Source organism: Marmota flaviventris, chromosome 11, assembly GCF_047511675.1.
Source record: "Marmota flaviventris isolate mMarFla1 chromosome 11, mMarFla1.hap1, whole genome shotgun sequence".
Taxonomy (NCBI): Eukaryota; Metazoa; Chordata; class Mammalia; order Rodentia; family Sciuridae; genus Marmota; species Marmota flaviventris.
The window spans coordinates 56341624-56485802 of record NC_092508.1 but is presented as its reverse complement, the minus strand read 5'-3'; the positions used below and the strand labels follow the sequence as shown (position 1 = coordinate 56485802).

At 35.2% G+C, this 144179-nt stretch overlaps 1 protein-coding gene and 1 non-coding gene across 3 annotated transcripts; both read left to right on the top strand.

Annotated features, from left to right (window-relative positions):
• The first annotated feature begins 24936 nt into the window (after positions 1-24936).
• LOC114101242 (U6 spliceosomal RNA) lies at positions 24937-25044 on the top strand. Its single transcript, XR_003584251.1, has one exon. It is a non-coding gene; the product is annotated as a U6 spliceosomal RNA (small nuclear RNA).
• A 23973-nt stretch (positions 25045-49017) lies between these two features.
• On the top strand, positions 49018-113516 carry Mtx2 (metaxin 2). 2 transcript variants are annotated; one of them, XR_011709104.1, is made up of 11 exons: positions 49018-49253; positions 80827-80874; positions 81857-81903; positions 95582-95654; positions 101381-101457; positions 102656-102748; positions 103261-103299; positions 103687-103812; positions 104792-104868; positions 108393-108618; positions 111014-111100. XR_011709104.1 is itself a non-coding variant. In XM_071619041.1 (10 exons), the coding sequence occupies exons 1-10, from the start codon at positions 49214-49216 to the stop codon at positions 111183-111185; spliced, it is 792 nt and encodes a 263-aa protein (XP_071475142.1). In that variant the 5' UTR covers positions 49018-49213; the 3' UTR covers positions 111186-113516. The 2 variants fall into 2 exon arrangements, 1 of the variants encoding a protein (XP_071475142.1); XM_071619041.1 differs by lacking the exon at positions 108393-108618 and having other exon boundaries at positions 111014-113516.
• Positions 113517-144179: the final 30663 nt, after the last annotated feature.

Sequence of the window (144179 nt, the reverse complement as noted above, 5' to 3'; positions counted from 1 at the left end):
AAGCAATGTAGCATTATATTTACATAACCATTTTAAATCAGCCCTTAATATGTGAATTTTAAATAAGCTTTATTATTTCCATTTTTTTAATGATGAAAAAAGATAATTTGACAGTGAAGAAATTTCTGACAAAAGAATAACACATCCATACATGTAAATATATTTGAATTTTGCTTAAAAAAGTTTAATATCTTTTATGTGCCAAAAATATTCTAGTCATTTTATTACATGTCATTAATCCTTACAGCATACTGAGCAAAGGAGGTATTATTAGCTACCTTTTGTTGATGAAAAAAATAGTCCTAGAGAAGTTTAAATAATTTTCCCAAGATCAAACATCCAGGAAATGATAGGTTCAGAAAGTTTACCTGATTCTGCTATGATAGCAGATGAATCTAGATTAAATTTAGCCTCTTCTTCATTCATAGTAAAATATTCATTGTTGAGAACATGATTATTAAATACTGTGACGATTATACTCCTGAAAAAGTAGTGGACAAGAGAAAGATGTTGGGGGAGAGATAGACTAGAATTATTTAAATGGATTTCTTCCTAAGGATAAGGCAGAAACATTGGTGAAGTTGATGACAAAGCCTATACTGGTAGACAGAGACCTTCTGGGAGCTCTGGTTTGCCATTTTTAGATGACAGATTGTGATTCAGAGATGACAATGATAAAATTGTTCAAACAATTGAATAATTTGAGTAAGATGCAAATCATCATCAAAATCAGATGGAAGGGCTGGGGATACAGCTCAGTTGGTAGAGTGCTTCCCTTGCATGCACAAGTCCCTGGGTTCAATCCCCAGCGTCACCAAAAAAAAAAAAAAAAAAAAAAAAAAATCAAACATCCAGGAAATGATAGGTTCAGAAAGTAATTATGTGGATTTTAAAAAACTTATAATGTTAACTAAAAAAGTAGAAACAAAAGATTGGAGGCTACCATTTTTGTGTAGACCCCACACTTCTTTTATTTTTTGGTACCAGAGATTGAACCTTGCTGAGAGCCACAGCCGAGTCTGTATGGCCCCTGGCATTTTGCCAACAGTATTGATTGACAGGTGAGGCATTACTATCCGCTTCTGCCGCAACTTTTGAGTTCTCGCACTATTTTGGAGTTCTCGTGGGGATTTCCGGGGATTCCCTGAGAGTTCCCATTGGTTGGGGAAGTGCAGGAGGAGGGATTTCCAGGAGAGATAATTCCGGCTGGGGGTTCCTGGACAAGCCTCGTGGCGTTCGGGAGGATTCCCGGGGAGCTGTGTGAAGTGTTTTCCTGCAGTTTAAAAATAAAGTTTGTTCCTGCTTCAGTGGCTCGTGATTTGTGCCCAGCCAGACTGCGGCAGAACCTAGGTGTGCTTAGCCACTGAACCACATACCCAACCCTTTTTGTTGTTATTTTGAGACAGGGTGTTGCTAAGTTTCCTAGGATCTCACTAAGTTGCTGAGGCTGGCTTTGAACTTGCAATCCTCCTGCCTCAGCTTCCAGAGCCTCTGGGATTACAGGTGAGTGCCATTTTGCCCAGCTCCTAGATCCCACTATTCAATTTGGTACTTCATGACACTTTGGGTTTAAGTTACCTTTTATCTCTAAAGAAAATTGGTTCTCCAGACTCAGATCTATTTCTGGAATGGCAGAAGATCCTACAGCTATATCCAATGTATGGCCCCCAAAAAGTTATGAGGTAAACTGGATGCACATTTATAATCCCAGCTAATTGGAAGGCTAAGACAGTAGGATTGTTTGTGGCCAGCCTCAGCAACTTAGGGAGACCCTGTTTCAAAATAAAATAAGAAATGGGGGGCTGGGGTTGTTGTTCAGAGGTAGAGTGCTTGCCTAGCATGTGTGAGGCAGTGTCCAATCCTTAGCACCACATAAATAAAATAAAATAAAGGTATTGTGTCAATCTACAACTAAAATATAAATGTTTAAAAAATAAGAAATGGGGATGTAGCCCAGTGGTAGAGCATTTGCCTAGCATGCACAAAGCCCTGGGTTCAATCCCCCAAATCAGGGGGGAAAAAATAAGTTATATGATGTTTTGGAAATCTTTAGCTACATGTAACACTTTAATAGCAGAGCAATTTGCAAACATAATGTTAGAAATAGGCTAATTTTACTGAATTCGTAGAACTGTATTCATAGAATCTGAGAAAGATTCGTTTAGACATCCATGCATTTCCCTCTGGGATTTAGAAGTGTGGATTCCTGATTGAAGAGAACAGGTAAGATGTTGTTGAGCTTTTCTCATGCAATTCAAGCTGTAAGGAATGGCATAGGCATCATAAATGAAGTACCAGTGACAATTTGAATCTCAAAGTAATTTAGTAGGTCAACCTTTGTTTCCACCCAAACTGTACTGTGTTTTTCAGAGCCCACTGACAAATAATTCCATTAATCAAAAAGAGGGACTGTAGTTCTAGCTCAGTAGTAGTGTGTGCTTATCTCATTCTTGGCCCTGGGTCCAATCCCCAGCTCCAACAAAACAAAACAAAACATAATTACTCTTGCCTAAGAGAAGTAAAAAAAATTTTTTTTTTTTTGCATTGCTGTGGATAGAAAATGTTTGGTGGTCAATCTAGTTTCTCACCAAATTCTAGTAGATAAATTACTAGCATAGTCCATGGGGATCGAATGAGTTGGAGCAATAGTTCTTGGAGAGCCCTTAGATGTTAGAGTGATCAAAATGGGCAAAAAAGGAGTGGATATCTATTGCATGGGAGAAGTGTCAAGGCACTGAAGCTCCTGTACAGCCAATTTGTCAAGGTAAAGAGGAATGGAGTTGCCTCTTTCCCTTCTGCACACAATTTAGGTTTCATGCTGTATTGTTTTGACTTCATTTTGCTCTCATCTGCCTATACTGTGTGTTTATATTGAAATCCACTGTGCAAAAATTCTGGGCTGGAGAGGTAGTGAAGAAAAAATACTTTACCAGAGATGGTCCTAGATTCTGTATCACCTCCTAGGAGGCAAGATCACTAGTTTTCCGAAATCCTCTCCTTGGTAGAGTGAGACGTCTAAGCTTTAGAGTGCCTCATGTTGTCCACCAGTGCATCTCAGCACCATTGCCAGCATCTGTTAAGTAATTCATCTGTGTGGTATTTGTTAATGTGATACTAAAATCCAAAACAATTTGAAAAATTAAAGTTCTTACTGTGAGCTACTTCAGGACATACTGAAATTAGCAAAGGTGCATTGAATAAAAATATACACCTTACTCTTCTGTCTGAAAATCTTAGCTCTGAGGTAGAGGGGAGGGGCCCATTCTTGTTATGAATACTTTTAAGCCTACCTAAAATCTCTTTTTCTTATGAAATTTTAAAACAAATGTGAATTCTAAACTTATCCTAAAAATTCTACTTGAAGAGATGATTCAACTAGAGAACTAGTGATTTAACTTGACTGTTTTCTTAGCCTATGTTTCTTCAAAAATATAATAATTTGATATTGTACTTTCCTTTTGGTATTGGGACTTGAACCCAGGGGCACGTTACCATAGAGCCACAACCCAGTCCTTTTCATTTTTTTATTTTGAGACAGGGTCTCACTAAGTTGTTGAGGGTCTTACTAAGTTGCAGAGACTGGCCTCAAACTTTCGATCCTTTTGCCTTGGCCTCCTGAGTTGCTGGGATTACAGGTATATACTGCCAGGCTGAGCTCAATATTTTACTTTTGATGTACTACAGATGATCACAGTATAGGTGATATGCCTATATATGCTATTTAGGGATTTTGTCATGGAGAAATTTGGGTTAGTCCCGTTATGTTGGTTGTAACATTGAAAGGTGTTGTTATTTTTTATAAAAGGAAGACTTTTGGCCATCATTTTATTTTTCCCTCATTGAGATTATAGCAGCACGAGATGACTTTCTTAAGACTGTGAAGGAAAAAACCCTATTATTCCATCAGTGACCTTTGGCAAACAACTGTTCCCTTGAACTGCTTTTGTCTCTGGAGCGTTTAACTACGGTTTCTTCTGGTCAAACCATTGACAATCCAAATGTCAAACAACAGTGTGGTAATTTTTCATTCTCAAGATAAGTGTTTCTCTAATAAGATGATCAATTAGTCTTATTCACATTACAACATAATTTCCTATGTGCTTTTATGCCATACAAAGATCTCTATAGTCCTATTACCTTCTTATTAAAAAACCTCTTCATTTAGATTTCATGCTATTAGAACACATAATCAATCCAAACACACCTTATGTATGACCTAAGTGTATCGACATTTTCATTATACCAATACATCCGCCAAAGGTGGTATTCTGAAAAAAAAAAAATCTCTACTCTGAAGAATATAGACTGAAATGTTTTGCAAAGTTGTTCTACACTTTGATAACAAGAAAATTCTGGGCACTATATGTGTATTGAAGGAAAATTTATATTTTTTACAATTTTTAAGCATTTTCTCCACTTGGAAGCAAGGTACTTTATAGAATGTTATGGAAGAAAACTTCTAAAATTTGTTTGATATTTGCATGAAAGTCACTTAAGATGCTTTGTTTTCTTCTAAAGAAAACCTAATGTGAGAAATATGAGATGTAAATGTTGACAATTCTCAGAGCATTGCTATGGATTACTTTTGGAAGGTTTTACCATTCTTTGGGGTTGTACAGGCAGAGGTAAAACAACTGCTTCAAATACATCCACATTTTAAATATTAGTGACTTTTTTTAAGGAAACTTCTTGCTAATGGTAACACCATTCACATCTACCTAAGTTTTTGAAATGATTTTCTATTATAGTTGAACAATTAGAAATTCTATCCCAGAGGTTCCTACATTTTAGAGAGACCTATGAATACTATTGTTTTTAGAGATCTCTTTATTTTAAATTAACGAAGTTAAAAGAAATCCTCTCTGAGAATGTTACATAGGAGATCAGAGTGCTGAAGCCTCTGAATATCCACTATTTCAAATCTGTTTTGGAATTGCAATAAAAGACAGTACTAAATGTATGTGCATGTCTGTGTATAGTGAAAAGGAAAAAGTTCCATGTTGTTATGGTTTGGATGTGAGCTGTGCCCCAAAAGCTCATGTGTGAGACAATGCAAGAAATGTCAGAGATGAAATGATTGGGTTATGGAAGCCTTAACCCAATAAGTAAATTAATCACCTGATGGTAACTGAAGGCAGATGGGGTGTGGCTGGAGGAAGTGGCTCATCTCGGGCATGGCTGTGGGGTATATATATATTTTTTTTTTAATTTTTTATTGTTGGCTGTTCAAAACATTACATAGTTCTTGATATATCATATTTCACAATTTGATTCAAGTGGGTTATGAGCTCCCATTTTTACCCCATATACAGATTGCAGAATCACATCAGTTACACATCCATTGATTTACATATTGCCATACTAGTGTCTGTTGTATTCCGCTGTCCTTCCTATCCTCTACTATCCCCCCTCCCCTCCCCTCCCCTCCCCTCCCCTCTTCTCTCTCTGCCCCCTTTACTGACATTCGTTTGTCCCCCTTGTATTATTTTTCCCCTTCCCCTCACTTCCTCTTGTATGTACTTTTGTATAACTCTGAGGGTCTCCTTCCATTTCCATGCATTTTCCCTTCTCTCTCCCTTTCCCTCCCACCTCTCATCCCTGTTTAATGTTAATCTTCTTCTCATGCTCTTCGACCGTACTCTGTTCTTAGTTACTCTCCTTATATCAAAGAAGACATTTGACATTTGTTTTTTAGGGATTGGCTAGCTTCACTTATTATAATCTGCTCTAATGCCATCCATTTCCCTGTAAATTCTATGATTTTGTCATTTTTTAATGCAGAGTAATACTCCATTGTGTATAAATGCCACCTTTTTTTTATCCATTCATCCATTGAAGGGCATCTAGGTTGGTTCCACAGTCTAGCTATTGTGAATTGTGCTGCTATGAAGAGCATGCTACAGGGACACTGCTACATCGATGTTCATAGCAGCACAATTCACAATAGCTAGACTGTGGGGTATATATTTTGTATCTGGAGAATGGAGTCTCTCTCTCTCTTCCTGAACATCATGTGAGCTGCTTCTCTCTGCCACACTCTTCCACCATGATGTCCTGCCTCACCTTGAGCCCTGAGGAATGGAGCTGGCTGTCCATGGACTAAGACCTCTGAAACCATGAGTACTCTAATAAACTTTTCCTCCCCTAAAATTGTTCTGGTCAGATCTTTTAGCTGCAGCAGCAAAAAAAAGCTGACTAAAATACATGTCTATGTATTTTGTAACACAAGGAAGAAATTTGAATTATTTAACATATTCAAATGATCTGACTTACCTTAATAACAAAATACTTTCTTACATTTGAAAGTGAAACAGCATTTCTAATAAGCATTATAAATAGAACAATCATCATTGATTCATTGGTTTATGAACACATTCTTTCTTTCTTATGATGAGCCAGTGACAAGCACCTATTCTGGGCCAGGTATTGTACCAGACACTGGAGATACAAAGATAAATGACAATCTGTGCCTTCCTGAAGACTTTTTTTCTCCTGGAGCTTTCATGTTTAATTTAATCAGTGCTTTTCTTAGGAAGGAAAGTCGAAAGAGAAGGGGAGGAAAATGATGATCTAAAAAAGGGATGGAAGCTTGAGTCAGAAGCTATTCGGTTGCCCTTGAAAGGTTGTGAACCCGTTCTATTATTATAATAGTCTCACTTCTTTACTTTTCCAACTGAAATGAAACATGCACACCCCTTTCTCTCTCACACCAAGATAGAATTAGCAGCAAAGAGATAAGTGCTTGGGGTCTGGAGTCAGGTCGACACAGGTTGGAACACTGATCTTGCTATCCACTCAGTTGTTCCTTTCTGTAATTTCCTTAATTAGCCTCTCTGTGTATTTTTTTAAATTGTAGAATGAGAATAAAAATATAAACTGGTCCTTTCCAGTTCCTTCCTTTCCCTTCAAGACTGAATACCATTGATCTGAAAAGGGAATTTCAAAAATAAATTTTTTTTCAAATAAATGAAACGTGGGAATTGTGTTTTTCAAGCGCTGTGGTATAATTGTTAACCTTGATGTTTTATAAGATGCTGGAGTAAAAATATCAGGGCCCCTTAATCCCTTGGTCTGGCTATGCATTTTTGGCATTGATCCCAGACTAAATATAGCAAGACTTGCTTCTTGGGTCAATATAATTTCTAATCCCTAAGTTGAATGAGCAAATCTTCCCAGACAAGATTTAATTCACAAATGCATTTAGGTAAACACTGGATATATCTCACAGTGCATCCTCAAGTGAAAACAGGTCATCAACATTAGCTCAGCTAACTGAAAAGAAATGTGCATTAGGAAGCCAGCAATCTCACCAGCAAATCCTGCTGGGGATTGACTAAACATAATTGTTAATTGAAAAAAATTAAAAATAGAGTACTAGGGACATATTCTCCCATTGATAGTTGCACATAATTCCCCTAAGTGTTACTGGAAGCTCAGCAAGTGCATCTTCAGAAGAATATGCCTCTTAACATCCATGTTCATCTGCCAGTCTTCCATTTGGCAGACTCTTGAAGGGGGCTGGGAAAGGATAGATACTCCCATGGAATTATCAAGGCTTTTAAAGAAAAAGAGTCCATCTCTCTACACTTACCAGTTCAACACACCACAGCCTTAGCTTTAAAATGGCTAAACCACAACCACAGGTTCTTATCCTTGGAGGATGAATTATTTCTTTATCTTTCTAGAATAGACTAATAGGATTTCAACTAATTTACTTTTTAAAATATTTTTTTAGTTGTACTTGGACACAATACTTTTATTTATTTATTTATTTTTATGTGGTGCTGAGGATAGAACTCAGGGCCTCGCATGTGCTAGGTGAGCACTCTACTGCTGAGCCACAACTGCAGCCCTTCAGCTAATTTATTTTATGAAGGACAAGTTTTTAAAAATTAGACCTCTTTCATTTACATGGATGTTAAAGAACTTCTTCCTTTTTTTCCCCACAATAGCCAAAATGTCTCTGAATTCTTAAAGAAAGCTGAGAACAGGCTTTTTGCTTTCAGAGTATTAGTAGAAGTTAAATGTCTTTATATTTCCATTCATTTTGATTGAATAAATAGTCCTCCATTTTCCAATTTCTTCACTAACTGAAATCAATTTCTGTAGTAGATGAAAGTTACTCTCACAACTCAGTGTGAAAAGTCGATGAGAAATTTACGACTGCAGTTTCTACGACTACTTCTAATGATCGAGGGGGTAGGCTCAGCCTGCTTTGACAGTATTCCTACACCAGGCTGAGACCATCCTGATGTTTCTCTGAAACCTCTCCCAGGAAAACAACCATTCAACCTGAGACTGAATTAGATATACTCTAGCAATTTGTTTGGCTTGTATTTATTATCTGGGACTATCTTATCAAATTACCATAAATTTAGTAGTTTAAAACAACTCAGTTTATTTTCCTATAGTTCTGGAGGTCAGAGTCTGACTTGAGTCTCACAGGGCTAAAATCAAGGTGTCTGCAGGGCTTCATTCCTTCCTAGAGGCATTGAAGAGAACCTGTTCCTCTCTTTCGTAACTTCTAGAGGTGCTGCATTTCTTGGCTCCTAGACCTTTTTATCTTCAAAGTTTAGCAATAGCCAGGTAATTGACACATCACACCATTTGGTTCCACTTTTAAGACCCTTGAAATTATTGGATAAATCAGCATAATCTCCTTATTTCAGGTCAGATGATTAGAAAACATAATTTCATCTGCTTCTTGAATTCTCTGTCACCCTGTAACACAACATAGTCATAAATACTAGGGATCAGGATGTAGACATCTTTGCCTACCACAAGGCTGAAAAAAATCTTCCCATATACTCATTACAGAAAACAAGCAAACCAAACAACAACGACAGTAACAAAAGGAAATATATTTCTTTTTTTCAAGAAAGCAAAATACAAAACCTTTCTTAGTTGGAGATTTGTCATCTGGTTTGAGGATTGGGAGCAACTGTTTTTGAATCACAAACTCCAAGTGAGACTTATCCAGTTCGGGAAGAGTTCCCAGATTTGTTACAGTGAGATGGAACAGGGTTCCAAGTCCTCTGAGGGCTCACCTTGTGTTTCAGACAGTAAGCCAGGACAAACAATTTCTTTGTTGCAGGTGTCTGTAGGCAATGGTTTTAAAAAGTGTCATTCTAACCTGACCTGGGCTGAAGAGAGCTCAGCATGTTTCCCTTTTCTCTTAAATTCACATTGCAATGACCTGCTTGAGATGCAAAGACAGTAACCTCAGGACTGGGAAACTCAGGGTGGGCAACTTTGTAGAGTGTGGCTTTGATTGATAGGTGGGATATAATTAGATACCACCACCCCATAATTGATGAATCTTTTTCTTGCTCTTTCTGATCCTCTGGGGAGAGGAGGTCATCTTTATTTTCCATTCTTCTTCTTTTCTCATCCCTACTTATGTCTTTGGTCTACCATGGATACCAGATAATTCTGTATGAAAAGTTATATATTATCATCCTGTAAGCCTTGTGCAGCTGTTATAGTAGAATTCTATGTAGCTGTGACAAACTATTAGATGGGGCTTGGTTAGTGTTGTTTTTCTTGATTGTCTTTTCATTCTCCTTCCAACCCTTTAAAGAAATATAAGGTGGTCTTTCCCAAGTCAAAAGCATCAAAGACATGTCAAAAAAAAAAAATGAAATCCTCACTCTCAGGGGGCAAGTGGAGAGGAGGAGCTCATTCTGTTTTTGGGTGCCAGTAGCAGCCTGATTTTACACTCCTCTCCCTACCTGCCTTCACCTCCACTGCAGCCCTTTCAGAAAGAGTCTTGAGGGGTCTCTTAATATGACTAGAAGCATAAACTTCACAGTACACTTAGATACTTCTAATTGGCTCCCACTTATAATTGTGTTAAAAAAGAGTTGCTAAGTCCTAGCCCCAAAGAAAAATGGCTCATGAGGCTGATTTTAGACACTGTTGGATGATGAAAAGAAGAGTTCTTATTCATAAGTATTTTATTTTAGTGAGAACTGTGGCAGGCAGCCTTTAAGATGGTCCTAATGATTCCCAATTTCTTGAGTGCAGACTGGTCCCAGAAACACACATCTACCCTGCAGAATAAGGCAAAGGCATGAGATTCTGGTTCTGACATTAGGCTGCAGAAAGACACTGGCTCTCATCATGTTTGCCCTTGCTTGCTCTCTCATGTTTGCTCTGATGAGAACCAGCTGCCACGTTTTCAGCTGCCCCACGGAGAGACCATGTGACAAGGATGGGGGTAGGCTTTGGATGACAGCCAGGGAGGAACCCAGGCTCTCCATATGACAACGGAAGGAACTGAATCCTGTCAACAGCTATCAGAGTGGGCCTGGAAGTGAATCTTCCCTTGGTGGAGGCTGGAGCTCACTGCAATCTTGAGACTGAAGAATCTGGCAAAGCTATGAAAAAGCAAATGCTTATTGTCTAAGCCTCTAGGTTTTGGGGTGATTTGTTTTATCATAATAGAAAACTAATACAACAATGAAATGGTATTATAGAAAGCTGAGAAAATAAAGGGAAGAAAAAAACATCCATAAGTCTCTCACTCAATCACAACCACTGCTTTAGTTTTTTGCATGTTTTATTTCAGTCTGCATCCACATTCACACATATATTTATATTGCAGATAAGTATAATGTCAATAAAATTTTGCATCTTATTTTTTATTTAACATTAAGCATAAGTATTTCCATGTTGCTATAAAAACTTCATTATTATAATTTTTAATGGCTACATAATATTCTCTCAAATGACAGTACTATATAGCTAATTTCCTCAATCTTTCTGGGTATTACAATTACTTCTTATTTTATTTTCAATGAAAAATAATGTAGCAACCCGCATCTTTGTTTATGTGGTGCTGCCTTTCTTTCTTTTTTTTTTTTCCTTACCACTTTTAATTTTTCCATGCTGATCTCTTCTTCTCAATTGCTGTAATAACTCCTCAGATAATTCTCAGTGGTTGATGGATGGCAAAGTCTGTTTTACTTCATGTCCAAAGCTATCTTTACTTTGCTCTTCATTAAGTATTAGTTTAGCCATTTAAACTGTGTGTGTGTGTTGCGGGGATGGGGGTGGGGTGCTGGGATTTGAACCAGGGCCTTGCACATGCTAGGCAAGGCTATTCAATTTTTACAAAAATATTTTTAGTTGTAGATGGACACAATATCTTTATTTTCTTTCTTTATTTTTATGTGGTGCTAAGGATTGAACCCAGTGCCTCACATGTGCTAGGCAAGCGCTCTACCACTGAGCCACAACCCCAGCCCAAAGGCTATTCATTTTTGATTGAAAATTGCCATGGCCAAATATATGACAAAATCAAATTTAAGAAAAATTCCATCTCCTTAGAAGATGGCTTAAAAGTTTTTAGGCAACTTGGATATACAATTGTATATGTGGAAACAAAATCGATAATGTGCATTTATAATATTTAATTTTGTCATTAATTTTGTGATGTAAGTATTTAAAGCAACACATGAAAATCCCCTTTTGAGGCAGGCACAGTGGCACAGGCCTGTATTCCCAACAGTTCAGAGAACTGAGGCAGGAGGATTGGGAGTTCAAAGCCAGTCTCAGCAACTTAGTGAGACCCTGTCTCAAAATAAAATATAAAATAGTCGATGTGGGTCAGTGGTTAAGCACTCCTGGGTTTCATCCCTGGTACCAAAAAAAGAAAGAAAGAAAGAAAGGAAGGAAGGAAGGAAGGAAGGAAGGAAGGAAGAAAGGCCCCTTTTTAGTTTGAAACACTGCTTTATTTTTTGTTCTTGTTGAATTCTAAAATTGTTTTTATTGTGATAAATTTTATCACATAAAATTAGCTATTCTGACCATTTTTAAGAGTACAATTCAGTGGCATTAAGGACATTTACATTGTTGTATAACCATCATATCCATCTAATTTCAGAATAGTACTGTCTCTCTTTTGGATTAGTAGTTTTATAAGTGTGTTTATTGGGTCAGAGGAATTGGATAATATACCTTTTGACCCTTGAATTTTAATAATATTTTGATGTTTAAGAACATGAACTATAGGGATTTGAGCCCTGAATATTTGAGCCCTGCATTTAATATTTGGGGAAGTTAGCTAACTTCTCTAAGCCTCACACTCCTCTTTTACTAAAAACAAACAAACAAACAAAAAACACTTTTTTGGGGGGCTACTACTGCTTCTTACAAATTATAGAGCCCCCAAAAAAGTGTTGTTTTTTTTTAGTTGTAGATGGACACATTGCTTTTATTTTATTTGTTTATTTTTACAGGGTGCCAAGGAACAAACAGGCTGTCAGGCAAGCTCTCCACCACTGGGCTACAGCCCCAGCCACTCCTCTTTTCCAAAGCAGGGAAAATAATGGCACCTAACAATACTTAATAATAATGGTTTGAAGTTACAAGTGTAAAATACTTAGTAGGGTGTCTAGCACATGATACACTCATTATTTAATAATAAACATGTATATGTAAGTACCTTTTTTAAATCATCATGTTAGTCACATTTCTGTCACTGTGACAAGATAAACAAACAACTTGAAGGAAAGATTTATTTTGACTCAGTTTCAGAGGATTCAGCCTACGGTCACTTGGCCCTGTTGCTTTGTGCCTGCTTTGAGGTGGAAGATGATGGCAGAGAGCACTTCGCCTTGTAGTTCCCTGTTGGTATTGGTGAAGGAGACTGGAGGGAGGAGAATATTCTTCTGATTTCCTCTCAGAGGAGTTTCATCAGCTTGCTGTGCCCTGACTCCCAGCTGGCAGCCCCCTGCACACAGTCTCTCTGTCTTCAGGTTACTGTAACTTCACTGTACCCTTGCGTATACTGAAGGGTGGAACAATCCAAGGGATAGCACTACAGTAATGTCCTTTTCTTACTTCCTGTCCTGCTCACACCTTTGCAAGTAGTTTTCTTGCTAAACTCTTCTTCAACTATCCCATCGTGAGTATACCATCTGTTATCTGCCGGGATTCTGTATGGGCTTTATGGTCCCTAACCAGAACTTTTGGGAAAGAAAGAGGAGGCACCTTGCCAAAGAGGGATCTGGCTTTTCACCACTCCAGACTGGGTTTGGCATATGCTGATCGTAAAGGAAGACGAGTGGCGTTATTACAACAGCTGTGAGTCTTTGAGAAAACTGGATCCATCCTTTTCCTGTCAAAGGTGAGACATTTCTATCAACCTCACCAGGTAATGAAATGCACTCACTGGTCTGTGAGCTGTTGTCCAGCTGTCCTGGATGTAGCCTGGGCTCCTGTCAAGAGTGACCAGGCAATCTAGAGCTGATTTTCCCAGATGTCTACTACTTCTTACAAATCATAGAGCCCCAAACACCTAAATTGCAATATTACAAACAAAATTTGTATCAAAGGACTAGGGACCACAATGAATCAAAACACATTTTGATGTCATATATACCTAATTAAAATAAATAAATTATTAAAAAGAGGACTAGGGACCAAAGGAAGTCCCATTGCACAGTGTCATTGTATGAAGGTACCCAGACTCCAGAAAAGAAGTTGTCCTGGGAACCCCTGCCAAGATCCCATGGTTGTTTTATGGGCAAGACAGCCTTGACATTGGAGTTGGGGCATTGGCTGCTTTGTGTTCTCCCTTGATAATGCTTTATATATTTGATAGGGAAGTCTGACCCCAAAGTCAGGGCCCTGCCAACTGAGAGTCTTTTATTCTGCAGGCAATGGGAAGGTCCAACTCTAACCAAACCTCCAAAACACCAACTGTCCACTTTGTGGACAGTTGCTTCCCTGACTGCTTCCAGCTTTCATTTTCTACCCCTCTCTTTGGTACATTCCTTTTATCATTACTTCAGTGATTTATATTCACTCATTTACTTAAGCATTTATTGAGTGGGCAGAGCCTGGACTATAGTGGGCATCTGTGAATATGATGAGTACAGACTCCACTGTCCTTGAGCTTACAGTCTAATAGGAGATTCAGATACATACAAAAAAAAATCATTACACATGTTTGTTCCTTGTTTTGCCAACTTCATTGTAGGCAGAACTCATATCTATTGTTTGGTACCCATTGAGTACAAAGCACATAAGAAACACTAAAATACTTTAGTGTTTCCTGCTAACAGAGCAGACTTTGTTACTTGGCTTGCTTTGGTGTCAAAGGCTTTGGGTCTGGCTGTGGGACAAAAGAAGAAACCATACTGGAAATGGATGCTTGCTTGGCTCTCCCTGTACATGGTATGACAGCCTTCAAATCAGACTGCAGAGCTCCTGATGTCCAATATATTGGGCCAGCTCCCATATTCTAGTGCTTCCTCCTGGAGCCTTGGGTGTTCCCTTTACTGAGGAGCCTCCCTATCTCACTATGAAAAACCCTTTTCAATACAGAAAAGACCAAAGAACAAAGAACATGGAGCTCTGAGGCTAAACTGGTATCAGCTCTCAAAGGCAAGAAACTATTTTCCAAATCACCCTGATTAAGGGAACGGAAAGGAAAGCCTAGGTGAGACTCTCTGGAATTCATTTGCAAGCTATTATTTTAGTTTTCTTACTGAATTCTGGATATTTGTTGCCATTGGCTGATATATTTTGCTCTCGCTTTTGAGGGAACAAAATTGCCCAGTTATTCCAACCAATATATTTTGAGTTTGGGAATAGTTTGCTTCAATTATTAATTTAATGTCCAACATTCTTGATCATTATTACTTGAGTTAAAATGAATTTAATTTATTAGATGCATCAGGATTTTCATGATGGGATTGGTTCTCTGCAAGGGGAACGGAGTAGTTTCTAGTGGACAATAGCCTTTATATTGGTTATCATATTCCTTGGTAATAATAGGGCTGTATTCATACAGAACCCCAAAAATTTTAATTAAAGGAAGGTATCAACTATAGGGTTATAATAACATTTATAACTTTTCTCAAACTTTTGTTTTTATGTAGTTATTTATTTATTTTTTGCTTTTTTTTTTTTTTTTGGTACCAGGGATTGAACACAGGGGTACTTTACCACTGAGCCACATCTCAGCCCTTTTATTTTTCATTTTGAGATAGAGTCTCACTAAGTTGCTTAGGGCCTACTTAAGTTGCTCAGGCTGGTTTTGAACTTGCGATTCTCCTACCTCAGCCTCCTGAATCACTGGGATTACAAGTGTGTGCCAATGTGCCCGACCTGTACCTTGATTTGTCATTCCTGTCAGCATGTCCATCTCATATTTGTAGCAGTAGCTCATGATCTTGGTTCTTTTTCATTTTTAGACCACTGGAACTTCTCTCACTCGTGTCTGAAAGGCCAGAGGTAAAGAGACCCTCTGGTACTTACTGTGCTGCAGGATTGGATCTTAACTCTTTCTTCTAGACCTAATTGTGTTTCCCCCACCTCACTGAGAATTTCTCCACTAGTGACTCTGTAACTTATTTATTCATCTTGTTCTCACCTTGTCCTTTGGATTGGAAGTGCATCAGTTTTCTTCTGATTTATGACTTTGGCATCTCCAGACTCCCCCATACCACTGATTTCTTGAACGACTAACTCAAGAAATACTCTCCCAAGTTCAATTAGGAAGGAAATGATGCTCCCACCAGACTGTTCCAAGCATGAGCTGGATCTCAGGTACCCTGTTTTCTAAAAATAAATTAATTTTGCTAATTAAATGTTGAATTGTGGGAGCTGGTGGGATGGATAGAATCGGAAACCAATCTAGATGTGGGCTTAGTGTGGAATGCTTTAGATAAATCAAAGTCTTTGTAGAATCACAATATGCATTGATAGAAAACCAGTAACTGATATTTGTAGCTAGTACATTAATATTTGCAGTTGTTAGGCTCATTAAATCATTTTTATAACTAAGATAAATTGACTGTAACTGTGAACAACATAACTTTCCTTAAGGATTCTCTAGCAGAAGGAGCAAGAATCTTTAAGGTAGAGAAAAAAGTATGAGTATTAAGACTGGGTTCACCTAAGCAGAGTGAGTCAGGAATCTTCCATAATCTGTTATCAGTCAGAATTACATCTGGCTGCAAGTATCAGAGACACAAAATAACAGTTGCTTTACCAAGATGAACCTTTCTTTTTCTTTCATGTAAAAGTCTAGAAGTAGGCAGTCTTTAAAGTCATCAGGGAGTCAGGCTCCTATTGTCTTTCTGTTTTACAATATTTAGTGTCCCATCTCAAGGTTGGAAGTGGTCACTGAAGTTTCAGTTGTCACATTTGCCTTCCAGACAAGAAAAAGGATATTATATATGTACTTTTGCTTACATCACATTAGATAATACTTAATCATATGGCCATACCCAACTGATAGAGAAGCTGGAAATGTCTTCATATCAGGTTGCTATGTGCCCAGCTAAAAATCAGTAGTAGAAGAAGGAAGGAGTAGATGTTAAGGAATACACAAATATGGTGTAACTGGGGACACAAATTACTCAGTAATTTGCCTGCATGCAAACAAGTCCTTCAAAATATCTGTCTTCCAACATTATATAAATAATTTGAAGTATGCATTATATCATTTTTAGAACATTTTTGTAATAAAACCAAAAGCACAACTCTCTAGAATCAAATTGCAAGTTATTACTCTTTTTATTTTAATTTTTTTTTCCCTGTGGTACTGAGGACTGAATCAGGGGTGCTTTGCCATCAAACTACACCCACAGTCCTTTTATTTTTTTATATTGAGAGAGGGTTTTCCTAAATTGCCCAGGCTAGCCTCAATTATGTGATCCTTCTGCCTCAGCCTCCCCAGTAGCTGGGATTGCAGATGTGTGCCGCTGTGTATGGCTACCAGTTATTATTTCTAATGTGGGTGTTGAGAATGAAGAAGAGTGAGAGAATGCTGGAAATAAAGGACTTCAGAGAAGTAGGCATGAATGGACCTTGGAAGTGTAACAGCATCCTGTCACAGTTTGAGAAATGATTTTGATCATTGTCAGTGAAGTTACTCTGAATTGCAGATTTGGGACTTGGGGACTTCTATTTTGTTCTGATTCTCCTAAACAACATTTCTGTACTTGGGTTCACAAATCAGGGGAACTGAAATTTCAACTCAAAAGCATAACATTTTTTTTTCCAAAGGAGTATTTTTCTCCTCCCAAATAAGGCAGTTTCAATCCCTTCTTGCCATTTCCTGCAGCAATAATATATTTACCCAGTGGTGCTCTAAGTTAACCTAATACGCTTAACTGGCTATTAAGGAGTGATTTATGTACCTCCAAAAATAGTCTGCTAGTTGGTGTGAAAAAAAATCCAAAAGAACTTTGCCCGTGAACCACCAGATGATTCTTCATCACATGCTGGCCTCACTATTCCCTCTGAAGGACCATGACACCTGAACCCCTTGAAGGTGGAACTCTATTTCATGGTATCCCAAGTGCCCGGCCCGTTGTTTCTCATAAAATTGGCTCTCAAAACTATTTGTTGAAATCTCAAGATGGTGCATCAGAGATAAAAACAACAACAACAAAACACATAACAAAAATTAATAGCATAACTTAGGGTTAGTTCTAGATCATTTCTAGTAGCTCTAAGAGAAAAGAAAGTTCAGAGTAAGGTAGTGCTGAGAAGTCTTTTAAGTTTTTATACAAGAAGTGATGAGGGGTAAATATTTACTGTATTTGACAATTGTTATTCGGTGTGAAAAATCCACAGGTGTAAACCACAATGAAGCAAAGAAAACCTCATCTATCGGAGCCTAAGCATTTTACCAGGCTGGACTTTAGGACACATGATTATTCCTTTTGCTGCTTCTGTTTGCCAGTTTTGCCCATTTGCCAAAATAAAGACGTTCTTTCTCAGGTCAAACCTCAGCTGTGAGAGTAAACTAATGACTTCAGAATGGGAGACAGATGCTTCCTGCAGGAGGATTCCTGGGCAGACAAAGGATATGTAACCAGAACTAGTTACAGAAAATGTGAGACCCAGTGCAAAAGGAAAACATGGGGCCCCTTGTTTAAAAATCAGGGGAAAGTGTTATTAAAGTTTCTAAAACATAAAGCTTTTTTTCTTTCTTCCACAGTCATTTTGTTGTTTTTGTTGTTGTTGTATAATGCTGATCTAAGTAAAGAACAATTAAAAATTTAATTATTGGAGTGCTTTTTTTAAACTATTCATTTTTATATCATGGGATGCCAATATTAAATGTAAATATATTTTTCAATGTAAATACAATATTTAATTTGTATTGCAGAATCACTGAAATTTCACAATTTGCATTTTGTCTATACATATGTATTTCATTTTTATTGCAATATTGGAATAGCTACAAAAAACTAACAACTGTGTTTGTTTGTTTGTTTCCCCGCAAGAGCTGATGATCAAACCCAGAGTCTCACACATGCCAGGCAAGCCCTGCACCATTGAGCCGCATCCCCAAGCCCTAACAACTGGCTTTTATTTCACTTCTTGATACATGCACCTTCTACCAACACTCTGTGGAAGCCCACAGCTCCCATAAAATGCTTATTTTGGATCTGCCTTGAGTCCTGTTGGCCCCCGAGGCTGGGTCTACTGGGATACTGCGATCACGTAACATCCATCATACTATATACAAATAGAGTATTTAGAAGGAATGATGGGCACACATATTGTGTGTTTCTGTTTATGCATGCACACCATTGTTCCTTCAGACTTTCACCTATAAAACACAAGTTCAAGATTAATTTATTAGGAGTTTCAAGATGATGTCTGCAGACCAGTAAACCATGCATGCGGCTCTTTGAAACACGGGGTGCTATGTAATGTGCAATTCATATGCTCACGAAGCCAGTCTTGCATAGAACTACAGTGCTACCTTTCTTACTCTTTTCTTTTTCAGTAATTTGAAAAACCAGTAATTATTGGAAGTACATAAACAAAATAGGCATATTTCAATAGAAAGAGTATTTAAAAAATTATATGATAATAGGTAACTCAAGCCTCAGATGAATCTTAAAATGCCGTAAAATAAATAATAGGAAAAAAGGAAACCTGTAGGCAATGTTTAATTGAGAGCCATCTTAAAGAAGTGCAGCACTTATGTTTTATGGAAAATTAGTGGATTGAATTTTTAGAGAATGAGACACTTTTGTTTATTGCTACAAAACCTTAGAACTTTAAAAAAAATAAAGGTGAATAATTGCAGACAGGTATTATTAAAAACTCATTCTGGTAATTTTAATATACTTTGAAAATTTTGTTGCATTTATCTATAACATAACTATTTCTACTTCTAAATCAGGCAGATGATACAAGAGTAAGCAAAGACATCAGTCTTGTTTTTTCTTTTCATACCCTCAAATTTTGCATTATTTTGTTGATGTGAGACAGCATCATAATCAACCCCAGAGGAAAATCTATCTAAACAATTTCAATTTGAAAGGTTTAAAGAAACAATGATAAATAAGCCATTAATTTGTTTTCATTTTAATGTATCTTTTTATTTATGGTGAAAATTTCAGCTATATTTTCAAATAATCAATTGAAAATATAAATATATTAGAATGGAAAATTATATGACAAAAGGGCTATGATTAAGCTGCGGGCCTTCTTGTGAATATAAGTGTTGCTGCAAAATATATATTCATGAATAATTGTTTATAATACAATTGACCAAAAGCCAGAACACCCTTGTGCTTAGTGAAATATTCTTTAAAAATAACTTTTGCATGCACACACATACAAGCACACAGAGGTTACAATTATGCATTAAACATTTCTGAACATATACTCAGGAATATGTAAATTAAGTGGTTTCACATCTCTGGGAGTGAGACTTGAGTCTTCAGAGGGAGGACTTTTGGTTTTCTCCTTTCTCCCACGCTCTGTGCCATTTGGATTGTTTTTGCCATAAATGTGATTTTATTTTAATAATTTGAAAAATCTGGCTAATTAAAAACAGAAGTCATTCAGGGAGTGTACAATAACACATTGCAGTCTATAGGACACACTGAATATGTCTCTACCATGCTTTCCTTTCATTCTCTGAAAAATGTTATTGCAAATTGACCACTTCTAGTTGTAAATATTTATGTAAATATGATGTGATTTATGAATAAAATGTAGGATAATTAAAGAAAGCTAATTATGTTGATCACCTCAAATAATTTTTTTTTGGTGAGAAAAATTGAAATTTGTTCTTTAAGCAATTTTGAAATGTGCAATACATTATTAGTTGCTATATTTACCATGCTGTGCAATAAATATAAAAAATATCCCACCTTTCCCTCTTGTCTAATCGAGTCTTTGTACCTTTTAATTATTATCTCCCTATTCCCCTGTCCCAGCCTCTCTGCTTCCATGAGTTCAATCACTTTAAATTTTTTACTCACTAAAATTTTTCCTTATTAACATATGAAAAAATGTTCAACATTATAGCAATAAGGGAAATGCAAATCAAAACTACACTGAGGACCAACTTGAGTCAGAATGGCAGCCATCAAGAATAAACAATAATAAATGCTGGAGAGGATGTGGAGAAAAAGCAACACTTTTACCCTATTGGTGGTGTAAATTAGTACAACCACTGTGGAAATTAATATGGAGGTTGCTCAAAGGACTAGGCATGGAACCACCAATGACCCAGCTGTACTACCCCTCAGTATTTATCCTGAAGAAACGAAGTCATCATGCTATATTGATACATGCAAACCCGTGTGTATAGCAGCACAATTCATAATAGCCCAATTATGGAACCAGCTTGGATATCCAGTAACAGGATAAAGAAAACATAGTATATGTACACAATACTATAAAGAAAAATGAAATTTTGTCATTTGCAGGAAAATGGAGGGAATTTGAGACCATTATGTTAAGCAAAATAAGCCAGACTCAAAAGGTCAAGGGTTGTGTGTTTTCTCTCATATGTGGAAGTTATTAAAAAGGAAAAGAAAGGTGGAGGTGGATCTTATGAAAATAAAAAAGGAATTAAGTAGAGGAAAGGGAGGAGTGTTGAGGAATGATATTGGCTAAAATATGTTGTTATATTGTGTATATGTATAAATATATAACAAAATGCCATCATTATGTACAACTATAATACATCAATAAAATGTGGAGGTAGAAAATTTTTTTATTACTGACATCTAATAGTTGCACATATTTATGGGGTACAGTGCAATAATTGGACACATGTATATAACACATAATAATCAAACCAGGATAATTAGCATTTCCATCTCATTAAAGATTTATCATTTCTTTGTGTTGGGATTTTTTTTTTTTTTTTTTTTTTTTTTGGTACAGGGGATTGAACTTAGGGGCACTCAACCACTGAGCCACATCCCTATCCCTTTTTTTGTATTTTATTTAGAGATAGGGTCTCACTGAGTTGCTTAGGGCCTCGATAAGTTGCTAGGACTGGCTTTTGAACTAGTGATCCTCCTGCCTCAGCCTCCAGAACCACTGGGATTACAGGCATGTGCCACTGCACCAAGCCTTGTTTGGGGAACTTTTGACAGATTGTTTTAAATTCCCCATGGAAGTGAGAACATGAAATATTTGTTTTTCTGTGCCTGGCTGTTTCACTTAGCAATTGTCCTCCAGTTTCATCCATGTTATTTATAGGACTTCTATCCTTTTAAAGGTTAAATACTATTCCACTGTGTTTATACACACCAAATTTTCTTTATCTAATCATCAGCTGATAGACACTTAAGTTGATTCCACATCTTGGTTATAGTGAATGATAATGGGAATGCAAATATCTCTTCAACATACTGATTTCAAATCTTTTGTGTAAATACCTAGAAGTGAGATTGCTGAATCTTATTTTATTCTTAAATAGGTTCAGGCCACTCTCTAGTCCAAGAGTCTTCTTCAGAGGAACAAAGACCTGCAAAAGAGGAAGACTTTTGGCAATGACAGGATTTAATTGTCAACCGTGAAAAAGAGCAGTGTCCATGCACCTTTGCTGTGATGCATTATGTATAAATGATATTCTCTAATACTCTTAAAACATTTTTTAAAACAGAAAAATTCAAACATACTCAAAGGTAGTGAGAATAATATAATGAACCCTCACACACTATAAATGATATTCTCTAATACTCTTAAAACATTTTTTAAAACAGAAAGATTCAAACATACTCAAAGGTAGTGAGAATAATATAATGAACCTTCACACACTCATCAATCAGCTTCAAATTATTATCATTTCATGTCCAATCTTGTTTTGTTTATACTCCCACCCACATCTCCCTCCCAAGTAAATTATTTTGGAACATATCCAAGTATATCTTTTCATCCATAAATATTTTACTATGCATTTCTGTAAGGACTGAAAAAGGCAATAGCAATATAATTATTACATATTTAAAAACCCAGTAATTCCTTAATATTATCAAATATAAAGTTACAATCTGAATTTCCCTGATTGTCTCACAAATGTGTTTTTTAAAGCTAAGTTTTCTAGACTTTTTTTTTTTTTTGTAGTACTGGAAATTGAACCCAAGGGTGCTCTATACTGAGCTACATCCTTAGTCTTAGTTTTGCTTTCTTTTAATTTGAATTTTGAGACAGGGTCTCTTTAAATTGTCCAGGCTGGCCTTGAACTTGCAATCTTCCTTATTTCTGCCTCTGGAGTAGCTCAAATAATAGGCGTGCACCACTGCACTTGACTATAGATTGCCTTTTAATCTTTAGATTACCCCCTTCCTATTTGGGTCCCCCATTTATTTATTTATTTACTTTTCAACATTTGATTCCAAATAGATCCAAGCAAGGTGTTAACATAGTTGATTCAATGGTACGTATTATAAATGTACCATTTTCATTTCTTTTCATTTGGGGAAATACAATTTTCATTATTTTAATAGAGCATTCCTTTATTGTGTTTAAAGTTCAGATACATATAACTCTTTGATTTCTCTGGAATACGTTAGTGTATATGAAAATACCCTCTGTGTTTCCCAGGACACTACTTTTCAGAAGAACTTTGTAGCCTCCCAACTCCAAAATAAAGACCTCGGAGAAAGTCTTCTGTTTTTTTACATATTAACATTTGTTTAAAAAGAGTCAGAATTCCTTATGCCATATTTGTACATGCACATAACTTAGTCTCACTATTATGTATAATTACAATGCATCAATGAAGGATAATTATTTTAAAAATAGATAAAATTAAAAAAGCATCGTTTGCTAACCTCCGCATTAGAATAAGGGAATGCATATATTGGTCATGCCATTCATAGTCATCTCTTTTATATTAAATCTTCTATGTTTCATTACTTTTTAAACAGTTTTTTAAAGAGAGAGAGAGAGAGAGAGAGAGAGAGAGAGAGAGAGAGAGAGAGAGAATTTTTTAATATTTATTTTTCAGCTTTCGGCGGACAAAACATCTCTGTATGTGGTGCTGAGGATCGAATCTGGGCCGCACGCATGCCAGGTGAGTGCGCTACCGCTTGAGCCACATCCCCAGCCCCCTTTTTTAAACAATTTAATATGAAAAAAATATTTATTTTTTCCTTTTTATTGACACATTATAATTATACATAACAGTGGGATTTGTATATTCATATGTGCACACAATAAAACAGTATGATTTGATCAATTTGATTCCCCAATACCTCCCCTTTCTCTCCCTTCCCTTCCCTGATCCCCTTTTCTATTCTACTGGTCTCCCTTCTATTTTTTTCTTATTTGTTCTACTTAGTTATACATGACAGTAGAACACACTTGGACACATTGTATACAAATGAAACACAACTTCTCATTCCTCTGCCTACACGGGGTGCAGAGTCACTTCAGTGGTATAATCATACATGTATATATAGGGTAATAATGTCTGTCTCATTCTACCATCCTTCCCATCCCACAGCCCTCCCCCTCCACTCACTGTCCTTCGTCCTTTATTTGTTTAAGAACCAGGCAATTTGTGCTGTAGGGTTTTCCTTTTTTGTTTATTTATTTATTTTTCAGTGCTAGGGATTGAACCCAGGGCCTCATGCGTTCGTGCTTTACTACTGATCTGGGCCCTAGCCTTGTAGGGTTTTCCAGTCTGCATTTTGATGATTGCCGCCTCCTGTTATTGTTTAACATGTTTTCTGTCCCTGTGTTTCTTATAAATTGGTAGTTAATCAAAGCAGGTTCTATGTGGGGGAAAGAAGATTCCCTTGGTGGTGTGTCCTCCCTATACAGCACATTAGAAGGCACATCATGCTTGTGGTCTCACCTTTTGTGATGTTAGTCTTGATCAGTAGCTAGGGGATATCAGCACAGTATACTCCAGTAGCCTCCTCAGTGGTCTCCCCACTTTGCTCTTGATCGTAGGTCCATACAAGATATCCTTCAAGGAGGGACTGAGCTGTGCATTAATTGGGCAGTTTTGCTGATCTTGGCTGATCTTGGCTATCTGGTTTCTTTGGTCTCAGCTAGGACTCACACACTAGTTGAGTGTGTGGTTATTTGATGTTGGATGACCTTCAATGGGACAGCTCATCTGCTGCTTGTGTTTCATGCTATAGAAGACTAACCCAAGTATCATCTTGTGGCAATCACCGTGGGTGAAGAGTCCCCCATATTTTAAAATATCTGACTCTTCATGAGATTGTTCTTCTTTAGTAAAACAAACTCTTCATTAGACTTCCAATTAGTTTCAATATGAACATTCAATACAGACACAATATGTGATAGATCTGACCTTTCTCAAGTCTTGGCAGTTCACTTTGTCTCTTATGTAATAGGACAGTTTATTATTAACATTTTCTAGTCCTTGTACTTACATGGTTTTATACTTTCTGATGTGATTAAAGGTCTTTATCATTTTGTTCTTGTGCTTGTCAGTTCAATCCACACCAGAATTCTTTATTTCCTCTAATTTGTCTCATTGACTTTTCTACTTCCTGCATAATTCTTCTTTTCTTCTTTTTTCTTTTGACAGCCCAAGTGGATTTACAGACAGTCTTGCTTTAGTATATATTTGGGGGCGGGGGTTCAGGAGAAACATGGGGAGTTAGTGTTTATATGCTTTTGTGGTATTTTCTCAACAAATGTGGCCTTTAAAAGACCAAAGTCGTGCTTGCTTTACCAGCACATATTATTAAAATTGGAAAGATGCAGGGAAGTTTAACACGGTTCTTGTGCAAGGGTGACAAGCAAATTCATGAAGTGTTCCACATTTAAGAGGAGGAGGAAATGGAGGGCACCAAGGTAGTCACTGACTAAGTTGGGAAATAAGAAAAAAGAGGGATGCTAAACTCAAGCACAGGTACATGGAAGTGTCACTCTGTATTTGCTATGAGACACAGAGTATTTTCCCCAGTGTTAGAAAAGACCTGACAAATTACTCATTTTGATCATTTAGAATATCCTTGGTCACAAATTATACAAACTATACATTTGTGTGAGTGTATATGTTTTCCTTGACTTGAACAAATATTTAAATGTATCATATTCTGTAAATTATTTAAAATATTGATTTACTTAATACTAATGAAAACTTGTGGGATGCTTTAGGAGGTATTTAATTTATAGATTAAAAAAAATCTGAAGTCAAGAGCCTGTTTTTCCTCCAACTAGTGGTAGAGCAGAGGACGAGGCCAGGGTACACAAGCCTTATTCTATCCTCATAGGCAACCTGTATGCTTACTCTGTCCTCAAAGGCAGGATGGCTCATATCCTGAACCTAAATGATGTTGCATAATAAAATGTTTTGCTTGGAAATTAAAAAATGAAAACACTAATACAGGCATGGTGAAGCATGTCTGTGATCTCAGTTATTTAGGAGACTGAGACAGGAGGATCACAGGTCCAAGGCCAGCCTGGGGCAACTTAGCAAGATCCTGTCTCAAAGTAAATGTAGCTTAGTGGTAAAGCATCCCTGGGTTCAACCCCTAGTACCAAAGAAAAGATAATGCACATTTGAACATATACTCAAAATTTTATATTGAATTTTGGGGGTTTATGGTCTTTTCAGATGCCCTTTCATGAATTCTCTAGTGGTAAGTTGCCTCTAGTGGAATAGGAAAAAACTAAGTATGGAGTCAAATATTACCCTGATTGGACATCTGCTTGTGATGAAGTCACTTAGCTTCTTTAGGACTCAGTTTTCTCATCTGTGAAACAGGAAATATGGACTAGATAATTTTCCAGATATAATTATTTCTGTCCTTCTGGAGCTAACAAACTGGCTGGGAATGGAAAATGAATGATCACAAAAAAATTCAAAGCAACAAATCTTCCAATATTTATTATGAAATAATTTTCAACAGTTTAGTATAAAAAGTTTTACAGTGACCACTTATATATCTACCACTTAAATTCTGTCATTGTTTTATTACATATTTATCTAACAATTTCTCTATCCATCCATCAATTCATCATTTAAAAAATGCTCCCCCACCTCTGCCTTTTTCAATACTGGAGATTGAACCCAAAGGCACTTTTCCAGTGAGCCACATCCCCAAACTTTTTTATTTTAATTTTTAAAACTTTGGAATAATTTGTTTTATTTGTTTTTCAGTATAATTTAACCATACCGTTTCTCTGTAAAGATACAAATTAATAAATCAAAAGGTGTTGATTTGTAGATACTATACAAAATTCCTTCATTGTTCCCAATCATTATGTTTTAGTTTGCATATTTTTGAAAATTCTCAAACATTTCAAACATGCAAATATAGAGAGTGACAGAATAATTAAAACTGCACTTGCTAACACAATTTACAAATGTTTACATATTTATTTATATTTATATATATTTATATGTTGACTTCACATATATCCACACACACACATGTATGTTTTTAAAACAATAAAAAATTTAGAGATTCAACTAAAACACAAGCAATCTTTTGCTCCATCTTTCTCTCCAGGGTCAACTATTATTTTATTTTTTTATTTGATCTCATAAGTTATAAATGACAATAGTCAACTATTATTTTAAAGTTAGTAAACTTCTTTCAACTTTTGTCATTTAATATTACCCACTGTGTTCTTTCTCTTACTGTAATCCATGTTTCTCTGTTTCTATAAATGACATATAGTATCAGCACACGTTTTGGTGATACATACTTTGATCTTCTTGCTTTTCTTTTCTTTTAATTTTTTTATTTGTTCTTTTTAGTTATACATGACAGTAGAATGTATTTTGGCATATCAAACATATATGGAGCATAACTTCCCATTTTTGTGGTTGTACATGATATGGAGTTACACTGGTTGTACATTCATACATGAACATAGGAAAGTTATGTCTGATTCAGTCTACTATCTTTCCTGCTCCCATCCCCCAGCCCTTCTTTTCATTTCCCTTTGCTTAATCCAGTGAACTTTTATTCTCCCCACCACCACTTATTGTGAATTAACATCTGCATATCAGAGAGAACATCCTGCCTTTGGTTTTTTGGGATTGGCTGATTTCACTTAGCATGATAGTCTCCAGTCCATCCATTTACTGGAAAATTTCATTCTTCTTTATAGCTGAATAATATTCCATTGTGTATATGTACCACATTTTCTTTATCCATTCATCTGTTGAAGGGCACCTAGGTTGGTTCCATAGCTTAGCTATTGTGAATTGAGCTGCTGTAAACATTGATGTGGCTGCATCATCATAGTATGCTGATTTAAGTCCTTTGGGTGTAAACTGAGGAGTGGGATAACAGGGTCAAATGGTGGTTCCATTCCAAATTTTCTGAGGAATCTCACTACTGCTTTCCATAGTGGTTGCACCAATTTGCAGTTCTACCAGCAATGTATGAGTGTACATTTTTCTACACATCCTCGCCACTGTTTATTGTTATCTGTAGTCTTGATAAATCTCATTCTGACTGAGATGAAATCTTGGTGTAGTTTTAATTTGCATTTCTCTAATTGCTAGAGATGAAGAACATTTTTTTCATACATTTATTGACCAATCATATTTCTTCTTCTGTGAAGTGTCTGTTCAGTTCTTTTGTCCACTTATTGATTGGGTTGTTTTTTGTTTTTGTTGTTGTTGTTGTTTGGGGTGTGTGTGTTAAGTTTTTTGAGTTATTTATATATCCTGGAGATTAATGCTCTATAGGAGGTGCAGGTGGCAAAGATTTCTCCCATTCTGTATGTTCTCTATTCATGTTCTTGATTGTTCCCTTTGTTGTGAAAAAGTTAGTTTGATACCATCCCATTTATTAATCCTTGATTTTGTTTCTTGCACTTTTAGGAGTCCTGTTGGAGATTTGGGCCTACTTTTTCTTCTTGTAGGCTTAGGGTCTCTGGTCTAATACCCAGGTCTTGATACACTTTGAGTTGAGTTTTGTGCAGGGTGAGAAATAGAAGTTTAATTTTAATACAAAACATGAAATTAGAGAAAAACACACAAGTCCAAGTTTTTATTACTATATTTAACAGTCCTAAAATTACTTTGTCAGGGGGCTAGAAAGGTTTCTTAATTTCTGAACTCATCGTTACATAAGAAGATAATAATGAACTTGGACTGGTCTGCGGGCTATTCTTTGAGTAACACCACTGTAAATGCCTAGAATATTTTGTACCTTTTCTCTCCTTAAAACTTCACCTCTTTACCCTTCCTCAGTCTCAGCTGAAGGCTTTGGAAACACTGAAAGAAAAGAAGAGAGATTTCACAAGATCTTTCTAAAATTTCTACTTGTTTGCCAGAATCTGTGCTCATACACACTACTTTTTCTCATGCCACTTAATGGACAAATTGCTCTGCCTCTAGCAAGGGCAATCCCTGTGCCTGTACCCTAGTGTGAAGCCTTTTAACCCAGGATGCTGCTCTGGTATTTCTCCTCCTCTATTTTGCATGATTTCCATCTTCTCTGCAGTATCATTGCCAGCATACAATCATGCTGTTATTCTACCTTAGATAAACTCTCTTGACCTGCTCGTTCTCTTATGCCAGCTATCACCTTATCTCTCTGTCCCCTTCCCACAAAACTTTGTTTAGACTAGCCACCTTCGTTTTCTCTCCCTAATTATCTCTTGGACCTGCTTTAGGCAGATTTTTTCCATTCCCAACACTGCACTGAAACTGCCCTCTTTAAGGTCACCAGTGGTTTCCAGATTTCCAGATCCAGTGGTCATTTCACGGTTCTAATTTTTCTTGGCCCATCAGCAACATTTGACAGGTGATGCCCCTCTTCCTTGAAACACTTTCTCTTCTGTGGGCCAGGACACCATTCCAGTTTTCTTTCCTCCTACTTCTCTGGCCTTTCCTTTTCAGTTTTCCTTGGTTGAGCTGAAAATATTGGAGTGTTCTGTTTCTACAGGGTCTCATTCAATCTCATCACTTTAAATACCATGTATAGGTTGATGAATTTCAAATTCTTTGACTTCTCTCCTGGTGCCCAGACTGCCTACTGCCATCTCACATTGAAAGTCTCATGAGCTTCTGAACACCTCAACTCTTTTTTTTTCTTTTTCAGAAAATTTTTATTAGTGAATTATAGTTATACATAATATTGGGGTTCATTTTGATGTAATTATACAATCATGGAATATAATTTGTTCCAGTTCAGTCCTCAATACTTCTCCTTTCTCTTCTCCTCCTCTCTGCCTGGGTTCCTGTTCCCTTTCCTCTATTCTACTGATCTTTTTTCTATTTATTTATAGTTTTTAAAAATTAGTGCATTATAGATACACCTAAAGGTAAAATTCACTGTAGTATATTCATATACATACGTAGGATAATTTGGTCTGTTTCATTCAATTGTTCCTCCCTTTTCCCATTCCTCTCACCTTCCTTTCAATCCCTTCCCCTCTACTCCACTGATCTCCATTTTTATGGGATTCCTCCCACCCTCTTTTTCTTTATTTGGGTCTAATTTTCACAAATGAGAGAAAATGTTCAACACTTGACTTTCTGGGACTGGCTTGTTTCACTTAGCATGATCTTCTCCAGTTGCCTCCATTTATGAGCAAATTCCATAATTTCATTCTTCTTTATGACTGAGTAAAACTCTTTTGTTTATATATACCACATTTTCTTTATGCATTCATTTGTTGATGGACATCTATTCTGGTTCCATAACTTGGCTGAGCACCTCAAATCTTAACAGGTCCAAGCATATTCCCAGGTTATTTCCTTCTATTCCCAACCACCTTTACAGCTCTTTTGTTTTAGTTAAAAGCAACTGCACCCTTCCAAATCCTAAAACATGGACATCATTGATATCTCTTTTTCACATCTCACATTCAATCCCTTAGCAAATCTTATTCACCAATCTCAATTTAAGGAGATCTCAAGGATGAGTTTTTTTTCTTTTTTTTGCATAAAGGTTCAAAATAGAAATATTAGAATGCTAATACTATCATTACACTTATTAAATATGAAAGGTGGAAAGTGAGCAACCTCTACTCTGAATGGTTGCAGGAGATTGCTAGAATGTGAATTCTCAAGTGCTACATAGACAAGAGGTGAGGCGACTTTGTGAAGAGGTAAAGGGGGAGAGGACTTTACTAACAATGGAATTATTGTTTCAGAGGATACATGGGAGAAGGCTGGGGAGAAACAAGAATGATGATGATGATGATGATCATCATCATCATCACATTGCTTAATATCTCAACAGAAAATAGGAAGACACAGGTGCATTCGTGAATGCACTAATACATATGGCAATATCAACAATAATTTAATGCCAAACCAAGGTAATCAATAATTAAGTCCTGAATTGTAGCTAGTTTATATAAATTGAAGAAAATGAACAAATATTTTACCATTCCATATGTGCAGTACTTGGTAATCACATTCATTGACACAGAAAGTAGAGTGGTGGTTACCGGGCTGGGATGAGGGGAAAATGGAAAGTTCATGCTTTATGGGTGGGTCTAGTGTTTCAGTTTAGGAAGATGAGAAAGTTCTGGAGATGAACAGTTGTGATGGCAGCACAACAATGTGAATGTATTTAATGAACTACAGTACTTAAAAATGGTTAAAATGTAAACGTGATGGCATGCATATTTTACATAAAAAAGAATTGACATAGCATACATTTTAATAGTGGCTAATACAAATGAGTTCAGAGAATGGTAAGTGTATGCCCTAACAGAGTCCAGCACTAGGGAAAGTGCTCATTAAACCTCCTTATTTAATTCTCACGCAACCTAATCAGGAAGGTATTACTGTCTCCTTCTCTCTCTCTTTTTTCTTGTGGTGCAGGGGATGGAATCCAGGACCTTGTGCAACTATACTGTCTCCATTTTAAGGGAAGGAAAGCTGAAAGTTAGAGACTTACTCAAAATGATATGGCTGATAAGTAATGGAGCTGGCAATTATAGCCAAGTGTTTCTCCAAAGTCTATGTGCTAACTATATCACATGGAAAAGGGGAGACGTAAACTCTTTAAAGATGTTTGAAGCTTGCCAGGCATGGTGGCGCACGCCTGTAATCCCAGGGGCTCAGAAGACCGAGACAGGAGAAACTTGAGTTCAAAGCCAGCCTCAGCAAAAGCGAGGCACTAAGCAACTCAGTGAGACCCTATCTCTAAATAAAATACAAAATAGGGGTGGGGATGTGGCTCAGTGGTTGAATGCCCCTAGGTCCAATCCCCAGTACCAAAAAAAAAAAAAAAAAAAAAAAGAAAACCAAAAAAACCCCCCAAACAAACATACACACAAAAAAATCTCCCCCAAACAACAACAACAACAAAAAACCCACCAAAACAACAATAACAAAAAAGCCAGTGAAGGAACCAGTGGTGGAAATAGATGGCTGAGGCTTGGATTGAAAGAACGAACCATGCGCAGTGTGTGCACTGTGAAAGACTCTGCCTTACTCTCCCACCTCACCCACCATTCCTGCACACAGAGGCAATAGCTACTGACATGGAGTATCATCCTCTGGGTAATGCACATCAGAATATCATTCTAGAAATAAAATTAAAAATGTATATTTATACTTTAGAAATACGAGTGCTTTATAAATACAAAGCATTAAAATGATTTAAGTTTTACAAAGCAGATTGGAAAGAGGAACAGTTTTATCAGACTGGTCTTATAAAGCTTACAGACTGCCAAAACAACAGTGCCAAAAGGGAATTAGGTACAGACAACTCAAGGAAGCTTTGTATACCGCCAAATTGAACTTCTCTTCTTTTCTCACTGAAGCATGTTTTGGAAAATCTATGTATGTATCCTATTGTATAGAGAACTTCAAAAGACTAAAGTGGACCACTGGAGAAACCTCAGAATACTGTCTTGAGAATACTTCAAATATTTTCAAAACACATCAGCATAAAACATCTGCACTGTAAATTAAAGATGCCAATCGGGTTGCCAGTAAAGGCAAAGTTTAATATTCCCAGATGTTATTATATAGTATCTATGATATGTTGGCTGAGTAGGGAATGCACATTTGTACATCACAGTATTTTTTCAAAATGTAAATTTAACCCCTGGAGATATAACAATAGCAAGGCTGAATAAATTGTCTGAAAAATAAAATTCATATTTCTTTTTTTATTGTTAATTTTAAAAGTGGGGGAAAGGAGAGTAAGAAAGCTAATTCCTCTATCAAATGGCTTTTTAAAAATTGAGAGTACCTCTGAAATGTTAAAAAGCATAAATGGATCTGAAATGAACAGCTTTTCATTTTATCACTGATTATTTCTGTTCCCAGACATTTATGGACACACAAAAGAGTCTAGCTATGCTCAATTACTTAATAACTATTTTTGAGGGACAGTGATAGCATACACCATTTTAAATGCATCCTATATTTTAAGATAATTCAATGAATTCCATGTATAATATTCGTAGCAAAATGAAGCATGATAATTTCACAATTCCAAAGAAGCCACATCTACATTAAAGAAATATTGTGGAGAATTTAGTGATTCATAGCACCCTTTCCCTGGTGGAAGTTGGTAGCAAGGATATAGTAATGGAAACAGTTTTATTCTGGAAGCTTTATCCTATTTCATTTCATTTGAAATAGAGCTTCACTGGTGATTAACAAAGAGCATTTTTAAGTGCAAAGTTATTTAGGTTAATCCAAAGAACAATTTTTATCTAGTCACTGTCAAGTTCAATTATAAAAAGATTTTGAACTCAAAACATTATTATTGAAAGTAGAAAGTTGGTAAGTTTAAAATTTTTTTAAAGTTGTAGATAAACACAATACATTTCTTTAAATTTATTTGTATGTGGTGCTGAGGATCAAACCTATTGCCTCACACATGCTAGGCAAGTGCTCTACCGCTACAACCCCAGCCCCAAAGTTGTCAAGTTTGTGTGTCTTTTACATAGGTAATATAACCAAGAAACCTCTAAATACTCTGGCATTTTGCAAAATTTTCAAGGTAGGGGTCAGAAAACTAGATTCCTAGACCCTGTGCAACCTTGGGAAATACTTTCAGCTCTATGGAGTTATTGTTCTTAACTTTAAAAAAGAGCAGGTTGGGGACTGGGGTTGTAGCTCAGTCGTTGAGCACCTGCCCCACATGTGTGAGACACAGGGTCGATCCTCAGCACCACATAAAAATAAATAAGTACAATAAAGTCATTTTTTCAAAAAATGAGCAGGTTGGGTTGGATTAGTTTTTCTGACTTGTTTCATCTCTGGAGAATTTTCTTTCAACATTTTTTTTCTGGGAACTCCTAATTGGGGAACTACTGCTTAACCTCTGGGGTCAATCTAAGGACAAATGTACACTGTCTATTAAGGTTAGGCTAAGATCATGGAATTCCCAAAGTTTCCTTTCACCTCTAACAGTCCATGACAATATGACTTGTTGGTGCCATCCTTCTATCATCAACAGTGACTTATGGGGGGTGTCAATTATTTTACCATATTGAGTTAAGGCAAGGGAAATACTAAAATATTTTGACGATTCTTGTCCAATTTGGCTGAGCAGGTGGGTCAGGCAGATAAAATTAAGTAAACAGGGTAATACATCCTGGGTGGGAATGATGAGTAGAAACAGGGTGTTTGGGAAGGTCTTTACTTGAGAGAGGTGAACAAGGTAGAAGAGGGGATAAGTTCTTAATAGATGGGATAAATGTAGTCACTGGACACATGGGGGCTGAAATATGCAATGCTTGTCTTGGAATAACGAGTAGGGCAGTTTGGCTGGGAAAGAATTGTTTTATTATTTAATGAGCCTGTAATCCCAAATTGTGCACAGCAGCTTAGCTGTTATTTTAGTGAATATGGTAGCTATTATTGCTATATTTAGCCAGTCTGTGGTACATCAGACTATCCAACTGTTTACAATTACTTTTATTAACCCTAGGGAAATTATTGATGTGTCTCAGAATGTAACATTGACACAGTAGAACAATTGACAAATATTTATTGAATCTATATAGTGTGCAACTCTTTATGGCACATAAAGCTGCATTGGAAAGGTTCTTGCCCTATGGGAATGAAGTAGTTGCTGTTACAACATGGCCTCAAGGACAAAAACCAGAATAAAATATAGTATCATTAGCACTTTAAAAAGTAAATCTGCCAGCAGCCCATACTTTAAAAGGTGATCTTATCCATACCCATGATGAGAAAGATTACTTGTTACACTTACAACCCCTAAAGCTCAAACCCTGGTCCAGGCCACTTCTCACAAGTTCTGGGACAATAATCCTTTCTTTTCTTCACACAGTCAATGAAACAAACACACCAAACACGTCAAACTTTAAGTTCCAAGTAGAATACATGATCTTCCTCCTCTCTACCATCCACCAGCAAATTCAAGGAAAGCAGAAACCACTTCTATTGCCATTTCCATCTCACACACACATGCACACACACCACCATCACCACCACAAACCAACCCCCAAATCCAAAACCCCAAATGAAAAGCCTCTAACAAGCCAAACCAAAATGAAGTAAGCCAAACCATCCTTTCTTGGTTGATGGTTACTACTTCCAACAGCCCAGTTACCACTAGCTTAGACAATTTGAGCCCTGAGAGAGGAGCATGATGAGATGAGGGAGGGCTGTGAACAGGAATTGGGTAGAGATAAAGGTCTGGCAAGAAACTTGTCTGTCTTGTTCACTGTGTTTCTACGGGACCTACCACACTACCCAGCACTTAGTGATTGTTCAGTAAATATTTGTTAAATTAAGTAGAAATTTACCCTAGTATGGAAATTATTGTTTTGTCAAAAGGAGAGGGGGTATATTAATATTCATACTCTTGTTCTTTCTTGGATAGCATAAACTTTGATTTGCAGATCCCACTTCCACAACCCTGTTCACACTGGGAATGGAACCCAAGGCCACACACATACTGTAAAACGCTCTTCCACTGAGCTACATCCCTAACCCCCTTCTGCATTCTTGAACTAGCTCTATATTTATTTATTTATTGGTACGGATATGGGAAGGAGTTGGAAAGGCAGAGAGAAAGAGAAAGGGGGTCCAAAATGAGTGAAAAATTAAGAAGAAAAGCAAGAACTAACAAGGAATACAGAGGGATAGTGCTATAGTTTGGGTCTGAAATGTTAAGGCCCATGTGTTGAAGACTTGGTCAGTAGGCTGTGGCACTATTGGGAAGTTGTGAAACATTTAGGAGGTGGGACCTAGTGGAAGAAAGATAGGTAATTGGGTGGTTTTCTTTTGGGGGATGTAGGGATTCTAGCCCCTCTCTTTTTGCTTCCTGACCAGCAGGATGTAAATAACTTTGTTCTTCCTCAAGCTCTCTGCCATGATGTTTTAACCCACCACAAGCCCCCAAATGATGGAACCAAGAGACTGTAGACTGGAACCTCTGAAATGGTGAATCAAACTAAGACTTCCCTCCTTTTAAGTTGATTTTCCTGGGTATATTATCATAGCAACAGAAAGGGAACACAGTAAGGAAGGTTTGAGATGCGTAGAGAACTATCAGATATGCAGAGAGCATGAGAGCAGAAGGAGCATTTTGGCAAGATGAGCCTGGTGGTCCTCTGTGGAATGATACAAATTTGGGAGACATTGGCAACAGGAAGATTAAGTTGATTTCACAGGGCATGATGGCATATGCTTGTAATACTTGGGAGACAGATGCAGGAGGATCACAAGTTTGAGGCCAGCCTGGGCAATTAAGCAAGATCCTGTCTCAAAATAAAATTTAAAAAGAGCTCAGGTAACTCAGTGGTAGAGTACTTGCCTAATATGTGTGAGGTCCTAGGCCCAATCCCTTGTACTGGGAGAATAAAAAAGAATGTAGCTTCAAATCCTAACACAAAGTAATGGCCTGAGTCAGAATGGTAGTGAATATATAAAGAAAATGAAAATATAGAAAATGAATGATATTTTATTATTTCACAGCAGAAATTGTATCTAGGCATTTTCATTTACAACAAATATGTATACTACAATGGGATGTTTTCTGAAATATTCATGAGTGATATCTTGTATTGTTTTTCTTGAGGGCACTTTTTATTTATTAAAAGCATATTAAATGATATGTAATTATACTGATAGAATTAGTTGAACTTTTTGTTATTAAAAAGGCAAACTGACACTTTTATTTCCTGCAAAGTTGTGGTTTAGATAACCCAAAAAACTGTTTTATTAAAAAACACTTGGAAATTTAGGATAAAATAAAAACATTCCCACGTATCAAAAATGAAGAAGGAATTGGAAACCAAAATTGTGTGGTGGAAGAGGATATTATGTCTGCCCTGGAGAGTTTGTTGGTCTTCTTAACTTAGAACCTTGGTTTCATTATTCCATGTAGGAGCACAAGAGGCCTTCATCCAGGGACATGTTAGGTTCCCCCTCATAATGCTGAAACTCTGGAAAGTTTGTACTCTTTTCTTGGGAAAGAGCAAGCTAGCAAAATGTGCCTAACAACATAGGGAGGTAATAGGGAGTTTGATTTTTACTTGTGATCTGAGTGAAATGAAACAGTATACTTTAAAGTTCTTAACCATGAACCCTCATATGAATTTGTCATTTGAACCTATACCAACTGTAGGGACCCAGGAATTCTCCACACTGAAAAATCAATCTAAAGAAAAGTAGTGAAAACTAGACTAATGATGACCTCCACAGGGTGATTTTCTCTGCATATAAATTCCACACAGCAAGTTGTGCAGATTAAAATTTATGAAATACACAAGGGAATAATCTACAATGAGCAAAATTTAGCAATTGGCATGATTAGATCTCAAGAAGTCCAATTAATGAAGCATTAGATATTATAAAATATCTGATTTATACAAATATAGACTTCAAGGAAGAAATTTAAAATATAAGAGAACAACAAGTCATTAAAATTTTTAAAAAGGTATTTTGGGACGTCATTTTGGGCAAGTTGTTAAGAAAGCAGAATGAGTTGGGCAGAAGTAGGGCTAAGACTAATAGTTGAGAGTTATCAGCTCTCAAAGCATAGTGTCTAAGGGCTTATTTTAGTCCACTTCCATCTTGTTCAGTTAGTGCTTACATTAAAAATGTCAGATTTTCTGGGGTGAGGCACGGTAGTGGGGATCCCCATAAAGTGGTGATAATGTAAGCCAAATGACCCAAGAACAGTACTTGTGAGATTCTGTGCAGTTGGAAGCAAGGCCTCAGCCACCAGGTAGAGTGCAGGGATGGTGTTGATGGGGAATGGGGTGGAGGATAGTATCTGACAAAAACTGTGATGATTGTCAAGATCTAGTCAAGAGGGCTTGAGTATAGGGCAGATGGATATCTTCAGAGAGAAATAGGTGACAAATAAATTAGGAAACAAGTCCTGTAATTCAGATTGGGTATGCATGAGGAAGAGGCAGCAGGAAAGACAAAGTTCAAGGTTGGGACTATGGGGCCCCATACAGCAGACATAAAATAATAAGACTAACTCTGCACCCCAGATACTGATAGGAATTAGGTTTTCACCATGCCATCAGGGTTGGTTAGGATTCGTTCAGAATTTGAGCAAACATGGGGACTAAATTTGGGTGGAGTTCCCTAAGGCAGGCACAGATACTACTGACTGTATTTGTATATTCACTTATCTCTAGACTGTGCATTGCCTTGAAGACTTAAAAAATGAGAAACTTTAATCAGTTTTGAATAATAAAACAACGGTCATCCTCCCTAATTTACTACAAAATATTTAAAATATTTATTTTTGCACATACTATGACTTCCTGTTAAATGAATACTGTATCTTGGTGAACACATTCATGCTAAATCCATCTAACTCTTGGCTATCTGGCTTCCACTGTCACTATAATTTTTTTAAAGGTGTATATGAAGAAAAGCACATTTTCCTATGCTGATAAAGAAAAGTGATTTTTCATTTTAGGCAAATGAAAAACAACAGGATTTCTCAGAACGAGCTATAGGTCGTTTCTAGAGTTTTCCCCCTGGTTTAGATGTTTTCTGTTTGAGAGATGGAATCCCAGTTAGCCCTGTCCCTACCCTAACTGCCTGCCATGTTGTTGCACATTTTCAGGCTCAGTCTCAATAAGCTGCTCCCTTCTGGAAAGAGGCTGCAGCTGCACCATACCAAGGGTTGAGAGATTGTTTCTGAGAGACGCAGGGTCTTTTCCACCCACCAATGTCAGACCTTTTGGGAACTGATGCTGACAGATTGCATTGAGATTCCAAAAGCTCCTGCATATTTTGACTCAAATGGCTGCTTGTTTTTCTCCCTTGCCTGCAGCAGGGACCCTACTCTTCCTTATGGTTCCCTCTATCTGTCCCTGCTGGAGCTGTGCTGTGGAAACACTGGGAATACTCTGATGAGATTATCCAGAGTTGGAAAATGCTGTTTCCTGTTAAAAAACAAAACAAAACACAAAAACAAACAAGCAACAACAACAACAACAAAAAAACCCTCAGCTGCTATGTTTGACTTTTAAGGCAAAGAAGAGGCTAAGGAAAATTAAGTTTTAGAGTGTTCTAAAATTTCCAAAGTGCTGGGTGCAGTGGCACACATCTGTAATCCCAGCGGCTCCAGAGGCTGAGGACCCTGAGTTCAAAGCCAGCCTCAGCAAAAGCAAGACGATAAGCAACTCAGTGAGACCCTGTCTCTGAATAAAATACAAAATAGAGCTGGGGATGTGGCTCAGTGGCTAAGTGATGGTCCCTGAGTTCAACCTCCGGTACTTCCCTGTCCCTGCCCACCCCCCCCCACAAAAAAAATTCCAAAGTGTGTTCCCAACTACAGCTAGTTCTGAGAAATCTTGTTGGTAAAAAGGATTGGTTAAAATGTTTTCCTTGTAGTTTCTAAGTTCTTTTTCATAGAAAAAGTTCTCTAGAACTTTCTTTCTTCATTCTTGGCTTTTGTGACTTCCCTTTTTTGAATGCTTCTCCTACCTCCTTCATGTCCTAAAACTGTGTGTTTTCCAAGGTTCAGGCCTCAGCTTGTGGTTCTTTCTTATATTCTCTTTCTTGGAAATCACATCTAGCTGTTGGTTTCAACCATCTCTCACTTCCTAATCTCTCTCCTGGCTCAGGTTCTGCATGGCAAAATGCCTCCAGAATGTTTCACTTGTATTGTGCTGTCATCTCAAATTCAACATGTCTATATTTCTCTTTCCACAGAATGCACTCCTTTCTCGCTTCCCTAAGGACTGATTATTTAAGTTACGATTTTGATTTTTGATGGAAAAAATATACTTTTATAAATATTATGGGCTTCACCCTAATAAAACTGTGTCTTTGGGCTTTATTTTCATTTTCATAGACATTGGGGGAAAGAGTCCCTGAAAACCTAGGAGTCAAATCTGCATAGTGCACTATATATCTAGATTAGGAGAAACTATGGTGGTAGACAGAATACCACTCTAAATGTCCCTTTTTAATCACAGTCACCACGATTTAGTCATCAAGGTTATTATTTAACATTTAAAATGTTAAGTGACTTGCCAAAAGCAAATAACCTTTATATACTCACACAATAACCAGTCACAGTCTGTAAATTTAGGGAAGACTCCATTTTAATAGCAATAAAGAAGATTAAATACTCAGGAATAAACAGAGTAAAAAATGTGCATAACCTAGAAGTGAAAAAATTAAAACACTCCTCAAAGGCAGAAAAGAAGACTCAAGTAAACAGAAAGACATCTTCTATTCTTGCACAGAGTGAGTCAACATTATAAAGATGCCAGTTTTCTTTAAGTCAATTTATAGATTTAATGTAATTCCAATAAAAATACCAAGAAGCTTTTTTAAAATGGAGCTATATAAGTTGATACAAAGTTCATTTGGAAAAATAAACATGTAAGAATAGTCAGGTTAACACTGAAAAACAAAAATGGCAAGAAGACATTGAAGAAGATAAAATACTTCATGTAGAAAATAAGGGGATTTTGAAAAAATAAACATTTATCTACTCATTTGTGCCAAAAAAATACAGGAAGGATAAAAGAGAAATAAAGAGATTGGTTTCTACAAGGAGTGAATGGGAATGGTATAGAGAGAATGTATAGCAAGAAAGTGACACTTCTCTCTGCAGATCTTTTGTATACCTCTGATTTTTGAACATGGTGATGACACGCACACCTGCTCCCCAATAAGTATAATCAACAACAACCAGGATGTGGGGAAAACCCAAATGGAATATGAAGAGTGAAGAATGAACCTAAGTGTATTAAATGAACAACATAATAACACTGAGGTGTGTGTGAAAGGAAAGAACTAACCTGAGTAACTTGGAAAATATTATTGGGACTATAAACTCTAAGAAAAAAAAAACGCTGCACATAAATATTGTACTTTAGTTGGTAATTTGTTTCTCATGGGGAGATGGTTTGCAATTATGGAACTATTTTGTGTATGTACTATGATTGAACAAATAAGAAAATACATTGTGGGTAATGAGAGCCAGGTGTCTCACTGTCAGGGAAAGAAGTTACAAGTGAGTAAAGGGTTAGAATGAACTTTATGGTATTGGATTAAAATTGAGGGTATCAGCATGAACTCCTGTCTTGCTTTGTTTTGTTGTTTGCTGCATTGGGGACCTAACCCAGTACTTTGCATATCCTAGGCAAGTGCTTTATCACTTACAGCTCCAGCCCAAACACATGGTTTTATATACAGACATATAGACACATAGTTTAAAAAATAAATGTAGATGTGTGTGTTTGTGTGTTTGTGCACAAATATTTATTTCCTGTCTTTGTCTGCGAAGAAGGCCCAGAAGCAATGAGAACCCAATAGAATTGGGCATATCTAGCAACCAGATATTGATTTCTAAATATCATTCTTCACTTAAAGAAAAAAAGGCCGGGGGGGGGGGTGGGAGAAGAAGCCAGGCACAGTGGTGCTTGCTTGTAATCCCAGTGGTTCAGGAGGCTGAGGCAGGAGGATTGGCAAATTCAAAACTAGCCTCAGAAACTTAGGGAGGCCTTGTATCAAAATAAAAAATTGAAAAGGGCTGCCATGTGACTTAGTGGTGGTTGAACACTCATGGGTTCAATCCCTAATACAAAAAAAAAAAAAAAAAAAAGGAAGCTAGCAAAATATTTCATATTGACCAACATCTTAAAATGACTATTTTGGATAATTTTGAAGAGTTAAATGGTTTGTGTTCTCATTTTATCTAGAAAGGGCAAAGTAAGAGTTGCTATGACCAGAAGCATGTTGTATGTTGTACTTCTGAGGGATTCTGATTTTCAAGCATGTGCCAAAACAAGGTTTTTCAGAAACCCTGTGAAGGCTAAGAAATCTGAAGAGTTTTGGGGTCACTGAAAGTGGTACTTCCTGCCAGCTCAAGCAATTATTTTTCAGATATGCAATTTTCAGAAACGCATTTGGTATCCTGGTAAAGGCATTTTGCTTAACCCAAAGAACTGTGATAGCTGTCACAACACAGCAACTTAAACCATTTCTTCAGTAACATTGCCTATGACATTGAATGGACTTGGGAACAATTTCATTAGCACTTATTACACTGTATTGAAATGGCCCATTTGCTTGTCCATCTTATTGATTGGATTATAAGCTCCTGGAGAACATACATTGAATTTTGTTTACTATAGTATATCCAGGGTCTACTTGAGGGCCCAGAATTCCAAAGTGGGATCCAGTAGTTACCTAATGAATGGATGAACCAATGAGTGAATGAATTCCGTGTTCTTACATAGATTCTGATTTGAAAAGGAGGTAAAGAAAAATGATGATGGTCACATTGTTCAGCATTACCTTCAAAGTGCTGGCTTCACCTCAGAGGTGATCATTTCTTCATCATATGATCTTCATCCTCAAAGTGTCTCAAAGTGCTCAGGAATATTTTCCAATTTCTGGTGTTTTAGGCCTCTTTACCAGTTGTTTGTGACACACATGTGTAAACTAATTTAAGATTCCTTAATCATTGCAAGCTATTCTTCAGCTTTTTTTTAAGGGTGATACAGTAAAATATGACACTCAGATAAGATTTAAAATCAACTGGCTCACACGTTTGTTAGTTTCTCTCTCTTGGACACATTACTCAGTATTCAACAATAGAAGTTATACATCAAGATGAGTCTTGCCCATCTGTAGACATTCTTAACTAAGGGGTAACCAAAAGGTAATGTATTTTGTAGGTTGTTTTGTCAGCACATGTTCTTCTCTCATTATTATTGTAGTAGTAAAGCTCTTCCATGGAATGAGAAGCTGGTTTAAGATAGCTCTCAGCAATATAATTAATGAGACCTATATGATACAAGACCTGGATGAAGAGCTGTCTCCATATTATTCACCTTTTAAAAAGTTCTACTTAAGATGTACATTTTTTTCCCAAAATGGTAAAAGTGGAATAAAAAATATTACAGAAAGCTCAGAAGATAGAAAAAAGAAAATTGAAATCTCACTTCCCCTGGATAACAACAATTTCATCACACTTGAGAAATCTCACCCAACTTTTTTTCTTATACATATTTTAACAGTTGCATTCTCAATAAAATACATTTGTATTCTGCAGTTTTAATATACCATTTCATCATTCACATTTCCATGCTGATATATAGACTTCAAAACATGTTAATTATAGCTTTAGAATAAATATGTTCTTGTTAGCCAGGTCTAGAAGGATAAGACAATTGTGTGACGTGTTTTTGTTTTGTGTGAAAACCTGTAAATTCACTGCTGTAGTGATTTAGAATTGAGTTAGCTCAATGCAATTGTATAGTAGTTTTATATAGTAATTTTAATGGAGGGGTCCTCAGCTCTGTTTTAAGTTAGCACAATACCTGAATTCCTCTCCCTCTCCCCAGCCCAAGAAGCTGTAATTAAGGCATCATTACATCTTACTACTCCCTTTATGGAAATGAAAAATATTAAATAGCTTAAGAGACTTGTCTAAGTTTTAAAAGAAGTGATAAGTGTGGTATAGCACTCTTTATTCTTACTGTGCACAATGATACCGTGATTTTGACTGCTTGGAGAATTTTCTCCTAGTTTCCTTCTTGTAACAGGGTCCATCCTTTCACCATTGCCCCCTGGTCCTGGTCACTCTGATCCATTTGCTAGGACTGAGTATTGAATTTAGGGATGAGAACATCCAACATCCAAACATGACAATTATAATTCTTCCCCGGGATTAATATGTGGAAATCTGAAGAGAAATCCTCTTTACTCTTGGGCTTGCCAAGCTGGGCAGATGTCAAGTTGGTGTTGCTGGCAGCCTTTTTCCTGCCACTTGGGAGAACGTGTGTCTTCAGTTAAAAAGAACAAAGCTGAATAGAGATGAGAGGTAGAGAGACAGAGAGCTGGTGCGCCAAGCTGGTTCCCGGAGCTCTTCATTTATTTATTTTTAAAATTTTTTTATTGTTGGTTGTTCAAAACATTACATAGTTCTTGATATATCATATTTCACGCTTTGATTCAAGTGGGTCATGAACTCCCATTTTTACGCCATATACAGATTGCAGAATCATATCAGTTACACATCCATTGATTTACATATTGCCATACTAGTGTCTGTTGTATTCTGCTGCCTTTCCTATCCTCTACTATCCCCCCTCCCCTCCCCTCCCCTCCCCTCTTCTCTCTCTACCCCCTCTACTGTCATTAATTTCTCCCCCTTGTATTATTTTCCCCTTTCCCCTCACTTCCTCTTGTATGAAATTTTGTATAACCCTGAGGGTCTCCTTCCATTTCCATGCAATTTCCCTTCTCTCTCCCTTTCCCTCCCACCTCTCATCCCTGTTTAATGTTAATCTTCTCATGCTCTTCGTCCCTACTCTGTTCTTAGTTACTCTCCTTATATCAAAGAAGACATTTGGCATTTGTTTTTTAGGGATTGGCTAGCTTCACTTAGCATAATCTGCTCTAATGCCATCCATTTCCCTGCAAATTCTATGATTTTGTCATTTTTTAATGCAGAGTAATACTCCATTGTGTATAAATGCCACATTTTTTTTATCCATTCGTCTATTGAAGGGCATCTAGGTTGGTTCCACAGTCTTGCTATTGTGAATTGTGCTGCTATGAACATTGATGTGGAGCTCTTCATTTAGATCTGAGAATTACCCCAATATCTTTTCTACCACAGTGATACAATAAACTTATACTCGCTTCAGCTAGGTGTTTTTATAACTTGCATCCACGAAAGTACACTAATACAGTTGTTGTGACTGTAGATAAGACATTATCTCTCCCAGGGAAGAGCACAGTCAGTAGATATGATAAACAAACTCAGCCCCTAATAATAAGTTTTGAAAGTGAGCAACAGATAGGCCCATTTGGAAAAATATTTTGTAAATTAGCATTTTAATATCTTTTGAAAAATCAGAATATTTGAAAATTTTTAGTTCACTATAATCATTAATGTGGATATTTCTCAAAGTGCAGTTAAATATGCTGTAGTTTATGTGATAGTGTATTAACCTAAAATACAAGGGGATATGATCAGAAAGTGAAAAACAGGGCAAGAATGTAATAGTCCTTGATTGTGATTTCTTAGAAATTTGAAAAGGGAGGAAAGGAGTTGAGAGATATAAGGACAAATAACTGCCAAATTTCTGTATCCTCTAAAAAATATTTTTGACTGAATATGGTGGCACATGCCTGTAACCCCAGGGATTGAGAAGGCTGAGGCAGGAGGATGGCAAGTTGGAGGACAGCCTCAGAAAACTTGAGAGATGCTGTCTCACAACAAAAAATAAAAAGGACTGAAGATGTAGCTCAGTGGTAAAGCAGACCTGGGTTCAATCCCCAGTGCCAACAATAACAACTACAACAAAAATATTTTTTTTTCTGTAAATCCAAATACTAGGTTGTTTGTAGTTGTCTACCATTCCACTATTTTTAAATAGGTAAAGATTGATAACAAATGGACAGAAAGTTCTGGGGCATAATGTGGTTACCTTAGTGTGTTTAACTATATTCTATTTGGGTTAAGTGAATTAACTACAGTTAATTCTGTTGATGGTGCAAAAAAGGGCTACCTTGATATGAAAGCCTAACCTTACTATATCATTGTCAAATGAAAAATATAATTTTGAAGGAGTCCTAGGCAAAAGTTTTCTCTTGCAGAGCAGAGATCTTTTAAAAATTACAGAATCTACATTAAAATATTAACATGGTGTCAGACAAAAATTGAAATGTAGATAAAATGCCATGCTATTTTAATTTAATAAAGTATATATTCATAAGGACTTTTTTTTACTATTTAATACAGTAACATTAAAATCTAGACTAGGGACATGAAAATATCTTATGACAGTTTTGTAAGAAAAGTGGTTTTATTAGGGCAAACAATAAGATTGTTAATGTCATGAATTAATATTTTATTTTAATTAATTGTGTGATTATTCTTTTAGTATTATGTGGATTCCGTAGCACTTTTGTTTTACAACCTCATTCTTAAAAATTCCAGCGGCTGGTTTTCTTGCATTTCCCTTAATGGTAGTGATCTTAAACAGATCTTCAGTTTGAAATCTGCCAGTTGTTCTAATATAGATGTATAAATATATTTTCTCCAGTTGGCTCTTTATTACAAAGACAGCTTGTTTGTGGGCACCGTCAGGACATCTGCATTTTATTGGACTTAATTTTTAGTAATAAAGACCTCCCACATTACAGATTTTTTCCAGTCTGAATTTGCCTGTGTGGGAAGCAAAAGAACCTGTCAGTCAGGGAAAAAAAGTAAATCCATATGGTGCTGATGATCTGCTTTCCTGGCTGCAATGAAGAAAGAGTTGAGTATAGACAATGCCCCCAGCAGATCTGTTTGTTTTTTTGCTAAAAAGCTTACTGCTGTGGTCAAATATTGTTGTTTCTCTCCAAATCCATATGTTGAAGTGTAATCAACAATATGCCAGTATTAAGAGGTGGGGCATTTGGGAAGTGATTAGGTCATGAAGGCTCCACCCTTGTGTATAGGATGGTGCCATTTAAAGTGGCAAGAGGGAGCTTCTTAGTCCTTTTTGCCCTTGTGCTGTACAAGGATATGTAGCAGGAACCATATATGAGGAATGCACCCTTCACCAGACACTAAATTGGTTGGTACCTTGATCTGGACTTTCCAGCTTTCAGAAGCAATAAATTTGTTGTTTATAAACGACTCAGTCTAAGGTATTCTGCTTTAGCCCCCTAACAAAGTCACTTGCTATAATAGCAAAGGTTGGTATTAGCCCCAACCCACTACTGTTGAGCCAGCCTGGTTCATTCATGTACCATGCATCAAGCCATGAATGCTACACCTGAATCATGAGGACACATTCTATTTTGCCTCAATCTTGTTTTGCTTCTTTTGCATGTTTGCCCAGTTCCTGGATCTTGCCACTGTCTTCCACTTTGGGGGTCACTTCTACTCCTTGGACTTGTTTGGTCTTGGTTTTCATAGTCCAATCTTCAGTGCTCTTTATTTGGCTTAAGTTTTCACTCAGCCTTTATGACATGGAGCATGTCAAAAAGTGGTCAAAACATTGTATCTTCAGCTTTATAAAGGTGACAAATAATTGCTAGTAGAACTTGAAGTGATGACAGATCTATATTTTCACAGTTATACATAATTCTTCACAGTGCACAGAATAGACAGGAACTAAAATTTTTTCTTTTGATTGACATCAAAACACTGGGAGCTCATTTCTCCTGGTCAACATCACCAACAGGATGAGGCAGAAATTGGGTATCACATACTCTTTACTATCAGGGTTACCTCCTTCAACACAACAACCCACTACCTTGTATTTCTATCCATCTATAGCTCTTTGTTAATTCTGAATTTCAGCCAGAGAGAAGATTCTTCTTTTTCTGCCCTCTGAAGTGTTGGGGGTTGAGCCCAGTGTCTCACATATGCTAGCCAAGTGCTCTTGCATTGAGTTACACCCCTAGCTCAAGATACTGCTTTTTAAGACACTTTTGTGTTTATTGGGTAAATGCAAATTTAGTTTAATAAGTATTTATTGCTGAGGGGATACAAATATTGATAAGACTTATTCTTAAAAATTTTATTATCCAACATAGTGGGTAGAATTGTCCTCCTTTAAGATATGTTTATATCCTAACCCCTGGTGTCTGTGTGTTGTGGTTTGGATATTAGGTGTCTCCGAAAAGCTCTTATGTGAGACAATGCAAGAAGTTTTGGAGGAGAAATGATTGGTTTGCAACCTTAACCTAATTAGTGAATTAGTCCCAGATGGGATTAACTGAGTGGTAACCGAAGGCAGGTTGGGTGTGGCTGGAAGAAGTAGTTCATTGGGGGCTTGGCTGTGGGGTATACATATTGTATCTGGAGAGTGGAGTTTATTCCTCTCTGCTTCCTGGTGGCCATGTGAGCTGCTTCCCTCTGCTACACCATTCTGCCATGTTGTTCTGTCTCACTTTGAGCTGGCCATCTATGAACTAAGACCTCTGAAACCATGAACCCTTAAATACATCTTTCCTCCTTTGAAATTGTTCTGGTTGGGTCTTTTAGTGTCAGGAGTGAAAAAGCTTGTGAATGCAGCCTTTCCTGAAAATAGGTTCTTTGTTTTAATCAATGTTAAGATGAAGTTACACTCTATTAGAGTCTCCCTTAATATAACCTCTGGTGCCTTTATAAGAAGGGGAAATTTGGGCACATAGACACATAGGGAGAATGCTATGTGATGATGGAGTCCAGAGACAGAGAAATGAGTTTATAAGTTAAGAAGTGCTGGCAATCCCCAGAAACAATTAAGAATCAGAGAAGGATTCCTCCTTAGAACCTTGAGAGAAAGGATGGTCCTGCTAATAGCTTGATTGTAGACTTCAGGCTTCTAGAACTGGGGGAATAAATACCTGTGGTTTTAAGCCATCCAGTTTGTGGTAATCTGTATGGCAATTTTGGAAAACTAATATACTAGTTAATAAAACAGAAATATGAAGAATAAACTGTAATAGAGGTTCAGAGATATGTGGATACAAAGGAAGGAGATAGCTTTCTCAATGTCATGGGCAGTAATTCTAATTCTTGGAACACCAGGTTTCCTTTGTACAAATTTAGTAACCTGACTCTTTGATTTATTGTGTGTTTTAAAATGAGTCACCTCACCTCTCTGAACCTGTTTTTCATCAGTGAAAGGGGGCTTTGGCTCAACAGATGATTTCTGAAGTCTGCTCCACTTGTAATCTTATGTTTCTAAATCTGTAGCATGTATGATTTTTTGCCAATAGTGTATGTATAATTTAAGAAGTGGTTAGGCTACGGGGAAGGATTCACTTATGGGATTTAGTGTTCCCTCCTTTTCCTGCCCACCTCACTCTTTAAGAGGTGAGAAGCCTGTGAAAGCACCTTACTCTCCAAGCTGAGACTCATCTTGGGTGTGCACCACACTTTCAGATTAGGAGCTGCTTAAACATCCTTCTTTCTGGCAAGCATATTTGAATAAAGAAATAATTAACACTAATTTCTGTCCATGGACCAATCAACTCAGCAGTTTAGTGGAACAGAGGGAATTCATTTGGTTTCTGGGCAGTCCCTGAACAGGCAGTTTAAACTCTCTAAGCTTGTTTCCTTATCCTTAACATGGCGATAACAATATCATCTTGATGGGTTGTTGAGAGGACGAAATAAATATAAATATACACTTTTTGAAGAGCCTGCTGTCTAGTGGGTGCTTATAAATGTTATTACTTGCTTAACAAAATCGTTGCTTAAAGAAAGGACACTGATGAGCCTCCGGGGTTCTCTGTCTGACACCCTAGCTAGCAGGCGAGTCTGACGCTGGGCGCGCTTTGCACCCACCGGGCAGAGGCTTGCAATGTGGGGCAGCCCAGCCCGCGCGCGCAGGCGAGAAGGGCACGGGGGCGGGGCGGACGGAAGTGCTCGCGCGCCGCTGTCAGCTGCACCGGAAGTTCCTGGCCCGGCCTGGCGGTAACCTTGGGGGGCCTGGCTGCCGCGGCTGCAGTTGCTGGGTGGGCTTAACGAGTCTGCGCCTCACCCAGGTTAGGCTCGTGAGCTGCCGGAGCCGCCGGGGTTGCACCGGAGTTCGCTGACGTACGCGGGGAGCAGGCACCCGCTCGCGGAGCTGCCCAGCCGACATGTCTCTAGTGGCGGAAGCTTTGGTCTCCCAGATCGCAGGTAGCACGCGTGGCCCGGGACCGAGGCGGGGGCGGCGCGGGGCAGGTGCGGGGAGTTACGTGGGATATCGGACTGGAAAAGCTCCAGCCTTGTGGAGTTGGATGCTGAACCTCGGTCCGGGAATGGAGGCATCCACCGAATACTAGTCTAACTTTACCGATGAGAAAACTGAGGAGGGCACTGGGGCCAAGGTCACTCCGCAGGGGCAGGAGTCCCGTCTGCTTTCCCAGGGCGGTGCTTTGTCCCGCTCCCCAGTCCTTTGGCAGCGGCTGGGGTGTGCGGAGGAGGCCGGGGGTTGCTGTTGAGTTGGGGGCGTGGCCACAGGCCTGGTTGCCCCAGGGCTTCAGTTTAAGAGTGGGGGCGGTCTCTTAGGTCGTGGGACCACAAATTTTAAGTGACTGTCAGTGAGTTGTCCTTGTTACCTCTTGTCATTGAGGTGCCCCCAGGTTCTTGCTTCCTCTTCCACCGACACAATACTACCGTTTATTAAGTCTTGAGGTTCATTGAAATATCTTTAAATCTACATGGACTCTAAAGCAATACCTTTGATTTGTTGGACCGAACTTGACTGCTGGCAATAAGTTTATAGTATTTGTTTTCTTACGGAGGATTTTTATTTATTGTGTTGAAAGAAATTAAATATTAAGAGAGAGACTAATAAGGAGACTAGACATATGTGTATCTAGGTGTAGGTTGATGGAGTAAACTTCAGTGTTTTCCATTTAAGAATAATAAATGAGACAGTCACCAGGATAAATAATACATTTGGAAGAAAAAAGTAATATTTTGGAAATGGAAAGTAAGAATGCGTTATACTTTGCCAAAATGTTTTTCACTGCATTTGTGTGAATATCTATTTCTTTTTTCCTTTTCCAGTTAAAATGAATACATTTTTTTTTTTCCCTAGAAGAAGAGAGAAGTAGCCATGGTGAATTTCATGAAAGCAGGGATCAGACTTACTTTGATCTCCATTGTATCCCAAACCCCTGTTAAAACATCTATGGCATGAATCAATGATCAATCTTGAGATTTCAAGCCATAATTATTTTATTTTTGCCACTTAGGTTTAAAAATAAAAAATCTGGCTCATATAGTTAGATCAGTGACTTGGATTGCTATTACATTAAATCATTTCATAGTGTATGCTGATATTGATATACTGTGTGTATGTACCCAATATGTGACCACCCCCTGCTATTAAGGATCAAATCCAGGGGCACTCCACCACTGAGCTACATTCCCTTTTACTTGGAGACCTGGTTTCCCTCAGTTGCTCAGGCTGACCTTGAACTTGTAATCCTCCTGACTCAGCCTCCCAAGTAGCTGAGATTACAGGCATGTGACATCATTCCATCTGTGTGATTTTATTTTAAAGAGAAAATAATTAATGTTTTTGAATAAATTTTTAGTAAGTTTGAAATTCTGCCTCAATTAGTGAAGTTTAAGAATTGCTAGGAATTTTGCATGCTGTTTTAAGCTGTTTGTAGGGATTTATTACTCTAGGAGGAAGCATTTAAAGATGGAGTTCAATAAATGATGTTGGAACAGCTCCTAAGTGATAGCACCACATGAATAAATTTCAGATGGATTAGAGATTTAAATGTAAAATAGCAACACAAATCAAATTGTAATAAAATAATTGGAAGAAAATAGTAGGAGAAAATACAGGAGATTATTTAGAAAATATAGGACAATGGAAGAGACCTAAGCAGGATACAGAATCCAGATTCCATAAGAGAAAAACTTGGCAGAGTTGGTTGTGGAAAAGTTTTAAGAGCTTTGCATAATGAAAGACATCATAAGTTTAAGACATAATCATACAAATTAAGAAAAAAGCAATTAATTGGAGGGGAAAAAAAAAACAGAATTAAGGCAAGGGACCTGAACAGGCATTTCATAAAAGGGGAATTGCAAGTAGATAATGAATAGATTAACCATCATTAATAGATAATATTCTCACCTAGTTGGATGAACAGAAATGAGTATGATAATTTCTAATATTGACAAGAGCATGGAAAAAACAGTTACCCTGAAATTATTGGTGAGTCTAAATTATTACTGTTTAGGAACTTAATATAGCAGTATTTATTAAAATGTCATCCTCTTACCCAGAAATCCCCCTTATAGGGATTTATATAATGGAAAAATGAGGACCAGTACATAAAGAAATATATACTAGTACTAATTGTAGCACTCTTGGTAATAGCAAAAACTAGAAATGTCCTAAATATATATGAAATTATGGTACTGATCTAGCATTCACACTTCTGAGTTGTCTATCCATAGGAATTGAAATTGGTATGATGAAGAGATATATTTACTCTCATGATCATTGCAAAGCCATTGCAATAGGCAAGATATGGAAGCAACCTGAGTGTCCATCATCAGATGACTGGATAAAGAAAATGTGAGTTGTTGAGACTGGGAATGTAGCTCAGTGGTACTGTGCTTGCCTATTAATGTGTGAGGCCCTGGGTTCAATCCCCAGTATCAAAATACATGATTTATATATACAATGGAATACTATACAGCCTTAATAAAGGAAGTGCTTCCATCATTTGTGATAACATGGATGGAACTGTAGGATGTTATGTTAAGTGAAATCAGATAAGCACAGAAAGATAATTACTGTATGATCTCACTTATATCTGAAATGTAAAAACATTGTTCTTGTAGAAACAGTAGAAAAGAAGTGGGGAAGGGGTGGGGTATGGGATAGAGAAAGAAGAGATGTTGATCAAAGACTATATTTAGACTGGAAGGATAAGTTTTAGAGCTCTATTGTATTGCATGATGACCACAGTTAATGTGTATTTCAAAATTGCTAAAAGAATAGATTTTTTTAATGTTCTCATTGCACACAAAAAGTTCATGAGGTGATGGCTATATTAATTCATTTGATGTAATCTTTCTGCAATGTATACGTAGATCAAAACATCGTATTTGTCAGATACTAAAAATGAAGAGGTAGACCCTGTTAAATATATTGACTTCAAAGTATGAATCATATTAAGTAAAAGTTATACAGTGGTATATATCATTGTAAGTCTAATAAAGCTTACGTAGACATGTTTATTTTTATTTTATTTTTTGGGGTACCAGGGATTGAACTCCGGGCGCTTGGCCACTGAGCCACATCCCCAACTCTATTTTGTATTTTATTTAGAGACAGGGTCTCACTGAGTTGCTTAGCGCCTTGCTTTTTCTGAGGCTGGCTTTGAACTCAAGTTTCTTCTATCTCAGCCTCCTGAGCTGCTGGGATTACAGGCATATGCCACCATGCTGGGTGACATGTTTATGTTTATATAAACAGAAAAACTTGCAGGAGAGTATTCAACTAATTTTCACTAGGAATTTCAAGGTAATAAAGATAGGGTGTTGATGGAGAGTGTAGAAACTTTGTTTCTGAATTATTTAAATTTCTTTAATAGCATATTTTACTTTTGTAAGTTAAATGATTCTAATTTTTTAAATCAAAAAGATTTTTTAATAAGTGAAAAAGGAAAGGCAAACTAAAATAATCATTCATCAAAAATCTTGGGTTTTACTTCTTAGTGACTTATAAATATGACTTAGATGCAACAACTATTTACAGTATTCTGTTTCTGGTAGTCATATGGTTTTCTTCAAGGAGTCAATCTCAAGAAGGGATATATATATATATTTTATGTGTGTGTGTATATATATATATATATATATATATAAGACTATGTGTATATATAGTCTTATTGTAACTAAATGAGTCATTAGGAATTGATTTTGTTTTGAGAGCACTAATATTTAGCGTATCTAACATTCACTTTATTATTCTTTGGATGGACATGAGATAACATGCTTTTGATATTTCTTTTGGAAACATTTAAAGGCATCCGCCATCTGTCTGTGATATTTTCTTAGTGTCTTCCTTGAGAGCCTTATTCTTAACAACATCATTTTGGAAGCTGTCATAACCTGTATCTGATATGTTCCCCCAAAGGTCCACGTATTAAAGGCTTGGTTGATCCTCAGAGTGTGTGTATTGAGAAGGGGTGGAAACTTTTAAGAGGTAGGACCAAGTGGGAGGTCTTCTGGTCATGCCCTCAAATGGAACTGTGAGATCTACTACTCTGTCTACTACTCATTAGTCTGACTTCCTTGCTCTATCTTTAACTTATTGCTATTACTTTATTTCAAGCTTTTGTTATTTCTCACTTGGATTTCTGTATTAGTATCTGCATTGATTTCATTGCTTTAGGCCTGGCCTTCTTCTTAAAGAGTCTCTGTATTGCAAGCCTCGTGGGTATTTTTGTTTGCTTATTTTTTTTATTTCCATTTTCCTAAAATATTGGGTTGACTTCTCTTGTTTTAATACTTTCATTGATTTACCAGTGTCAGTAGAGTTAAGTGGCATATAAGATGCTCCATGACTAAGTCCAGGTCTCTCTCTCTAGCTTCATCTCTTGTCATTCCTTTCTCTGAATTCCAACCTTCTAAACTATTTGTAGTGTTAAACCTTAGCACATGTTGTTCTTTGTCCAAAATGTTCACTTTATTTAGACATTTCTTTTCTTAAGATTCTGGACACCATTTGAATAAGTGACATTTTTTCCCCCTGTATATAAGAAAGATTTGTAGTCCCCCCCCCCCCCATATCAGTAATATAAGGAATAAAGTAAAAATTACCTGGAGTCATGTTGCCCAGATCGACTTTTTTTTTTCTCTTTTTTTTCCAGTTCTGGGGATTGAATTCAGGGCCTAGCATACACTAGGCAAATGGCAAATACCCTACCACTGAGCTATAGCCCTAACCTGTAGATTAAGACTTTAAAATCCCATTGTCTTTAAAACTTGGGTGAACAAAGCTGTATCATTCCTCAATTTAAAATATACTGATATAGATTATGTATAATGTGAATACTTTTTTTATAACCTATTTACCTATTTGTCATATTACATATTGGGATCTCTTTTTCATGGCTATGAATGGAATTATACCTCATCATATTTAATGGTTATATAGTATTTAATTGTAGTGATGGAACCATAATTTACTTAATGAGGTGATATTAAGGTGGGTTTTTAGGGTGTTGTATTAATTAATTAAACCTGAGAAGCAGAAGCAGTAGGCTCTCCACCTCTACTTTCCCCCACCCCCTCACACATACACACATAAAAGAAATTGGGTCATGCTGGCCAAGTAAGTTCAAAGTACACAACGCAGGCAGTCAAGATAGCCCTATTTTAAAGGCTTTCATTTGATAATCAGGCCACCTAGCATAATCTACCTTTTGATTAAAGTCAATTAATTAAGGTCCTTAATTATATCCACAAAATCCCTTTATAGCAGCACCTACATTTGTGTTAAAATAAGTGGAAGAAAGTGTTTATGTTGTGCAAAATGGCTGTCTCCTCTTGTTTGTCCTCCTGACACCTGCTGTAAAATATCCCTTGTGGGTACCTTAACTAGGGACTTAATAGAAAAGGAATTTTGGCAAATGGCCAACTTGATGTGTGCCAAAGCCATTACCTGTGAATATGATTTTTCTCTGTTGTAAACAGTGCTTGCATATACATATTTTTGCAACTGTATGATAGCAGTGTGTGTGTGTTTCCACATGGGATCCAAGTTCTTGGCATCCTGAACAACAAATTGAGCAAGACACACAGAAGCAACAGGCAGAGTAGATTTATTGAAAATCAAAGTATCCTCCATAAAGTAGAAGGGAACCAGCTAAGGGAGAGTGACTCAAGGAACCCATGTCTCAGTGAGCCTTAGTTGCTGAGCTGTGCCTCATTCCCTTCCCACAAACCTGAATGAAGACCATGTCCTATTTGTTTCCATTGGTTTTGCCTAATTAGAATATAGAATTACTATGGTGATGAGCCATTTATGGTAGGAGTTAACCATGGTAATGGAACTATATCATAAACAGGGACATGATGACTTATCTCCTTGTCCTATACTCTGGAGGCATTTTTCTTCTACATTGCTTCTACTGTCTTGACATCCCTAAATTCCTACCTAATATCCAGTAGTTTTTTGGGATAAATTTCTTAAAGGGGAAGAAGAATTTGAATTGTTCTCTTAGCTAGCTATGCAATGCGGAAAGGAATGGTAAATTTTGATTTTGATTGAATAGTTTGGCTCTCCTGATGATGGTAGGCTGAATTTAGAATTTTAAAAGGAGGATAAAAATGGATATTGAATTGTCTTAAAAATTTTTTATGAATAACCTGTATAATTTAGACTTTCACCTGCTTTGTTTTTCTAAATGGCAAGCTTTTCCAGTAAATGAGTTTCTGTCTTTAATTTTTTTTAACAGTCAGTTGGGTATGAATATGTCCTAGGGGAGGACTGAGTAACCCCATTTGGATTTCATGATCATTTCTGGAGTAGTCACTGGCCAAAAGGGTGGAGTATTGTGATTGACAAGCCTGACTTGTCCATCCCTTTGCCAGGAGTGGCTCTAGGTATTAGGATTTCACAGGACCAGCAGATATGCACAAGAGAAGAGAGAGAGATACTGAAAAATCTACTGTAATATCAATCACTTCCTTTACCTTTTTTTTTGGTCCCAGGGATTGAACCCAGGGGTGCTTAACCACTGAGCCACATCTCCAGCCTTTTTAAATTTTTATTTTGAGACAGAATCTCACTAGATTGCTTAGGGCATCACTAAGTTGCTGAGGCTGGCCTTGAACTTGGTGATCCTCCTGCCTCAGCCTCCAGAGCTGCTGGGATTACAGGTGTGTGCCACCTTGCCCAGTACTTCCTTTACCTTTTGTATCCTTCGTGGATCATACAGTGAGAGTCATGCCTGTTTTTTTTTTTTTTTGTTGATGGAGCTTTATTTTTAAATTTAAATTTTTTTTTTTTTTTAAATTTTGGGGGGCATACCGGGGATTGAACTCAGGGACACTCAATCACTGAGCAACATCCCCAGCACTATTTTTTGTATTTTATTTAGAGACAGGGTCTCACTGAGTTGCCTAGTGCCTCGCTTTTGCTGAGGCTGACTTTGAACTCGAGATCCTCCTGCCTTCACCTCCTGAGCCTCTGCTATTACACCATCAAAGACCTGGGTTCTTATGCAGCTCCTTGCTCTATGACCTTGGGCAAAGTACTTGCCTTTTTAAGCCTAGTTTTCTCTTGTAAAATGGTAAATAGTATATGTTTTTTTTTGAAGATAAGGTGAAGAAATATCTAAAATACTAGGCACTGTGTCTGGCACATAGGAAATACCTAATAAATGTTCATGAATATTTTTAGCTGCTTTCCTATCATTGTTTTTCTTCTTGGTTTTGCCTCTAACTTCCTGTGTATAGACGAAATTTCTGTAAAGCTTTTAGAAGTTATTTGTAAATAGGAAACAATTCATTTCAATAACATGAAACATCTACAGTTATTGCAGTTACTAAAGTTGATCTTAGTAATTTATCCTCTGATAATAAATTACTATAGGATATTTATTTCATGATTTTGTATTTGATGTGCTTCAGCCATATTTATCTTTATTATAAAATTGAATCTTGGTATAGGTTGTAATAGAGGCAACTAATTAGACATAGCTGGTTACCAATAATAAGAGTAACCTTTCTTTTTTTTTTTCTTAAGGTACAGTGCCAAATGATTTATTTTCATGATTGCTAATATTAGCAATTTAATATTATTAGAAAGGTGTTATTATAGTTAAGAAAATTGAAGTTCAGTTAGATACTAGAGTGTAAAGGTTAGGTAACAAAGTTTTGGGAGGAAACAGTTCTAAGCTCAGCTTTACTTCTTGTTCAATGATGTTGGGTAGGCCTTTCTAGTCCTCAGTTTCCTCATTTGTATGAGGCATATTTTGCATATTAATCACCTTGTATAAGGTGATACATAATAAATACTTAATACATAAAACTTTCCATTATTGTCCAAAAGCTTTTTTACATTGTAGTAAAGGGGTCTTTTGAAGATGTTACTTTCCAGTGTCTGAGATTCCATTACTATTTTGCATAGCAGGAAATACGCAGAGTATTCTTATTTTTTTTTATTCCTATATCATCTTTTCTGAATTAGTACTTAACCTGCACCTTGCAAGTGTTATGTATCTAGATGCTTATTATTATTATTATTATTATTTTATAGTACTGGGGATTGAATCCAGGTATGTTCCACCAGTGAGTTATATCCCAAGTCCTCTTTTTGTTTTTATTTTGAAATAGGTTCTCACTAAGTTGCCAGGCTGGTCTTGAACTTGGCATTCTCTTGCCTCAGCTTCTTGGTCACTATAATTAGAGGCGTGTGCCATTGTCCCTGGCTAGCTTTGCTGTATTGTAAACATATCAGTTAATTCATCACACTGTAATTTACTAATCTTTTGAAATTTGGGCAAATATTTGTTACTTTCTTTTGTGTTTTTAGTTCCCCCCGCTTCTGGTGCTGGGGCTCAAACCCAGGGTCTCATGCGTACTAGGCAAGTGTTTACCACTGAGCTATATCCCAAGTTCATGAGTTTTAGATTTAAACTTAAAAGATTTTGGTGACAATCCCCTGGAAAATTTGTCAGTTTTACTTCTGTGTAGACTTTTGAGTTATTAATGTTATTTCAAGTCTCGCATATTTGAAAGAAAATGTCAAAGTACTTAACATTTTCAAACATTTAAAAAATATCTTGATCAGCAGTTAGTTATTAGATAGACTAAAGATTGCAAATAGAGATGATGAGATCTTGAAAATTTAGGCAGTCATTTTTGTTTAAAGACAGAAGTTACAATATTCAGCAATTTAGCTATAGACATTTATATGTAGAAGAGAAGCATTTGCCTTACCAGTAAGAGAAATGTGCACTTTATTTTTTATTGCTTTGCAAATGATCCTCTACTCTGTTCTTGAACACTTTTCTTATTTTTGTATGCTCTAAATGAATCATGGGTTTGAACTTTTTTACATCAGTAATAAAAATGAAATTTGATTGGTTAGTAATAAAGAAGGTTCTTTTCATAAAAACAATCATTTTATCATGACAATTCCCATTAACTCTGACCGTGCTAGCAAAATAGAAACCATAAAATGCATTTCATTGTACTTGTTCACTTAGCAGTGTTTTTGTGCTGATTATATATTTTTATCCTAAGAAATTGTATAAGCCAAAGAAATTTTGGATTTAAAAATAAGACTTTTGGTGGTTATGTTTATCCGAGTGGATACAGTATTCTTAGATACAATGGAATTTCCCCTCACGTATTATATTTCTTTACTTGGTCAACCTAGAGCACTGATTAGAACTTTATAATAAGTTGTATCATTTGTTTAACATGAAGAGGACATCATTATCTAAGTATTTGTTTCTGTAAAGTAATATTGGCAGCTGACTAATGATCAGAACTTTTGTTAACCTCCTTTGTTTTTGATCATTAGTCTTTATCAGAAAATGTTTTGGCCTTGTGAATTATGAATAATGTTTCTAACTTGTTTATTTTATGAATTTAGAAAAATAATTTTATGTCAGTAAGAAACAACAAAAATAAAAGTTGCTGTGCTTGCAATTATATATTGTTATCATTGTTATTATTACTATTCATCAGTTAAGATTCTAATTTGGCTAGTGATGAGAACTAGTTACATTAGATTAACTGGTAATTGGTCTTTCTTCTTGAGGTTTTGAATTATTCTTTAACTATTTTCTTTTTTTATTTTTATTTTATTTTATTTTTAATTTTTTATTGTGGATTGTTCAAAACATTACAAATTTCTTGACATATCATATTCCACACTTTGATACAAGTGGGTTATGAACTCCCACCTTCACCCCATACACAGATTGCAGAATCACATCAGTTACACATCCATTGATTTACATATTGCCACACTAGTGTCTGTTGTGCTCCGCTGCCTTTCCCATCCTCCCCCCTCCCCCCTCCCCACCTCTCCCCTCCCCTCCCCTCCTCTCTCTCTACCCCCTCCACTGTAACCCTGAGGGTCTCCTTCCATTACCATGCAATTTCCCTTCTCTCTCCCTTTCCCTCCCACCTCTCATCCCTGTTAAATGTTAATCTTCTTCTCCTGCTCTTCGTCCCTACTCTGATCTTAGTTACTCTCCTTATATCAAAGAAGACATTTGGCATTTGTTTTTTAGGGATTGGCTAGCTTCACTTAGCATAATCTGCTCTAATGCCATCCATTTCCCTGTAAATTCTATGATTTTGTCATTTTTTAATGCAGAGTAATACTCCATTGTGTATAAATGCCACATTTTTTTTTATCCATTCGTCTATTGAAGGGCATCTAGGTTGGTTCCACAGTCTTGCTATTGTGAATTGTGCTGCTATGAACATCGATGTAGCAGTGTCCCTGTAGCATGCTCTTTTTAGGTCTTTAGGGAATAGACCAAGAAGGGGAATAGCTGGGTCAAATGGTGGCTCCATTCCCAGCTTTCCAAGAAATCTCCATACTGCTTTCCAAATTGGCTGCACCAATCTGCAGTCCCACCAGCAATGTACAAGTGTACCCTTTTCCCCACATCCTCGCCAGCACTTGTTGTTGTTTGACTTCATAATGGCTGCCAATCTTACTGGAGTGAGATGGTATCTTAGGGTGGTTTTGATTTGCATTTCTCTGACAGCTAGAGATGGTGAGCATTTTTTCATGTACTTGTTGATTGACTGTATGTCCTCCTCTGAGAAGTGTCTGTTCAGGTCCTTGGCCCATTTGTTGATTGGGTTGTTTGTTCTCTTATTGTCTAATTTTTTGAGTTCTTTGTATACTCTGGATATTAGGGCTCTATCTGAAGTGTGAGGAGTAAAGATTTGTTCCCAGGGTGTAGGCTCCCTATTTACCTCTCTTATTGTTTCTTTTGCTGAGAAAAAACTTTTTAGTTTGAGTAGGTCCCATTTGTTGATTCTAGTTATTAACTTTTGTGCTATGGGTGTCCTATTGAGGAATTTGGAGCCCGACCCCACCGACTGTAGATCGTAGCCAACTTTTTCTTCTATCAGACGGCGCGTCTCTGATTTGATATCAAGCTCCTTGATCCATTTTGAATTCACTTTTGTGCATGGCGAGAGAAAGGGATTCAGTTTCATTTTGTTGCATATGGATTTCCAGTTTTCCCAGCACCATTTGTTGAAGATGCTATCCTTCCTCCATTGCATGCTTTTAGCCCCTTTATCAAATATAAGATAGTTGTAGTTTTGTGGAGTGGTTTCTGTGTCCTCTATTCTGTACCATTGGTCCACCCGCCTGTTTTGGTACCAGTACCATGCTGTTTTTGTTACTATTGCTCTGTAGTATAGTTTGAAGTCTGGTATCGCTATACCGCCTGATTCACACTTCCTGCTTAGCATTGTTTTTGCTATTCTGGGTCTTTTATTTTTCCATATGAATTTCATGATTGCTTTCTCTATTTCTACAAGAAATGCCGTTGGGATTTTGATTGGGATTGCATTAAACCTATAGAGAACTTTTGGTAATATCGCCATTTTGATGATGTTAGTTCTGCCTATCCATGAACAGGGTGTATTTTTCCATCTTCTAAGATCTTCTTCTATTTCTCTCTTTAGGGTTCTGTAGTTTTCATTGTATAAGTCTTTCACCTCTTTTGTTAGGTTGATTCCCAAGTATTTTATTTTTTTTGAAGATATTTTGAATGGAGTGGTTGTCCTCATTTCCATTTCAGAGGATTTGTCGCTGATATACAGGAATGCCTTTGATTTATGCGTGTTGATTTTATATCCTGCCACTTTGCTGAATTCATTTATTAGCTCTAATAGTTTCTTTGTAGAGCCTTTTGGGTCTGCTAGGTATAGAATCATATCATCTGCAAATAGTGATAATTTAAGTTCTTCTTTTCCTATTTTTATGCCTTTAATTTCTTTCGTCTGTCTAATTGCTCTGGCCAGTGTTTCGAGAACTATGTTGAACAGAAGTGGAGAGAGAGGGCATCCCTGTCTTGTTCCAGATTTTAGAGGGAATGCCTTCAGTTTTTCTCCATTCAGAATGATGCTAGCCTGAGGCTTAGCATAGATTGCTTTTACAATATTGAGGTATGTTCCTGTTATCCCTAGTTTTTCTAGAGTTTTGAACATAAAGGGATGCTGTACTTTGTCGAATGCTTTTTCCGCATCTATCGAGATGATCATATGGTTCTTATTTTTAAGTCTATTGATGTGGTGAATAACATTTATTGATTTCCGTATATTGAACCAGCCTTGCATCCCAGGGATGAATCCTACTTGATCATGGTGTACAATTTTTTTGATATGTTTTTGTATCCGATTCGCCAGAATTTTATTGAGGATTTTTGCATCTAGGTTCATTAGAGATATTGGTCTGTAGTTTTCTTTCTTTGAAGTGTCTTTGTCTGGTTTAGGTATCAGGGTGATGTTGGCCTCATAGAATGAATTTGGAAGTTCTCCCTCCTTTTCTATTTCCTGAAGTAGCTTGAAAAGTATTGGTATTAGTTCTTCTTTAAAGGTTTTGTAAAATTCTGCTGTATACCCATCCGGTCCTGGGCTTTTCTTAGTTGGTAGTCTTTTGATGGTTTCTTCTATTTCCTCAATTGATATTGGTCTGTTTAGGTTTTCTATATCCTCCTGACTCAATCTGGGCAGATCATATGACTTAAGAAATTTATCTATGCCTTCACTATCTTCTAATTTATTGCAGTATAAGGATTCAAAATAGTTTTTGATTATCTTCTGTATTTCTGAAGTGTCTGTTGTGATATTGCCTTTTTCATCCCGTATGCTAGTAATTTGAGTTCTCTCTCTTCTTCTCTTTGCTAGCATCGCTAAGGGTCTGTCGATTTTGTTTATTTTTTCAAAGAACCAACTTTTAATTTTGTCAATTTTTTCAATTGTTTCTTTTGTTTCGATTTCATTAATTTCAGCTCTGATTTTAATTATTTCTTGCCTTCTACTTCTTTTGCTGTTGTTTTGCTCTTCTTTTTCAAGGATTTTGAGATGAAGTATGAGATCATTTATTTGTTGGTTTTTTCTTTTTTTAAGGAATGAACTCCAAGCAATGAATTTTCCTCTTAGAACTGCTTTCAATGTGTCCCATAGATTCCGATATGTTGTGTCTGTGTTTTCATTTATCTCTAAGAATTTTTTAATTTCCTCCTTGATGTCTTCTATAACCCATTGATCATTCAGTAACCTATTGTTCATTCTCCAAGTGATGTATGCTTTTTCCTTCCTTCTTTTATCGTTGATTTTCAGTTTCATTCCATTATGATCAGATAAGATGCATGGTATTATCTCTACTCCTTTATATTGTCTAAGAGTTGCCCTGTGACATAATATATGATCTATTTTTGAGAAGGATCCATGTGCTGCTGAGAAAAAAGTATAACTGCTTGATGTTGGGTGGTATACTCTATATATGTCAATTAAGTCTAGGTTATTAATTGTGTTATTGAGTTCTATAGTTTCCTTATTCAACTTTTGTTTGGAAGATCTGTCCAGTGGTGAGAGAGGTGTGTTGAAGTCTCCCATGATTATGGTATGGTGGTCTATTAGACTCTTGAACTTGAGAAGAGTTTGTTTGACGAATATAGCTGCACCATTGTTTGGGGCATAAATATTTATGATTGTTATGTCTTGTTGGTGTATGGTTCCCTTAAGCAGTATGTAGTGTCCCTCTTTATCCCTTTTGATTAACTTTGGCTTGAAATCTATTTTATTTGATATGAGTATGGACACTCCTGCTTGTTTCCGAAGTCCATATGAGTGATATGATTTTTCCCAACCTTTCACCTTCAGCCTATGTATGTCTTTTCCTATCAAATGCGTCTCCTATAGGCAGCATATTGTTGGGTCTTGTTTTGTGATCCATTCTACTAGCCTGTGTCTCTTAATTGGTGAGTTTAAGCCATTAACATTTAGGGTTATTATTGAGATATGGGTTGTTCTTCCAGCCACATTTGTTTATTTCTGTTACTAAACATGGTTTGTTTTCCTCTTTGATTATTTTCCCCCCCTTTACTGTCCTACCTCCCACTGTTGGTTTTCATTGTTATTTTCCATTTCCTCTTCCTGTAATGTTTTGCCGAGGATGTTTTGAAGAGATGGTTTTCTAGCTGCGAATTCTTTAAACTTTTGTTTATCGTGGAAGGTTTTAATTTCATCTTCCATCCTGAAGCTTAATTTTGCTGGATACACAATTCTTGGTTGGAACCCATTTTCTTTCAGTGTTTGAAATATGTTATTCCAGGATCTTCTAGCTTTCAGAGTCTGTGTTGAAAGATCAGCTGTTATCCTGATTGGCTTACCCCAAATGTAATCTGCTTCCTTTCTCTTGTAGCTTTTAAAATTCTCTCCTTATTCTGTATGTTGGGCATCTTCATTATAATGTGTCTAGGTGTGGATCTCTTATGATTTTGCACATTCGGCGTCCTGTAGGCTTCTAGGATTTGGGATTCTGTCTCATTCTTCAAGTCTGGGAAGTTTTCTCGTATTATTTCATTGAATAGACTGCTCATTCCTTTGGTTTGGAGCTCTGTACCTTCCTGTATCCCAATGACTCTTAAGTTTGGTCTCTTAATGTTATCCCATATTTCTTGGATGTTCTGCTCATGGTTTCTTAACAGTCTTGCTGAACTGTCTATGTTCTTTTCCAGTTGAAATACTTTGTCTTCATTGTCTGATGTTCTATCTTCTAAGTGTTCTACTCTGCTGGTAGTATTCTCCATTGAGTTTTTAAGTTGGTTTATTGCTTCCTGCATTTCTAGGATTTCTGTTTGTTTGTTTTTTATAACCTCTATCTCCCTGTATAGTTGATCCTTTGCTTCCTGGATTTGTTTGCATAATTCATTGTCGAAGTGATCTTTCATTGTCTGATTTTGCTGTTTAATGTCTTCCTTGATACTCCAGATCATCTGAAGCATGTATATCCTGAATTCTTTATCTGACATTCCATCTGCTGCAGCTGTTACCTCTTCTAAAGTTGCATTGACCTGCATTGCTTGTGGTCCTTTCTTTCCTTGTCTTTTCATACTGCTTGCGTATCTTTCCTGCAGGCGCGGGCGGCGGCTCTGCTGTCTCCTTATTCCAATTGGGGTGTCGTGGCTACCACGCCGGCAGGTCACTGGGCCTGTTCTGGGAGCTGGCGGCGGCTCTGTTCTGCCCCTACTCCAATTGGGGTGACGAGTGTACCACGCCAGCAGGCCACCGGGCCTGATCCGCCGGTCGGTTGCAGGTTTGCCTACCCTGCAGGCGCGGGCGGCGGCTCTACTCTGCCCCTACTCCAAATGGGGTGACGTGTCTGTTGTACCGGCAGGCCACTGGGCCTGTCCCGCTGGTCGGTCGCAGATCTGCCCACCTTTCGGGCACAGGTGGCGGCTCTGCTCTGCCCCTACTCCAATTGGGGTGTCGTGACTACCCCGCCTGCAGGTCACTGGGCCTGTTCCTGGCACGGGCGGCGACTCTGCTCTGCCCCTACTCCAATTAGGGTGGTGTGTGTACCACGCCGGCAGGCTCCTGGGCCTGATCCGCTGGTCTGTCGCAGGTCTGCCTACCTTGGAGGCGCGGGCGGCGGATCTGCCCTGCCCCTCCTACCACGCCTGCGGACCCCTGGGCCTAATCTGCAGGTTGGTCACAGGTCTGCTCACCCTGCGGGCACGGGTGGCGGTTCCGCTCCGCCCCCACTCCAATTGGGGTCACGTGGCCACCACACCGGCAGGGCCTGATCCGGGCGTGGGAGAAGGATCTGCTCTGCCCCTACTCCAGTTGGGGTGACGTGTGTACCACACTGACAGGCCACTGGGCCTGACCCGCCAGTCTGTGACAGGTCTGTTTACCTTGCAATCATGGGCGGCGGCTCTGCCCTGCCCCTCCTACCGCGCCCATGTACCACTGGGTCGCGGGTCTGCCCACCTTGCGGGTGCGGGTGGCGGCTCCGCTCCGCCCCCTCTCCAATTGGAGTCACGCGGTCACCACGCTGGCGAGCCGCTGGGCCTGCTCCGGGCGCTGGCGGCGGCCCGGTTCTCCCCTCTGGCTCGACGACAAATTGAGGAGACTCGGGTGTCTGTGCCTCACCCCCCCTACCAGGAGACCAACTGTTTCTGTCGCCGCTGGTATTGATGAAGTTCTCTCCTCCGCCGCTTTCTGATGACATCAGATCTCTGCCATGTAGGTATCCTATGCGAATGGCAGCATTTCGTTCCCCTTGCCGGGCAACCAAAGCAACGGGTGAGTCCTGACCGGCCCTCAGCAGGACCTGGACCGAGAAGCAGTTTCCGTGGGCTCCTAGCCCTGGGCCAGGGCAGTTCCGGGAGCCGGAACTCGGCCGCTCCTTGCTCTGTGTAAGCTCCGATAAGAGTAGGCTCCAAGAAGCAGTCCCCGCGGGCTCAGTTCCGGGAGCCGGAATTCGGCTGCTTAGTGCTTGGTGTATGCTCTGATAGGAGCAGGGTCCAAGAAGCAGCCTCCGCAGGCTCCCCAGCCCTGGGCCAGGGCGGTTCCGGGAGCCAGAACTCGGCCGCCCCGCGCTCGGTGTTCGCGCCGATAAGATCAGGTTCTAAGAAGCACACAGGCACTGAACCCTAGCAATCTGTCTGCAAGCCGCAGGCGAATGGCAGCCTGAAATTACCTGTTCTATGGCTGAATGAGCTTCGGTCAGTCGAAAACAGGGATGGTGACGTCAGCTTTCCAACATGGTGGCTGCTGGCCTCCTCTGTGGTCTGACCGGTGTGGAGAACCGAGATGGACCGCTTCCTTCCCCCGTCTCGAACCCAGAATTCAGCCCTGAGTACGGTGCTTGCACGGCTGGCAGAAACTGCAGCGCTGTATCCCTGCGTCGCTATCTCCTCGTTTCCCAGCGCGCGCTGCAGACTCTAGCCGCGGGGCGATTTGCTGAATAAGCAGTGTTACCCTCCGTGCGACAAACCTCTCGCGTTTGAGTCCCCGTAGCCGATCCTCGTGCGATGGAAATCCTTCCTCCAGGTTCCGGAGCACCCCACTATTGCTGGAAATTCCTAACAAGATATCCTTTAGCCGTCCTCTTGTCATACTCCCACACAGTGAAGCAGCACACGGGGGCAATGCACTCCCCTCGCCGCCATCTTCCTAAATCCCTCTTCTTTAACTATTTTCTCTCTCTCTTTTGGCACTGGGGATTGAACCCAGGAGTGCTTTACTACTGAACTACATCCCCAGCCTTTTTAATTTCAATACAGGGTCTTGCTAAGTAGCTTAGGGCCTTGCTGAGTTGCTGAGGCTGGACTTGAACTTGTGATCTCCTATCTCAGCCTCCTGAGTTCTTGGGCTATTTTCTTTCTTTATTAGCAAGGGTTTCCCAGAAGGAGTTATTCAGGTTATTGGCTCATGTGATTTTGGAGGTTGAGGTGTCTTGTAGTAGTCTGTCTGCAAGGTATAGACCCTGGGGTGCTGATAGTGTGGCTCAGTCTCAAGGCCTCAGAACCACGGTAGCCCATGTTGTAACACAACTTCAGTCTGAAGGTGAAGGAAACAGGACCCAGCTCCAGGAGAAAGAGGGGCAGTGTGGGTATTAGAGTTGGTGGGGGTCGGGGGGGGGGGAGATGAACTGACTTTCTCCTGCCTTTTTATTTTATCTGGCCCTCCAGCTGATTGGATGGTGCCTGCCTACATTGAAGGCAGATCCTCCTTACTCAGTGCTTAGACTCAAACACCAGTCTTCTCTGGAAACACCCTCATAGGCACATCCAGAAATAATGCTTTACCAATTCTCAATATTCTTGATCCAGTCAAATTGACCACTAAAATTAACCTGTATACTCCCCAGAGAGATTTTCTTCTTGCCATGTATTTTATATTTATTTTCCCATACTGTAATTTGGTGACTGTTAGGAAAATATAAAGTTATTTTATTTTAGTATTAACAAACATTTAAAAAGGGATATCTGTTTTAAAAGCCATGGAATACATGTTAAAGACAAATATTTGTATTTTATTTACTGTTTTGGATTATCTTTGTATCATAGGTAATTGGCTTTATTGGTCTGCCTTTTATGGAAAGATGTGGTAAGATTTGAATTAAGATAGTCATTAAATCATATTTTTCTATTGGATTTTATTTTTTTTCCTTACTCCCTGAGTAATGTGGCAACTACCATTCAGACCAGATTTTAATGCTATAAGTAAGGCATTATAGTTGCTCTGTACCAAATTCTGAAGACTAGAGGCCAAGGAATTATAGTGATTTGGGGAAGAAGTTGGAGATAGATAAAAGATTTCAGGAAAGTAATGTTTAAAGGTAATGGATTAGTAGAATGAAACTGGAGGGAAAATAGAAATGTCTAAATCATCAAAATGGAATTTATAAACATAATGTGGTCAAGAGTTTGGTAATTGATTTAGGTGAACAGGGAATTCTATGGCTTTAGATGAATCAGCATTTAATTTTATCTTTATGATAAGTGTGTGACTAACAGTAACTATCAAAACTCTTAATTGTTAAGTTACCACTGTAGTTTAACAAACCACTCCAAATTTAAGGGTGCAGAACAGCCATTTTATTATATTCAGGGATCCCATAGGTCAGTAATTCAGATGAGGCACAGGAAAGAAGTTTATCTCTACCTTAGGATGTCTGGGTCCTCAGCTGGAAGATCCAAAGAAATGATCCAGTGAGGACTGGATACGTGTCTGACAGTTGATTCTGGGTAGGACTTCAGCTGAGGCTGTAGAATGCCTATACAAGTCTTCTCTCTTTACCTGGTCTTGATTCCTCATATCTTGGTGGCCTCAGAATAGTCAGACTTTTTATGTGGTGATTCAGTTCTCTAGAGGCAAGTGCCCAAGTTAGAAAGATAAAAGCTGCATCACATTTTATGACCTAGTCTTGGATGTCATGTAGCGTTACTGCTATCAAATTGTTGGTGACAGTAGTTACAAGGTTGTTCAGATTCAAGGGGAGAATTAGATTTCATTTCTTGATGTGGAAGTGGTAAGGTTCTAAGGCTTATAGGCCATTTTTAAGAAATATAAGCTGCTACAGTAACTAAGGAGGTAATGTTACTGGTATAGAGGGTCTAGCTAAACCTGCTTAATTAGAGGTAGGAACTGATTAGTTCCATTCGCCACTCAGTAGAAGTTCTAAAATGGGGTGGGGGTGGATGGGAGGTGGGAATGAATGGAGTATATAGTATTGTCCATTAAAATCAACTATCTTTGAAACTCTATGAAAGTAAACATGTCTGCCTTATGTGGTACCCCTGCCCCAACATACATGCATGCACATACATTCACCTTTGTTCTCACCAAAGCCTCCCCCTCCCTCTTTTTTTGTTGTTGTTCTTGTGCTGAGGATTGATTCCAGGGTCTCTTGTATGCTAGGCAAACGCTCTACCATTGAGTTAACATCCCTAGCTCATCAAAGGATTATTATATGGAAAGGTTGGGTGTGGGGTGCTAAAGCAGGTATATTTTTTAAACACTCCAAAGATGAAGAAAGTGAATCCTTGAGTTTATACTGTTGAATTTAGTTGTTGAGATACTATTGTTTCCTAATTTGTTTCGCTGTTTTTGTTTTCAGTTAGAGCAGTTTTTTTGAAGGTTAAGATTGTTTTAGGCTTTAGAGAGCAAAAAGTTGCTTGTATTTTCTAGAAAATATATTTATTGAATACCTGATTTGTGGTAGGTGGTTGGCCAGGTGTTTGGTCTACAAAAACAAGTATCACAATTCTTGCCTTTGATGAACTTAGATTCTTGTGTAGGATATATCTATTGAAATAGATAATTTCAGTATAAAGTGGTATGTTTTGTAGAAATCTCTAGAGACAACTAATTCAGGAACCCTCTGCTGAGCATTTAATTCCTAAAAGTGAATTAGGGGTGTTAGGATTTTGGTAAACATCTTAACTCTTGTCCCTACCCATTACCTCCTATCTGATTATTCCAATTATTTTTTGGACCCAATTCAGATTTCATATCCTCGTAGGAATGCATTCCTGTCATCCTCAGGTGGACATAGTTATTTCTTCAAGCCCCTATAGGTCCATTGTTTATGTTAATTTCTGTGAGCTAGAGACTATATAGGTCACTTACATAGTTTATCTGATTTTATTCTTTCAATAACCTTAGAAAATATTTCCTTCCTTCATAGTGAGGTGATTGAGGTAAGAAGAGGTTAAGCAACTTTACCAAGGTCATTCAGATAATAAGTTTAGAATTGGAAGAACTCATGTATATCTATCTCCAAGACCTAAAATTTCCCCTGTACTACCTGTATTAACTGATTTGTATTGTAAATGGTTGTCATCTTTTCTTCCCACCTCTTTTTCTTACCTCTCACCCACTCAACATAATTAGCTCATAGAGTATAATGACAGTTTGACATTCATCTTTGTCTGTATCATTATAGTCACAGTACATTTTGTACATTTAATAACCTGTTTGTTCAGTTAAATGTCTTTAAAATTTTTAGGGGGAATCTTTGAGAATTTTCCACTCCTATCTATGTATTTATGAAGGAATAAATGACAAGTCAGATCATAAATAACAAGTCAGATTCTCTATAGGGGATCATTTCTTTCATACTAGCCTGAGAGGTAAGGGAAGAGGAATAGTTTTTTGTTACCTAGCTTGAGGTTAGATAACAAGTATGTATGTAAAGTATTTGGAACACTGAGATAGTAGGTACTTAACAATGGCTGTTATTACAATTATTGTATTTGGTTTTGAGTAGTGGGAAGAACTGCTTCTTAATTTGAGAGATATCTGTTTTCTCTTCTGTAGGATTAAATTCAGAGAACCATAGAACTGTTGCACCTTGAAGGTTAAGAGTATTGTAGTTGTGTCGGGCTGGTTTTCTTTTAATCTCTTTTTGACTGGATGTTGTAGTTTTAATCTTAACCAGCTGTGTTTGTATAGTTCTGCTATTGATTTCATACTATTTTCGACTTCTGAGAGAGCTCAGACATGGTGTCTGAACTACTTCTTTTTTGAATTACAGGTTTCCATTTAAAAAAAGAGAATTCCGATTTTAAGACCTAGCTTCAAGGCTCTTACCTATTAACTGAGATAATCAGTTGATGAGCTACATCCCCAGCCTTTTTTAAAAAAATTATTTTTTAGTTTTATAGGGACCCAATATCTTTATTTTATTTTTATGTGGTACTGAGGATTGAACACTGCCAGTGCCTCACACATGCTAGTCAAGCACTGTACCACTGAGCCAAAATCCAAGCTTTCCCCAGCCTTTTTTATTTTTTGTTTTGAGACAGGGTTTCAATAATTTGATCAGGCTGACCTTATACCTGTGATCTTTCTGCCTCAGTGTTCCAAGTCTCTGGGATTATGGGTGTGTACCACTGCACTGACCAACCTAGATCCTTTTTATACTGAAGTAAAGTCTAAACATAACCATTTAAGGACATGACATTCATACTTTTTTAAAAAAAAGAATGGAAGATTTTAAATTTAGCTTTGGCCTGAGTTATTGGCTTATTAATACTATGAATTTGTTTTCCTGATCCTGTTAACCTCCAAAGTTTGTCAGTATTATTAAATTGATTCTTGAATATCATGTTGAAATTGATTTCTAGTTACACTTAAATAGGTTTAGATGGCTCATGTTCAAATCTCATAATTATTTAATTATTTTTATCTTGCTTATTTATTATATTTAATATTAAAAAACTGTCATTTAACCACTTTGGTTCTAAAATGTTTGTGGCCACAGTTCATTAATCTTAAAAGTTTAATCTTGAAGATTACAAAATTGCAACCTATTTCTAAAGTATGTTTAAAACACATCTTTAAGCCATATTCACAAATAAGAGTCAAAAACCTTTTGAATAAAATTAATCTATACAGATCCTCACTATTACTTTCTTTGAGCCAAATGAATGAAAGAAATGAAAAGAACTTAAATCTTATTTCAAGTGCTATCTATAACCCTCATACCCGCTCCAATGTATGTGGTTCAAAGACCATCTGTATCAGATTTACTAGGAGTGCTTGTTGTAGTATGATTCTCTGTCCTGATCTCTACAGTATCAGAGTCTCTTTGAGTTTTGGATTTGGTGGGAATATATAACTTTACTAAGTTCCTCAGGTGATTCTTATACAGTGAGGACTGAAAACTACTGTTGGAAGGTGATTTTAATTGCTTTAATTGTAATAATGATGACCCAAGAATCTATTTGTTGGGTTTAGGTGTATGTTCACTGATCCTGGAGGTGGACTTAATTTAAGTCCTGTCATTTGTTACCACTGACTTCTGTTGAATAACTTGTATCTCAGTTTTCTCATTATAAAATAGAGATAATAATAGGGTCTACATTATGAAGTTGTTGTAGTTCCTGTGTTCCAGCACTTCACTATTATAAATGCAGAATGTTCTGTTTATCTTGACTTTATCGATGTATAATTTATTTAACCTTCATTGTATTATTTAATGCTTTCTTTTAGTTTATTTACATTGTTATCTGTTTCCACAATCTGATTTTAGATTTCCAACACCTCCAGAAGAAATCCCTTGGCCATTTATAATCACCCAACTCCACCACCCCCAATTTTCATTTCTAGCTTGGGTCAACTAGTAATTTTCTTTCTGTTTCTGTAAATTTGCCTATTCTGGATATGTCATATAAATGAAATCATACAATATATATATTTTTTGTTGTTGGCTTTTTTATGGGCATAATGTTTTTGAAGTTCTTTCATGTTGTAACATGTATCATGCTTGTAGTTTGTTCATTTTTGTAGCATGTAGCTGCTTTGTGAAATAGTATTCCATTGAATGGATGTCATGTTTTGTTGATACATTCAGCAGTTGACTTAACATTTTGGTTGCTTCTTCTTTTTGACTATTGTTGTTAAGAGTGCTATGAACATTCATGTATGTCTTTGTGTGGATGTGTTTCCACACAAGAGTGGAATTGCTGAGTTGTATAATTCTGTTTTTCATTTTGAGAACTTTTTATGGTCCAACCAGCAATATAGAGTTCAGATTTCTCCACATCCTCTAAACATTTGTTATTGTCTGTGTGGTTGATTTTAGTCTTTCTAATGGGTGTGAAGTGGTATGTCATTGTGGTTTTGATTTTCATTTCCCTAATGAGTAATGATGTTGGAGATCTTTCCTTGCTTGTTAGCATTCAGGTAGCTTCTTTGGAGAAATGTCTATTCATATTCTTTGTCCAACTAAAAAAATTGGATTATATTGTCTTTTTATCATTGACTCATAGTTCTTTTTATGTTCTGTAAATAAGCTGTAATGAGTCTTGAGGAATCCTAAATGCTTTTGTCATCATCATTATCACCTGTCTAGGTAGAAGTCTAGGAAGTGTTTGATCATAAGGAGATGGATCCTCATTCTTATCTAGTTTTATTTGGGCCCCAATTTGGATTGTGAGGGGGGAAGTTCTACCCTCTGATAGTTTCCTACATTTTCAGTCTGTATTCTTTGTGTCTTCTGCTTCCAGAGGGGCAGGGTGTTAGGACCCATCTCTCCTGGTTATTAATTCTGCTGCATCATTTGTTCATGTGACTTGCTTTGGGTCATTCTAATCTTTTGTTTATTATTTGTTCTAAATGAATGGGTGGTTGGAGGTATTGATGAGTGATTTGTGGAATATTATTTGAGTTACTTGCCAGTAAATTGACATTCATTTGATATTTTGGAGATTGTGCTCTGTTGTATATATTTTTCTTTGTTCTTATGTAATGTGTACTCCAAACAGAATCAAGCCTTTGTATAGGTATGCTGATAATATTTATTGTCCTAATGAGGCAGACTACAGTATCTGTTAAAGAGTTTTTAAGTTGAGACATTATAAATGTAACATGTGGAGATAGGTCTCTAAATTGTAGTTCCTTAAGGGCAGTTGTTGGTTTTCTTTATAAATTGTGTCTTTGGCACTTAGAATGGTGTGTGGCACATGGCATGCAGTGAATATATTGAATGGCTAAATTTACTTTCTGAAATGAGAACTATGTATTATATACTATATGTGTTTATATATATGTATTTATATATAACCAGCAGTAATGGCTTTACAATGGCCTCTAATGTCAGCCAACAAATTTCTTTTTCTTAAGGACTTAGAATAACTTGTAGCCAAAAGAATAGGTCTAATCTAAATCTTCTTCCAGAAGAATCTTCTTTCAGAGGCAGGAATCCTTTTCAATTATGCTTCTCTAGACTGTCTTAGAATGTCACCTTCTTGCTTGAGGGAAACCCCCCCACCCTTTTAACCTAATGTAGTCTTTTGTCTTTGAATCTGCACTTACTTATAGTATATTAAGTTGCCTTACCACTGTGCTACATAAGACTGCCTGCCTGTTTTGTAGGTTTATGGAAATGACAAGTGTGACCTTGCACTTCTCCAGTCTTCAACATTAGCCAATTTCTGACACAAACTGATCTCTGATTGTTGAGGTGATGGGAGAACTCCTTTTGTGGGAAAAGTCACTTTTTCTTAAGCATCCTGTATAATATCTTTAAACCTCTCAGTAGCTTCGAAACAGTAGTTTTAGCATTATTATTTAATCATTTCATGATTATTATTATCTGGAACATAATGTTATCTTTGATTTCTACTGTAGTTTGCAGGTGGAATTGTCGAACCTAATACATAGTTCCTAAAATTCCAGTTTTGATGGTCCTATATTATACTTTAAGCCTAAACATCTTGAAAATTTATTTTAAATGGTGCCTTAATATTATAATTGCCTAAAACTTGGTGGGTTTTAGAATTATTGTCTATGTTGATATCTCCGAGATCATCAGTATAGTAACTATGTCAAATTAGCAAATTTATTTCCTTTTATTATGTGTCTTGCAGTAACTTGTCCATGTTTAAGAGCTGCCAAATGCTCTTTGAGCATTTTGTTATATTAAAGTAGTATTTGCATTTACACCTTTGGCAGAAAGCCATCTAAATTTGGAGATAGGCTACACGTGTTTCTTATTCTTTTAATGTAACACTGTCTAAATAGTCTTGCTAGGCTGAAGAGATGACATCTATGAGCTTCTAGAATCTAGTTGCCTAAGGATAAACTGAGTTTGACTTCATTAGTGCACAAATGATAGGTTTGTGTAGAGTTATTATAGCATTAATCAATTTGATGGATTGGAAAAATGACAGAACTGAAGCAGCGTGTAATATTAGTGCCTATTATTCTACAAATTATGTCTTCACCTACATTCATATGCCAGAGGAGTCATGTTGTAGATTAAAAATGCAGAACTTAAAAAAAACCAACAACAGAGGGCACCTCTTTTCATGGCCCTTCTCTTATCCTCTTAGATTAGATCATCAAGAAATAGACTTTGAATCTAGACTTGTATATTAGGTCATAGCACTTTCATACTGTAAATACCCTGAATTGAATAGGATAGATTGATCATCTGCTATCAGAATGACTTATCCTCTAACTGGATACAAAAGAGTATATTGCAAGCAATATATAGTCTTTCAGACATGCTGGGGGGTATACATATATAAATTTATTAACTAGCAGTCATTTTACTAAAAATTATATAGTAGTAACATATTTATTGTATTATTATTGAAGCTTAAAAAATAGGCCTAGAGACAATTAAAAGGAAGGAGACAGTATTTCCTGAAATCAATATGTAGTTTTTACTGCTTTGCATTTGTACTAGCACACATTTAAACTTATTTTTGTAATAAAAACAACTTGTACTTACTTGTAGATTACTTAAACCATGGAATAAAACAACATTTGTAAGTCATAGTCCCAGTTTTGTAATTGCTAGTGTTGGGGAATCTGCCCATATTTTTGAAGATAATCTTTTTTCTGATACTGTTTTCAAATAAAGCAGATGTTTTAATGTGGAAAAAAAAGGAATGAGAAATATGTGTGTTTTAGGTTGTGGGTGTTGCTTTTTCATGTATGCATTTCCAATAATTTATGTGTTATTTATTTTGTCTTATGACTTTCAAAAGTCAAAGAGTATGTGTCCCCTCTTTTTAATTTTACTTTGTCTCCTTAACATAAATACTTTTAAGAATATTGAAAGTTTCTTTGAAAAATTTAAGAATTTACTTACTTGGATAAAAGATTTTAAAGAGTGAATTAATATAGGTCACTGAGAGTATCTTAGAGTAAGTTACTGTTTTGGCATAGAAAGGATTGGTAGTTTTCTGTATCCGAAATGAATTAATTTCTGAAAGGTAGGCAATTTTAATTTGTAATTCTTGCAATAAAGATATTAGCCTTAAGTGATGATTAGATAAAATATTAAATGTTAATTCAGATTTCACATTTTGGCATATATTATAATTTAAATTCCATCTTTAGTTTGAGCAGTTGAGAAGCAAAGATATTAATAAATAACTTAAGGAGTATAGAAATTTTCACATTCTAGGAATTTACCTCCTAGAAAAAGAGATAAGAAATCAACGATATGATAGAGTAGAAAATATATGGCATAAGACAAGTACAAACTGCTATGGACTAGTATAGATAAAGGAGAAATTAGATTCATTATAAAAACCTTCTTGATGAAAGTGGCATTTAAACTTGGTCTTAAAAAGGTGTAGGATTTGGTTATGTGGCTATAAAGGAGTATTCCAGGGGGGATAATTTCAGCAAAATCACAAAGTTGAGAAAATATTAAGTGTGTGTGTGAAATTTGTTATACTCTGGTTGATAAAAAGATCTTTTTGTTAGGGAGGTAGGTCCTCAGGGATCCCTAGCCTCTCCTCACTAATTCTTGTGTATTCTTTTCCCCCAGTTTTTCCCTTGGTCAACAAAGATAAGTTTTATCAGGAGAGAGGAGTGTTTTTCCTTGTTGTTGAGTATATAATGTCTGGTTCCATGCTCTGAATAAATCGTTATTTAATTAGACCAGTATTCTCCAAATTAGTGTGGAGTGTGTGTACCCTATAGTATACAAGACAATCCTTTGAAGTACAGGAAGAAATTATCTATAAATTGGTAATGCATTTCTAACCCTAAAACTGGTGTTTTGAATCAAATGTATAGTTTTCATTAGATATTATTGTTGGACCACTCCTAAGCCTTATAGTTAAGACCCTTTTAACATGACAAAACACCCCAGTGTTCTGTTTTCTTTATCCTATGACTCTAACCTAGGGTTCACCATTTTTAAAAATTTCATGTCCCTATTAATAAAGTGTTTGCGCCTGTGGGCCCAAATACATTTAGAAATTAAATGATTGCTAATTCCTGAGTGTATGTATGTATGTATATATATATATATATATATGTGTGTGTGTGTGTGTGTGTGTGTGTGTGTGTATGCATGTGTGTGTGTGTACCATATATAATATCAAGAAATTAGACCAAAAAATAAAATAGGAGGTTAAATAAATTGAGATCTTAAGTTCCAACAGTTTTTAGACAGCTGTTCAATATTTTTAAACTTGTATTGTTGGTTGTAGTATTAAAGTTGTCTGGTTAAAGTTTCTTTTGCTTTTTATGTTTTGCCTTGCAATATTTTTTTCTTCCCTTCTTCATTCCCAACCTAAATGGGAATAATAATAAAAATGAACATTTATTCAGTCAGTATTTACTAATGCTAGGTTATGGGGATGAAATGGTAAGTAAAACTCAAGACATGAAAGCTGAATTCACAGTGCTTATTTTCTGGTGGTGGAGATAAACCATCACTCATATCGCAAAAATGTTGACTGAGATAAGTGGTACGAAGTGGTGTGTGTGTTTGTGTAAAGGGAGTATTTGGACCATTCAGGGAGGTCAGTGAAAACTTGTGGGCATGGGACCAGCTACATAATTTTTAGTGCCCAGTGCAAGATGAAAATTTGAGACCTCTTGTTCAAAAAATTACTAAGACTTCCTAGGCTGAAAGCAGAACACTTTACAAGCATGGGACCCTTTTAAGTGTTGGTTCTGTGAACTGTGCAGGTTACGTATCCATGAACCTGGTTCTACCTGAAGAAGTAATGTTTGAGCTGAGATGTGATGAAACAAGAAGATTGCTCTAGGCAAAGAAAATAAGATAAATGAGTCTCAGGGCAGGAAGGATTGTGGTGTATTCAGAAATTGGATGAAGGCCAGCGTGGCTGGAGTGCAGGGAGTGGAGGGTTGTGGAGGGTTGAGGAGGGTGTGAGTGAGATGAAGTAGAAAGGGTGATGTGTAAAGCCAAGTAGAACTTGATAGATAGTGTCAAAGATTTTGGCCTTTATTTCAAGAACCACATATAATTACCAGTGTGTCTTAAGCATAAAGTTTACTTGTGGTGTGCTAATAATACTAGTAACTTGATTCTTGATAGTATTGGAAAACTTTCTCCCCCAACTTCCATTTCTTTATTTTCTTTTTAAAATATTTTTTTTCAGTTGTAGATGGGCACAGTACCTTTATTTTATTTGTTTATTTTTTTTATGTGGTGCCCGGGATTGAACCCAGTGCCTCATGCTCTACTGCTGAGCCACAGCCCAGCCCACTTCTACTTCTTACCAACCTCTTTTTCAGAAATTTTCAGCCTGATCTTCTGTGATTATTCTAAGCCTGTGCCTTCCCTAAGGCATGTTTGAAACAGCATTTCACATCAGGGAGTTCTTTTGGTAGTAGAAGTTGAAAATGGATAGGGTAGGTGAATCATGAAATTTTATTTACTATTAAAGTAGTTTTTAGTTTCTAAAACATTCTAGGTCAACTGAAGAAAAATTAATAAAAGATGAAAATGTTTTTTAATTATTTGAAAACAACTTTTCTTTTCAAAAATACTACAGATATTTTAAATATCTGTTGTCAGAACCATGATTAAAAAGTTTAAATTTCCCTTTTATACATGCTCAGGAGCCGAGGGGTGGGGATATTTACTTGCTTTACCTTGGGAAAGAGAGGAGGGGAAAGAAGTTGTCGTTTTCGACTTCATTTTTTGTTAATAGGTGCTCACAATAAAAGGCTTTAATTAGTATTATCCATACCAAGAGTAGGCTTTGTGTTTTGTGTGGATAAAATGTTTATGATTCATACTTCTGAAGACAGTTGTAGAGTTTATTTTCTAGAATGACACCTTCATAAGGTGATTTGTAGATCCATTGCCAGGCCACCCAACTAGGGATTTTCACTTTTGGCACTCTTACAAAATAACATACTAGTGATTTCTTTTCCCATATCATGCTTTAAATGTAATTATTTAAGCTTGTACACATAGACAGTGCTCTAAAATCAGTGATATTGTATATTCTGAGAGCTTAATGGGTGAGATGGGCAGCTGGCCATTTTGTTCTTTAACATTTATTATCTATGATCCATGATACTCTAGAATTCCTAACTAGTAAAATAGCATGGTTATATAGATTTGTGTCAGTCTACTTGCCTTCTCTCTTTAAATGATAGTTTCCATTTATAAATAAAACACCAAATTTTTTGGTAGAGTTGCTTTCTAAAAATTTATTTTCAGTTATTTATGGGTGAAAACATGTTTATATCTTGGATCAAGCAAAACGTTTACCCCCTTTACCCTATTTTCCAGCTTTAGGTTCTTAGGAAGTAGCTTTTGGTATTTGTAGGCAGCTTCTTTAGTTTTATTTGCATTCATGTTGCAAAATTTATATTACTTTGATATATGTTGTTGGATTAGATTTGAAGAATTCATGGAGGTAGTGGTGAAATTTTTTTTTTTGCTGTTCATATGAGAGCTTCTGTTACAAAATAGTGGGGTAGCTTCTTATTTATCATATCTAAGATGCTAAGTGTATCTTATTCCATTGTTTTGAAAATATTTATCCTTCTCTGTATATACACAAAATAGCTAAACAAAAATTAAAATTACCAGAGTATACAAAGTATATAAAGTTGACCCTATTAACAGAGATGATAAAATTAAACTGGGTAAAACTTTGAATAGCCAAAATGTTTAGGGAATGAAATGATAGCTACAGTCAAATATTCCTTTTCTTTCTTTTCACACACAATTAATGAATACCAACTGTATGCAAAGCAGGTACACTGTGCCTTACGCAGATACATAAGACACATGTATTGCCTCCAGGAACTTAGTTTTAATATTTATTCTTTGAAATTTTTATAAATTTCTATGCTTTATTGATTTAATGAGATTAATATAATGCATATAATTGAATCTTTGATGATTTAGGAACCTATAAAGAATTAACATCATTGTTTTGTTTCTAGTAGAGATGTAAATGGTAGAGGTATGCTTACCATACAATTTATCCTAAAAGGTTACTTTTGAGTAATTCGCTGATATCAGCTTGTTTTTGTTTCCGTGACTTTTATTTTAAAAACTGTGCTATACAGGTTAATTGGGTTCTTATTGAAATTTTACTTTGTTAAAATGTTTACAGTAAAATTAATATTTAGTTTCACTGCTTTTGGTTTGTATATTGAAGTCCAGTAACTTGTAATATTGTAGGTAACAGCATACAGAACTATGTATGGTCCATTTTTGCTTGACGATTTCACGGTATTATCGTTAAGTATGAACTTAATTTTGTATAGCTCAAATCAAGCCAAAAGTTAGATTTTTAGTATTTACTAATACTACTGTTTTTCTTTTTATTCTTAAACATAATAAAAGCAAATTAAAGGATATCTGTTCTGTGCTTCCTCTTTAGTGAACAATAAAAAATGCTTTATATGTACAAATTTCTTTTAAAAAGCCATAATTATATATGAAAAATTATTTGTTGCTATGTCACAGATTGGATTAATATAAATACAATAAAAAGATACCTATTATTATCAAGTTGCATATATTTAATTTACTTTCTTGCTGAGGGCAAATGTAGTTACTGTATTAGAATCCGTGATTAAAAAAGAAAAAAGAATCAATGGTTTTGTTGTTTTGTGTTTTTTACAAAGAAGACTTCAACAAATGATGTTCTTGTATAATAATCTTGTATATTCTGTCAGTGGAGTCACTGCTTCTTAAGTGCAGTTGATGAGACAAAATTCAAATCTAGTGCTTTTCCCCAGTACTGGTAGGTTACTGATATTTTCTTTGTAGCTGGAATCTTGGAATCTTCTCTAAATGAGAGACTAAGGGTCAAGGTCAGGCTTTACTTCAGGCCTAAAATTAGCTTTATTGGCTTTATTTCACATTGTAGGTGCTTCCTGCTTCACCACACAACTCTCATTTAATTGTTTTTGTGGGATAGTGGTGGCAGAGTCAAAGCAATGAAATGTTCTAGATATAATAGGGTTCCTTTGTATTTTTAAATCTACCAGCTTAAAGGAAGAGATAGACAACCTGATACAGATGTATTTGATTCATATAGTGTTGCTTGAAAATTCACTTTGTAAATTATCATAAATATTGTTTCACTATCTTTTTTTTATAGTGAGTCAGACATCAATATCTTTTTATATGTTTGAGCAACATTTTGGGTGTAAATTTTTAAAGGAAGGTAAAGGAATTTATTTTTCAGATTCATTTTTGATTGGGCATGGTGTCTGCCTGTTTCTCCCCATAAAAAACAAAAACAAACTATCACCAAATAATAAGTAAGCATGCATTTAAAAGGATCTTGCCTACTTAGACAGGTACTATAGAATCTAAGATATATGATTAGGTGCCATATTATAAGGTAGTCTTAGTAATTGACTTTAATGCTATAGGCCAATGAAAATACTTACTAATTTGGTAGATGACTGATATTTTGTTTGCCCTATATGTCTAATTATCATTGCTTTGTTTCTTCAGCTACAGAACCTTGGCCAGAAAATGCTACATTATATCAGCAACTGAAAGGTAGGTTCTTAATCACAATTGAGTGATTTTTGTATCCAAATATATTTATTACAAAAAAAAAATCCTCACTAATGTAATTCAATACAAAGAGAACATGAAACGTAAAGGAGGGATTCTCTTGTATAATTTGTCTAGGAGGTTTTACCTAAACTTGTATCTGCCTGTGTAAACCAACTATTCATGGCCTATAAGGTCCTTGGTTTATTATTGACTCATTATATTGGCTGCTGTAGGCAATGTAAAATGATGTGGTTGCAGGAGCAGTTGGCAGATTTACTGCACCAATAGCTGAGACAGCAGTTTTTTGAAGTCCTGTGGTAAAGTGGGCTCTCAGTAAAAAGGAACTGTTAAAATGTATAGGCTAGGATGGTTCAGGCTCCCTTTAGCAGCTCTTCATATATCATCAGATCACATTATGGACCCCATTTGGGGCTCAGCAGCCTGCTACAGTTGTCAGAAGACTGCAAAGTAATGAAGACTAATAGGCAGCAGCCCTAGTCTTCTAAGCATGGAATTTTTATTGCAGCGAACTTGTCATCTTTCTTTTGTGTGACAGACCTAGACACACTGTGCAATATTAACTGCAAGCTGGTTTTATATGATTGTGAATGCTTTTACTTTTAACTAGAAAGATTTGAATAGATACTATTTTACTTAATTTTAATGAAAAGAAGGGGGATATTTCTTGAATACTTAGAAATGAATTTATTCTTAAAGGAGCTATTTTAATTACATATTGCTGATAAAATGAGATAAGTGATCATATAGTTTCAGAGGAAATAGTCCTATTTTATTATTTATATAGTATAACAGTCAAAATTTTGATTACACAACATTGATGTAGAATTTCATGTTCACTTCAATGTAGACTATACCTTTTCTTTTTAAAATAGGAATAGTTCTTAAAAATAAGAATATTATAAGTATTCTTTGCTTGTTTAGCAGTTAATTTTGAATGAGGTCTTTCCTTGTATTTCCACAGGGGAGCAAATTTTGCTTTCTGACAATGCAGCTTCTCTTGCTGTGCAGGTAAATATGTAAATAATATGTATTTTTAACCCTCTAAATGATTTGTGTAATTTGGAGTTGCAATTATTTTTTTCCCCTCAAGAAAATCTAATATTAAATACTTAAAATTTTTCTGTGTGATTTACTCTTATCAGTATATCATTGCTTCCCTGTGAAGTGTCATTTTACTATATAATATTAATCAGTTAATTGTTGTTCAGATATAAAATAAAAATCTTCATTACTTGTTCTTTTACACAAAGTCATTGTTAAGTGTTAGTCACATTCTGTGTCTTAAGCAGTTGTTTTGCTTTGGATTAGATACGATTGTATTGATTATTTGGGGATAGAATTTTATTTTGGAACAGAATTATTTTCTAATTTATTTGTAAAGATTTATTTACTACATATTTTTAAGCATCATTCTGCTCTTTGTACTCATTTTAGCCTTAATCTGTTTGGTAATCTTAAAATAGACATGTTCTTTTGTAGCTGCTCCATATGTATTTATTGATTACATGTGTGTTTATTATCCCCAAACCACTTATTGAATTCAGTAGCTCTTCAGGTTGTATAATCACAGTTTTGTAATCCAAAAAAGATTAGTGGCTCTGTAAACTTTGAACTATAGGAAGATTAAAATACTTGGGGGATTATTTACTTAATAAAAAGAATTATCTGTGTAGATTATAGAATTATAGTTGTAAAAACATTTTACACATTTAGCTTTTATCTACTTGGTTTATATAGTTTGAATAACAAAGAGGATTTTATTGTGTAACACCTAAAAGATAACTCAAGGGAAATCTTAAGAGGTGACATTTATTGGAAGTGAGACTGAGCCTCCTTGAGCACAGAAAGAAAGGGTAGGAAAGTAACTGTCAAAGCTTTTCTTGTGTTCTAGACATAATGCTAAATACTGATTTTTAGGTTATCTCTTTTATATTTTTTATTCAACTTCATATCCTTTAGGCTTAATAACAGTGTCATTCAGTATGACAGTATAACAGTATGGCATTCAGTACATCTTTGTTTTAAGGCAGGGAAGGAAGGGAAAGATGGAGAGAAATGTGGCTGGACAGTATTAGTATAATTATCTTTTAACTTTCTTTTTGATTTGTTTTATATATTCTTTTTTACCAGGAATATGCATTGTCTTTTGTTATTAATATTATAACTAGTTTTTATGTTAACTTTTTTAAAAAAAATTGTAGTTGTAGATGGAAAGAGGTGCTAAGGATCGAACCCAGTGCCTCATGCATGCTAGGCAAATGCTCTGCCACTGAGCTACAGCCCCATCCCTTATGTTAACTTTTGATTTTGATAAAAATCTTTTCCCCTGTGACTATTGCCCTTAGTTTTGCTTTCCTTCCCTCATCTACAGAATTACAGATGTTATAGTGCTGCTTATTTTTTTTTTTTTTAGTGCTGCTTATTACCCCCACCCTTTTTTTGTTGTTGTGAGAGATGGAATTTCAAGTTGAGCTCTCATGTGCAATAACAGTTGCCTATCATATAGAATGTACTCAGTGAATGTTTGTTGTGTGAATGGTTTCTAAGTGTGGTGAAAGCAGTCTTGCTTAATAAGTGACAGCACAAATAATTATTTGATGTGTATAAAATAGTATTTTCAATGTTTATGTTTTTGAAAAGCTTTTGGGGAGTGAATATTTTAGTTGAAACACTGATTCTTAACCCTTTATCAGTTGCCATTTTGGGGATAACTCTTTCAGGATTTAACAAAAGTTATAGAACATTTTCCCAGAAAACACCCCACTGCACACATAGAAATAAAAATATACCCAGGCTATTCTGCATGTGGTTTCACAGGTTTATGATCTCCCTCCTCAAGCTATCTGGGAATCTGTATGAAGAGCCCTAAACCTAATAGTAATTTAGGAAGAACTAAAGTAGTTTTTACCCAAAGGAAGGCATTGTAGGTAGGAATAGACTAATCATGTTTCTCAACTGGGGAGCTTTTTAACCCCCACAAAAGGTTGCTGCTAACCGTCCTACGGTGCACAACCCCGAATGTAAATAGTGTCAAGGTTGAAGAGCCCTAGAATAGATATTTTAACCAGTTTCTAGTACAAAGCAAGATATAAATATATTATCACTTTTAAAAATTAACATTTTAGGGGCTGGGGTTGTGGCTCAGCAGTAGAATGCAATGCTTGCCTTGTATGTGTGCAGTACTGGGTTTGATCCTTAGCACTAAATAAATAAATTGTGCTATGTACAATTAAATTTTTTTTAAATTAACATTTTAATATTCTAGGGAAGGGGAGGAAAAAAGACATCTAGTATGTACTTCATCAATTGTATTTTTGTAGTTCTTATTAATTTGTTTTCTTATTATAGTTTCTCTAATTGTTGCAATTAAAAATAAAACAGAAAAAGGATCTTTTAAAATGCAGAATTTTGCTTAACCATTTCTTTTTTTTATCCTACATATGTCACTTAGATGATAAATTAACCAGCATATATTAAAATTCTTAGTTTTCTTCAATATTCTTTGGCTTGACAGCTGATAGTAGCCATGACTATAAATGTGACTTTTCCACATATCTGATGTAAACTTTATAGAGCAATTTTCTTCTATATAGTGGATCAGCATCCGTTTAGAAGAATCATTTAAAGGCTTCTTGCTTGATGTATAAAGCTGATCAACACAATATGACAGGTATCCATAAACTGAATATTTTCTATAAGATACCAAATATCAAACAGATATTTTAATAGTCTGCAAGTTAAGCCAGGGAATTTAAATTTTATTTCCCTCCTAGACTTGGTATTTATTATATCCTTGAAGCTAAATGCTTAGCTTTTTTTTAGTTAAAGGAACCTTTATGTTTTCAGTTTAAAAGAAAAAAAAAATCTTTTCCCCTATGACTATTGCCCTTAGTTTTGCTTTCCTTCCCTCATCTACAAAGTATTGATTTTATCTGAAATGTTATTTGGTCATGTCACCTTGTATACTGAATATAGTGAAGTATTATATAGTATGTTCCTATGGCTTCTGTGAGCTATGTGCATGTTTGTATGTATGTGTAATACTGCATACATGCACATACAAGAAAAAAAGAACAAGAAGTTTTCTATTCTATAATAATTTGATTTTGAAGCTTATATTGATTGGGAAAATAACTTTGATAATAATTTTCCATTACTCCGTCTCTTAACAGAAGATTTTAAAAATATTTAAAGTATCCCTATTTAAAAAAATAAAAGAAACAGGTGAAGTTAATTTTAATAATGTATTTTATTTAACCCATTTCATCAAAATAATATTTTATCATGTAATCAATACAATGTTTATATTTTACATTTTTTCATATAAAGTTCAAAATCTGATGTTATTTTATGCTATGGCACATGTGCATCCTTAGGCACATTGCAAGTGCTTAGTAGCCTTGTGTAGCCGATGACTCTTATATTAAAGAGTGCAGGTGTAAAGAGCAAATACAGGTGAACTTTGTAAGTTTTCTACAAAAAAGGCTTTTTAAGAACTTTTGAAGTCTGTATTTGCTTTTATAGCAGATTCCACAAATGGAATGTAGGCAATTAGTTTCTTTTCCAAATACAGCTGACCGTAAATAGGACTGTTTATTTCAAGTTTCCTAATCTGTAAAATGGAGATATAGTAGATGCTGTCCCATTGGGTTATGAGGATTGAATACATAATGTGTAAAACACTTGGAAAAATGCTTGGTGTATTGTAAATACAAAAGAATGTAGGTCATTATTTCCTTTTCTCTTGATTCTTCCACAGAAAAACACATAATGAATTTCAGCAAGAGGAATAGAACTTGTGGGCTTGACAATTCCTAAAAAAACACTAAAGTAATTGAGAGTAAATGTCATATATAAGATTTCTGGGGGACATATTTGTATTTGTATGAGCATTAAAATTTTTGTAATCATTCTTTTATGCCATACCTTAACGATGTTAATATTGAATGCTTTAATTCAAGTAGCATGTTATTTTAATAATATTGAATAAGGTTTGGTTTTAAAATTTAATATTTACTAAATGCTTTTATTGTAAAATGCTCTCTATGGAGATCATTTATATAGAGTATTGCATCTAATCCTTACCAACATCCTACTGTAGAGTTGCATTCTTAATCTCATTTTAAAGATGTGGAAGCTAAAACTCAGAGGTGCTCTGCCTAAGGCCATAGGAGTCCACAAATTGTGGAGGTAAACAGAAAATAACAGCATTGGTGAATGCTACATGTACTTATTACTGTGTTGAGCACCTAAAGTTCTTGTTAATTTATTTAATCCTTACAACAACTGTATGAAGTAGGGTGGTATATAGTATAAGTATCATGGATAATCCTCTCTTATAGCAATCTTAGGAGTTAGGTATTTTTATTATTCCAATTTCCCCACACATTAGGAAAGTAAGGTGGAGAGGTGAAATGATTTGCCCAAAGTTATATGGGCTGTACTTGGCAGAACTGAAATGCAAAGCTAGGGAGTCTGAGTTGACAGCCCACACACACAACACTTTGATGCATATTAGACTAGTCCAGTGGTGAAGATCTTTGGATTTTTACCCAATAATAAGTGAACATTTAATCACATTATTTTTGACATTTCCCAACAAATGTGTCTTAAATTTTATAGTTTTTATTAAAATATGAAAGATAACTTGTCTTAGCTTTTATATTTTTGAAATGAGATAAAGGTAGTCTTAACTATATTATGTTATTATGAAGCTCAAGTTGGGTAATAAAGGAGAAATTCTGTAGAAAGAAGTGAAAGCTATAGCAATGTAAGATGTGAATTAGTACCTACCTATTTTGACTAAAGATTTATGTACTTATTTTGTGAACATTGTTAATAAAATGTTACTTTCTAGTATTTTTTAGACAGTGTCTTAAACTGATGATCATTATAAGAATGCTACATGAAAAATATTTTTACTTCAAGAATAACATTTAAGCTCAGAATGAAGTGAATATCCCTGTTATATTTAATATTTTTATTTTCCCTTATCCTTTTTGAATAAATACTCCATCTCTAAAAATGAAACATGACAACAGCAGGGAAAAACCCTACTTGGTGTTGAATGTGTTACATCATTTTTAAAAAGTCAGCGTTTTTGAAGGCGCCATTAATGCTGTACTATAACACTTAAATGTCAGGTTGGCTGATAAATATTTAGCTGACCCTTGCTTTTCCCTTTTAGCAAGTGATGCTTTTTAGGTGGACATGTTAATTAGTGGTTAAATGGTATTCTAATGTAGTGTTTGGGGATGAGCAGAGGAAGGAGTATCTCTCCTTTGGGCCTGCAGGTCGGTTGTTGCATTGGAGAAATAACTGTGAGTATGAAAATAAGCTGCTCTCAACTTGTCAAGTCATTCAGATGGTCACAATAGACAGCCTACCTGAAATTTTTAGAGGAAAAGATTTTTGAGTTTTCAATTCAGTTATGTACAATTTTCCTTTAAAAAAAAAGTTGTTCCGGGTTATATGTCATTTGAAGGGTCAGTTTAAACCTGATATAAATACAGGTAGGATGATGCCAATGGGTATATTTTAATAGAGAATTAACAGAATAGTGTTTTGTGGAAATTATTTAAAATATTGATAGAACTTCCTTAAAATTTCATAAACTGTAAAAATTTTTAGGTTTTTAAGTTTATTCACTCTTTCACTTTGATCATCCTGTAAAATGAGACATCTGTGTTTATGTTCAGAGTTGGGAGGAGGAAAGGGAAACTAAGGAAAGAGAATGTAGTGAACATTTTTTAGATAGGGGACTTTAAAATCCTTTTTAGTGTTCTAAATGAACAAAGTGGAGGCTGCTATCACTGAATTTAAATTCATCTGATTAATTGTCCTATTTTATATTATTGTTTTTATACCGGAAGTATTAAAGCATTTTGATGGTTATGCTTCTAGCAATTGGCATGATTTAAATATATGAAATGTGATGTTTATAAAAAATAACAAAATCAGAATTTAGTAGGTTAAAAAAATCTCAGTATTAATATTAGTCTCTCAACACATTAACAAATGGTATATGTAAAACATTTAAACTTGTAGGATTTGAGGAAGTGAAGTATTTTATATTCAAAATAATGTAAGTATCATAATGTAAGAAATAGGTGGTTGAGTTGTCATTTTACTAATTAGTGAAATAATGCAAAATAGTTATACAGGGTAATAGTCTGCTAATATAAATATTTATTTAACTTAGCAAAAATACACATTCCTGTAATTCTGAAAGATTATAAGTTAGTATACAACTTGTATACTTTTAAAAAAAGTAAATAGCAAGCAGAATTTTAAAATTGGTTGCTGTTATACAGAACAATAAAGACATAGTGGTAAGATGAAAAAAATACAATTCTGTTATTAAACATAAAAAGCCTAGAATTCTTCATTATTAGATATATAGTATGAACATAATCCATCTAGCAGCATTATATTCGAGCTGAAAATATACTTAAATTTGAGGCCATACACTACCCTGTGTGAGTGAAACATCTTTCATATAGTTCTAAGATGAAATTACCCTTGAATGAATAGCATCTTCATTTATCTTCAAACCTCTTCTGTGCATTTAGTGAATCCACTCTTTCAACATTCTACAAGAATCACATTATGTCATTATACCAGAGTACTTCTGCAGTGTGAAATAGATTGGTTTGGAAAATGAACCTGGCTTTGCTATAAATTACATTCACAGGTACAAAGGAATTTGTTATTTTGTTTAAAATAGTCACAAATATAATTAAGGTCTTAATTTATGTTAAACTACAAATATGGCTATTACTGTAACTGGATTAGGAACTTAATCTGTCACTTCAAGAATGATACCTAACACTTTTCATTTGTAACCTTAGATACATTATTTCAATTATAGGGTCTGCAGCTGTTTGATATAAAAACGAATTATTTTGTAGATAGATTTGTTCATGGTTTTTAATTTTAAAACATGCTTCTTCAGTAAGGTGGAAAATAATTCTTCAGTTGTCACAGATTTTCTTTTGTGTCTGGTGAAACAGGACATGAATTAAAATTCAGTATCGTTTTCATTTTTTACCCTAAGAATGGCATTGCATGCTTGACAATTGTCCTTAGTGAATTTTTACATAAAATATTTCAGATTAAATTATGAAATGAATAAAAGCTTTTTCCAAAAAGAAGAAAACCCGAGTTTAAGTATAGTTTTACCTGGTTGGCTGAAAATGGATTGTGTTCTTTCTAGAATTTGAGTGACTTTGTTAATGTGACTTACATACCTTAAATTCCATAGGATTGGTCAGTAAAGCATCCACTCTTAAAATTTTATTAAGGACAATTTCAAACATGTTGAATTATTTTAACACTTTTATTGGCACATTGTGCTGGTTTTATTTCTTATATGCAATTGAAGAGAATTGTTCTGTATTTAACTTGTAAGACAATTGTTCATTTGTTCTTGAAATAAAGAAGAAGAAAGAAGGGGCTGGGTGTTTAGCTCATTAGAGCACTTGCCTAGCATGCTTGAGGCCCTGGGTTCCCTCCCCTGCTCCAAAAAGAAAAGGAAAGAAGATAGTTGGTGTTGCTTATTGATAAATGATTCAATATTGAGTTTCTGTTAACCAAAATGAAATGACTAAATTTTGTGTCCCTACCATCTATTATTTAGCTTATCATAAGAATTAAATTTTTTTGTTGCTGCTATTTTTCTTAGTTGGTAATATTGTTTTAGTCTATAAATAACAATTTTAAAACATTCATTATAGAACTTAGGAAAAAATAATTTTTCTTTTAATCTCCAGTTCTTTGAGTGCCAGCTATGCCCCTGATAATTGTATTAGGGTCTTGGATTACAAGAATTATTCTATTTAAACACTGAGCTGCCATTTTTATTGTCTGCTCATACCCTGAGCTGCACTAAAATTGTCAGTATTTCAGTATTTAGAGTATCTTTCTTTTTTTTTCCCCTCCGGAGAGATATCCTGTGTTTGGGAGCTGAAAAGGGAGAGTGATAACTAGGATCTCTTCAGTTAATATGTACACTTAGGCTTAACCTTTGTCTTTTCCATGTGACACCTTACCCAGTTCCTTATTCTCTGCTTGGATCCTTGAATTAGGAATCTCTAATTATTTCTCCAAAGAATAAACCTCTGTCTCCTGCATAGATTAAGGGAGGGCTGATCACCTGTCGCTTAAACAAACCTTCATCCATCCTTATGTTTGTAGTCCCATGCCTTTCCTCTGCTTTTTGTGCTGCCTGGTGCCTCCAAGTTTGGAATCTTTGTTTCTGTTATGTGAATGTATTGATTTTTCTCCTCTGTAAGCTCTTAGGTTTCAGTTTCCTTTGCTCCAGTAAATCAGCTTTCCATCTTACAAAAATGGGTTGACTTGTCTAGTCTGCTTTTGTTTTTTCTCCCATTCTTTGTGTCTTTCTGGACTTATACCATTTCTACTTCTCCACTGTTATTTCAGTAGTTTTTTTTTTTTTAAAGATTGCCGAGATTCCTTAATATAATTCAACTATAGACTGGGGTTGTGGCTCAGCGGTAGAGCACTCTCCTAGCAGGTGCGAGGCCCTGTGTTCAATCCTCAGCACCATATAAAAAAACAAATAATATCCCACTCTTTGGCTGACACTCAATGGACTTAAGTATTGTGTCCAACTACTTCTAAAAAATAAATATTTTTTTAAAAAGAATTTAATTAGGGGTTGGGGATGTGGCTCAAGTGGTTGTGTGCTCTCCTGGCATGCGTGAGGTACTGGGTTCGATCCTCAGCACCACATTAAAAAAAAAAAAAACATTGGGTCCACCTTAAAAAAATATCTAAAAAAAGTAAAATTAAAAAAAGAATTTAATTAATTTATTAAATGTGTTAAAGCTTATTAAATTTCAGGGTCTTAAAAGTCAGATACTGTGTACATTCATGTGTGTGTATTTGTGTTTGTGTGTGTGTGTGTGTGTGTGTGTGTGTGTGTGTTTAAAACATTCCCTGCCATGTCATAGGAACTTAGATTTGTATTTAAAAAATACAAACTATATAACTATATTTATTGACTGTAATTTTAATTAATTTTTTAGGTCTTAGTTTTTACATGTTAATTTGCTTGATCGTTTTATCAGTTATTCAACAAATGAGTAACCCTATATTAGCTCTCTCTGAAATTAGGAATATTATGATGTTAAATGTGTCACCAGCATCAAAAGTTGATTACTAGGCTGGGGTTGTGGATCAGTGGTGGAGCGCCTGCCTTGCACATGTGAGATACTGGGTTCAATCCTGAGCACCACATAAAAATAAATAAATATATAAAGATACTATACCCATCTACAACTAAAAAAAATATTTTTTAAAGTTGATTACTTATTTTTATGCACTGTACCGTTATGAAGATTGTGTTTTAAATATTATGTAGTTTAATTACTTACAGGTGATGTCAGGCTTTCATACCAGGACCTCTTTTATGTGTTGATTATCATTATTACAGACCCATGCTGTCCCATAGACATCTAGAAGTCATCACCACATCACACTGTGATGAAGGAAGAGTTTTGTATGTGTGCTAATACAGTAGCCAGTAGTCACAGGTTCCATTGAGCTCTTGAAATGTGGCTAGTTTGGGAAACTGACTTTATAATTTTATTCAGTTTTAATAAATTTAAATTTAACCTAAATAACAACATATAATTAGTGGTTACCATATTGAGCAGCATAGTTATAAAACATTATTCTGATAGGATGTGCTGTTTTCATTCAAATTATTTTATGTTGCCATTCATTTGAATTGGTTTGGAATAAACTATCCAACTAGAGAATGAGTTAAGTGAGTTATCCTAAGTTTGTTATAATTAGAGTGACATTTTTCTTTGGCTTTACATAAGAATAAAAATATGCAGGTTGCTTCTTGAAACTGAAAGTAAAAAATGTGTTATAGGCTGGTATATCAGGCCTATTATTTGGAGTTTTTTTTTGTGTGTGTGTGTGTGTGTGAGTGTGTGTGTTGATAAGATTGCAAATAACAGCGAAGAATACTTAAAAATTAAATAAAATAAAAGAATAGAAAATAGTGAAAGGTGAAAGTACTGTTTTGGAACTTCTCAGACTTTTCTTCCATCCTAGGAGAGAAAAGAGAAATACTATTTAAGTCAAAGTTTGCTTTGTTTCAAAGTTTTTATATTATTGAAAACAGTCATGGTGATGTGTTTTTTGCATTTTTAATGTTTGTATAAAAATGCTGTTTTTGTGCCATCAAACTTATTTGTGATGTATGTGTGGGGGGGTGTGTGTGTGGGGGGGTGGGGTGGGGGGGTGTGTCTCTGCCGCAGCCCGGCTGGCTGGGCAAAATAACGGGGGTGGGGGGGGGTGGGGGGGTGACGAACAACTTGTGTAGATTGATACAGCAGGAGTAGGAGCCCTTTATTGCAGGACAGGAGCAGTATTTATACATTCCACACAGCTTATCTAATTAGCATAAACTAGATACATCAGTCAACCAATAAGAAATCTCCACACTTAATGGCTCGCTGGTGTTACTTCACAAACCACTCCCTCTGGCATTTTGCCAGGCGCCATCCAGACTTGTTTACAGACTCTAACATGTCTCTGGCAAAATGCCAGGCGCCATCCTGACTTCTTTACAGACTCTAACATGTCTCCTCCTCCTCTTGTAGTGTTGGGGATTGAACCCAGGCTTTGCACATGCTAGGCAAGTGTTCTGTCATTGAGCTCATCTCTGCCATTTTTTTCCCCTCTCAGTGAAGAGCTCTGCTTTTCATCATCAGTATAGATACATAAGTAATAGAAGGGAATCCATTTTTCTACTCCCTCTTCCTGCTGATCCAGCTTTTAAAATGAATTGTTTACATTTACTCTAATTCTTTTTAGTACGCCTTCCACATGATTTTGATGAGGTTTGAGAATCATTGTCCTAGCCTATAATAGGGGTCACAATAAGCTATTACTATAATTTGGGATCAGAGGTAATAGAGTGAGAAGACTACTTGTTTACACTTAGAGGTAGAAGAATCAGACTTTTGATCAGGTGAGTTGGTGTTTAAACCTATGATTAGTAATTGTAGGTGAATAAATTAGGATTACACTGTGGGTGACAGAAACCTAAAATATAGTAGCAGTGTAAAAAGAAGCTTATGTCTTTCTTTTATAAAAGCAGGTAATCCAAGTTTAGGGACTCCTTTTCTCTTGTTGGCTCATCCTCAGCTTCTATTTCATGGTTCAGTTTCACTGCTGTACCTATAATCATTCTTTTCACATTTCAGTCAGCAGGGGGGAAAATGAAAACATATCCTCTTCTTTTAAAGAAACTTCCTAATGGTTATGCAGAACTTTTAGTCCCAATGACCAAAATTGAGACATTGACCACATTTCATTATAAAGTAGACTGGGAATACAGGTTTTTAATTTCAGGCACCATCTGTGTACAGATATAATTCACAGGTTCATCCACTATAGGGAAAGGGGAGAACATCTGTGAAGGGTAGAGGGGTTGATGGACAGATGGCTACAGTAAACTTTTGGGAGCATGTTTTGCCCATCAGTAAACAGTGTTGAATGATTATTTACAAGTACTGTACTCTCTTAGGTTAGTTGTGGGAAGTGGAGACTGTAGGGAGGGTAACAAATACAAAAAATTAAAACCTACTACTTGGCTTTCTAAGAAATGTCACACAATTAGGGAGTCAGACATGTATATATAAGTTATAGATAAATGTAGCAATCAAACTAAGTAGTGAGGGTAATAGATTGAGACTCATAGGATTTATTTTTATAGGGAAACATTCTTTAGAGGACTAGAATTTTGGGAAGATGTATTTGAAGAAGGGAATTGACATAGTTTGGGGTAAATGGAGCTCTTTGTACAAGGCAGTAATCACTGTTCAGTACTCTTAACTACTTTTTGAGTCTTAAGACTGATTTTTGCCAGCATGGTAACACGCACCTGTAATCCCAGTGGCTTAGGAGGCTGAGGCAGGAGGATTGTGAGTTCAAAGCCAGTCTCAGCAAAAATGAGGCACTGTCTCTAAATAAAATACAAAATAGGATTGGGGATGTGGCTCAATGGTCTAGTGCCCCTGAGTTCAATCCCCAGTACCCCCAACCCCCCCAAAAAAAGACTGATTTTTGATCCAGAACTAACGAATTTTATTAACTCTTATGAGAAATCTCTATTGGGTGATAGTAAGGTGTTCTGTTCATAATCTTAATATGTGATAAGTAATAGCCTTGTTAATTTATTAATTTATCTTTTTTAAATATTTATTTTCAGTTTTCGGTGGACACAATATCTTTATTTTTATGTGGTGCTGAGGATCAAACCCAGCGCCCCACACATGCTAGGTGAGCGCATTACCACTTGAGCCACATCCACAGCCCTAATTTATCTTAAATTACATTTGACTGCTATTTATAATAGTTTCCTCAGTTTAAAAGAAGATGAAAGGTTTGTTTTCTAACTTGTATGTGGTAATAGAACCATCATAATGTATGATGTTCCAGTTGAATAATTAAACTGTTTCATAGAGAACATAGATAAGTTTTATGTGTGGAGATAAAGAAGCCAAAAAGTCACAGGAGAGAAAACAAGGGGAGTAAACTTTGATTATTATAAAAAATAGTGGATTTGGTAAAGTGCACTGGTGTCTTAACAGGTAAAAATGAATCAGTATTCTGTAGTAATGTGATTTTGTATTTTTTACATTACATTATAATGTGTACATTTATTCTTTATCATAAAATATTCTCAAAAGCATGAGTTTTAAAATTGTACAATACTCTGTGGTTTAGAATTACTGTAATGATTTACCTGTACTTTTATAAAGACATTTAAATTGCTTGTAAAATTTTTGTTCCTATAAACCAAGTGAAAATAAACAGTTTAAACCTTTAAAAAGTGAATTAGTGACCACAGAACTACCTAGTTAGGATTTTGAATATTACTGGAGAGAATGTTGAAGTAGCAGATGAGAGAGATAATGGTCCTGCAGAGAGTAGTGGAATTAAGCAATCAGTATCTTATAAAATTTGGACTTCAATAATCTATTAAAGAAAATTAAAGCAAAGTTTAAGATTGTTTACTTACCTAAACTAATATAGTAAACAAGTAGGGATATTTATGTGCTTCCTTAAGTATATATATTTTAAGTTAGTTAGACTTTATCTATTTATTATACCAGTGATTGAACCCATGGGTGCTTTACCACTGAGCCACATTCTCAGTCCTTTTTACCTTTGTTGTTTTGAGACAGAGTTCCACTTAGTTGCTGAGGCTGGCCGAAGCCTCCTAGGATAACAGGTGTGCCCCACCACATCTAGCAGTTTCATGTATTTATTAATGTCTAAGTCATATTGACTTTTTATTAGTGAAATGATATTTTTGTTTGGAAAACAAATCCTTAACTTTTTTTTTTTAAAGAGAGAGAGAGAGAAAGAGAATTTTTTTTTAATATTTATTTTTTAGTTTTTGGCGGACACAACATCTTTGTTTGTATGTGGTTCTGAGGATCGAACCCGGGCCGCACACCAGGCGAGCACGCTACCGCTTGAGCCATATCCCCAGCCCACAGATCCTTAACTTTAAAACGGTTTATTCTTTTCCAGTAGAGTGTTGCTGTATGGACTATTAAGTTTATGAAATAAATAAAGTTTTGTTCAAATATAAATATACTTTCACTAGACTTACTGTATTTCTTCTTATTTATAGGCCTTTTTGCAGATGTGTAATCTGCCTGTCAAAGTGGTTTATAGGGCAAATGCAGAATATATGTCTCCATCTGGTAAGTATGATTTTTTTTTTCCTTCTCTGTTTACATTCTGGATTGATAAAATTATAATTTGTGTCGATGTTAAAAATGCTTGATTTTTTTTTGTTGTTGTTCTTGTTGTTTACTTTTGAAGAATTTTCACATTGTTTTGTAAAGTAATAATTGCAATCTTAACAATCTTGGAATCAGTCTGTCTACAGATTTCAACTCTGATCAGAGATGGTTACTGATATGTTATGAAAATTATTTTAAATAAGTAAATATTAAGGAAATACATAATCTCAGATTTTCCTAGTTTTACTTACACAGGACAAATTCTAATATTAAACAAATTCTAATATTAATGAATCTCTTTATTATTGAACACACTTGTCTAAATTATCTTGTCGCATAATATTAGGGAGAAGAAGGAATATCATGGAATAATTGTCACTAGATGTTAGTTAAAATCATTGTCGACATTTTTTAGTTTCTAACTCTTTATTATTTATTTATTTATTTATTATTTTTTTGCAGGAGATACCCTAAGATTTATTTTGTAAATTTACATGGTGGTGGGAAGAATGTTGTAGAGCAGAACCGTTCACATGGTAGCCAGGAAGAGGGGAGGGAGGGAAGGAAGGAGGGAGGGAGAGGGAGAGAGGAAGGAGGAGGGAGGGAGGGAGGAGAAGAAAGGGAGAAGGGGGCAGGAGGGATTGAGGGAGGAAGGGAAGGGAAGGAAGGCTATGTTTTATTTTAACAGATTTTAAGATATTATTTATTAAAATGTCACCTATTGCTATGTTTCATGATCAGTATTTTGTTTCTGTGTTTTGTATTCTAGTTGACTAACGTAGTGTTTAAATATGATTTAAATTATTTTCAATACAAAAATATATCACAAAGCTATTAAATAAATGTTAAATGTAATTGACATGAGTTATTTTAATTGTGGTTTTACTGGAGCAGTAATAGCACATGGGATCACTCCTTCATGGATAAATTGTTGAATATAACTATATTGCTTTTTTAGGGAGAAAATATTAGTTCTTTTCATTGTGATATGATGATAACTTAGGAATGACTTGTTAAGCTTATTTTTTTTTTCACCCTAAGTTTTTATGGGTAGTGGTAATTGTCAAAAGATATAAAGATACCAATCCCATACACACTGAAGATTCTGAATGTATACATATGCATTTATTAGACTTATGTGCTGAGAGCCACGGCCGAGTCTGTATGGCCCCTGGCATTTTGCCAACAGTATTGATTGACAGGCGAGGCATTACTATCTGCCTCTGCCGTAACTTTTGAGTTCTCGCACTATTTTGGAGTTCTCTTGGGGATTTCCGGGGATTCCCCGAGAGTTCCCATTGGTTGGGGAAGTGCAGGAGGAGGGATTTCCGGGAGAGATATTTCCAGCTGGGGGTTCCTGGACAAGCCTCGTGGCGTTGGGGAGGATTCCCCGGGAGCTGTGTGGAATGTATAAATACTGCTCCTGTCCTGCAATAAACGGCTCCTACTCCTGCTATATCAACATACGCAAGTTATTCGTCACCCCCCCCCCCACCCCCGTTATTCTCCTGCAGCCGGACTGCGGCACTTATGAATATACATTTAGAAAATATTTCCAAAATAATTTTTTAGACTTCTAAATGTCAATATATTTTAGATTCATGGAATTCATTCATTGACTCATTTTAAGCTGATTTTATAGATAAAGTTTTTTTATAAACTTTTCTGAATTCTGTTGAAATATATGTGTTCTTTCCATCTTTTTTTTTTCTGTAGTCATACTGAGAGTGTATACATATATCTGTATATATGTACACACACAAGAAAAGATCAGTAATCTAATACCAAAATTGAAAACTTTGGTAAATAATAAGTCATGGTTCATCTACTATGTATAAGTTACTATGTTTAAGTTACTATGTTTAGTATCACTTAGTTAGTTAATTGTCTTCTTTTCATACTCCATGAAAGACAACAGGGAAAGATACAGTACATTTCTCATTCATAGGTGGAGTCTCCTGTAAGTATTTGAAAATGACTAAGATATTTACATTTAGTCATATCTCTTAGTAGTATTCCCCTTCATCACATGAGTTGAGGTGATAAGGGGCAATGTTTAAAAATTTTATTTGCTTGTTTGACCTTTGATAGTTGCCTAGGAAGTCCTTGGAGAAAGGATAGTCTTTTCAACAAATGGAGTTGGGCCAATTGGTTATCCATAGGCAAAGAGGAGAAAAACAGAACTTCAATCAATACATTGCACCATATACAATATTAAAATTTATAATAGCTGAACTATGGAACCATACTAGGTGTCCATCAATGGATGACTGGATCAAGAAAATGGAGTTTTATTCAGCTATAATGGAAAAATGAAATTATGTCATTTGCAGGAAAACAGAAAGAACTTAAATAAGTAAGCCAAACTCAGAATGTCAAGGGTTGTATTTTTTTCTCATATGTGGAAACTAGAGAGGAAAAAGGAAAAGAAAGGTAGGGGTGATCACATGAAAATCAAAGGGAGATCAGTAGAGTAGAGGAAATGGACTAGGGGGAAGGAGAAGGGAAGAGAGAGGAGAAATACTGAAGAATGATACTGGCCAAATTATACTGTTATATTATATGCATGTACAAATATGTAAAACAAATCCCACCATCATGTACAACTATAATGCACTAATTAAAAAATAAGGAAAAAAATTTAGCTATTCTGATAGGTGTGTAGTAATTTCCCGTTGTGGTTTTAATTTGTCTTTCCCTAGTGACTGATGATATTGAGTATCTTTTCGTATGTTTGACATTCATATATCTTCTTTGGTAAAGTACTGTTCAGATTTTTTCCCATTTAAAAAATATGATTATTTGTTTTCTTATTGAGTTGTAATAGATTTTTAAAGCAGAGAGCAAAAAATAGAAGACTATTTGTCTTAAAGAGTTAAATCTTTTTTTTTTTTATTTTTAATTTATTCTTTAGTTTTCAGTGGACACAACATCTTTGTTTGTATGTGGTGCTGAGGATCGAACCTTGGCCCCATGCATGCCAGGCGAGCACACTACCGCTTGAGCCACATCCCCAGCCCCAAGAGTTAAATCTTTATCTATGACTTTGTCAAATACGAAACAATTCCTTGGGAAATTTGACTTCTCTTCAGTAAACTTCCTCTGTGATATGAGATGGGCAAATTAGATGACATCCAAGGTTCTTTCTGTTTCTGACATTCTCTGAGTCTACAAACTTGTTTGGCAATGTGTTCTTGCTTTTTCATAGAAATAAAGTTCTAGGGCTGAGGATGTGGCTCAGCGGTAGAGTGCTTGCCTCGCACGTGCAAGACCCTGCGTTCGATCCTCAGCACCACATAAAAATAAATAAATAAAAATAAAGGTATTGTGTCCAACTACAACTAAAAAATAAATATTAAAAAGAGAAATAAAGTTCTAAAAGTGACTATTCTGCCTAAAATGAAAAACAGCCCTCAGTTTTCTTTTATGACCTTTGCTGCCAGAGAATAACTGTCACTGTGCTTTTGCCTGATAACCTGCAATAATAACCATTTAACATTGGCTCTATTTTAAGTCAAGGTAGTGACAGAAAACATTGTTCACTTGTAATCTGTTGCCTTGTGTGGCGAGTGGCGCTATTAATAATTACTTGGAGGCAAATTGTCTTTCAATGCAAGCGTATATTCGATCACACCAATCACCATATATAAACAATTAATACAACAAATGTTGGATGTGCTGGAGCACCTCAACTGGCATTCCATACACACTAATTAAACACTATAAGCAAATTGCACAATCCTAGGGCAATCATAAGCCCCAAAATACCTCTGATGCCACGTGACTTCTCCTAGCTAAAGAGCAGACATTGTCCTTGTCTGGTGGTTCTCTCCAGCTGATAGCTGGTCGTCAGGGAATGGGTCAGTTTGGGGATGCACAGCAAGGCAGCCAGTCTCACCAGTGTTCTTGGAGCAAAACTCTTCAGTGTGGCAGGACAAGCATTTTAAATACAGTTCGAAGTCGGTGGTGTACCTTGGTGATTGGTTACATCCAGTAATAGTCAGTGTCCATTGGTTATGACCAAAATCTTACCAAAATTTTAGTCAAGTTAAAAAATGATGTAATTGCAACTGGGAATGTTCTTCACGCATGTCCATGGACATTTGCTCCCTATTAATTGTAACCAGTCATTGTTTAAGCATGCCTATGGCTAGTGCCCCTTACAGGTCTTTATCAATAGCAAGCAGACATGACGAAACAGTTCAATGGCTGCTCTTCCTCATGGCCAGCAACTTCAGTGAGTCCCAGCATTGTCTATGGCAGATGTTCCTTACACCTTGATTTTTATATATCTCTTTATGATTAGATACATGAGTACTCACTTGAGCATCCAGACTTCTTCCCTCCTTCAGAATCTATAGTGCTCAGTATATTTTTAAGAAAAGAAATATACTTTTTCCAAGAATTTGAAACTACTTATTAAGGAGAAATATACTTTCCTCTAAAAATGACATACCCCCAAATACCCTTTAGTCTAGGCACTAGTTTTTAGTTGTTGTTGTTGTTTTATTTTGTTTTTTAATCTCAGATGACCTGTACTCTTTGTAATAGTACAGTAGTTACAAAGATTTTAGTGAAGTTAAAAAACGATGGGCTAATACTTGCCCTGCTAAGAAATACTTTTTTACAAGATTTATAAAGCAGTAGAAGGAAGGAATGTACACTTGGTAACAGGGAAATGTTCTCTGGAAGAAAGGAATGCACAATTGTTAACAGGGAAATGTCTTCTAAATACATCTATTGAGTTGTATTCCAAAAGGCCTGCCTTTCCTTTGTAATGCATGTTATCCTGTGGATACAGATGAAGCTTTTGTTGGTGCTGTGCACCTCATCCATTACCCCCAGGCTGACTGAGCCAAGAAGTGAATCCATTGAAAGGGATCAGGAAGAAGCCTGCTGTTAGTGTGAACTCTGTTTGAACTAGATCTGACAGCAGGTTTCATCCTTTAGTGTTTGGAGTAGTCCTTACTATTTGTTCTCCTCATTTCTGACAATATCATCAAATATTAGAATTTATTAAAATGAACGGTTACATTTTAAATGTGGCCTTTTTTAAAAAAAGTAGGCAGTTTTTAGAGGCATACCATTCCTTTTGCCCTTGAGTATTAGGAACATGCTTTGTATGCTCACAAACTAGCATACCTTCAAAGATTGTTAATTCTTTTAATTCGTGATATTTTAAGTCAGAGACATTTAGTAATGCATCATTATGTACTCAAAATTGACCTTAATTTATACCAGAGATTTAAATTTTGAAAATGTAAAAAGACTTCTTATATGTAGTTCACAATATAGATTGATTCATTGTGCAGTACTCCAAAGAGAAAGCCAAGTTAAATATCTTTGAACTTTGTAAGTGTTCATGAATTATGTCCTGGCTGCTATATAGTGATTTGTTAGGATTACTGAAAAGAGAATTTTGTGATCTGTTATTATATCCAGGTGAGAACTCTAGAAATGAATCTACTTGTTCTTTTTTCTTTTGTTTTTTTGAGATTGATTAGTAATGAGTGTATAAACAGTTGTGGAGTTTAAACGTATCTGATTATAATATTTAAAAGTTATATTTGTATAACTATAAAATCTTCGTGTTCATAAAACATGCCTGAATTTTTTATTGTTTCTTTTATTAGCACAAACTTTAATTTATTGAAAGTATTTTACACATTTTTTTCCCTTGACAGGTAAAGTACCTTTTATTCATGTGGGAAATCAAGTAGTCTCAGAACTTGGTCCAATAGTCCAATTTGTTAAAGCCAAGGTAATAAATAAGACACTAAATATATTTGATCACACTTTAAATAAATCATCCATCATTCTTCAGCATGTCTTAACATTTACATTAATTTTAACCTAGTTTTATAAAATGAGTAAACTACAAGAAAATATTTCTAAAGTATAAATTGATATTTTTTTCATAGTATAAATCAGTGACAAAAGAGGTAATTTGATCTTAATAAAATGGTATATAATTTTCTAATATGCTAGTGAAAATTTTAGTCATAAATGAAAACTTAGGTTATTATAAAGTATCTCATTGACCTTTGAGAAGGTCAATTATAAGTTGAATTATAATTATAATTATAAGTTGAATTATAAGTTGAAGGTATTAGTTTATTCATTTTAATGATTGTACTTTTCATTTATTTAGTTTAGATTTTAATAGTTATCTAAAAACGATACCCATTAATATTTTGGGCATCATGATAGTTTTCAACCTAGCTTTTCAAATCACCAACATATCTCTTAAATTCTTCCATGTTAATGACTGTGGATATATAGATATACATCATCCTTTTAAATTGTTGTATGGTATTCTATTGAATTGAATGTATTATAATTTTATTTACCCAAGTATTTATTGATTAGCATTTAGGTTATAGTGAAGGTTTTTTGCTATTACGAATGCCAGAATAGGTGTTCTTGTACATACAATTTTTTTTACAATTGTCTTATTAGAATAAATCCTGCGAGTGGTATTGGATGGAATTGGGGTATGCTTTTTAAAATTTTTGTGACCTTGCCAGATAGAACTAAGGGTTATATCATTTTAGTATATATTCATTACTGTACTTTATTAGAATTTTGAAATTAGTGTCTTTTTCCCCATATCTTTTCTAACATATTTTTCGTCCTTGGTCACTTTATAAACAACATGTCAATCATCTAGCATTTTAAAAAAATTATGGTTAATCTCTTAAAAAAATATTTACTAACTATTCTGTTTTCCTTTTTCGTGACAATTGATAATATAATTTTGTTCATTGAAAGATACATTTGTATAATGACAAATACAACTTCGATAGTTTAAGATATGTTTTTATATAAAATTATTTTAGGAGGCCCCTTAAAATTAATCTGTTGGACACTTGCATGTTATATTACTTGTTAGTATGATAACTGTAAGTTTTTGCATATTTAATATGATGCTCTTTCAAATTTTTTTAAACTCCCTTTAGGGCCATTCTCTTAGTGATGGGTTGGATGAAGTCCAAAAAGCAGAAATGAAAGCTTACATGGAATTAGTCAACAATATGCTGTTGACTGCAGAGGTATAAGATAATAGGACTTGAAATAAAATATTTTATAATCTTTATTCTCTCATAAAATATAAACCTTTTATGTATTACTTTTAAAGTTGTTAGGAAATGGGAAAACAATCAAGTGATTCTGGGGGTAAGATGGGTACTTAAATTATTTGATCATTGTTTTTGAATAAGTTACTTTATATTTTCAGTTTTAGTTTTTCCTAAATGTAAGAAGTGGTGATTCTTGCTTACTCATTGTTTTATTTTGGCCTTTTAAAATTTATTTAAGTAATTATCTATAAAATACTTTAATCGTATTTAGATATATATTATGTGAATAAGAAATATTTTTATAAAGTACCACCATTAAATTTAATAATTCTGTACAGCAGCATTAGCTAAGAAAAAAAAAAAACCCTCATAATAAGTGACTTACAAAGTTGGCTTATAAAAATTTACTATAGTAAGAAATAACTTTCTTTATCTTTTTTCTCTTTGATATTCTGAAGTTTTAGTGACTGTTCTTTTGTTCCTAGTTGTATCTTCAGTGGTGTGATGAAGCTACAGTAGGGGAGGTGAGTGGTTCTGCAGCATTTATCTTAATTAAAATTTAATGAGAAAACACTTTTGCTCAGAATCGTAAGTCCCTGCTCATAAATGAAACATTGTGGTTTATACCATTAGTGATATAGTTTTTCACTTACTTTAATTTTGCTTGCACATACATTTTAGGGAAGCTGTGTGTCATTGTTTGATATAACTGGTTGTAAAGTACATAAAAGTTTATATATTTTTAAAGGGAATGGTTTAAAATTTTAATTTTTTGAGTTGCAAGCTATTTGGTGTTTTTTTCAAATTGCTTTATTTATATTCTCAAATATATTTATTAAGAATTCTGTTTATAAAAACAGGCATTGTTTTTAGGAAGGATCATGCTTTCTTACAAAATCTTTTTGCTTTAGATCACTCATGCTAGGTATGGATCTCCTTACCCTTGGCCTCTGAATCATATTTTGGCCTATCAGAAACAATGGGAAGTCAAACGTAAGATGAAAGCAATTGGATGGGGTAACAAGACTCTGGATCAGGTCAGTTCAAGTTAAAGGTGAAAAAAATGCTTAACTCTTGCTTTGAAAATGGTAATCCTTTAAGAGAATCGCAAAATAATATAATATTAGCAAACATTTGCTACAGTTGTCTCATAAAGTAGTTTATTTTCTATAAATCACACTTGTTTATTGTCAAAAAATTTATGTAATGCAGAACAGTGCAAAAGAGAAGTAAAAATTATCTGAAATCCTACCACCACAAATAGTTGCACACAATTATTTGGAGAACATTCTTCTTGATGTCTTTTAGTCATATTGTCCTTCAATGGGATCATATTTTGCCTGCCACTCTGTAATATGATTTTTTTTTCCTGTTGAACAATACATTGTGGGCATCTTTCTGTCAATAAATATAGATCTTAAATACAGTACTTAATATATCTGATTTTGGGAGGTCTTAAATTTACTAAAGTAGCAAAATTAAAAAATATAATATCTTGTCAAGATGGTGATTTTGAGCATCATTTTAAGCTAATTAATGTTTCTTTTTGTCAAGTTTACCCCCAGTCCTAGCTAACCATCTCACAAAGGGGATTAAGCAAATGAATAGGGATGGAGTAAATAAAATCCATCTCCACTAGTGGGAAAACAACTTAAATGTTTTACTCATGGTAGGTCGGCAATATCATCTTTATGGGGCATACTTTTTAATGTTTGCAAAAATAATTTGAATATATGGATTCAGGAAAACTTTTTTTAGGGAGCACAGTTTTGAGGGGGAAAAAAGCTTTCTTGATAGTAATCCTTTTGAGTAACTTTAATGCACTTGTATTTAAAGAAAATTCAGTCTCAAATTTTTTTCCTATTTCTTACGTAGAAAACATTACTAATATATATGTGGTCTATTGTCTTATTTAAGTATAAAAAGTAAACTAAATGCATATTTTCATTATAAGCTGTGATACAAACTGTTTTGTTAATTTAAATGTTTTTCTTTGGGCTCCATTGTGTATGTTAGGTCTTAGAGGATGTGGACCAGTGCTGTCAGGCTCTTTCTCAAAGACTAGGAACACAACCATATTTCTTCAATAAACAGTAAGACATTTATCATTATTGTTATTATTACTATTGGTTCTTTTTTATATTATTAGGTTGTAGATTTCTTGTATCCTAAGGAATTGTTTTTCAAGAAATATTAGTAAAAAGACTTATTTTTAAAATTCACTTTTTATACTCATTATAAAAATACTCTGGTAAGTTGCTAGGCTCTGGGGAATTAAGATTTCTAAAGGTGGTCCTAGTCATTAGGAAGTTTTCTTAAGGGTACTCATGTAAATCAGTCATTATTGTATGATATGATAAAGGTTCTAATAGAGGGAGTTCAAGTGCTGTGTGTAGAACTCTAAAATCTTAAAATTCTGTTACTACAAAAAATACATGAAGATGCTCTTCACACAAGCATTATCTATATGGGTTCCCAGAGACTAGAAGAGTCTGCAAAACTAAACAATAAAGAATATTATTGGATAGACAAGCACCACTATTAATTACTTTTACAATCTATGAAAATATTTTAAAGTATAAAATATTAATATTGAAGGATATAGATCAAATGTATATATGCACATAAATTGAGTAATTCATGTTTATTGACTTTTTTGTAATTTTGAAAAAAATCACTAATGTAGGCAAAGAATGACTTTTCCTTTATTAAAAAAATTATAGTTTTAATATATCAAAGGTGGCTCTTCAGTGATTCAGTGTAAGATGGGCTTAACCAAGCATTTTAATCCCAGTGATTTGCTTAGAAAGTCTGACCTTTAATTGGCTTGCTTTTTAGATTGATAATTTTAAAAAATATTTTTAGATGTAGATGGACACAATACCTTATTTATTTTTTTATGTGGTACTGAGGTTTGAACCCAGTGCCTCACACTAGGCAAGCACTCTACCACTAGAGCGCTAGCCTCAGCCCCTTCAATTGCTAATTTTTTTAAGGGCATTTTTTTGCTACTTTATATCTTCATAGGCATTCATTTATAGCCATGTCAAATATCTTTTGGTTAAGATATTTATATTTGTTGTAAAAATGACTATAATGACAGCTTGTGAATATTTAAATTATATTATTTTATAATATAAGTGATGTTTATTTTATATATAACATATTTAGATAAAACCTGGGCCTTCTTGATTTCTGATGCAGAAAGGTTACATAGTTCAAACCATGAAGTTGTGGTAGGCACAGCTTCAACTATATTCCTATTTCCATTATTAGTCCTTAAAATAAAGATATGTATTTAAATGTTTATATTATATAGTACCTTTTCTTTCTGATAAAAAGAAATCTTAGGTATTCAAAATCTCAGAAGGGATGTGTTTTATTGTTGAAGTGCATTATTCTGTTTTAGTAATGAGTTAGTTTTGTTATGCATGCTATCTTTAGAGGAGGCCTGGAAAATATATTTAAGTTCTTTTTCTTCTCAGTTAAATTCACTGTCAAAATGTTTGTTACCAGAGATCATTTGGCATGTGATTCAGAGGAACTATCAAAATATTGTTTTTCTTCATAAAAGTATAATTATATTTAAACTTATATTAAGAAATTCAAATTTAAAACAGTTACATAAACCAAAGCCTTGCATTTAGGAACTGTTTAATAGATGTTAAGATGTAGGTATTCAAGGGACTGGGGCTGTGGCTCACAGTAGTGCACTTGCCTGGCATGTGTTTAGGCACTGGGTTTGAAGATGTAGGTGTTTGAAATTTTACCTTATATGATATTTGAACAGATAAACATTTTTCCCTAACCAATAATAATGACTGAAGAATAGAATAAATTTAAATTTTACATTTTAGTTTTACCCAATCATTTAACCAATGTTAAAATTGGAGAATATCATGCTAAGCAAAGTAAGCCAATTCCAAAATATCAAAGGCCGAATGTTCTCTCTGATAGGTGGATGCTGATCCACAATGGGGGAAGAGGCATGAGAAAAATGGAGGAACTTTGATGGGGCAAAGGGGAGGAGGCATGGGGGCAGGAAAGATGGTAGAATGAGATGGACATCATCACCCTAGGTACATGTATGACTACACATATAGTGTGATGCTACGTACATACATGCTACATACATACATACATGGTGCGTGTACAACCAGAGAAATGAAAAGTTGTGCTACAGTTGTGTACAATGAATCAAAATGCATTCTGCTGTCAAATATACCTAATTAAAATAAATTAATTTATTTATTAAAAAGAGAAAACTGTAACTTGTATTTGCTGTGGCAAAATTTTTCTCTTTCCCTTTATCTGTAGCAGGAGTCATTCCTTTGTCATGGAGTACTCCACCTTAGTTGAGATATATATATATATATATATATATATATATATATATATATATATATATATATAAATAAAATATATATTTTATATATTTATATATATAATTTATATATATATATATATATATAAATTACACTCCAATTCAGAGGCCCTGAGTTCTTATTCTTAGCTCTAACATACTCTAACATATGTTGAGTTTAGACAGGTTCTTTTAATTTCTTTATTTATTCTTCCTTTACCCCCTAAAATTAAAATAAAGTTTCTTCCTGGATTACCTACTGGGGATGTTGAGAGAAGACTCATGAAATAAACCAAATGGCTTTACTTAATGAGAGAAAGAAAAATTAGATTATTAAGGGAGATTTTACAGCAAGAATAATAATTGGGAAAAGAGGACATTGAAGCAATGGGCATGATTTACAAACTTAAGTGATAATTTTAAAGATATAGAAAGGATATGTAGCTTATTTCTAGTAGTGTAAGGAGATGAGAAGTTAATAGTATATTAGGAAAATAAACACTCAGACAAAATAAATATTTTTGACTAGATGATACTAAAAAGGGTATCAGAGAAAGCAAGAGTAGGAAATATGAACAAATAAGCAAACAAAAATATGAATGCTACAAAAAATTGAAAATGGAAAAGGTCAGGAAATTGGTCACATTTACAGTACTGTTTTTATTTTGATATTCAAATGAAAGGACAGTAGATAACCAAAAGAAATGTGGAAAAACTGATACAATGTAAGAAAAGAAGGCAACAAATTTCTCCGAAATTAAATTTTTTTTTGTTATCTTAGACTATCTTTCTAATAAAAAGCCTGTATAGATAAATGTGATGATATGTTTGAAATATCTTAGCGCTCTTAGGAGGAAAATTGCTATTGCTATTCAGATTATAAAACAAACAAATCCACTGGTGAGTATAAGGTTGGAAAATTTATTTTCTCTTGATTTAGTGTATCATAGAAACTAAAATGGGAGATAACACTCCAAATTGAGCATAACATTCCTATTTGAACTCATTTATTGATAAAGAAGGCCCAGTTATACCACTGGAAGTAGCATCAGTGAATGCATTCATGTTTTTTAAACCTTTGGTATAAGAAGCAAAGAGTATTTGGCATTATTGGGGGAAAAATGCCCTACTAGTAAGATAGATATAAATTTTAAGAAATATGTTTAGGGATGTTGAAGAGTTGGTATTTATATTGCTTCTCACAACATGCCTCAGCTGTACATTTATTCACTGTCCATCCTTGGTTCTTTGCAGGGATCTGTTTTGTTATTGAGTCTTGATCTGTGATGAAAAGATTCTGATGCTGTTGAGTCCAAGCACACTCGTGATTTTTAAAAAGCTCTGCTATTGATTGGCCTCTTCAGCATGACCATAGACTGCACATCTTTAATTAATACCTCATGAATGTATCAAAAGAGGGAAGGCTTTGAAAGGATGTGAATGACTACTATCAAAAAATAAATTATCCCACACTCCTTAGGTAGGATGCTCTCTTTGCTTAACAAATACTGGTTCAGATTCTTAGATATTGTGCTACAAGCGGGGCTATAAAAATATGTGCAATGTTGTCTCTCTTTGAAGAACTTGGAGTGTGGTAAGGGAAGCAGTTAAGCAAATGAAGTTGTAGCGTGGTATGAGAAGTGCATCAGTCCATGTTGAGAACCTGCTTTGTGCCAGGCATTGTTCTGAGTATTGGGAATATAGCAGGAAAGAAGTGGACAAGGTCCTTCCTCTCATAGAACCTATATTCTGTTAGAGGAGATGTACAATACACAATAAATATTGGATTGTATTAAATGCTACTTGGAGAATTAGAAGATCACATCACAGCAAGTAACTGTGTATCTAGTTTGAGTGGTCAGGGGAGGCTTTAAGGTGTGACATTTGAGTGTTATTCTGAAAAACTAGGATCCAATAATGTGAAGTCAGAGGAAGAATATTCCAGGCAGTAGGCATAGTTTGTGTCAAGTCCCCAAGATTGGCATGAGTGTTTCATAATAAAAAAAAAAAAAAAACACGGAAAAGCCAGTTTTGATTACGTTGTTGATAATGGTAGATGACGCCAAAGAGGTGGGCAGGGACCAGGTCATCTAGCCTTGTATACTTAGAGTAGGTAGTTTGCCATTTTAATGAAAGTGTATTAAAAATGGAATATTTATTATGGCATTTTTTCCTTTTAATAATATTGCATTCGTAATTATTTTAATATAGTATAGCTTGGTGATACTCCATTTATATAACATTTATTCTGGAGTAAATTTTATTTTGTTGTAATGTATGATTAAAGAGAAAGAAAACTAGAATAGTTTATGTTTAGACCTTATGATTGTTACCTTCAAAAATCCAAATTGCTTTAAAAGCAGAATAATTAAAGTTATATCATGTTGCTGATACTTGGTTGGGTAATTAGGTATCACTATTTTTTTCCCTCATCACCATAGTGGAAATGTTTATAAATCCTTTTTTTGGGGGGGAGGGGTAGTGCTGGGATTGAACCCAGGGCCTTGTGCATGCAAGACAAGCACTCTACTAACTGAGCTATATCCGTAGCCTTTTTGTCTTTAAATCTATTAAAACATTTAAAAATTATGTTGTAATAATTTTATGTTTTTTGTCCATGTTTTAGAGTATCTCTCTGTTTTAAAAATAATCTCTAATATCTGGCATTTTCTTTTTTTAATTAATTAACAAATTTATTCTACTTAGGTATATATGACAGAATGTATTTTGATTCATCGTACATAATTGCAGCACAACTTTTCATTTTTCTGGTTGTTCATGATGTAGCATCGCATCATATGTACAGCCATACATGTACCTAGGGTAATGATGTCCATCTCATTCCACTATCTTTCCTGCCTCTATACCCGCTTCTCACTTCTCCTTCCCCTTTGTCCTATCTAAAGTTCTTCCATTTTTACTATCCCCTCCCTCCCATTATGGATCAGCATCCATACATATATCATAGAGAATATTCAGCCTTTGGTTTTTTGGGATTGGCTTACTTCACTTAGCATGATATTCTCCAACTCCATCCATTTACCTGAAAATGCCATAATTTTATTCTCTTTTAATGCTGAGTAATATTCCATTGTGTATATATACCACCATTCTTATCCATTCATCTGTAGAAGGGCATTTAGGTTAGTTCTTCAGTTTAGCTATTGTGAATTGAGCTGCTATAAACATTGATGTGCCTGTGTCACTGTAATATGCTGAGTTTAAGTCCTTTGGGTATCAGCCTAAGAGTAAGATACTGGGTCAAATGATGGTTCCATCCAAGTTTCAAGGAATCTCCATACTGCTTTCCAGATTGGTTGCACCAATTTGTAGTTCCACCAGCAATTAATACCTAGCATTTTCTGAATATATGATCTACTGTATGTATATGGTGACTAACATAATGAATAAAATTGATCTATTATATCTATATATTTTTAACTCATTTAAGTAATACTACTTGAAAAAGCAAATCATATAATTCACAAATCATAGTTTAAAGTCTAACAGAAACTTTAAGTTAAAATGAAATAAATTCTATCAATTCATAGGATTCTTTACATTCTTCTTCTTCTTTTTTTTTTTTGTTATCAGGAATTGAACCCAGGGGTACTTAACAACTGAGCCACATCCCCAATCCCTTTTATTATTATTTTTTAATTTTGAGACAGGGTCTAGCTTAGTTGCTTAGGGCATTGCCAAATTGCTGAGGCTGGCTTTGAACTTGTGATCCTCCTATCTTAGCCTCTCCAGCCACTGGGATTATAGGCATGCACCACCACTACATTTTTCTTTTAAATTGATGAATAAAATGTTTTTAGAAATAATATATGGTAGTGTCACTCATATTACTCTCATTTTTACCTTTGTTTTAGGCCTACTGAACTCGATGCACTGGTATTTGGTCATCTATATACCATTCTAACCACACAGTTGACCAATGATGAACTGTCTGAGAAGGTCAAAAACTATAGCAACCTCCTGGCTTTCTGTAGAAGAATTGAACAGCACTATTTTGAAGATCGTGGTAAAGGCAGGTTGTCTTAGAGATATGTTAGTTATTATTTCTTTAAAGATCTGATTTTTGAAATATGTGTTACTTGATAGATATAATAGATATTGATATCAGAATTTTAAACGAAAACCAATTTTTTGAAACCTCAAAACAAATTATATAATGTATCCTGTACATGTTCTTTGTACTGTTATTTGTGTACTGTTATTGAACTATTTCATTTGACATATTGTACTCTACATCTTGAAGTTTTTGTTCCCTTATAAACATATAAAAATAAAGCTTAAACAACTGTACAGTTGTTATATTTACTTTCCTTTGATCTTTCTGAAGTTGTTCACTGGGCTTTATATATATGGAATAAACAGTGTCTTTTCTACAGCAAGTATTTGGTGTTACATACTCTTGAGATTACTTCACTAGATACATGATGATGAAACTGGTCATGTGAAAAATGTTCTTCACATCTAAATTGAATTGAAGAACATTTCATCAGAGCAGCTATGACTTAATTTGATAAAAGAATGGGTTGAAGGACCTTATTTCTTTTGAGACGAGAATATTTTAATAATGCTCTTTTATTTCTTTTTTGGAAAAGGAAGGATAGTTTTCACAGAAGTATTGGTGAGGATTTATATATAGACATTAAGAATTATATGTTGTGCTTGTCTCAAATTTTCTAATATTTTGTTTTTGATAAAACCAGTGATGCCATAAAGATTTAAAAATTTTGTTAAAAATGTCTAAATAGTGGTACTTTCATATTTTCTTCTTTAAGTACCAGGGATTTTTGACTGATTTAACCCTTACAAAAATGCTATCATGGTTGTCCCCAGTTTACAAATAAGGAAGCGGAGACACAGACAGGATAATACCTTGCCCCAAGGATATAGTTTGTAAATGGTTGAGTTGGAATTCAAACCCAGGCAATCTGATATCAATTGGCTTCCTTTGCCTTTTTTTTCCTCTTAAGATTATAGATTTATACGATATAAAGGATATATTAGGTTCTTCTTGTCAAAACCCCACATAAACTTTGAGTACTCTGTGAACTATAGTGCTATCACTAGCTTTTCTGGAATAATTTTGTAATGTGTAATATTAAAATTAAAAAGTCCCTTGTTACCTGTGTTTTTGCAATTTTTATAACTGGTCTTTGTTTAGATGGTTTGCATATAATGCATTTCTTTTACTATTGCAATCACATTTATTTAATTGGATAAATATTATACCTTAGTTTGCCGAGTTTAATTTTTTTTCTTTTTGAGTTTTTTGCATAATTATACCATATCACCAGGGGTTGTGATATTTTAATCTTAATGATTACACTTGGCTGTATTCTTATTGTAATATGAGGAACATTGGTAAACATTGGTTACTTATTCTAAGATAAGGTATTTATATTTAATATATGTGGATCACTCAGAGAGGGCTTATTTTTTCCTAGTGTTGAGGAATCACTGTCAAAATCAAATGCATTAGAAAGTAGAAAATTGTATGTCCTATTTTGATGATTCAGTTTCTTGCATTTATTCTTTAAATCCTTCATCTTTTAAATCTGAGTCTATAAAGCCAAATCATAATAGCTAAAAATTATCATTGAAAAGCCACTGTGGGACAAGAGTTAAATGTTTTTTACTCTCAAAGTACTTGTATATATGTTGTGAATTTCAAGATAAGTAGCATGTATCCTATGTAAATAAAAATTTAAATCATAAGTAGTTTTTCAGAATGATACTTTTATACATGAGAAACTTGAAATTAACACAGATGGTGTACAGTATCACATTTGATTACATGATGGTATGTATTATTAAGCTGAAAATAATTTTATTTTCTATGAAATCCTTTGGAAGTCAGCTTATTACTTTGTTACTTTCTAATTGTTTATTAGATGAGTAGCTATAGTATATTATTTCATTAGGTATGCTAAATCCAATAAAAATGTAAATGATAAAGGATGTCAATCTGAGAAATTGACTGTGTTAATGCTTTCTTGATGAACATACTAAGTATTTTTTTTTTACTCTTATGTATTGTTGTCATTTAATGATGTGACTATTATAGGAAGGCATATCAAATACTACATTCTACAAAATTTACAATAAAAATTTTTTGAACTTAATATAATTTCTTGTTTTGAAGTATTATGGATCTAGAGTATATAGCTTAGTGGTAGAGCCCTTGCCTAGCATTCATGAAGACCTGTGTTTGATCTCCAGTATGGCAAAAACAAAAAACAAAAAAGTATTGACCATTGCTTCTTGTTCATCTGTTTGTGGTACATTATATCCATTGATGTCTACAAATGTAAAATAATTTGTAAATTTTATTAAGCCTTCAATAAAAGAAAATATGAAAAAGTTTGATTATAAGTAGACTTATATATTTTCCTAATCTATTTTTAAATTCCTAAGAATTGGGATAAAATTTGTATGTTTTAAAAAAAATTTTTTGTGGTAGTTATTTATTTATTTATTGTGCCAGCGATTGAAGCCAGGTATGCTTAACTACTCATCTACACCCTAGCCCTTTTATCCTTTTACATATTTTATTTAGAGATAGGTCTCACTGAGTTACTTAGGACCTTGCTAAGTTGCTGAGGCTTTGAACTTGCAATTCTTCAGCCTCAGCCTCTTGAGCCACTGAGATTATAGGCAGGTGCCACAGTGCCCAGTTAGTTTTTGAATTTGTGATATGACTAGAATAGATTCTCTGTGATTTTTTACTTGGACAGTCCTGTTTTCTGTGAATAGAAATAGATTTATTTCATCCTTTCCAATCTGTATTCCTTTTATTATTTCATCTTTATTTTTCATTATTGTACTGTTACTTGGGTTAAATAGATTCATGAGAGTGGAAATCCTTCTTTTAGTGATCTTAGAGGGGAAAATATCCAGTCTTTCACCATGTAAGTGCAAAGTTAGGTTTTGGTAGATGCCCTTTATAAGGCTGAGGATATTTCCTTCTGTTCCTGATTTGCTGAGAGTTTTGCTTTGTTTTTTAATGTCAAGAATGGGTGGTATATTTTAATGAAGGCTTTTTCTTCATTTATTGAGATTTTTTAAAAAATTTAGTCTGTTGAAGTAAAAAGTTAATTAGTTGATTTTCAAATGCTGAATCAGCTTTGGTTTCCTAGGATAAATCCCATTTAATCATGATGTATTATCCTATTTTCTATTCTTAGATTTGATTTCCTATTGTTAAGGACTTTTATATCCTAGGTATGAGAGATCTTGGTTTCTAGTTCTGTTATAATGCATTTGTCCAGATTAATATTGCCTTCTTGAATGAAATTGGGAAGTGTTGCTTCTGTATTTGGGAAGAATTCAGATTTAGTATTATTTTTTTCTTAAATGTTAGATAGAATTTACCTATATAACTATCTGGCCCTGGAGGTTTCTTTGTTGGAAGATTTTAAACTTAAATGTTAATTTCTTTAATAGATTTAGGATTATTCAGGTCATCACTTCTTCTTGGGTGAGCTTTGACTTTTGCCTTTCAGGGAAGTTGTCAGATTTATAGGCATATAGTTGTTCTTGGCATTCCTTTTAATGTGTCTGTCATCTGTGGTGATGTCCCTTCTTTCTTTCTTCATGTTTGTAAATTTTGTCAGTCTAGCTCCAAAAACCCAGTTTCTAGTTTCATTAATTTTTCTCTGTAGTTTTCTTGTTCTCAGTTTCTTCTTGGTTTGTTTCATTCTTTCTTTCCTTCTACCTGCTTTGGGTTTAACTTGCACTATGTTTTGTAGTATATTAATGTGGATTAATTTAAGACTTTCTTTTCTAATATAGGCATTTAATATTGTAACTGTCTCTCTAATAACTACTTGTAGGTAATCTTGATATATTGTACTTTTATCTTTATTCAATTAAAATATTTTCTAATTTGCCTTGTAATTTCTTCTTTGATTCATGGATTAGTTTTAAATGTATTTAATTTGAAAATATTTAAGAATTTCCCACTTATAGTTCTGTTATTGATTTCTAATTTAGTTTTGTTATGTTCTGGAAATAAAGTTTTTATAATTTCATTTCTTTTAAGTTTGTTAAGGTTTTCATTATAGTGTAGAATGTGATTTCTTGGTGAATATTCTGTGTGCAATTTGAAAGGAAATGTGTATTCTGCTATTGTTAGGTAGAATATATTATAAATGTTAAGTTGGTCAAGTTGGTTGATAGTGCTGTGTAGGTCTTGTATATTTTTATTGATTTTCTTTCTCCTGCTCTTCATTGCTGGGAGTATTAGTGTGTGCCTTCTTTTTATCCTGTCATTTCTATCAATTTGTTTCATGCATTTTGAAAATCTTGTGTTAGATGCATACACATTAGGATTATTCTTTATTCTTGAAAAATTGATCCCTTTATTGATATGTACTGTCCTTCTTTGTATCTTACAGTATTTCTTGTTCTAGAGTCATTTTTATGATACTAATATCTATTCCACTTAATTTAGTTATTTGTTTGATATAGCTCTTTTAGGTTTCTTTAGATTAATAGTTGCAAGATTTATATATTTTTGCTAATTTCCTTTTAGCCTACTTAAATTCTTTAATTTAAAAAGGATAGTTTTTATAAACAGCCTATAATTGAGTCTTAGGTTATCTGACAATCTTTCTTTTAATTTGTATCCAAAGGGTGTTGACATTTAATGTAATTATTGATCTAGAGGGATTAAAATACATCATCTTGCCAGATGTTTCCTATTTGTTTCTCTTATTCCTTGTTTCTTTTAATCCTTTTTTAGTTTGGATTGAGTGTTTTTGATGAGCCATTTTGTCCAGTTTGTCTCCATTATTTGCTATTTAAAACCTTTTCTTTTTTTTTTTTTTTGAGATAGGATCTTGTTATATTGCTTAGGTGGATCTTAAACTCCCGTTTTCCTGCCCCAGCTTCTTGAGTGACTGGTACTATTTGTGCATACCACCACACCTGGCTATTTATATCTTTAAAAAAATTTTTTTTAATAGTGGCCTAGATTTACAATATGTATCTTTAATTATAGCTTATGTTCTAATAATATATACAGACAGAAGTCCCCAACTTATAGGCTCAGCTTAGGATTTTTTTGACTTTATAATGGTTCGAGAAAGTGATATGCATTCAGTAGAAACCATAATTTTGAATTTTGATCTTTTCCTGGGCTGTTGATACATAGTATGATAATCTTACGGTACTAGGCGGTAGCAGTTCCCAGTTAGCCATGTGGTCATAAGGGTAAACCAGTACTCTGTGCTGTGCTATGTGGTTAAACTGTACATATTCTGTTTTCAGTTTATAATGAGCTTATCAGGATGTAACCCATTGTTAGTTGAGGAGTATCTCTACTGCTTTATTCCTATTCTTTTTCTTATTTTACATTTTTTTCAGTGATGTCTTGGGAGCAGCGGAGGTTTTCCATTTTGATGAAGTCCAGTTTATAATTTTTCTTTTTTGGATTACGTTTTTGTTGTCATATCTAAGAAATCTTTGCCTAATCCAGTGTCACAAAGATTTTCTTAAATGTGTCTACTAGAAGATTTATTATTTTGGCTTTTATATTTAGATCTGTGATTCATTTTGAGTTAATTTCAATGTATGGTATGTTGTAAGAGTTCAGGTATTTTTCTTGCATATGGCTATCCCATTGATTTTCCTTGGCACCTTTTATTCCATGTGAAAGATATAGGAGAAAAACTGCAGCTATTAATATTCTTTTATCCAAGGGACCACAAGGGATACTTTCCCAGGTTTCGTACTGTGTCTCTAATTTTTTTTCTTTTTTTGAATGAACTTCTTGTGAGGTTCCTGGAAGAACCTATGAATGAATATAGATTCTCTCGGTGTCTGGGGCCTCCAGAGTTTTTATAGTCTCTTGTTAGCCCACAATCAGCCTCTAGTATTTAGTTAAAAATTTTAACTTTGTTCTTCTTATCATTGTCCTGTAGTATCTGTTTCACATAAACAAGTGTTTGTGTCCCTTCTCCCCTTGGATTTTAATTAGTTGTCCCTGTGGCCTCTGCTCTCTGATGGGTTTAAGAACCTGAATGAATTTGCATATCATCTGATGTTTGTGGTCATTGTTAAGGGTAGAATCAATGTTCTTTAGATTTTCTGCAGTCTAAAGAGAAGTTGGAAATCTAGGTTGCTTTTTATTCTTGAAATTAACAAAAGGCTCACTTAGAATTAAAGGTGCTAAATTTTTTAAAATAGGTTTTATTATGCCCAATTTTAAGCACGCACAAAAGTTGAGAAAGTAATAAAAAGAACTTCCATTATCAACCTTATTTCAGCAATTACCAGCTCAAAGGCAATCTATACCCCCATAATAAGTATTTCATGTCAGTTCATATGTTTTCTTATGGAAATGTAATATGCAAACATGTTCCTTTTCCCTAATATTTTGCTATTACATACACCATAGTCATACCTAAGGGGGGAAAAAGAATATTACTGGTATCTTACAAGACTTATCTGATACTTAATCATTTCACCTAATTCCCTCCTTCCATCCTGGAAGTTGATATTATCCTGAATTTTGTTAATCATTCCCATGATTTAATTTTTTTTGTGTTTGATCTTTATGTAAATGGGATTACTCTAAAGATATTCTGTGTTTAGCTTTTTTTTTTTTTCACACAGTTTTGAGGTTTGAATTTCATCCATTTTACTGAACTTAGTGATGGTTAACTTTCCATGTTACATAGTAATCTTTTATGTGCAAATGTATACTTTGTTTTTGTGTTCTTTTGTTGGTGAGCTTTTGGGTTGTGTCTGGAGTTTTGCTAATATAAACGTAGCTGCTTATGAATAATCCTGTGCATATCTCCTGGTACAAATGTGCCAGGGTTGTATGTAATTACTGGGTTATAAAATGTATGTGTATTTCACATTAGTAGGTAATTCCAGATTGTTTTCTTGTATGTTTGCCAATTTCTATACTTAAATTTATTCACTCCTTTGCCAACGTTTGGAATGATATAAAAATTTTTGAATGTGTTTTTAATTTGTGTTTTCTATTCTACTGTTGAGATGATTATATTTTTATTGGCTATATCATCCTTCCTTCTGTGTGTTGGGGAGGTTATGGAGGGAATAGCTGTTCATAATGGCCTTGCCTATTTTTCTGCTGGATTATTTGTCAATTCTTGGTGGTTTCTGGAAGTCACATTTGTATTATAGATATTCCTAGTTGGTTGTAAGTGTTACTGATATCTTTTCCTAGTTTGTGGTTTCTCTTTTTACTCCCTTTAACGGTGTCTTTGGATGTCCAGAAGTTCTTACTTTTGATATAATCAAAGTAGTGATTGATCTTTTTCCTTAAGATTTGAGCTTTTTGTGTTTTAAGACATTCTTCCCAGTCCTCATGTGTAAGTCACTGATGGAACTCTAAAGAAGAAGGCCTTATTTGCTTCCATTGGAAGTGACCTTAAAGCTCTATGGCTCATTCATCTTTAACCTATCAGGTAGACAAAATCTTGGGAACCAGTTTGGTTTTTGTGGAACTAGAAAAGGCCTTTCTATGTGTGTGTATGCCTGCCTGCCTGCCTGCCTTCCTTCCTTCCTTCCTTCCTTTCTTTCTCTCTTCATCTCCCTGCCCCCATTGTTATTGTAATTGTCATGTCTGAGACCTCATGCACACCATGCAGGAACTTTACCACTGAAACGTATCACCAGCAACAAAGCTAGTGATCCTGCTGATACTGCTATAGGAGAAAAACACCAAACCAAACATCAAAGCCTGTATGATAATGCTTTCCATAGAAGTGGTAGAATTATACCCTCTACTTCATTTTTGCTTTTCACATCTTTCACACATTTATCTGACTGAGAACTGAACCTAAGTAACATACAGAACCCTTTTTGTAAAGAAGTCTGAAAAATGCAGGTTTTAACTTTCCAGCTTCTACAGGAGAAGAAGGTGCCCTAAAATGTTGAGACAATGGATGTTGGACATTTAATCCACTATATTCATCACTCCCGGAGTTATAAAGCTACTCCCAATATTTTTTGTGAAAGTTTTGCCTTTCATCTTAAAGTTCTTAATCTGCATGGAATATATGTTTTTAAAAATAAATTTTGCAATGTTTTTTGCTGTTTTTTAATAATTTAACCTTTATTTTTGATTTATTTGTTTTTTATCGTGCTGAGGATCGAACCCAGTGCCCTACCCATGCTAGGCAAGCACTCTGCCACTGAGCCCCCAGCCCAGATTTTTGCAATCTTTATTTCAGATCTCCTGATTTCGGAGATATTACTTTGAAGAAGTTTAAAAAATAACTGAAGGTCTTTGCTATAATGTACCTCTTTATCTACATATTCATGCAAAATTTCATAATGTTTTTGCCTAGAAAAATAAAAATAGAAATTGAGGCTGAATCCTGTCTACTTAGAGCAGAGTCCTGATTGTTAGATAACGAACAAATTAGTTGGAAAAACAGATTTACACACCTCATTAAGAGGTACATTTTGAATGCAGTTTTGCTTTCATGTATAGTAGTTATCAATGTGAGTAATGTATTCATGTTTTTGAAAAATTGTGAACTTATAGTACTTGGAAAACAATCTGGGAGAGATTATTAACAAAGTCTTGGTCACAGAAAAATTTGAAATTTTTGATTCTTAGGAAAATTTTTATAATACAGAAATAGCACTGGGTACGCTTAAAAGACTGAGATATAAAAGTAATTCCACAGGATCAAACTCAGAGAAGTGGATGTTCAAGGAGATTGCAAATGTGCTGAGGAACAAAGGGCTCATCCACATGTCTATTGGATATGGAATGCCTTTCTTTAACTTAATGTAAGGTAGTTACTTAATTTTATTCTTTGCTTAAATGGATAATTTCCCTGGTACTGTTTATTAGCTGTTTGTGCCTTTTCCTGCTGGTGTGCAATCCCAGTTCATATTTGTCAGTTGCCATATTTAGATGATTGTTTCTTAGTTTTCTGATTACCTTGGCCTATCACATTGGCTATCTTATTTTGCATCAAAATCAGATTCTCTTAATTCTTATAGTTTCTAACAAGTTGTGATATCAAACAATCCCCATCTTATTCTTTACCTGTATAAGCTGAAGTTGGCTTTTTGTACTTCCATGTAAAATTTAGAATAAGCTTTTAAATTTTTTTTAGGATTCTCTGTCATTTTGCAGAGCTTCTTTTCTGTGCCTCCACATTCACATATCTTCTGCAGTATCTTTTCTGTCATTGATCCCATTTACTGTATTCTTCATCTCATTTATTATACTTTTTATATCCAGAAGTTTGATTTTTTTTTCCGAATAACTTAAGTCCAACTTGCTTTATCTTTCCTCTTATGTTTTAAATATTCAGATGTAGTTAGAACTACAATGATAATTTCTTTGTGTCTGTTCTCGGTTGTATTTTTGTAACATTTGTGTTGGTTTGGGGTTGGTTTCTATTTACGATTTTTCTCTTTACTGTAAATTGTATTTTTCTGCTTCTTTGCACATCTGGCATTTTAAAAAATCTAATGCTAGATGCTGTGATTTTTTTTTTCTTTTAATGGACTATATATTTTTCTATTTCTGAGAATATTCTTGAGCTTTGTTTTCAGATATTGTTAAATTTCTAGAAATTATTTTGACCTTTTGTATCTTATTATTAAGATTTGTAATAAATCTACATGTGGTAATATAATCATGTGTAGTCTAGGGCTAATTATTTTCTAAGACAAGACCCTTCTAAATATTTTAACACTCTATCAATTATGAGGTTTTTGAGTCTCACTGGTGGGAACACTCTTCTTGCCCTGTGCGATCTATCAGTACTGTTTTCTCTAATCCATTCAGGTGTTCCCCTGCCTCACCCTCCTCATACACATACATGCACTTTATTTTTTCTAGAAATAAACTTAAATGTTTTTAATGAATTGAGTTATATCTGTGTTAAGGTTTGGTCCATAGCTGATGGGACTATTGGGGGTGGGGGGGTGGGACCTTTGGGACTTGGGACATAGTGGAAGTTAGATTTTTGGAAGTATGCCCTTGAAGGGGATATGGAAACCCTGAGTTCCTCTTCTCTTTTCCTTCTCAGCCACCATGAAGTAAGCATGTGCTCCTCATCCCCCACACCACACACACAATGTTCTTCCTTGCCACAGTTTCCAAAACAACAACAACCTTCTGACCATGGACTAAATCCTCTGAAATCATAAGTCAAAATAAATCTTTCCTTCATTTAAGTTGATTATCTCAGGTATTTTGTCACAGTGATGAAAAACTGACTAACATAATCAGTCTTTTCCATATGGCTTTCTGATTTGTGTGCTTGTCTTGGTCTGACACTTATTTTGAGGGAAAAAAAATGAGGGAGCTAAGGATTTTGCTTCATTATTTGTATTTGTATGTTTGTTTACTTATATATGTAGTGATTTGCCAGTTAATCCCAATACTGTTTTATGAATTCATTGGTTAGAAATTAGATATTTGTCATGCTAAATTCCAAGTTGAAATTTTGTTCAGAAATGTTGCTGTAAGTTCAGTTATTATGAAAAATTTTTAGTACTTCTTAGCTGGAGATGCACAACTATAATCCCAGTAACTCAAGAGGCAGAGGCTGGAGGAATGTAAATTTGAGGCCAGCAATTTAGCAAGACCCTAACTAAATTGCTAAGTTGGGAGACCTTAAGCAACTTAAAAGATCAGGCATATAGTTCAGGATAAAGTGCCTCTGGGTTTAATTCCCAGCAACTCCCCAAAGTTACAGTATTTCTTGTTATATGAACTATCATTTCAAATCATTATAATTCAGTACAGTATAATTAGTAGTGAAATTACATCAAGAATTTAAAAAATGTCTCAGTGAATCAAAAGCTATTCTAGAGAATGAAACTGAGGCATGTGCCAGTAAAAGGATAGAACTAGAGACTGTCATGCTTGGTGAAATAAGCCAATTCCAGAAAAACCAAAGGCCAAATATTCTCTTTGATATGTAGATGCTAACACACAATAAGGAAGGAGGAGAGAAGAATGGAAGTTTATTGGATTATACAAGGGGGAATGAAGGGAAGGGAGCAGGTATGGGCATAGGAAAGACAGTAGAATGAATCAGTCATAACTTTACTATGTTCATATATGAATATACGACTAAATCATATTCAACCACAAGAATGGGATCCTAATTAGAATATGTTCCATTCCATGTATTGTATAATATGTCAAAATACATCCTGCTGTCATGTATGTCTAAAAAGAACAAATAAATGAAAAGCTATTCTAGGATATTATAATGCTTTGGGGGGTGGTTCTTACTAAAATAAATTGTGATTAGAATGACAAGTTTTAGTACCAGTTTATTGATAAATCTTGTTAAAAGGTTAGATTCATGTTCCACCATAATCATTAATATTTCTTTATAAAATTCTAAGACATTGTTGATTTAATTACATCTTATTTAAGTACTGAAAATATGTAGGGTTCATTTTATCTTCACCTACTTTCTGATTAAGATGAACTGGAAGAAGAATATTGATTTGAATTTGAAAAACAATGTTTCTCTTTCCAGAATCCTGTTCCCCTCATTAGTGAGGGATAGCCAAAGACAAGACCTTAAAATACAAAGAAGGGAATAAACCCACAAACCCATTGCATTTACTAAATATTTTGAAAACTTTACTAACCATGTCAGACTACTAAAATATTAACTTAGATGGTGGATTAATTTAATCTGACTATTGAGATCAATGTCCCAAACTTTATGTATTAGATAGTACTTGGGTACTTTTCTGGTTTTCACACCCAATTATTTAATATCTGAAGTTTCAGTGATCATTGAGTTGAAATGTACATGTTTTTGAGGAAAGAGAATACTTAAGTCTCTGTTCCCCAAAAAATGTATTTTATTAATGTTGAACATGTAATTATTTTATTTTGGTTTAGTCATATATTCAAATAAGTACCATTCCTGGTAGGCACAATGTTGTTTCTGGAGGATTGGTTCCTTTTTTACTGTCTAGGGTTTAAAATTAAATTTAAGAAAAGAAGTTTAAAATAATAATATGTTAAAAATATATATATATATATATATATCTCAGGCTAATTACAATATTAGTAGAAAAATTACTAATATTGTAATGATCTTTTTCTTTAAATCAGAAATCTTGGCTTACCAAGTTTAGTGCAGTACACTTTCATAAGTGTAAGATTTGACCCTGTAAAACCAAAGATAATTAAAAATAAAATACTAAAGGATATTGCTATTTTTAGATGTTTGTTTTACATATTTAATTTGAATTCTTGATTTGTTTACTTTTTTTTTTCTTTTGGAACAAGCATTTATTTAAGGATATTTAAGATACTATTGAAAACCTGTACAACAGATGGAGAAACTGAAAGCAAGGTGAAAATGTTATAAAGAAAAACAAAAGAATCTGTTGAGTGTACATGGAATCCCAAAGTGAAAAAGAAAAGCTAATAATGAAATTAAGGTAATTAGTGAATTTCTAAAATGTCTGGACTTTTAAATGAGAAAGCTTATGCTCTGTCTAGGTGTTTATCATAATAAATAGTTGAAAAAATTAGTCTTACGAAATTAGTCTATGGAATATTCCTTGATATAACACTATCATGTATAATGATAACAATACATTATTCAGATAGATTCAATATATCATTAGACTTTATAATATTAAAAGTTACTTCCAATTGATTATGCTTCCCTATCTGTTCCTTTGAAGAATTAGAAATGCTGAATTTCTCACTGGACAGCACAAGAAGAATTGCTTTAACAAATGCAAGTATTCATGTAGTCTTTATTTCTCAGTATCACCTTCTTATTTCATCTCCAGACTAATAACTTTTGAGAGTTAAGTTCTAATCAAGTTCCTGTTTATATCTTTCAAAGTTCTAATTCATTCATTCATTCAATAAATAATGTTAGTTTGTCAGGGATTGTGCAAAGTAAGTACTCTGGATAAAGTAATGCTGATTAATTCACTGCCTCTTATCTCTAGGAGCTTACTTGCTGAGCATACAGTAGGTATTCTACAAATAGTTACTAAGTGGATTTAGGTTATGGAAAATCCTTAAATATTCAAGAATTAAATAGCACACTTCAAAAATAGCCCAAGTTCAAAGATGAGATGACAAAGGATTTCAAATTAGTAATAATGAAAATGTATATATTCAAGTTTGTGGAATTCAACCAAGGGGAGTACCTGGAGGGAAAAGTATAGCTTTCCATGTTCATATTAGAAAATAACAAGAAGCCTACCATCAAGATCTCAGTTTCTACTTTTAGAATCTAGAAAAGGGACAATTCTAAAGTACTATGAAGGAAGTAGTAAAAAAATGGAAATAAAAAACATGGCAAGTGTACAAGCAATAGAGAAACCCCAAATAACATAGAAAACATACATTAGAGAGAATCAGTATAACCTATGTAATTCAAGGAGCAGTTGTAGAGGAGGGAGATAAATAAAGATGTTTCTGGAACAACTTGTTAGCACTATAGAAAATAAAAACTCCAACCCTTTTCTCAAACATACACAAAATAATTTACTAAAAATATATTGTAGATATAATTGTAAAGATTAAAACTTTGTGATCTTAGAGTTGGCAAAGATTTTCTAGCTAGAACACAGAAAACATTTATGAAAAAATATTGAAAAATTGAACTTAAAAAACTTCTGCTCTTCCAAAGACATGCTATAAAATGAAGAAACCACAAAGAAGAATAAAATCTTTGCAGTAGTGTATCTGATTTTGGTCTTTGTACAGAACAACAAAGAAGTCTTAGAACTTAATAAAAAGACAAACCAGGTTTAAAAAGTAAGCAAAAGTCTTACAAGACATTATACAAAAGAAAATATATGAATAGCCAATAAGTACTTGAAAATTAATGTCATTATTTATCAGGGAAATATAGAACCACAATGAGATGCTGGCACACATTTGGTAAAATGGCTAAAATTGAAAAGTTTGGCAATATCAAGTGTTGACAAGGACATGGAACAATTGAGGTTCACATATACTGCTAGTGGAAGCATAAATTGGTGCAAGCACATTGGAAAACTGACAGTTTCTTAAGTACACATTTACTACATAATAGATTCCACTCTTAAGTATTTGCCTTAAAGGAATGAAATCATGTCCCTGCACAGATTTATACCTGAATGTTGGTAGCAGCGTAATTCATAAGAGCCCCAAATTTGAAAAAACAAATTCAAAAGTCAATCTATGAGTGAATAGATAAGTGATGGTAAATTTAAACAATAGAAGAAGGAGGAAAAAGAATGAACTATTATTTGCAGTAAGCTGTGTGAATCTCAAAACCATTACATATGGTAAGGGTAAGAGGCCAAACATGAAAGTATATACTCTACATATATGTGAAATTTTAGAACAGGCAAAGTTAATCTATAGTGACAGCAAATCAATAGCTGCCTGGGGTCAGGTTTTTTTTTTTGTGTTTTTTTTTTTTTGGTTGAATAAAGAGGGGCACTTTTTGGGATAATGAAAAAATTCTGTATTTTGATTTTGATGTTGTTTTTTAAATGTATACATTTGTCAAACTCATCAAACCACACTTTATTATGTGTGACTTGTACCCTAATAGTCAATTTAAAGAAATAAATTGTGTGATACCTCCTCTTTGTTAGTCTCTGAAACATATAAGGTAGGGCTTATCCTTCAAAAGTCAGTGGCTTGGGAGAAGAGTAGGTTTTTGACTGCCAATTCTATTTATTTTTTGGTTGTGAATTTATTCAGAATCTCCATTTCCTCCTAATTTAAGGAGCAAATCAGTGATAAATCAGTAGCCTAGAATTTTGATTAAAGGTTACTCACTTTTTATTAAGAATTATGAGATATTTGGTTAATGAGGAAAGATGGTTCTGTTTTATTCTCCCCCTCCCCCACTTTGGATTTTGGTTAAGAGAATTCTTAAGAGTTGTTCTGAAATTCAGGCTGGGTTACATCTCCCCCTTCTGTGTTTCCATATTGCTTCTATCTCTGTTTAATTTTCAAGTGATCTTGACACCATGTCAGGCGTTGCTTTAGATAAAGGTACAAGTAAATATTTTTTAACTGAAGAAATTGGTGCTTCATTTGTGATTTATGAAAATGCCTGGATATAGAAAACATGCCTCTATACAAGTTATTCTCATACTTTTTTCTTCTTTGTTATTGTTTAGTATGACATTTAGCCCCAAATCACAAATAGTGCAGAATCCAGGCATGCGATGAATAGAGTGAGACAAAGTATCAAAGGAATTAGTGGGGGCTCTGTCCTACTGAAGATTGTATCTCTCTATTTAAAGGCATTAAAATAATAATAAAAAAACCAAAAACTTGCCTGCCAAACAAACTGTAGGGCATAGTCAACTGGTTGACCACGTGAATCCATTGACTTCTGACTTAAAATGTGTTGTGTACCATGTAAAGCATTCTTCAGTTAGGAGGTGGGGAATATCCTGCAATTCTTTTTAAAACAATACCCAGTCCCTTTACCATCTGCCTAATTGAGGACCACTGGTACTCTGCTTTTGTATCTAGTGCTAAATGATAATAATCAAGTTGATGGCATCATGTGGCTTTAGTTACTGGCCATTGCTGACAGTTTTCTTTTTGCCAGCAGAAAATGTTAATTTTGCTGAATTTTAGCAAAACTACATTTGTGTGCCATTGTGTTATTAGAGAAATGATGATACAACTTGTATATAGCTCTCAAATGACCCATATTACAATGTCTAGTACTTGGGCAAAAATTCTATTTTCTCATTTATTATTCAGTTGTTCATTCATCCATTTAATAAATATTTAAATGTATGCAAAAGTGAGTTAGTGGTTTCTTTTCTCTGAAGATACTTAAAACTTAGTGTTGGGAGTGAGAAACCCTAGCACTAGTATTCAAATGGCGAATGTCGCTGAGATGGGCTTAATGAAGCCTCGGAGGATCAGCTGGACTGCTGGCTAACGCCTCATTTCCTGTGGATTTCTTCCCTCTCAAGCTGAGCAGAGCTTCAACAGTTCTCACAACAATTATCACCCACTTGTTCTGTAGGTCTCAAGTTTTTTTGCATTAGTCAGGTTGAAGGATTCATGGTATTAATCACGACTGAAGTTGTTATTTATCACCTGCTGGGTGAGAAATAATAATTTTGGCACGAGTGGGGCAGCAGGCCAGAGGTACCAAATTAAGTAAAACATCTAAACACTAGCAAGGATCATTTCTCTGATTAATGAATTGTTACAAAGAAAAAGTGCTACTCATTATCTGGTCTTACCAATACAAAGTGGGGCATGTAAGGAAAAAAAAAAAATAGTACAGCTTGCTCAGACCAATTTTTCTGTTTATTTCAGTCCTTTCCCTTTCTGATTCTCTGCGTAGATTTATGCTAGTCACATAATTTGGGGGACTTTTTGCTGTTGCTATCAAGGAACAGAAATGGAGAAATCAAGTATTTTAGTATTACATCAGAAAATGATTTTTGTGACCCTTAAGTGATTTTTGAAGTAGGATAGGTAAATTACTTTAAAAAGTTTAATCCCCTGTGTGTGTGTGTGTGTGTGTGTGTGTAATATTTTACTCTAAAGTGCCAGTGTATCTTACCTTTTCTACTTTGAACTGAATATAATTGCTAAAGGGCTTTTAAAAATAATATGTATTTTTAAATATCTTTATTTTTATGTGGTGCTGAGGATCAAACCCAGTGTCTCACACATGAGAGGGAAGTGCTCTACCACTGAGCCACAGCACCAGCCCCTGAAGGGCTTATTTTTGAAAGGGTCTATTTTTGTTTGTTCCTTTGCTTTTTATTCTTTGACAACAACAAATAAAGAAAAGCTCACTTTCACTCTGACTTCTAGAGAAGTTTTGTCTTTCATAATGTTATCTAAGAACTTTCATTTCCAGTCATTATAGGAGTAACAAGGACTGGATTGATCCTCTTGCTTTAAACTAAAGAAACCAGACAATATATATGAAACAATGATTTCACACATGGAACAACAGTTCAGAACAGTGATCCCTATATGAAGGGAAACAAATGGATCCTTCCAACTACCTGGACTTCTGTTAGCATTTCTAGGCTACAGCCCAGGGAAGAGATAATTCAGCAGTCTTCCTGATTTGCGAATTACCAAAGCCAGAGTCCTGGAGAGAAAACACCTGCATAGAAAGAATTCTGGAATCTGTTGAAGACTTGTCTTCAGCTGATTATTGATCACCACATGCATAGGGAAAAGCTACTAGGAACTAAGGAAAGAATTGTTGGAAAAGCTAGCAGAACAATCTTTAGAGCTCACCAAGGGCTGGAAATAGTTTGTTCACTAGTCAGAGTGGAAAGACCACCTAGTCAATACACATGGCATCAAATGGAGTTTTTAGAAGGATATTCCTCAGTATCTGGGTCAAATTAGAACTAAAATAGTGGCTGTCTGGACCCACATACCAGCTTAAATAAGCCTCAAACAGATTAATTCCGGGCAATTTAACTACATCCTAGAACAAACCTTAAATTAAAGAACACAAAAATCTCTGGCATCCAATAGTATAAAATTCTCAAAGTCTGGCATCAAAGAAAAAAATGGCCAGGTGTGCAAAGAATCATGAGGAGAAAAATCAATTTGGAGAAATCAATTGGTAGACCCAGAAATGATGCATGTGATAGAACTAGTAGACAAGAATGTAAAGAAGTTATCATGAATCCATCTGTTTGAAAAGTAGACAGAGAATGCTAGTTAAAACAAGCATTATTCTTAACTCTAGATAGAGCAAAGGGGAGGGAGGGGAAGGAAGGGTATGGGGGTAGGAAAGACTGTGGAATGAGACGGACATCATTACCCTAAGTACATGTATGAAGACATGAATGATTTGACTCTACTTTGTGTACAACCTGAGATATGAAAAATTGTGCTCTATATGTGTAATATGAATTGTAATGCATTCCACTGTCATACATAACAAATTAAAATTTAAAAAAAGTTCTAACTAAAAAACAATAACAACAACAACAAAAATAACAAGGATTATTCTAAGTGTATAATTGATATTAGGATTTTGAAAGTGTGCCAAAGGACTGAATAAATACAAATAAACCGAGATTAGTATGGTTGGTTTTTCAGAAGACGATTTCAGTAAGTATAGAAGGTCTTGCAAAAAATTTTTCATTTGCATTTTTAAATAATAGGAAAATTAAATTATCCTTAGTGGCAAATTACTGCTGAGCTTTATTTTATGCTATAGTAGACATTATCGTGTGATCTTGTGATATATATACATACACACATACACACATATATGGGTATAAATTGAAGTATAGGTATATGTCCTTTTCATCTGGTATGTTATCAAAGCTTTACAATGTATTTAATAATTATTATTGTTAATGACATATTTCTGCTTGAAGTGGTGTTCTGTTCTGATAGAATTTGATGAACACCATCTCTGTGCACCTAATCAGAAAATAATGTGTCAAATGAAAGATGACCTCTGAAATAGTTAAAAAAAAAAAAGTTACTCTAAGCTCCTTCTTTGAGATTGATTAATATATATAGTATTTAAAGTAACTAAAAAATTTTAAAGTGTATCAAATTAGGTTGAAATTACTCAGTAGAGGGTAAATCTGGTTTTGGTCTCCTATTATAAGGCCAGAATGGAAATTCCAATTATATAAGCCATCCATTAACAAAACTAAGTCAAAAATAATCTAATGCAAACAAATATTTACTGGACATCTTAGATTGTATTTTGCCGCAGCCCGGCTGGCTGGGCAAAATAACCGGGGGGTGATGAACGACTTGTGTTGATTGATACAGCAGGAGTAGGAGCCGTTTATTGCAGGACAGGAGCAGTATTTATACATTCCACACAGCTTATCTAATTAGCATAAACTAGATACATCAGTCAACCAATAAGGAATCTCCACACTTAATGGCTCGCTTTTGTTACTTCTCAAACCACTCCCTCTGGCATTTTGCCAGGCACCATCCAGACTTGTTTATGAACTCTTAACATTCCCCTGGCAAAATGCCAGGTGTTATTTTGACTTGTTTACAGACTCTAACATTTCCCCTTTTTGTTTAATTTAAATAACGACCATAGTGGTTTTTACAAAAACACCATAAATAACCTGTTACAAACAGGAAGGATACAAAATGTCACAATACCAAGCCACTTGATGGCTCCATGCAAGAAGCCCTTGGAAAAATTATACCAGCAATGACACTGTTAGCAAAGATACCGAGTTACAATTATAGATTACAGTTTGTTGTCTCAGTCCAGGTAAAGCAGTGTCTCAATAGATTAACTCACAGTCCAGGTAAATCACAGTCCAGGTAAGTTCTGCAGGCAGCTAGCTTAAATCACAGTCCAGGTAAGTTCTGCAGGCACCTAGCTTAAGCTGTAGCAGCAGAAACAGCAACAGCTCCGAAGTCTCGTCCGTTTCTCAGCCGAAGTTTTGTCCGGTTCTCAGCAACACTGGAAATTCTTCCACCTTCGTCTTCACTGGCACTGGGACGAAGGCAGGAACTCCGGATGGCTAAAGAAAATCCTGTAGTATTCCAGCAGGCACTAAGAAAACAACCTTCTTAACAATTTAGTACATTATCTCAAGGTTTTTTTTTGCATTTGAAATAATAGTGCTCATTCTGTGACCGGCTTGCACACTCGGCAGCCGCCTCTCCGCTTCACGCACCCTCCGGTAACGAAAAGTATTTAGTAATAGCCTTTTGCTGTAACTTTTTTCCTGATAATCTTTCTTCTTCTGAACTTTCTTTTTCTTTCTGACTAGAGTTCCTGGGCTTCCATCAACACATGCCCTAACTATTCTTGGTTCCACTGGGGTGCCTTCTTCCCTTATCAATTTACCTAACACCCCTTCCATATTTTCGTCACAAAGACAATACAATACACTGAGACAAAACAAGACACAAACATACTGCATCAATCTTCTCCATCTTCTTAAAATGGCCATTTTTCCTCTCGCCCTATCTGCCTAGGGACGAGCAGATTGCTCCCGTCCTATCTATGGACGGGCAGCTTTTTTTCGTCACTTACCCCGGAGTATCCCGGGGCTCCCCGTAACGGGCCACCATCTGCCGCAGCCCGGCTGGCTGGGCAAAATAACCGGGGGGTGACGAACGACTTGTGTTGATTGATACAGCAGGAGTAGGAGCCGTTTATTGCAGGACAGGAGCAGTATTTATACATTCCACACAGCTTATCTAAGATACATCAGTCAACCAATAAGGAATCTCCACACTTAATGGCTCGCTTTTGTTACTTCTCAAACCACTCCCTCTGGCATTTTGCCAGGCACCATCCAGACTTGTTTATGAACTCTTAACATTCCCCTGGCAAAATGCCAGGTGTTATTTTGACTTGTTTACAGACTCTAACAGTATTTGTTTGATGCTGAAGAGCATAGGAAAATAGATGCAACCCATGCTTTCAAGAAGTGACAATCTATATGGGTAGATAAGAACAAAGTGTAAAAAGTTAAAGGAGACTACAAAAGGCAGCAGTTTAACAAGGGACTTTGGTCATAGTTAAGTATTTAAAAGATGTAGTTTAACTGAGAAATTATTGACATTTCATGGAATGAATGGCTGTACTTTATTCATGGAGAAAGTAAACTGAATTGCATTTTAAAAAGTAGGTTGACTTTGGGGTTGAGGTTGTGGCTCAGGCGGGGAGCGCTCACCTAGTATGTGTGAGGCCCTGGGTTTGATCCTCAGCACCACATATAATAAATAAATAAAATAAAGGTATATTTCAAAAAGCAGGTTGACTTTGAATAGGGAAAGACTCAGAATGTCACAATAAACAGTGTCTAGAACATTCCTGGACAGTAATTAAATCAATGTGTTTATGTCAGAAGGTTTCTGTAAAGTAGCTATGGGAGAGTACAGGAAGTCATACGGGAAATACATGAGGACCTTCTCTTGGCATGGTAGCCAGGGAGAGTTAGGCCTACCTAGCATTGGGAACTTCCATGGCTCAAGAGATTGCCCAGTGCACATGACCTATCCCTCCGCTCTGCTAGGAAGGTTCCTAAGGTTCCTCATAGTAGCTTCGGAGATGGGCCTAACATTAGGAACTGAATAGCCCAACCTTTTTTGGAGAACATTCTGTTGAAGGCCTTTGATGTTTCCTTGTATAAATAAAGCAAGCACTGGCGCCATTTTGCAAGAAGCTCCATTTGTCTGATCAGCTTGCCCGTCCTTCCCCTGCTTTTGAAACTACTTTTTGTGTTCTGTAGTTTCTTCCATTTTATTTTTCTTGGCTTTTATTCCTCAGCCATCCCATTCTACCAGGGAAATCCTATCTCCACCACCTGTGTGGGATGTGGGCAGGAGAAGATAAAGTTATAGTATGAATTTGGACTATTATTACAAAGGGCTTTGAGAGCATTTAAGTAATTTTGACATTTGGGCAACACACAGTCATCATCCACATAATGGTGTTATGGTAATCACCCTGAGCTTAGATTCCTAGTTCCAGTTGGCCACTGTGTGCAAGTGGTTTATTCCCTCTCTGAGTTCCAGCTTCCTCATTTACAAAATGAAATGTTAGTACCTCTTCTGCCCACCCCACAGACTTGGTGTGAAAAATCAAACAAATTAATGGGAAAGTGCTTTGTATATTATGAAGCACTCCATAAATCCAAACTGTTATTTTTAGTGGGGAAAAAGAATGCTGTGTGATTGAATTGGCTGTTGAGCAAGATTGATCCGGAAGGGATGTGTAGCATGGCGTCTGTAACTAGGAGACAAAAATGAAAGGGCATTTTATTAAATTCATGTCATGAGTGCCTGGATTAGGAAAGTTACCAAGAAAAAGGAAATAAAGGGGAAGATCTGAGAATTTGGAAAGAAAAGCAAACAGGGCTGACAGCTAAATGAAAAAGTTGAGTCCAAGATCTTGAGCCATGATGGCAGAAGATATAGGTAGAAAGGGACACTTATGAGAGGCTGACAATTTGAAGGCCAATTTTGGACATGTTGAGCTGGACATGCAAATACGGGTGTGCAGTAGGCAGTTTTAAACAGGATTAATTTTCACAACCTAACAATCTCCCAAAGAATTTTCTGTTATGTGAGATTTTTAATAATCATGTCCTTAGTATTTTCAGGTTTAAAAAAACCCCAAAAAGTCTGGAAATGGGGGAGGGGCAAACTCTGCCAATGTTTTTACAACATTCTACAAATGAATTGAACTTGTCAGGATAAGATCCTGGGGGGGGGGGGGGGCTGCTAGCCACATCTTAAAAACTCCTCAAATGTAAATTCACAAAATCCATCATGCTTGTTATTATCTAATTTTATTATTAACATATGTATGTTCCATTTTCTCCCATCTTGTCATTAATTGAAAGAGTTTCAGGTAATCAGAAGTGGCAAATATTGATGGAAATTTAACTGCCCATTATTTTCAATTGAAAGTATTCAATTTCTAGAAGTCATGTTGTGTCACTACCAAGATGGCTTTCATGGCTTTGTTTTTTTTGTTGTTCCGGTAAGCATGATTGGTCCTGAGTAGGATATATTTTTGTTTTAGGACACATAGCTTTTTGTATTATATATTAATTTTAAGGAATTATACTTTTTCATTAAGTTAGATATTTTTGGTCAAATGTTCAAAGTGCATGTTTGGAAACATTTTTGTTTATGTCTGAATATGATCTGAGGTCAAGGACGAGAACTAAACCTCACAGCCTCCCATCCCTGATGAAGGAGGTGAGGGGATATTTTTGGTCCATGTGAATTTTATAGGAAAATAAAGATCCTACCCTTCTATCACTGAAAAAGGAAGGTAGAGGAATATTTTTGTGTTCGTGTAAATTTTATAGAAAAATGAATCCATATGTTTCTGATGAATTTGCACTTCACTCATCAACAATCCGTGGTTTTTGTAAAAGCTATTTGATGTCTAAACAGATCCTTTTGGGACACTCCAAGCTTCATAGTTATCCTCCTCTATCATTCACTTTCCCTCTGCAGTGAAATAGGCTCACAATATAAAAGAAAAATATTGTGCTCCACCTGAATCGAATGTCTGGATTTTGGGGAGCTCTGGAAAGCAAAATATTGCTATCTTGGGGATTTAGAAATCATGTTTATTCCACTCTTCTCTATGTGTGTTGTGTGTATAAAGAAAATCCTATTGAAGGCTTCCTAAACTTTACATTGATCTGTAGAAGGGCTGTCTTGTCATGTCATTTTGCAGGGATGACCATTCCCTATTGCTATAGTAATAGCCAATCCCTAAAATGAATTACACCTGCTAGTCGCAGGTGTAACCTTTTCTGTGTACAACTGGTGATAACAAATACAACTTACAGTACGTTCTCTACCAAAGGAACAAAACACAGGTCATTTCTAAGGCATTTGGTACACCAGTCAACCAGGGACAACAAGGGTATCCTTTGCTTTCCCCCTTTATCAAAATATATTCATTCCAGTTTTCAAATTGCTGTTTTTGAGTCCTAAATCTCTACCCACACTAATTTCTGTGGGTCAGACTTTGACCCTAATTGGAACAAAATCTGGAGTCAGATATTCGCACCGGATTGCCTCCACCTCCCTGTGTGTCAGAAGCCATATTGCTGCAAATGCTTCACACACCTTGGAGTGCGGCTTGTGGAACTGATGAGGTGAGAGCGCAGCACAGCGGCGCGGGCCTGGTAATCACAGGACTGAGGAAACACATACATCATCTGCCACACAGGTTGGCATTTCAAGTAAAAAACCTTCACACTGTGTAAGATGTTGGACAAATGATGGCCATATGCATGTTTGTCTGGGTGCAGATGGCTCTGCGTTCTGAGAGAGGAGAAAGCTGAGCTCGGCTCTTTTTGCAGACAGTTTAATATTGGTGACACAGTTTATGTCCTCTGCAAAAACAATAATGGAGGGGAAGGTGACATAAATTATTTGCAAATCGTTTGACATATGCAGGGCATTGTCCTTGCAATAATCACCATCAGTCTGTCAGTTTAAGATATGAACCATGCCACTGCCATTTTATATCACTGTGTTAAGCTTTCACATGTTGTAATTTTACAGATTTGTTCTTTGGAGAACCACTGCAACACAAATCATATTGGATTATGTTTAGTCATGTACTGTATCATACACATTGCTTAGATAAAAATAAAAATGTGCGTTCCATGGGATGGGGATCTCAAGGCAGTCTTCCATTTCATATCTTTGTGAGGCGGTAGTTAAATAAAACTTTCCATCCATATCATCAGTCAACTTTAGTTCATTTTTCAAGTTAGTGAGGTTATTCCAGAAAATGTTAACTTTCCTTTCTAGTGTGCTATATAGATTGTGTAGAAGATTGAAAATGGTCCACCATGAGGATACTTCTTAAGTATGTTTTCTAATAAATTGTAGTTAGTATGCAAATATTCAGTGATACATCTTAGCCACCTTTAAATTTTATATATGGTATTATTGAATTTCTTTCTCAGAATGAGAAAATGACTGTAAATTATGATTAAATAACTGTGTTGTCCCTGTTTCTATTGTATGAACCTAATGCCATATGGCATGTTTTACTTATTAAGTGCTTGATGCCAATTGATGTTGAAAACTGTATTTTACAGTTTAACCATACATAGCAAATGTTATAAATGTGTACAACTCATTGCTCTAATAAATATACTTGGACCAATTGGTAAACGGTCCTTAGCGTTTCTCAATTTCCCTGCATTTCCAAGAAAAATGTAAATTCTAAGATAGGGCATTCATAAATTGAGTACAAAATTTCAGAAAAGAAGTGTGATTTGTTTTCATTTGAAAAAGTTACTTTCATTCAGTAATATCAGCAGAGCTGCATCTATATCTTCTCATTATATGACACTTAAAACAAAGATTTGTTACAGTTCCATCTTTGAAATAGTGTTTGTTCTTACTGAAGGTAGCCATTATCATTATGTTATATCTATATGATTAGTGAGACAGGTATTTACAAATAAGTTGTTTAAATCTATCTTAAATGATACACTTAAAAGGTACAGCAGGAGATTTGATATGCAGTTCAGATGATTTCAGAAGATCTTTACAGTAGTATTAAATTAGAATATACTTAAAACTTGGAAAAAAATTAAATAGGAATTTAAACTATGGAAATGCAAATAAAATAAAATATATTTATAGGACCATTGTAAAGATGGATTTTTTTTTTAAACTATCTTCCAACAAACTTAACTACTTTATCTATTTTGGAGGGTTGTTGCCTGTATGCTGATAGGAGCACTATATCTCCATGTTAACTTCCCATTGAGCCTGTTCAATTATATATCCCAAAAATACTTCAAATTCTGCATGTCCTTTCTAAATTGCTGTTCTTACAGCATTTCTCCCAACTCAGTTATATCACCATGTAGTCACCTGCTCATTGATGTTTCCTTACAAATTTTTATGCTAATTTGTTATAAAGCACATGTATACATTGTAACAAATTATTTTAGTTATTATCTACACAATTAGAGTTCTGGGTCTTTGAGATCATGTCAGGTACTCAGATGCTCAATATATATATTTGTTGAATTGAATTGAATCATCTTTGGTTCCCTTTCCTTCCGCATCTCAATATCAAGAACTATTAATTATTCTTATGAACCATCTCTACAATGTGTTCCCTTGTCTTTCTTCCCATCTTTTCCCTGGTTTCAGACTCTCACCCTCCTTCTGTTATTCATTGTTAACTATTCCTTCCATAAAAGGTCCCTGTTTCTGCCCTCTGCTCTAGTTGGGTTCATGTGCTGTTTTCTTCTTCCTACTCTGGGGAACTTCTGGTCTTCAAATATTTTCCTATTTACTTATTCATTTATTTCTTACTAAATAGATCTTACTAAATATTATCTTATTGCTAATCTCAGTAGGGCTTTTCTTTTTGATTGATTGAATTTTAGATGTAATTCTTTTTTTAAAATTCTTTTTTAGTTGTAGATGGACACAATACCTTTATTTTATTTTTATGTGATGCTGAGGATCGAACCCAGTGCCTTCTACATGTGAGGTAAGCACTCTATCACTGAGCTACAACCCAAGTTGTAATTCTTTACGTTGAGGTGTTGCTTTCATAAACTCATCTGATGTCTCGTGTACTTGACATCAATTTTTAGCTCATGTGTCCGGATCTAGACTTCTCTTATCCTTCCAACTATTTACATATAGTAAATATTTTTAAAAAACTTTTTATTATGAAGAAATTTAAACATACAAAAATATAGAGGGAATATATATTGAGCTCCCTCTATCCATTACCTGCTTTAGCCAATACGACCTGTGGACAGTCTTATTTCATCTGAACACCCATTTCCCTATGCTTCATTGTTTTGAATCAGATGCTGGATGACATACATCAACTTCAAATATAATATGTATTTCTAAGTGATAAGAAACTTTAAATATCATTATAACACTTAGCAAAACACTTTACTCCTAACCAGTCAACTGTCAAAAGATTCATAGGTTGTCTCATAAATGTCTTTTTAAAATTATGTTTGCTCAAATAAAGATCCAAATTAGGGTCCACATGCTACTATTGGATAGATTTGTTTCCCCCACCCCCTCAGCATTTAGTCATTGATAAAAAACAGATGTGTGTCCTGTAGACTCTTCTGCAGTCTGAATTTGCCAATGGTGTCTTCTTTCCATTTATTCACCAGTTTTCAAATGAATTTGTTCCTTGACACCCTTCAAAGGTGATTATGAGTGTATTTTTCCATAATAGTATTATGAATGCATGGATTTTTAAAAAACGTTATTTGGATCCTTGTATTTATCATATTTGTTGATGCCCAAATTGTCCTCTCTGTGGCCAGTGGGAGCTTCTTCAGTTTGACTTTTGAGTGCTTTTCATTGGGGTATTATTTGGTAGCTTTTATTATGATCTGTTTTACACACCTATTTGCGTAGAACTGGAATCAGCTATATCTCTTAAAAGCTCTTAAAAGCTCTGGAAAATGTTATATAATGATCACAGTTCAGATTCTCATTGCTACTGAGATTGATCATTGTTTCTAGGCACATGAATGTATTTGTGTATGTCAGTTAAATTCAGGCACATTTAGAGAACTCTAGTTTGTGTTCCCATCTTGAATACCATATTTCCTTAGGTGTCTAGGTATTTTCTCATTCTTCTGCACCCCATTGCAGAACATACAGTGCTTCAATGAAAAATTGTGTGTGTGTGTGTGTGTGTGTGTGTGTGTGTGAGTAATTTTTTGGAGGCAAAAAAAAAAAAAATCTGTCCTTGAACTCCTGGGCTTAAGCAATTCTCCTGCCTCAGATTCCCAAGAAATTTGGGACTACAGTTGTGTGTCACTGAGCCCAGCTTTGCTTTTTTTCAACAATGAGGATCAAACCCAGGACCTTACACACAGGAGGCAAGTGCTAAGCTACACCCCCAACATCTGCATGTATATTTTCCCCATATTTTTTTTGCATACATACCTTTGACTTATGTTCCTAGAAATGAGATAAATGTGTTACAGGGTAAATGCATATGTCATTTTGCTAGCAAATTCCCTATGAATAGTCCCATACTGCATTGCTACTAGTAATAAGTGAGAGTGTTTGCCTGTCTCCCAAAGTCTCACCAACAAAGTACTTTTTCTAACTTTTTGATTTTCACTAATTTAATAGGTAAAAAATAGTATCTCATTTTAGTTTTTAAAATTGACTTTATTGATATATAAATATAAATTTTAAGTGTATAGTATTTAGATTTGCAAAAATATGTATAACTCTGTGACTATCACCCAAATCAACACAGCCTTCCAATTATGCCAAAAAGTCCTTCATGACTCTTTTCAGCCAGTCCTTACCCATCACTTCTGACTCCAAGTAGCCACTAATTTGCTTTCTATCATTATAGATTAATTCTCCTCTTGTAGAATTTCATATAAATGGAATCATACTTTATGAACTCTTTTTTATCTGACTTCTCTCAATTAACATTATTGTTTTGAGATTCACCCATTTTGTTTCATGTATCAGTTAAACTACAAAATATTTTCCAAAGTTGTGGCACCATATGGCATTCCTAGGACAATATATGAGCTTTGCAATTGCTGCACCATACTATCACCTGATTTTAGCAGCCATTTAAAATTTAGCTATTCTAGTGCATGAGTTCTGGAGTCTCACTGTGTTTTCATTTTGCATTTTCTAATGACAGTGATACTGGACATCTTTAATGGGCTTATTGAGTAATTATATGTCTTCTGTGAAGTATCTATTTAAATGTTTTGTCCAGGTTCAATTGAATTCTAAGAGATTATTTTTTAAAGTCGATATTATGGACATAAGTTTTTGTCTGTATTTTGAATACATGGAAAGGCTATGGCTTGCCTTTTCATATTATAAAAAGTGTTTCAGAATAGCAAAAATTATAAGTTTTGATAAAATTCAGTTTATTTTTTCCAAGTTCATTTTTTGGTGTCTTATTTAAAAATCTTTTCCTACCCTAAGTTCACAAAGACTTTTCTATGAATTCCTTTTGGAAGTTGTTGAGTCTTGGATTTCACACTTATTTTTGTGTATGGTGTGACAGTTAGGGCCTATGTTGATATGAATTGTAAGGTGTGTGTATGTTATGCACACACATTCTTAATTTTGTTGGGGTTTATTAAACTAATATCTTTGGGTTTATCATTTTCTCAAGTTTGGGAAAAATGTTAGATATGTTGTTTTTCCAATACTGTTTTTTGTTCTTCCTTTTTTCTTCCTGAGAATCAAAATACATGTACATTGGATTCTTTGATATTTATTGTCCCACATGTCAACATCCTGTTAATTTTTTCCTCAGTTTTCTTTTCATACCTTCATAGCTTCTTTTTCTGTGTCTTTGAGTTCACTAATTTCCATTTTAATTCCATTCAGTGAATTAACTTTTTTACTTCAGGTATTACAGGTATTAAGTTCTACAAGTTTTCCTGGTCCCTTTGAAAAATAGCAAAGCTATTTTTCTTCCTCATCATTTTCATAGTTTTAAAAATCTTTTTTGAACATTTTTATAAGACCTACTTTAAAATTATTCTCTGATAATTTCATCATCTCTGTCATTAGTGGTCTGTCTCTAGTGGCTATTTTTTTTCTGGATTCTTTATATCTCTTGCAAAATTTGACAGAATGTTCAACATTTTGAATGTTGCTTTATTAAGTGTATGGATTTTGTTGCCTACCTCTAAGGAGTTTTAAATTTTGATTTGGCATAAAGTAAAGCGAATGAGGATCAGTTTGATATTTTTATTTTATTTATTTATTTTTTTAGGTTTATTTTTAAGATTGTGTAGGGTAGTTCTAGAGATATTCTTAACCTTAGGGCTAGTGTGTGATCTAAAAAGCGTGACCCATGGGCTGGGATTGTGGCTCAGTGGTAGAGTGCTTGCCTAGCACATGCAAGGCCTTGGGTTTGATCCTCAGCACAACATAAAAATAAATAAGTGAAAAATAAAGGTATTGTGTTCAACTACAACTAAAAAAAAATTTTTTAAAAAAAGTGTAACCCTTGGGGTTTTTACTGAATTGCCTAAGAGCTTAATTGGGTTTCAAATTCTATGGTCAGATTTCAATCTCTTAGCCCTCTTGAAACTCTGAAAGTATCCTTACAACTCCCTGTTAGTTCTTTGCTTCATCTTGCCTTTTCTACCCTCCTCATGTGTACTTAGTAAAAACTCAAGGGAACCCCTGGGAAATTTTTGAAACCTTTTCTGCACAGCTCTTGCCTCTTAAGGCTAGTGCACCACCAATTTTTGCCACCTTACCTCTGTGACTTCTCTGACCTCTGGTCTTTGTCTTTTTAACCTGGTGAAACCACTCTGCTGCACTTGGGTCTCCTCTGTAATTCAGTCCCCTAGGTGCCTCCAAGCAAAACATGGGTGACAGTGGTAATCTCACTGCTTCCCATCTCTCCAAGATCATAGTCACATGCTGCTAGTGTGCTAGTATCTGAAAACAGTTGGTTCATATATTTTATTCACTTTTCTAGTTATTTATAGTGTTTACATCTTATGGTCAGAAACAGGAAGTTCTTCTCTCATTTACTTTTAACTTTCACTTCTCTTAGTATGAGTGAGTTTGAACACTTTTTCATATAACCAGGGCAATTTGCTTTTCTTTTGGTAGCCCATTCATCTATCAAGTTGTTGGACTTCTCTCCCTCTATTTATACTCACATGCACATGTATATAATTTGTTTTTATTTTTTGTAGTTATGTATGGACAGAATGCCTTTGTTTACTTTTATGTGGTGCTGAAGATCGAACCTAGTGCCTCATGCATGCTAGGCAAGCGCTCTGCCATTGAGCTACAGCCGCAGCCCACATGTATATAATTTAAAATCACACACATGCATGCTTAAACATATGCTTAAAATGAGTTTTATTAACCCTTTATTGAATAAGCTGCTAATTTTCCCCTATGTTGTTATTTGTATCTTTATTTTCTGATGGTATTGTTTGCTATGGGAAATCTTGTTCAAATATATATGATTTGGTAAATATATATAGTTTACCACACTACCCAAGTTATGGAGGACTCCATCCATGTTTTCCTCTGGTGTTTGTATAGTTTCATTTTTTGATATTATAAAATCTCTTATCTACTTGGAAATTATTCTGGTATATGGTAAGAAGAATACATTCAGTTTTATATTTTTTACATATAACTGTCCAGTTATCTCAATACTACCTTATTAAGAGGTCCATTTTTTCCCTCACAGATTTGAAATGCTACCTCCATTTTATACTAAATTTACATGTGCAATTAAGTCTACTTCAGAATTTTTAATATTGTTTAATTGTCCTGTTTATTTGTGCACCACAACTATACTGTTTTGATATTTGAGGTTTTATGGTGCTTGTTATTTAGTGGAACTAGCTACCTAACATTGCTTTGTGTTTTTCTGGCTATTTTGGTTTGTGTGTTCTCTCAAAATGAACTTCATAATCAACTTATTTAACTCTAGACATGAGTGAAGAATGGGTGAGAGGCATTTATTATTCAGAGGATAAAGATCTATAGAGAAAGTCCCATTTCAGGAGCATTTTGAAAGTTAATTTTTCTGAAGCAGGTGTTGCATGGAGGGGTAATTGGGATAAAGGTCATTTGGGAAGTTGGAACCTGACTGAGACATTAACCTTGAGGGTTCAGCAACCTAGTAAGAAAAACGCAGAGAATGGAAATTCAAAAACAACAACAAAAGAAATAATGATGTATCTTATTCTTTTTGTAGTAATCTGATTTTAGGTACTCCCTTGCAATTTTTAGTGAGAGTTGATTTCTCCTAACTTTGGCATTTCTTGTCACATAAAAGAACGGCATTTTCTGCTGCCCTTTTATACAAGAAAAGACCCACCTAGCCTGGTCTTAGTCAGGTATGTGTACTGAATGACTAGTCACTAGCAGCGATGCCCTGCTGTAGCCATCTGCTCCCGGTGAAGCAGGAGGAGGGGGATGACCCTGGGAGAATCATGACACTTTAGTAAAAGTTCAACCTTTGGGATTTATTGGATCTGGGTTCAAGTCTTAGTGTCATTGCTTCATAGTCATTTGACCCTTGGGGAAGTCGATTTCCGTATTTATAAAATGAGCATACTAATGCTTACATTATAGGTGCTGAGGTAGTTAAACGTGGAGTGCACGGCACTCTCTTCCTTCTCGGCCTCGTCTCTTATGAAAACATCAGTGTTATCTTTCTCTGGTCTTTCTCTGTAGTATGCCAACAAATATATCCAGGGGTCACTGCTGTGATCTTGGCTTTATCATCACTCTATTGCTAATTTATATCTCATTCTACTTAGAGTTAGAATGTTATAGAATATAAAAAAGAATGTGTTTATATTTTTTGATAGAATGTGGGGAAGGAGAGTTGTAGGTAAGTCTTCTCTTTTTTTAAAAAATAAAGTTGGTGTTATTTTTTTTGGACCTTTAGTTTGTTCATTTATATGCGGTGCTGAGAATCAAACCAGTGCCTCACACATGCTAGGCAAGTGTTCTACCACTGAGCCACAACCCCAGCCCCCAGTCTTCTTCTCTTGTGGATAAGTCTCCTTGAAGCCTTGAATAGGTTCAGGAATATCTGCAGCTTTCCTCCTGCAGATGAACTGGAATCCTTTTTGAATGCAGAGAAAACCAGTATACAATTTTGGAAGTTTTGAAGCTAAAGGCTTAAAGTCAAGCTAGAGATTGACTTTAGTTTCTCAGATTCAAATTATAGAGATTAAAAAAAAATTTTTCCCCTTCAAATCTGATCTGATGAAACCCAAACTAAAAGACAGTTGACACACTATACTACTATAGATCATATGTGACCCCTTTTCCAAACAACAAACCCTATTGGGGTTATTACTGAGCACTCACTGTAAGTCAGCACTGGCAGGCTGCAGAAACATAAAAAGCAATGAAGGTGAAGTTCTTGTGCTTTACGATTTCCAGATAAATATGGGGAGTCTAATGTGTATAATAAAGAGATTAAGCTTCAGGTTCTTATTTGGAATCAGTTTTTGATTTCCTGTTGCCTAATAGGAAATAGTAGAATTTGCATATACTAAAAACCCACAGCATACTCAAGAACTATAGTTGATCAAACAATTTCCTTATCTTCAGATATCCCACACATTTGGAAATGAATTATACATGAGAATCTTTAATCTTGAGTCACCTTGATATTTTTGCTATAAATTAATTTTTTAATTTAAATGAATATTTAATCGGAGGTGTTATCATTTATCTGAAATTCAAATTTTACTGATGTTCTGTGCCCTTTACAGTACCTATTTATGAAAAAAAAAAAAAAAAAAATATATATATATATATATATATATATATATATATATATATATATGTGTGTGTGTGTGTGTGTGTGTGTTCTGTAGTAGCCCTAAATAGTTACAATTTTATTGTTGACTTTAAAAAATAATTTGTTCAGATCAGGGCAATATTCAGCGCCTTTCTGAGATTTACCCTTTGGTAAGGAGTGAAACCCTCAAGTGCATTTTAATAGATACATCAAACCCCAGAATCCACACAACAAATAAGACCACCCAGATTTTCCCATTTCTAAG

Coding starts and splice junctions, on each gene's coding strand:
- Mtx2 (XM_071619041.1), top strand. CDS start 49,214: ATGTCTCTAGTGGCGGAAGCTTTGGTCTCCCAGATCGCAG. Junction 102,749..103,260: donor ATATGCTGTTGACTGCAGAG/GTATAAGATAAT, acceptor TTTTGTTCCTAG/TTGTATCTTCAGTGGTGTGA. Junction 103,813..104,791: donor GTAACAAGACTCTGGATCAG/GTCAGTTCAAGT, acceptor TGTGTATGTTAG/GTCTTAGAGGATGTGGACCA.